General features: G+C 35.8%; 11 protein-coding genes, 1 long non-coding RNA gene and 4 pseudogenes across 26 annotated transcripts; 4 read left to right on the forward strand and 12 right to left on the reverse strand.

Moving 5' to 3' along the window:
* Nucleotides 1–2,682: 2,682 nt before the first annotated feature.
* On the reverse strand, nt 2,683–7,722 carry LOC147569964 (double-stranded RNA-binding protein 2-like). The gene is made up of 5 exons (XM_086656528.1): nt 7,671–7,722; nt 6,593–7,056; nt 5,312–5,561; nt 4,435–4,654; nt 2,683–4,171 (listed from the first exon to the last, which is right to left on the reverse strand). The coding sequence occupies exons 3-5, from the start codon at nt 5,555–5,557 to the stop codon at nt 2,883–2,885; spliced, it is 1,755 nt and encodes a 584-aa protein (XP_086512654.1). The 5' UTR covers nt 5,558–5,561; nt 6,593–7,056; nt 7,671–7,722; the 3' UTR covers nt 2,683–2,882.
* A 1,717-nt stretch (nt 7,723–9,439) lies between these two features.
* Nucleotides 9,440–14,233, forward strand: LOC147569965 (serine/threonine-protein phosphatase 4 regulatory subunit-like protein). Of its 2 annotated transcripts, none has more exons than XM_086656544.1 (8): nt 9,440–9,809; nt 11,297–11,406; nt 11,568–11,648; nt 12,100–12,148; nt 12,281–12,377; nt 12,608–12,660; nt 12,882–12,944; nt 13,272–14,233. In XM_086656544.1, exons 2-8 carry the CDS (start codon nt 11,312–11,314, stop codon nt 13,992–13,994), a joined length of 1,161 nt encoding a protein of 386 aa, XP_086512670.1. In that variant the 5' UTR covers nt 9,440–9,809; nt 11,297–11,311; the 3' UTR covers nt 13,995–14,233. The 2 variants fall into 2 exon arrangements, with proteins under 2 accessions (XP_086512670.1, XP_086512669.1); XM_086656543.1 differs by lacking the exon at nt 9,440–9,809 and adding an exon at nt 11,101–11,174.
* Nucleotides 14,234–14,626: 393 nt separating this feature from the next.
* On the forward strand, nt 14,627–16,167 carry PCB2 (NAD(P)-binding Rossmann-fold superfamily protein). Its single transcript, XM_086656542.1, has one exon. The coding sequence runs from the start codon at nt 14,627–14,629 to the stop codon at nt 15,893–15,895; it is 1,269 nt and encodes a 422-aa protein (XP_086512668.1). The 3' UTR covers nt 15,896–16,167.
* Nucleotides 16,168–16,580: 413 nt separating this feature from the next.
* On the reverse strand, nt 16,581–22,272 carry LOC147569967 (phytyl ester synthase 1, chloroplastic-like). Its single transcript, XM_086656541.1, has 13 exons — nt 21,772–22,272; nt 21,116–21,167; nt 20,943–20,998; nt 20,657–20,815; nt 20,431–20,535; nt 20,230–20,336; nt 19,857–19,978; nt 19,343–19,451; nt 18,918–19,051; nt 18,471–18,837; nt 18,021–18,134; nt 17,357–17,442; nt 16,581–17,068 (listed from the first exon to the last, which is right to left on the reverse strand). Exons 1-13 carry the CDS (start codon nt 22,133–22,135, stop codon nt 16,768–16,770), a joined length of 2,076 nt encoding a protein of 691 aa, XP_086512667.1. The 5' UTR covers nt 22,136–22,272; the 3' UTR covers nt 16,581–16,767.
* Nucleotides 22,273–23,116: 844 nt separating this feature from the next.
* On the reverse strand, nt 23,117–28,797 carry LOC147569968 (phytyl ester synthase 1, chloroplastic-like). Of its 12 annotated transcripts, none has more exons than XM_086656533.1 (14): nt 28,397–28,797; nt 27,782–28,142; nt 27,400–27,451; nt 27,194–27,249; nt 26,924–27,082; nt 26,696–26,800; nt 26,472–26,578; nt 26,170–26,291; nt 25,766–25,874; nt 25,358–25,491; nt 24,893–25,262; nt 24,418–24,531; nt 23,851–23,936; nt 23,117–23,736 (listed from the first exon to the last, which is right to left on the reverse strand). In XM_086656533.1, exons 2-14 carry the CDS (start codon nt 27,873–27,875, stop codon nt 23,436–23,438), a joined length of 1,809 nt encoding a protein of 602 aa, XP_086512659.1. In that variant the 5' UTR covers nt 27,876–28,142; nt 28,397–28,797; the 3' UTR covers nt 23,117–23,435. The 12 variants fall into 12 exon arrangements, with proteins under 12 accessions (XP_086512659.1, XP_086512660.1, XP_086512662.1 ...); XM_086656534.1 differs by having other exon boundaries at nt 27,782–28,039; nt 28,397–28,659; XM_086656536.1 differs by having other exon boundaries at nt 25,805–25,874; nt 27,782–28,039; nt 28,397–28,652.
* A 3,557-nt stretch (nt 28,798–32,354) lies between these two features.
* LOC147569969 (CASP-like protein 1D1) lies at nt 32,355–33,800 on the reverse strand. The gene is made up of 3 exons (XM_086656545.1): nt 33,464–33,800; nt 32,950–33,073; nt 32,355–32,789 (listed from the first exon to the last, which is right to left on the reverse strand). Exons 1-3 carry the CDS (start codon nt 33,730–33,732, stop codon nt 32,568–32,570), a joined length of 615 nt encoding a protein of 204 aa, XP_086512671.1. The 5' UTR covers nt 33,733–33,800; the 3' UTR covers nt 32,355–32,567.
* A 5,564-nt stretch (nt 33,801–39,364) lies between these two features.
* On the reverse strand, nt 39,365–40,485 carry LOC147569970 (CASP-like protein 1). Its single transcript, XM_086656546.1, has 3 exons — nt 40,137–40,485; nt 39,849–39,975; nt 39,365–39,770 (listed from the first exon to the last, which is right to left on the reverse strand). Exons 1-3 carry the CDS (start codon nt 40,409–40,411, stop codon nt 39,549–39,551), a joined length of 624 nt encoding a protein of 207 aa, XP_086512672.1. The 5' UTR covers nt 40,412–40,485; the 3' UTR covers nt 39,365–39,548.
* A 5,746-nt stretch (nt 40,486–46,231) lies between these two features.
* Nucleotides 46,232–49,978, reverse strand: LOC147569971 (two-component response regulator ARR4-like). Its single transcript, XM_086663639.1, has 5 exons — nt 49,920–49,978; nt 49,124–49,127; nt 48,207–48,284; nt 47,956–48,110; nt 46,232–46,541 (listed from the first exon to the last, which is right to left on the reverse strand). The coding sequence occupies exons 1-5, from the start codon at nt 49,976–49,978 to the stop codon at nt 46,232–46,234; spliced, it is 606 nt and encodes a 201-aa protein (XP_086519765.1).
* Nucleotides 49,979–50,467: 489 nt separating this feature from the next.
* Nucleotides 50,468–52,093, forward strand: LOC147569972 (S-adenosyl-L-methionine-dependent methyltransferases superfamily protein). The gene is made up of 2 exons (XM_086656547.1): nt 50,468–50,945; nt 51,029–52,093. Exons 1-2 carry the CDS (start codon nt 50,599–50,601, stop codon nt 51,681–51,683), a joined length of 1,002 nt encoding a protein of 333 aa, XP_086512673.1. The 5' UTR covers nt 50,468–50,598; the 3' UTR covers nt 51,684–52,093.
* A 1,563-nt stretch (nt 52,094–53,656) lies between these two features.
* LOC147569973 (uncharacterized) lies at nt 53,657–54,565 on the forward strand. The gene has a single exon (XM_086663649.1). The coding sequence runs from the start codon at nt 53,657–53,659 to the stop codon at nt 54,563–54,565; it is 909 nt and encodes a 302-aa protein (XP_086519775.1).
* A 1,971-nt stretch (nt 54,566–56,536) lies between these two features.
* LOC147569974 (putative ubiquitin-conjugating enzyme E2 38 pseudogene) lies at nt 56,537–58,216 on the reverse strand (annotated as a pseudogene). Its single transcript, XR_015235074.1, has one exon. The product of XR_015235074.1 is annotated as a putative ubiquitin-conjugating enzyme E2 38 pseudogene (transcript).
* A 3,398-nt stretch (nt 58,217–61,614) lies between these two features.
* On the reverse strand, nt 61,615–63,209 carry LOC147569975 (uncharacterized). Its single transcript, XR_015238898.1, has 2 exons — nt 62,993–63,209; nt 61,615–61,817 (listed from the first exon to the last, which is right to left on the reverse strand). It is a non-coding gene; the product is annotated as an uncharacterized LOC147569975 (long non-coding RNA).
* Nucleotides 63,210–80,528: 17,319 nt separating this feature from the next.
* Nucleotides 80,529–81,289, reverse strand: LOC147569976 (putative ubiquitin-conjugating enzyme E2 38 pseudogene; annotated as a pseudogene).
* Nucleotides 81,290–87,981: 6,692 nt separating this feature from the next.
* On the reverse strand, nt 87,982–89,046 carry LOC147569977 (putative ubiquitin-conjugating enzyme E2 38 pseudogene; annotated as a pseudogene).
* A 3,540-nt stretch (nt 89,047–92,586) lies between these two features.
* Nucleotides 92,587–93,865, reverse strand: LOC147569978 (putative ubiquitin-conjugating enzyme E2 38 pseudogene; annotated as a pseudogene). Its single transcript, XR_015238901.1, has one exon. The product of XR_015238901.1 is annotated as a putative ubiquitin-conjugating enzyme E2 38 pseudogene (transcript).
* Nucleotides 93,866–108,598: 14,733 nt separating this feature from the next.
* On the reverse strand, nt 108,599–109,621 carry LOC147569979 (putative ubiquitin-conjugating enzyme E2 38). The gene has a single exon (XM_086653331.1). It carries the CDS (start codon nt 109,619–109,621, stop codon nt 108,599–108,601), a length of 1,023 nt encoding a protein of 340 aa, XP_086509457.1.
* Between the last annotated feature and the right edge of the window lie 6,147 nt (nt 109,622–115,768).

The raw sequence follows: 115,768 nt of genomic DNA on the forward strand, positions 1-115,768 counted from the left end.
TTTTTCAAAAAAAAAACCCAGAAAAAAACGGCGTTTTTTCCCTTTACGTTTTTTCTGCAAACGTGTTTGCAACGATCTGTTATGCAAACGTGTTTGCAACAATCTGTTATGCAAACGTGTTTGCAACAATCTGACAACAATCAGTTATGCAAACGTGTTTGCAACAATCTGTTATGCAAACACGTGTTTGCATAAATCTGTTATGCAAACAAGTGTTTGCAAACGGCTTTTTTTCCCTTACATTTCCTGCAAACACGTGTTTGCAACAATCTGTTCTGCAAACAAGTGTTTGCAACAATCTGTTCTGCAAACAAGTTTTGCAAACACATGTTTGCAATTATCTTTTTTGCAAACAAGTGTTTGCAAATAAGTTCAGCAAACACGTGGTTATAAGTGCACTGTATTCTACTTAAATATCAACAACCATATATCAGAACCCATGTTCGGTATTATGAAAAAAGATAAAAGATCTGTAAAAATAACATTAACCACAATGAATCTTCATTGTAGTATGTACTCTACCAAATTTGACATACTATCTCTGTGATTGGAAACATATCCATCGGAACCAACTAAAAATAGTTGACTATGTTGGAAGCATGGTCCTGGAGGACCGATGAAGATTAATTGTTGTATGGGGCTCCATGTCCGATCCAATTCCAGCCTTCTAATGTGTCCCACTGATATTCAACGAGACCACCATTTTCCGTAACCATGAAGAGAGAACCAATTAATGATAAAGATGAAAACCTCACAGCAATTCCGGGCAGTCTTGATATGATTAAATGGGCATGAACCTTCGCCCAATTGATGTCTTTCTGCGGAAATTAACTGAAAGAGTTAGTGGGCCTGAACCTTCGCCCATGATACCCGACAAATGGAACTCTCCAAATCTTCCATCATCTAATGGGAACAGTGTCCTTCCAGTCTGAAAATGCAGTCCAGGAATCCCTCTAGCTGCTTTTGCATCAATTGGATGCCTATGATTTACCCATGTTTGTTGCTGCATTTGATTGTCCTCATCCATACATGTCTTTTCATGTAAAAGAAGGAAAAGAAAGAAAAAAAGAAAAAAACAGAAGCTGCAGTCAGGATAGCTCGGCAAATCTTCTAAGCGGATAAAGGTAAGTTTTTATATGGTTTATGAAATAGCTAAACAAGTTAAAAAGTGAATCAGTTTAGCATATAAACTTAGAATGACTTGAGCTTGCATATTGTGATTACCTGACTGCTTAAGAATTTGATATTCAAATATGGATCCAATTGATATAGAAGTGATTTTAACCCTTGAACAAAAGAGATAAGTCACGACTCCTACCTTTTCAGCTTAGATACTTTTTCAAGGCTGTTAACACTCAAGTACTCAACAGTACATGGACTCTCTCTAGTAACACGTCGGGGTTTTGGACAAATGATATTTCTAGGTCCTGGGGGCTGGTCTTTTGGTAACTGCATGTTCTATTTCCCCCCGTGTCGCGTTCACAACCCATATGATTTTTCATGGAGGTCTGCTCCAAGCAACTAAACTACCCCTTCCATATCTTTTTTTTTGGCATAAGCACAATGAAAGAAGTCACAAGAAATCACATCTCTTTCAGACATTTCATCGAACAGTTTGCGTCCACATTCAACAAATCCACATTCAATGTTACCAACATATAAATCATATCTCTTGGCAGAATTTCTCGATAGATCCAACCAGAGCAAGTTACAACTCAGGCGAAAAATCATGTAAATCTAAGACGAACTAGTTAACCGAGAGATATAAGTAAGGAAAATTCGAATATAAGTGATTACATCAATAGAAATACGAATTCAACCATGCCAACGTCGAAGATCAAAACGAACACTGTACATACCTTGATGGAGAAGAAGATGAAGGCCATGGTATCCTAGAGAGAGGAAGTAAATGTACAGAGATAAGTGAAAGAATGGACACGGGGGTATTTCTGGAATAATTGTTTTCAAAATGACCTTAAGAATAATTAGTCATATTATTTTAAACAGGAGTGACAATTATATATAATATTATGACACATTTTAGTTATTTGAAAATGTTAAGTGTTTTTTTGATAATTATGTAAAATATATTGACCCAATCTCTCATTTTCCCTATTTCATTATTAAAATAGAATTTCAACATGTGAAAACCCGTTTCAGATTAAGCTTGGAACGTTAGAATATCTCTATTGTAGACAATAAAGCGATTGAAGAAAGCATAGATACAAATATTTCACTTTGGTGAATTAAAGTATCTCTCTGTTGCAAATGACATGATAATATTCTTGGTCTTGCTGACTTATATTCATCTAGAAAATCATTGTTCTTCTTGTATCACTGAAAATGGATGAAATTGACTATAAAAGTAGACATACTCCCAGGCCTAAATAAGAATCAACCGTTTACCGTGACTAAAAACCCAATTAGAGAAAAAGAGAATCGACTCGGAAAAAAAACACAATTGATTTTTTGTAGGTCTAAAGTAAACTTTGACTTCTAGCCTGTTCTAGCATTACCCTTCAAAAATATCCTACAGAAATCCTTATTTTTGGGACTTAACAAGATTGATCATGACAAAGATCCCCACTATTAATGAAAAATCCAGTTACAGGCTTTATCAAGATCTTACTACAAGAAATGAAAATTCAGATGCCCAAAAAGTTGTTTAAGAAGACAAAATGATAACTTAACTTTAGCTTTATTTCTTTATTTTCTATTTCATCCACCATATTTGAAGATTTACAAGCCATATATCCTCTAGATCCTCACTTTCACTAAATTTATCTTTTTTCTTATTCATTTTTTTGCTTTAATAACTATTTTTCTTTACTAATGTTTCTAGGCTATCCCTCTGCAGTCACACACAAACAGGCAATCAATCTTCAACCCATAATTTTGAGCTTATTGAGATCGAGAATCGTTGCTTCCTTTTCTTCAGATATTATATTACCACTGGAAGATGGCTTAAACTCATTGTGTTCTGGCAATTTACTTGCAGGTGCTGCGGAATAAACTGGATTTATAGATCTTATATTAATTGCAGGCGCCATGAAATTGACTCCAGTGTTTCTTTGTCTTGTTCCAGGTGAACACGTCGGAGTTGTATTTCTCAATGTCCCTGTAACAGGTGTTAGAGGGTTCAGAGTTTCGGACCTTTGCACCAGAGTACCAGAAGGCCCAGATACGACATCTCTGCACATCAATGGAGGAGCTGGTAATACAGGAGGTTGGTAGCTTTCTGTCGGTACATAATTTTGACGAGGATTAGGTATGGGATTGCCAGGACAGAGAGGACTAGCAAAGCCCAGTTCGACAGAACCCAAGCTTGAAGACCTGTCCCCATGTGCCATATCCGTTAACTCCCATGGATTTCGATCTGGTTGAGCAGAGTTTGGAAAGCTAAATTCTGGGCTGAGATTCGTCTGAACAACCTGCAGTTCTGAATTGATTAACGGCTGAGGAGGATTCAAACCGTGTTGCGAGTTATGGACTTCAAAAGTAGCGCCAACATTGACGTTATCCAGATTTGTATCTCTCTGAACCCATATCACCTCGTGATTTCGTTCCTCGGGTATCTCCTGTATAGTTACCTGTGACGAACCAATCGGGGAAGGAACTGAACAGGTCGGGAAACAGATTGAAGGTCTTGGAGCAGACAACGTTACTCCTCCAGGTAGAACACTGAAGTGATCCTGCATAGTTTGTGGTCCTCTTGGTAGAACGCCGAGGGGTGCTTGGAAATATGGGCCAAAATCAGATTGCATAAAAAGCGGAAAAATCGGAGGAGATGGACGAACTTGGACTGGTATCGGAATGGCGATGAAGCCTCGAAGGTGATTTAATGCTTGCTCATGCTGCCAGATTTGGTACATTATAACCTCATGGGAGAAATTAGGGAAAGGCCAAGGATACTGATTTGGGGGAGCTGATAGCCCGACACTGCTACAATCTGTGTTCCTATGAACAGGAACTGATCTAATCTGATCACAATCTCTGTCTGATTGGGTTGATAAGTTCTTTGCCTTAGTCTTTCTCTTTGCCTTCGGATGGCACAGGCGGGCAAGAACACGACCAACAATAACATCTTCTTGTTCTTCGTTGCCCTCGGAGTCTAATGAAGGAGAGGATGAGGATGAAGGTGCAGAAGAGGAAGAAAGGCCTGAACAGCCCACTGCATGAACAGAAAAGACAAAAAAGATTAGTCATAGAAGGTGTAAAAACATATTTTCTTCTACGTGACCATTATACGCGAACAGATAACTCTTTGTTCTTTTTTCTCGCCTATCAGATGATTTGATGGCATTATCCGATGTTTGCTTAGGTCAATATAAAAGCCAATCACATGGGTATGACCCCAAATTTGATTTTATTTTTATCTGATTCTTGCTCAAACGTAACTATAAATGGTTGAACAAAAAGGAGAAAAACGTGTACTTTGTTTCAGGGTAGACCAAGCAGAGATGGCAGCATTCTTTTGTGCTTGTTTCTTATTTCTTGCTGGTTCTCCTGTGAAACTTATCCCGCCGAGCTCGACCTTTGATGTGAAGACTGGGACATGGCCTAGTCCAGATTTAATGGTGCTATAGACCGGGAGGTCTAACCCAGCTCTATAAGCTGTCTCTTGAAGAAGATTCTTGTAAACTCCAGTTTCATCCTGTATGGTATAAAAACGCCAAAAATGAAATACTAAAAAATCACATGCACTTTCATGCTTAATGGCACATCAGCTTAGTTGGTTTGGATATATGATCTATCTAAGGTGGTTTTTTTTCTCACAGTCTGAAACTGAATCGTCAGACTCAAATGGACCCATAATCAACCCAAATTAATTATCTAGAGGAGTTAGACACAAACAAACATTCTGAAATCCAACTCGAGTAATTCAGAGCTCGAGTCTGACTAAGAAAAAAGAAAATAAAATAAAAACACTACCTTATTGCAGAAAAGATTGTGGGCTTATTGTTGGGCTTTCTTGGACTTGCGTGAACTAAACATTTGCTTAATTCCAATCAGGTTTTGGGGATGGGTCCACAAAAGGAGCCAATCTCTTACTGGACTGGGTCCCAAAAGAGAGTGATATAATACACATCATGATAAACAGTGAAACATCTTTTTGGAGCCTTAGAGGCTAAACCCAATACATATTTTATAGGGCAACGAAAATTCCACATTATTCACTTACTAACACACGATGATCGACGAATATTTGGTCCATGCAAGACTTATGATAGGCAAGTATTTAAATGACTAAATCTAAAGAACAATGACCGAATAAAGAAAAGAAACCATTAATGGAGTTTTAGATGTATACCAAAATTTTTGCAGCTAGTGATCTTGAAGGACCTCTGGTAGCAAGTGTATAGAGCGCTATCTCAGCTGCAGAATGCTCAGCCTGTCTGAGGGTGTTGCAGAAACTAGGGCTTTCAAAATTTTCTCCATTGAAATTAACAACGGATTTGAACCTCGGGGCATGGTCCGGCCCCTCCCGAATGCATCTATAAGACGGCAAATTGAAACAGCTCCTCTGAGCTAACTCTTGCAACTGATTCTTATACATCCCTCTAGAAATACCCATGGAAATAACAATAAGAAATAAGTAAGTATAAAAGCTTAAAGGAAACAAAGCTTTCATCTTCACTCCATGAAAACAAACTTAAAATTCGTTGTGATTTGGGAAACAAACGCTGACCCGTCTTATATAAGAAATTTGAACGTCTGATACGCCAGCCATCTCGCATAAACAAAATCTAAACAAATTCTATTTCCTAAGGATTTCAGAGGATCTTGAAAGTATAGAATTAAAAAAAGTATTAAGGTCATCAATGCTAAAATAACTAGACTAATTTTGAGTAACTAGCCACATTCGACGATGAAAAGTAACTATTAGATTTGGATGAGTAAGTAGTAATTAGTGAGCTAAACTAGTTGCTCTTAAAAGTAAAGTTGACGCACTTCTTGCAATCAAATCGCGGTTTTCTCGGTATAAGATCTGATCAAGGTAGTGAAATCTAAGTGAGGAAGAATCAAATGTTGGCATGTATTGACAATGAAGTCATAAAGTAATGAAAGCTTGAACTATTAGAACATCTATACATATCTCTGTGAAAAATGAGGTTCAATAGTTCATAGAAATATCCAATTGGTAATCTTTCAACTAGCCTTTTGATTAGAAAGAAACAAAATTGATTTTTAGGGCACACAAACAAATACCACCAACTCCAAACATCCCAATTATCAAAATAGCCTTTGAGAAACCAAAAAACTAAACTTGGAAAAATTGGTCATAATTTGAATTTCATTTCCCAAGTCAATAATGAATTCAAACAACATAACTAAAATTGATAAAACCCACCATCCAAAATTTATTACCCAAATCACAATTAGATTCAAGTAAAATCCCCAAATCACAAAAATTAAGATATACCATATAGGGTATTCAAATTTGGAACAACAGAAAAAGAAACTAAATGATACAGCTCAATAAGAAATACCCAGAAACACAAACCAAAAACAAATAATTTATCAAAAGAATCAGATGAAACAATGATTACCCATTTGATATAAACATATGAAGATATTAATAAATACTTACCCTTTAAGTTTCTCTCTCTAGAACATCAAAAATCCTGAACAAAAATTTACAGGAAAATGACATGAGAGAAGCTGAAATCTGAAATGGAAAGGGGAAGAATCTCTAAAGTAAAGAGAGATGAACTTAAGAAGATCTGAATAATAATAAACTGATTTTTCAAACCCTTGCTTTATTCTTGATGATACTATCTATCAATCAATAAATCAATCACTATTTTTGTTTTTCTCTCTCTAGTTTTCTACTAATACAGGGGCTGGCTGCTGACTCAATTCACTTGGAAAAAGGAAGAGTTTTTCTACTCTTTCACGATTTCATTAATAACAGTATTAACGTTGGGTGCTTTTTTGCTTAATTTTCCCTGTGACTTTACCTAGTTACCCTTCATTCCTTCAACATCAATATGGAAAAAATATTGAACTTCAGCTTTTGCAACAAAAAAGAACTTGAGCTAATGGCGGGATAGTCTAAGAGCAAGTCCAATCCCAGTCTGTCTTAGGCCGAAAAAACCACTTTTTCACTTAAAATTATTGGCCTCTGCTCAGCCTCTAAAATTCAGCTCCAGCCCCAGTCTCTCTTGAGACCGAAAAATTTGTTCATGTGGGAAACGCGTGTGTGGACTTTTAGTTGGTATGCGAAGAAAGTGTGTGATTTTATGTATATATAAAACACGTGTTTGAACTATTTTCGAAATAATTTTTTTTTCCAAGGTTGAAAAATTATTCGGGGACCGACATTTGGTGGGATATATTTTAATTATTAATATTTAAGTTTTTCTAGAATTTTAAAAAGAATTAAAACTAATTAAAATTACAAAATTATTATTTACATTAAAGAAAAATTAAAAAAAAAAAAAATTGGAGAAGATCCTAGCAGTTGGATTTCATCTAACGTCTAGGATCACCCCAACATGACCGTTGGGACTCCCCAACGGTCATGTTGGGGAGCCTTCAGTCGCCCCTAACATTAGGGGCGACTGAAGGAGGAGCCCCAGCCTCCGCTCCAAGCGGCTGGGCTTGGAGCGGGTGGCTGAGGCCATAATTTCAAAATTATGGCCTCAGCCGGCTGGGGCTGGACTTGCTCTAAAAGCAACTCCATTCTCGGTCTGTCTTAGACCGAAAAAACCATTTTTTTTCCAAAAATTTCAGCCTCAGTTCAGTCTCAAAAATTCAGCTCCAACTCCAGCTTCTCTTGAGGCCGAAAATTTGTTCATGTGGAAAATGCATGTGTAGCCTTTTTGTAGGTGTGCGAAAAACGTGTGTGGTTTTGTGTATATACAAAACACGTGTTTGAACTAATTTCGAAATAATATTTTTTTTTCAAGGTTGAAAAATTATTCAGGACCGACATTTTGGTGGAATGTATTTTAATTGGTAATTTGTAGAGTTCAAAAAGAATATTTAAACTAATTGAAATTTGTAAAAAAAAAAAAAAAAGGAAAAAGAGAAGATCTAGCCGTGGGATAAAATCCAACAACTAGGATTGGGAAGCCTTCAGATGCCCCTAATGTTAGGGGTGACTGAAGGTGTCGGCGACTGTGGTTGGAGGGTGGGGCTGAGATAAAAAAATGAGTTTTTGGCCTCAGTCCGACCCTCCTTGGAGTTGCTCTAAGGTCTTCACTTAATACAGTCCAGTGTGATCCTGGTGTAACGGTTGGACACCACCCCACTTAAGTCCATGAGGTCGTGAGATCGAGTTTCGGTGGAAGCAGTTTGTCATCAAGATTCATCTCATGTAATTAGGGCAATATATAAAGTAAATATTGTGATAAATTTATCGAGCTTTAAGCCTTTTTGATGTTGTCGGCTTTGGGTCTCTTTCATTGTGATTTAAATTAGGCGGTTATCGTGCTCGTCACATCTTCATGATGTATATATGCCTTGTAACGACTAACATAAATCGTAGTCGATTTCTCAAAAAAAAAAAAAAAAAAAAGTTAATTCCTATATGGCCCCCTACTTTGTGACCAGCTTCCTTTATGACCCCCTTTTTTTCGTAAATTCAAATATGGCCCCCTTTTTTTATGTAATTGTGCTAACTACCCTTCCTTTAAATCTTTTTTCAAAATTAAAATTAAAAATAAAATTATAATTCCACCTCATTTCCTCTCCACCACACATCTCTCTCCATGTCAATTCTCTCTCTCCACATCACCTCTCTTTCCAACTCACCTCTCTCTCTCTCCAACTCACCCCTCTCTCTCTCCAACTCACCTTCATCTTCTCCGATTGAAGTCGCCGGCCGGAGATTTTTCCGGCTGGCGACCAATATGTTGGGTCGGCTGAAAGGGAGAGCTGGGGCGGAACCTCAGCTCAACCCTGTCAAACCCAGGTTGGAGCAGTCGACTGAGGGCGAAAGTTTGAGTCCGCTGGGGGTTGCAAATAGGAGTGTACTCGAGTCGATCTTTTAACGAGTTGCTCGAGCTTGACTCGACTATTGCTCGTGCTCGACTCGAAGATTAACGAGTACGAGCTTAACACGAGCCCAAAATCATGCTCGTTATGTAACGAGTCGAGGTTGATCATTCTTTAGAGTATCCCGAACTACTTGTGAACGACTCGTTTAACATACTATATATAATAATGTAATACTACATAATTACGTATTAGTATTGAAACTTGTACATGGAATACCAACCATTAAAAAATTATTAGAATAAGAATCATTAATCATTATTGTTGTAAGTGACAAGTGTCATTGAAGTATTTTGATAATTTTTATGAAAAAAAAAGTATTTTGATAATTTAGGAAGTTGTTTTAATTTAAAGTACTTTGATAAACGAGCTTAAAACAATTCGAGTTCGAGTTTTTTCAAACATATACGAGCCGAACTCGAGAAAGCGGACAATTACTCGACCGAACTCGAACTCGAACTCGAGCAAACAGTCAAAGACACTAACCGAGCTTGAACATCTTACTACTCGCATTGGCTAGGCTCGGCTCGAGTACACCCCTAGTTGGAGATGTTCTAGATGAGCTAAAGACAAACATATTCTTGCTAAATAATACTTGTATGGGTGCATGGGTGTACGCACACATACTTCCTAGTACTCCCTCCTCAATCGTCGTCCATCTGTTCTCTTCAGTCTCTCTCTCTCCAGTCTCTACCGAGAGAAAGAGAGAGATTTGATTCATCTATCCGATAGATCTGAAAGTATCAGAGATTTGTCAAGAAAATCAGAGATTTGTCAAAAAAAGTTTCGAGGGATCTTCTTCTTTGGTGATTATTCATCTAACTAATACTCCAAATTCTTTCACTCTCTTTATTTTAATCATTTAGGTTCTAAATTAGGTTTGCTAGGGTTTTTTTGTTTCTTCGTTGTTTAGTACTCATAGAAGAACAAGTTGGATTTTTATTCTGATGTATATTTCTCGTGTTCGTTTTTTTGACTCACTACTGAAATTTCATCATTTCTACCATTGTTACTGACTTTTAGCTTGATCAGTTATCAATATGATATCTTATCGCACACTTTGTATTAGTCTACTTTTGTAGACTCTCATAGTTAATTAGGGCTTTTTGTTTAAAGAGAGAGAGCAAGGATGATGGTCATTTGGGCTCATAGAGCACTAGTGACTTTCATCCTCCCATATTCTTCTAATGTTTTATTGCACAAATATTCATGATATGTACTTCCTAACCTTTATCTATTATGGAATCGAACGACTTATAAACGAAGCATAAGAGGGAAGTCAAGAAAAATATTTCAAGTTTGTCTCATTAGGTCGCCTTAGTTGCCTCTTTCTCGGTGATGGGTGTGATGCCAACCCATCACTCTGGTCGTTTAGGCCGTCGCCTAGCTCAATTTTTCTATGTAAATCTAATCAAATTTTATGACTCTGTGTAGACTATGGACTTTTATAAATATGAAAAATTGTTTCGGAATTTAACTTTAGGATGTGTTATGTTTTTACAATTGAAACAACTTTGAGTTTAAAACGAGTAAGTCCCTGTTGTATTATTGCGTTAATGTTGTGACAAAAATCTGGTTACAAATAGTCCCTTTTTGTACTCCTAGGATCAGAAGTACTGTCAGGGGTAAGTGTAAACACTGTTAAAAGTGGAGATAAATGCTGTTATAGTTGTATATGGAAGTGGCTACTCGCATTTGATGGTCTGAGTGTTGCCTGAGGCCCTGACCTTTACGTATTATACACGATAAGTGAGGTTTGGTAATTGGTATTAAGAATTTGATACGAGTATTTGGCATGTTATATGCTACTTGCGGTGTTGTATGTCTCTTTGGAAAATCCAATTTGATCGACATTGGTCCATTCAGATGTTTGTAGTATCTTATGCATGTATTATGTGTTAATTGTTCTGTTTTAGTGATTAGTTTACCAGTGACGCTAGTCATTTGTCCTTTTTTATATGTCAATAAAATCAAATTTTTTTTGGGTAGGTACTTTTGACTTGAGAATGACGGTTATAATATTAGGAGAATGACGGTTATAATATCAGGAGAACGCCGGTTATAATATTAGAGCAAGTTATGTTTCACTGTTACACATTGTGCATTTAACTCATAGAATTATGTGGATAAAGGAATTGTTTTGTTATAAAAATTCTAGCTCAGAGATACATGTAAATGTCTCAATTGGCCTAGTATAAGTTGCTTAATATCATGTTCTAGGGTCTATATGGTTATGGCTTTTGTTTGCATATCATGACTTTAATTGACAATATTTATGCTTTTGGGTATGCAGGGCCAATTCCTGGAGATGGCATCAGAAGAAAATTCACAACCCTCAACATACGTTTCAAATGATGATGGCCATCACCCTGAAAATCTGGAACCTCATCTCTTAAATCATGGGTAGAAATTATTTCTTTGATAGATGACATTTCTGTTAGCTGTTATTTATTTTTCTCTTGTGGAAGCTGACGTTATGATAAACACAGAAAAGAATTGTTAATCGTTTTAATATTTCGCAGTCTCTCACTTTGGTATTTCTAATTTTTTATTTGATAATCTAGAGATGCAGAAACACAGAGTAAAGTCAATGAGGCTGAGGTTGTAGGTATAATGGAAGTGATTGCTGCTACTGGGAAGTTCTGGTATGTCATCCTTGTCTTGTCTCTCACATATAGAACATAGATGACAGGTAAAATGTACAGTAAGAAAAGTATGACTTTTTGCATGCATGAGATACGAGTTTACCTTTTTAACAATTATTGAAAATGAGTGCGTATATCGTACATATATCTACTTCACCTACCATGATTTTTGAACACAATAGTTTTTTATTCCTCAGAGATCTTGTGGGAATAGTTAGTAAGCCCTTACCAGTACACTCACCTCTAACTGTTTTTATGAGGTGGTCAAGACCTCTTCGATTTCCTGAACCACTTCTTACCAATTTCTTTTGTAAGTTGCAGAATTTATTGATGTGATTGAAAGAAAGTATTCTGCCAATGGATATAAATATTTTCACCTAAATTATCTACTCGTATCAAAATATCATATGCTTTTATATGGTAAGTACTTATGCTGGCTACTGCCTTTCAGGCATGACTGGGACACTTTGAAGAGCTTGCTATCATTTCGGCTGAAGCAGGTATGGTGAGGTATGCCTAGCATGTTAGTGTCGCTACATACTATCTCCCGAGTCCTGACAACATTTGATAGTTTTTCGAAGTCATTGGTCCCAGCTGGGTGCTAGCTCTTATTTTTAGTTTACTGTATGAAGGTTTTGTCGGAGTATCCTGAAGCCCAGATGACCAGGGAACAACAGGTTTCTTCATTAGGTGAAGCGTACTCGGACTTGGTACAAAGGCTTGATGAAGGTAATCACCTAATGTGATTGTAGCTATTTCTGTTAATTTTAGCTCTTTCTAATTCAGTAAATGTATTAATTTGGACGTGATGCTATTCACACAAGAGTATAAACACATAATGTAACTAACACATAGCGTAATATTAAAGGTATTCTGGCCTCATAAGTTTACTTGATTATATTATTCGATGAACTAAATTGCTCTATATATATGTGTGTTGATATTGTTTTGCCGTACAGAATTGCATAGCTTCATTGAAGGTCCTCCATTTACCCTACAAAGACTCTGTGAGGTGATCAAAATAACTTCAATTATTTCTCTCTGATAATGGCATCCCTGATCAATGTTGCCCAGAAATGGGTTTTAGAGGTCTTTTACCTTTTGTGCTTAACGTGATTTTATTTGTACAATAAGTGTTGTTATTTTTCTTGATTCTTAGTTTCATCTGGTTTTCATCATTTAACGCGAAAAACATTAGACTGTTTAGTAATGATTTCCTTCTCATTTAAACAGATCTTATTGAGTGCACGGAACATTTACCCGAATATCTCGAAGCTTGCTTTGGCACTAGAAAAGGTTAGTAGATTGCATATTTTTTTAGCAGCAATATGAATTGAGATTGATCACATGCTCATTTGGCTCAAGAATTAATTTAGACCCTGCTTGGTAATTGGTATGCACAATTGCACATTAGCATGAATACTTGCAAATATTCATACGACTCCATTCAGATTAGGTTCACATGCCAATGTTTGTATATTTATAATAGCTGCAAAATGTAAATATTGGCCCCTCTTTGGTTAAATTCAAATGACTTCAAATTTAATTTTTTGGGAAGGAGAATGTGTATTTTTAGTCATTTTATATTCTATATGTTCAGATTTTTCTGGTATTCTGTTGCAGAATCTGTTAGTGACAACTACAATAGCAATATCAACTGATCCATACCCATCAACGGTGAGACATGGATTGGAGGAGCCTGAAAAGGAAACATCAACAGCTATGGCTCATTCAGAAGCAAATGGAGTTGAAAATAAACGAGATGACGAAGACGAGGAAATGCCAGACGCAGAGGAGGTTGATGAAGACAACAAGAACGAGAACATCATGGAGACTTCAGAAGAAAAGAACATCATGGAGACTTCTGAAGAAACGAACATCACAGAGACTTCAGAAGAAAAGAACATTATGGAAATTGAAGAAGAAAAGGACATAATGGAGATGGGAGAAGAAAAGAACATAGTCGAGACTCCAGAAGAGAAGGACATTATGGAGACAGCAGAAGAGAAGAATATCATCGAGACTGTTGAAGAAACGAACATCATGGCAACTCCAGAGGAAAAGAACACCCTCGAGACTGCTGAAGAAAAGAACATGGTGGAGAGTAATGCAGAAGAAAAGAACATCATAGAGACTGCTGAAGAAAAGAATATCATAGAGACTGCTGAAGAGAAAAACATCGTGGAGACTGTCGAAGAAAGAAACATCTCAGAGGCAACAGCTGGAGCAAGCCATGGGACTTCGGAATCATCAAGCTCAGATCCAATCACCAGTTCTGAGCCAACTGAGCCACCTTCAAACGATTCTTCTCTTTCAGGTGAGCAGAAGCAGGAGCAACATCAGTAGTCAGAGCAAAACCCTGCAAGTTAAGTAGTGAAATGTTCTAAAAAGATCCATAGATTTGGACCTACCCATTAGGGGACTGTCTTAGTAATGAGTTTATTCAGCTTGCAAGTTTGGGTAACTAAGCAATTTTTTTTCAGAATTCTTAAAAGAATGTTGAATAGAGAGAGAGAGAGAGAGGGATTAGTTGTTTACTCAAACTTGTTCATCTATATGGCAATCTGCTCCATGTGTTGATTTTAGAGTAGTTTTCTATTGGTCTAGAGATCGAAGAAGAACGTAATGAAATCCAACGGCTTTGATGTCCTTAAATATCTAAAGGAAATCTATTTAAATACAGATAGCTGATAGTTCTTAAGAGCTCTGCAAAACCAATTCCCCTAAACATATTTGGAGAGCTTCAACATGATTCATAAAGGCTTTTCTTTCCCTCTCTAGATCCCTCCTTTGTCAATTACCAACTTCAGAAGGGCAAATTTTGGTATTTCACAAAGATGGTCACCCATTTTGATCCTCCCATCTTCTTAACTCTGTTTCTCTTTCAATAGATAACTCACAACCACCACAAAAATACACAATTCCACATTCAACCCTCCATTTCTCTCTCACTCACTCTCACTCTCTTCAACTCAAAAATGTCTCTATGTTTCTTCTCCAATTGCTTCACTCTTCACACACCAAAGCTTCATAACTTCAAAACTTGCTATACCTCTCAACTACCCACTTCTCAAATTCAACTAAATTTCACCCCTTTTAACTCTTCTTTTATCCTCCCACTAAATTTATCAGAACCCACAAAAATTTACAGTAAAAGAGCTTCTTTTATATCATCTTCAACCTCCTCCCCATCTCTTGAAACCACCACCAAATCTTCATTCAGAAACAAAAACCCTAAAGACATCAATGTTTTAGTTGTTGGTTCAACTGGTTACATTGGCAAATTTGTAGTTAAAGAATTAGTAAAAAGGGGTTTCAATGTAATTGCTATTGCTAGAGAAAAAAGTGGAATTAAAGGTAAAATTAGTAAAGAAGAAACTCAAGAACAACTAAAAGGAGCAAATATTTGTTTCTCTGATGTTACTAACTTGGATTCACTTGAAAATTCCTTAGAAAATTATGGGTCTCCCATTGATGTTGTTGTTTCTTGCTTAGCTAGTAGGTCTGGTGGGATAAAAGATTCATGGAAGATTGATTATGAAGCTACAAAAAATAGTCTAATTTCAGGTAAAAAATTTGGAGCCTCTCATTTTGTTTTGTTATCAGCAATTTGTGTACAAAAACCACTTCTTGAATTCCAAAAAGCTAAATTAAAATTTGAAGCTGAATTGATTAAAGAAGCCGAAATTGATAATGGGTTTAGTTATAGTATTGTTAGACCAACTGCATTTTTCAAAAGTTTAGGTGGACAAGTTGAATTAGTGAAAGATGGAAAACCATATGTTATGTTTGGTGATGGGAAATTATGTGCTTGTAAACCTATTAGTGAACAAGATTTAGCTTCATTTATTTCAGATTGTGTAATTAAGGAAGATAAGATTAATCAAGTTCTTCCAATTGGAGGACCAGGAAAGGCCTTAACTCCATTAGAACAAGGTGAAATGCTTTATAAACTAGTTGGTAAAGAACCCAAGTTTTTGAAAGTTCCAATTGAGATAATGGATTTTGCAATTAATGTTCTTGATTTTCTTGTTAAGATCTTTCCATCAATAGAAGATACAGCCGAGTTTGGGAAAATCGGTAGGTATTATGCCGCGGAAAGTATGTTAGTTTTGGATCCTGAGACAGGAGAGTATAGTGCAGAGAAAACACCAAGTTATGGGAATGATACATTGGAAGAGTTCTTCGATAGAGTGCTTAGAGAAGGAATGGCTGGTCAAGAATTAGGAGAACAAACTATCTTCTAAATGTTCGTCGATGTTTACACATTAAGATATATATATATATATATATATATATATATATATATATATATATAATTCAGGAGAGTGGTTGTTGATATCTACAATTTCTATGAAGATTTTCCTTTCGGATGAGGATGAAACGATTTTTGTATCGGATATTGATACGGGTATGCGTTCTTTTTCGTTGTATCCTATATATTTGTTGTTGTGAAGCTATAAACTAAAAGCACTTTCTGTAAAAATCTTAAGTTCTGTATGTGGAGAGTTCTAAAGCAGCTCTAATTGTCAATGCTTCTTAGGTTTAAGTTCACGATGCTCGAATTATGTGAGGTAGGCAGAAAAATTCCCTCAGTCCCTCTAGTATATTTAACGGTCCCACATTGCTTACGAGAATGTCTATAGCATGGGGTATATTTGCAAGTTCAAGTTGGGTGAACTCATGAAGCATTTGTCAGGAACAAATCCCCGTACATGTTGAGCTTGGGCCTCGGTGTTTAAAGCGTAAAATATACCAATAGAGACTTAGATAATTGGAGATACAATACACAAGAAGGTTTATACTAATTTGAGTATCCGCTTCAATAGAAAAGTCATGTGGTCTACGAAATGTGGGATACGACTATTTTTTGGAAAAAATAAAAGAAGAAAGAAAAAAATAAAAATGAAAGAGAAGACTTGCACGAATAGCTTAATGCTCTGATACCATGACATATGTTTTTCATTCATATTCCAGAGAAACAACTGTCGTTTTATATAGACAAGCCAATTACAAGATTAATCACATCTTACTTACATATATTTAAGCGAACCATAACAAAACGGTCGAATCTAACCACTATTTCATTGGTGAATCTTCAATACGTCAAGGTAAAAAGCTAAGGTTCAAAGGTTGGAACCTGATCTACAGGAGATTGAATGACCTTAAAAACTGTCCTCTCTATCAAACCTCTATATGGGTCTTTCTCTCTCTTCTTCAACAGATAAGCCATTATGTTTTCTACCTCAGATTTGATGTTCAAGTACATTTCATTTGCATTGACTTTGTCTTTCAGTTCTTCTTTCTTTCCCTTTGTTTCGATTGGTTTCCCGAAAAGGAAGTAAAAGCGGCCTGGTATCTTTGGTAATACAACCGGCTCGAATAATTCTTGGTTTGCTACCTCCCCTTTTGCATCAGTTCTATAAACCACAACCAAAAAAATGTCAGAATTATAATTAATTGATCAATGACATAAATGTTGGATCATATTCGGTATCATCTTACTTCATTCTACTTTCAAGAAACCAAAATTAGTCACATAAAGATCTAATGCCTTAAGATTGTAGGATCACATTTTGGTTTCTTAAAAGTAGAATGAAGAAAGATTGTATCTGTTTTTCAACTGAAACTGCAGTATGAGTATGACCCAAACTATTTCTTTCACTTGTTAAACTAAAACAACTTGGGAAATGGCAAATTCTGATTACCTCAATTTTATAGTTTGTTTGTTTTGTTCTATCAAGTACTCTCTCAGAATGGGAATCTTCATCTGGTCATTATAATCAAGAACATACTGCAGTAAAAACGCAACAATATTAAACCACTTTGAAAGATAAACAGTAAACAAAAGAGTCACAAACGAAACCGAAAGTGTCTCAAACCTAAATCGATTGGTGGAAAAGTGCCTTGAATATGGGTTTATCTCAAACATGACCAGTTCGTTTTGTGTTGCCTTAGTCTTATAGGGGAATTATCAAACTATTAATACATGGGTTCTCGAGAAAAGCTCTTATTGGAATCTCTGTAATATTGTCTTCCATACATAGTGAAATCATTTTACTGTTTTCGCTGATAAGTAGGTCCTTACGATGGAATCATGTAATTTCAAACACGACCCATTCCTTTCGTGTTGCCTTAGTCTTATAGGGGGGTTATCTTGTTATCAGTATATAGTTCTTAAGAGAAGCTCTTAAGCAATCTTCGTAATATTGTTTTCCATACGCAGTGAAATCATCTTGATGTTTTCGCCGTGGAGTAGGTCCTTCTGATTGAATCACGTAATCTCTTGTGTTATTGTGTATGTTTGGTTATTTCTATGACTTCTTCTCTAGTTTCATGAGACGTTATAAAATTATGCATGCGTGTGCTTACGTGTAGTATATCATCTTCTCCTACAGCTCCAAATGGAACAATTGTGGCCCCAAATCGAGCTGCCATTCTCACAAATTCAGGCTGTTCGGGCCAAAAACACTTGTACTCTTCACCCTGATAATCATGAAAAAGGACATACTTAGAACCATATTTGGTAACAAGAAAAAATGTTCAGTAACTTTTATAAAGTAAATAACTGTAAAGGTAAAATGAAAGACCTAATAAATAGAAGAAAATATAAAGTTAACAGTCCGTCGTCGGTTAAAGTGGGTGCCCTTATAAGGGATTAAGCACCCTTTCCTTGTGATGTACTGATGTGATTCAACTTTTAAAGCCGTAAGGCCAGAAAGTGCCAAAGCGAACATTATCGCTAACAATCAGAAGGCTGCGCCAGACAATCTTATAACAACATACAAAATTTTGGAAGTGAATTGAATTTTTTTACTGCACCTTCTGATGAAGATATTCACGCATACCACCAGGAAAAAGAAGAACAATTGAGTCGGTTGACATCAATTTATAAAAGTAGCTAGCCGAGACAGGTACTGCTCCGAACATGCATATTTTGTCAATCCCTGAAAACTCTTGTAATGGGGTTTCGTTCTTGGAAGTAAACAACGGGTGGGTGATACCTCGAACCATAACTTTTTTCTCCTTCAAGAATTCTTCAATGATTGCAGGAAGATCGAGTGTGTTCAACATGTGATAACCCACTAACAAAACGGGACCTTTACTCGGAATTCCAGCCAGACCCCTCACTATCTTGCCATCTCCTAGAGTTGAAAACATCACTGGACTAGTAGCCAGGCGGAATAACCTGTGATACATGTCTTGGTTAGATCAGATTCGTTGAACAAAATAAAATATAGACAGTTTGGGTAATTCATTGTTTCTTACGCTTTTTCTTGGATAACCAGTTTCATGTATTCCGACATACTAGGTGGAACATAATCTGATATGTAGTCGTATCGCCTAGAATGGCGATACATGTGTGTAGCTTTTATAACAGATAACAAATTTAGATCAGCTTCCTGCACCATGGCACACAGGAATTTAGAAAGAAACTCATAATCTATAAATAGCTCATACAAGGAATCTATATAAAAAGGAATTCTATTGTTGTAGTGCCAAAATGGGGGAAGGAAATTGAATAGTGTTTGCACAGCAATGGTTCCATTTTTCGTTTGTAAAATCATCTATCTAAACGCTGGGCTTAAAGATGAGAGCTCAGTTTAGGCTCGGCTTGAACCCCTACAGACCAAATTCCGTCTGTCAGAAGAAATACTAAAAACTTGAAGGTAAAAAAAGGTTTTCTCACGTACCAACAAGAGGGCGTGCCCATTATCCTTAAAATAGCGAACCTTGCAATTCTCTAATGAAGTCCAAAGCCGTTGGGCTTCATCTCCGCTTGGTAGCATATTATCCTTTCCACTAAAAAACAAATACTCTTAGAGCAACAACTCCTTTAAAATAAAGGTTTGGTAAGCAGAACTGTTAGATTTTGTTAAGTATTCCAATTTTTCATGTTCTTTATTTCTTTTCAGAGATAAAAGAAGAGAGAGGCAGAGGCCGACGACGCTCAAATGGAAGTACATAGTGAGAAAAGGAGATCTTCCTCTCCACCCCTCTCTCCCTCCTTTCCCCTCTCCTCCCATTTTCTTCCCCTTCACTGAAGAAGGGTGTTTAGCTAAGGGGGCTACGTGCCAGACTTTGCGTTATATCTTTTTTTGGTAAAGGACGGAGCGGAGGTCCTCAATGAGGGAACAAAAGGAGCTTCAGGAGTGTAGGTTGTTCCACTGATAGGATGATCATGTCGATAAAGCTTAAGATAAGCACCTGGCCAGCACTAGTACTTCAGCTTTGACAGCATGTAAACGAGAATTAGTATAAGCAGCAGCAGAATGGAGCAACTTTAGTTTCCATGCAAGAGTCTCCTTAGGTAATATATCATAGATTCCCTGCACAAAATGGCCCAATGAGTATAAATAAGAACCATAAAATGGAATCCAGTTATACCCAATAAAATCTTTTGATAACAATCTACACGTCTCTTTTTGGTGAAAACTCCTAGTTATGAAAAGAAAATTTAGGTACACAAAGATGCATTCATCCTTAAAACCTTTATGTTTATGAAGTTAAAGACTATCAAACAAAAAATGTAGAAATCTTTAGTGAGGAAAAACACGTCGAATGGAAGTCATATTCTTACTGAAAGATGTGGTAATACTCCAACCGTGTTGGCTAACAATTTATCAAGTGCTTGTGAAGGAGGAATCCCATTGTCAATATTGGCAAGCGTCATCTTGATCGGGTCCCCTGAAGTAATAACGACTCGAGATTCTTAAAGAAGTTAGTTCTAACTTGTGCCAAAAATACAAATATTGCTGACTGATTTCAAAGGAATACATACCTATAACAAAGATAAGAGAATAGAACGCTGCAATAAGGAGGTTAGCAGGCAAGGCCTCCAAGATAGGGAGCAAAGGCTGCAACTGTGACTTTCTGAATGATGTTGCTAAATAAAGAGACAAAAACGACGTTAATTGGGTACTGAAGTTAAAATGAACACTTCTAGTGACAAAGAAACCACAGCTTAAAAACTCGACAAATACATAATGTAGTTTTTGCACATTAACCTGGATTAGATAATATCAGGATTAGATCAACAGTAGGATTACGGGCAGCGACAGCAAGTGCCAAGCAACCTCCCATGGAATCCCCAACTAAATAAATTGGTCGATTTGGATACAAAGCATGTTCGTGCATCATGGTATTTTCGATGATTCTCAACAATCCTTAAAATAAAGAAAATCTCATCATCACTAAGATACAACATTATAACAGATAAACAGGTTCATATTATTAACTATCAAGTAAGGAAATTCTGAGAAAAAAAGAAACAAAGAGGATAAGGATCAAAACCTTCAAGGGGCGTCCGATCATGAACAGGAATATGCAAACACCTAACTTCAAAAACCCTGCACTCATAGCAACAAATAAAGTCAAAAGAACTATCCATAGCTTTAAAGGGCCACAGAATAATGCATTACCCATCTTGGACATTAGCATGTATTTATGAAATTTCAGAAACTTACTTCCCAAGAGCTTTGTGATGCAAAATTAGTCCCAACCCGGTACCATCCAGTCCTACCAGAACCCATTGACACAAAAATCATTAAATCAAATTCGGAGAATCACTACTTCCAAGTTCCAACAGACAGAAGAAACTCACAAGAAATATTCAACTAAATCACACTTTTTAGGATATGCAAAATATTATTGAACGGCGAAAAATAAACAAATAATGAACACATAGGCGAGGCAACCGACAAACCCCCATTAAAATCTTTTGAATGAGAACCATGCTAGGAAGCGGAAAAAAACTAAAAGGATTACACTTTTATAGGAAGTGCTTTCTTCCTCCAGAGTTTTACTTGTAACCTTTCAAAGAGGATGATGTTGCATCACCCTCACAACATACTTTCATCAACTATTTTTGAAAATCACTTCGATTCAAAATCGATGGAACGGATTACACCATCAATGCTTTGAGTAAGAGGGATTGTAGAACCTTTCTAGTTCTCTTATGAGTTTCAGCTAAATTATAATAAGGACAAAACAAATGGATAAAGTTTCCAAGAACCCCGAGATTCTGTTCAAATTGTAATCGACTAAAATCCTTTCATCAATGAAGAATAATAGTTACGATTGAAAAAAATAGGAGCAATGCAAGTAAAATCTAAGCAATTACCGGGCAAGAAAAGAAGAACAGGAGAACCTTTGATTGGATTCCCACACTCAACAGGGCAAAACCATCTAGGGGGACCATTATCGGGCTTAATCATATCCGTCGCTATATCTAGGTAATCCTTCACACTTTTAGTCCCATAACCATCATCCCACAATACTTCCAACTTTTCTGAATTTTCACTCAACTTACTACTCTGCTTCTTGTCCTCGTCTCTTGACAATGAAATTGAATTGGCGTCCGCTAAGGCACGAAATCGAACTCTAGCACGAATTTCAGACACAAAAGTTAAAGGAAAAGAAGGCAAACCCCGAGTGCCAGAAGAAGAACAACAAAAAGAAGAAAATAATGTTACTAGGGATGTCATGAATTCTGCAAGTAATCAAACTAACTAAAAAAATGGAAACAGGATAAGAAATTTAAGCCCTTTGTTACAGGTTCAACACAACCAACAAGTATACAACAATGAAACATAAGATACTTATAATAATATCACAAACTTTACAGGGGAAAGAAAGATAACTGCTATTAGTAACAACAAGTTCTTATTAAGAAACAAGTTATATAGTAAGGGCCCTGTATTCAAAGTTCAAACCAAATTGAGCATGCAATAACTACTCAATAGGCAGTACAGGGGAATAAGAAATAAACTTTAAAAATATTAGACGTGGTTAATTACATGCCGGAAAAGTAATGAGATTCGAAAAATCATTGGGTTACTATGAAATTTGATATTCTAACAAGATTTAGGAAAGAAACAAAATGTAATTGTACATTTGAACAAGATCAAGTAGAAACAAAGACAAAACGATAAAAAGTTAAAGACAGAGATGGAGAGAGAATCTTCTTTTAATGGCTATCATGGAAAATGTGGAAAGAAACACCATTGAAGCTATTTTTTGTTTTCTTGGGGATCTTTGGTAATGGTTGTTGTGCAGTCATTTCAACTCCACAGTCTGAAAACTTGTCATTATACATCGTAGATGCAACAATTCAAATTTCAGATCACTGATGCTACTCCAGATTACACTCATTATATTGCATAATTATTATTTTTCTTGAAAATATAGTGTGTTTAAAGAAATCAGACTTGATATATATAATTGTTTTAATATTATCTATCAAAAATGTTTTTACCTATATTAAGGGTTTACCCAATAATCCATTTTGCTTTACCTTAATACAGCAAGCATCTTACATATTATTCTTTTAGAACAACTTATGCTACCCTAAGAACGAAATTTGCTATATATAAGCTTAGAAGTTATACCAACAGAATCGCCCGTTATTTTTAAATGATTTTTTTTTCTTTCAGAAGTAAGGTTACTTACCTGAAAATGATTATGTCTTAAGGAATCCAACTTAAATACTTTTCATATATATTTAAGAAGACCAGTATATCACTGCCTTTATATGGATAGCAAATGCAAATTAAGCACATAAAGTTACATATATTTTTGCTAATTATAACAGAACGGATTAATTTCTCGACTACTCAATTGGTGAATCTCAACACATCAAGGTGCAACAAGCCTATATGCTTGTATTTATTGTTAACAGGGCACACCATATGAGCAACCAACTCGACACCTCCTGCAGACCAATTATAAGAGGGATGTGCCATAGTTTGGACTCATAAATGTTTCCTCAAGCCAGTAAGTACAGAGCTAAGGTTCGAAGGTTGGGACTTGATTTATGGGAGATTGAATGGCCTTATAAATAGTCCTTTGTATCAAACCTCTATATGGGTCTTTTTCTCTCTTCTCTAGCAGATACGCCATTATGTTTTCTACCTCAGATTTGATCTGCAAGTACATGGTGTTTGCACCGACTTTATCTTTGAGTTCTTCTTTCTTTCCCTTTGTTTCGATCGGTTTCCCGAAGAGGTAGTAAAAGCGGCCTGGTAGCTTTGGTAAAACACCTGGACAGAACTCTTTCTGGTTTGCAACCTCTCCTATTGCATCAGTTCTATAAACCACAAGCAGAACACAGTCACAATTATAGCTTGATAAAGGACATAAAGAGAACTATTCCTTTCACTAACTAAACTAAAAGAACTTGGGAAATGGCAAAAAAAAATACCTTAATTTTGTAGTTTGTTTATTTTGTTCTATCAAGTACTCTCTCAGCACAGGGATGTTCATTTGATCATTATAATCGAGAACATACTGCAAACAATATTAACCATTTGAAGATATTCAGTAAATGAAGGATATGTTGGGAGGGAACAAAAGCGTTTCAAGACTAAATTAGACGAAAGACGGGGACCAATATGAGAATTCAAGAGGGAGGGAAAATTCAAGATATGTGTCGAAGAACTGTCTTAAATGTGGGTCGATCTCAAACCCCATCCATTTAATCTGTGTTTCCCTACTCTCATGAGGGTGAATATCAATGTATGCTGGGGGAAAGGGGATGTTCAGTTTTTTCATCTTTTGGGATGCAAAGGAAGTGCATAGTATTAGGGTGGTCGAGAAAAAGCTCGTACGAAAGCTCTGTAATCTTGTTCTTCACACATGGTAAAATCATCTGCCATTTTCACTGTGGAGTAGGTTTTTTCATCTCTTGTGTTTTTCTCTTTGAATGATTACTTCTGTTATTTCTTCTATGCTTTTCAAAATGTTGTAACAATATGCAAGTATATCTTACTTGTACTATATCATCTTCTCCAACAGTTCCAAAAGGAATAATTGTTGCCCCAAATTCAGCTGCCATTCTCACAAATTCAGGTTTTTCGGGCCAGAAACACTTGTATTCTTCACCCTGATAATCATGAAAAGAAACACACTTAATTAGAAATTGAAACTTATTTCATAAACAAAAGCGCTTTCAATCGTTAAATTGTTCGCATATGTTCACATCCGTCCCCCGTTTGAGATTTTTATTGCTATATCTAACACCTCGTACCGGAGTCAGAAACCACTACCCGTACGATGTTCATGTTAAGTACGCAATGTACTTACTCCTTAGTACCTAAGTCATACAACTTTATTACATTCCACTAGTAAATGACAATGAAGCATATACGGAAAACCAATTTGATGAAAGATAAGAAACTCCAAACTAAAGATAACGAAAAACATAACCAATTAAATTTGGAAGTGAGTTAAAATATATTATTTACCTTGCGATGAAGAGCCTCACGCGCACCACCTGGAAATAAAAGAACAATTGAGTTAGTTGACATCAGTCTATAAAAGTAGCTTCCTGAGACAGGTACTGCGCCAAACAGGCTCGTTTCATCACTCCAGGATAACTCCTTTGATGGGGTTTCATTCGTGGGAGAAAACATCCATGGATGGGCAATACCTCGAACAATAACTTTTTTCTCCTTCAAGAATTCTTCGATAAGTGCAGGAAGCTCCATCGCCATCAAGATGTGATAGCCTACTAATAATGTAGGACCTTTACAAGGTACTCCAGCCAGACCCCTCACTATCTTGCCATCTCCTAATGTAGAAAACATTACTGGACTAGTAGCTAGGCGCTGCAATCTGTGATAAGTATCTTGGTTATAGATCACATTTAGTTAAGTAACTAAAACACAGATTGTTTGGAAAATTCACTGTTTAATATGGTAATTACTTACGCAAACCCTTGGACTAGCACTTTTTTGTATTCTGACATACTAGGCGGAACATAATCTAATATGTAATCGTGTCGCTTAGAATGACGATACAAATGTGTAGCTTTTATAACAGATAATATATTAAGATCGGCTTCCTGCACCATGACACACCGGCAATTTAGAATGAAGTTCCATAATCTGGGATTATTCACTACAAGGAAACTATAAGTTCTTTCTATTGGTACAATATCAAAATGGAGTAACGGTTGAATAGTTTCACTAAAAATGCATGGCCTTAAAGATGACAGCTTGTATTAACAAGCTGATCACAACTACGACAGTTTCAGGCTTGGATTGAACCCAGCAGACCAAATTAGTCTACCAAGAGCAGAACTTAAACTCAAAGGGAAAAGAAGTCTTTTCACGTACCAATAGAAGAGTATGCCCGTTATTTTTAAAATAGCGAACCTTGCAATTCTCTAATGAAGTCCAAAGTCGCCGAGCTTCATCTCCGCTTGGTAGCATATTATCCTTTCCACTGAAATGCAATTAGACTATTGAAGCAAGAACTCTTCATAAAATAAAGTTCTGTTTCTGAAAGAAGATATATATGCAAGTATTCGACGTCCCTAAGAACATAACTATAAAATACCAACACAACATGATGGTATAAAGAACTAGAACAACAAAGAGGATTTCCTGATCTAGCAAGTGTAATAGAAAACCCACATGCTTGAACTTAGAAGGAAAAAATAGTGACGGTACGTCAGTACAAAGTCACGGACCTCATGGCAGTAAAAGGCAGTGTACATATTAAAGCTTAAGATAAGCACCTGGCTAGCACTAGTACTTCAGCTTTGACAGCATGTAAACGAGAAGTACTAAAAGAAGCGGCGGAACTAAGCAACTTTATTTTCCACAAAAGAGTCCCCTTAGGTATGATATCAGAGATGCCCTGTTGCGAGGAGTGTACTTCAATTATGAACCATAAAAAAGGAATTAAGTTGTTGATACTCAGTAAAATCTTTAGAAGACATTCAATGTGTGCGTGAGTGTGCGTGAGTGTGCGTGAGTGAGTGTGCGTGAGTGTGTGTGTGTGTGCGTGAGAAACACATCACATGGAAGTCATCCTTACTGAAAGACGTGGTAGTAATGCAGTTAGGTTTCCTAACAATTTTTCAAGTGTTAGTGCGGGAGGAAGCCCATTTTCAATATTGACAAGCGCCATCTTCAATGGGTCCCCTGAAGTAGTAAAGAAAATTCTAATTATTTTCCAAACAATTGCTTCAGCAACAAGCTACATCTAACTTGTGCTGAACATAAGAATGTTATTTAATGATTTCAATGAGGAATATGTACCCATAATAAAGCTAAGAAAACTAGAAACTGTTGTATGGATGTCAGCAGGCAAAGCTTCCAAGATAGGGAGCAAAGGCTGCCATCGTGACTTGCCAAATGATGTTGCTAAATAAAATGGTAAAGAAACGTCGTTAAGACAACATGGAACTTAGAATGACAAGTTCTAGCATCAAAAATGGACATCCTCAAAACTTATTGGAGATTAATAGTGAATTTTTGCACACTAACCAGGATTTGATAATATCAGTATTAGATCAATATTAGGGTTACGAGCAGCGACAGCAAGTGCTAGGCATCCTCCCAAGGAATCACCAACTAAATAAATTGGTCTACTTGGATACAAAGCATGTTCGTGCATCACAGTATTTTCAACGATTCTCAGCAATCCTTAAAACAAAATAATCACATCATCATTAAGATGGAACACGTAAAATGTTTATATAATCAGCTATCAAGTATGAAAGTTTTTCGGAAAAAGGAGGATAAATATTGAAAAACCTTCGAAGGGTGTCCGATCATTAACAGGAATATGTAAGCACCTAACTTCAAAAACCCTGTATTCATAAAAACAGATGAAGTTCAAAACACTATCCATGCCTTTATAGGGCCACACCATTTTACCCCATATCTTGGGTGTTATGCATTTGCATTTATTCATTCTTGCTTCGCCACTCTTAGGCAAAGATATGATTTGTGCAACTTACTTCCCCAAAGCTTTATGGTGCAAAATGAGTCCCAACCCAACACCATCCACTCCTGCCAGAACCAATTAACGCGAAAATCATGCAATACTATTACTAAATTTGCACAACCACTACTTCCAACAGACATTAACAAGTCAGTTGAAAAAATCAACTCGCATAGATAGAGACATACTTTATAGCTGAAAACTCTTGCATTTGAATAGAGACTTGATTTAAGATCTAACTCCATAGATAGAGAAACGAAATGCCAAAATCTCATGCTTACCAAATAAATGACATACATACTAATTTTAAATCAGGTTTTGAAGTTCATGAAAAACAATGAAAGTAACATTAGGGATTGACAAAAGAAGAAGCAATTCAAGTAAGTGTAAGCAATTACCAGGCAAGAAAAGAAGAATAGGAGAGCCTTTGATTGGGTTCCCGCATTCAACAGGACAAAACCACCTAGGAGGGCCACCATCAGGCTTAATCATATCTTTCGCTCTATCAAAGTAATCATTCACACTTTTACTCCCATACCCATCATCCCACAACACTTCCAACTTTTCTGCATTTTCACTCAAATTTCTACTCTTCTTCTCCTTGTCTCTTGAGCCAGTATGGACTGACCCATTTCTCTCCTTCTCTCTACCTAATTCTGATGACAATGGAATCGAATTATCTGTCGCTAGGGCACGAAATCGAACTCTAACTCTAACCCGAAGTTTAGATTGAGAAATCAAAGGAAAAGAAGGTAAAATCTGTAAACCAGAAGAAAACAATGTTATTCTAGATGCCATGAGTTCTGCAAGTAATCAAGGTATTAAGTTTCAGCCCTTATTTCTACAGGATCAGCTGAGAGAGCGGATACTTTTTTGTTAGAACACATTACAAGAATCACAAGCTTTTAAAGGGGAAATATTACTGCTATAGTTCAACAATAACAAGTACCTTATAATAAGTTACAGTAAGAACCCTAAATTCAAAAAGAGATGAGCATCCAATTAGTTGGTACCTGATAACGAAAACGGAAACCCTAAAAGATCATCCAAAAAGTGGTTAGTTGAATGCCAGAAAAATTAGTAAGATTGTAAACTATTATAGGAAGGATTTTGGTGGTTCTGATATTTGAACAAGAATTTGAAAAGAACAAAGTGACTGAGAGAGAGAGGAGTGGTTTGGCGGGAAATATCATTGGCTGATTTGATTCGGACCAAAAAAAAAAAAAGCTAGATGACATGTGAAGATAAAGATCCGGAAGACAGCTACCCATCCGCTTGACCGATACAAAAGGTACACATAAGCACCCGATGGTCAAAAAGTTCAGTGTCTGACCGACTCGAAAGAATTGGCGGACGGTCACGGTCAAAATTTTATATCGTCTAACCGCCCTCTAACCGACCAACCAATATGGCCCGTCCAAACACCCAACCGGTTTTAGTGACTAAATACCCAACCGGTACTAGTGACCAAATAAATCTATCCTCATTTTCAGAAGTTATAGACCGTCGGATTTTATAGACTTATGATGATCGTTGGATGTAGAAGACCAAATTGACCTCAAAACCCAACTCTTTATAAATACTCCCTAAGTATCCCTAATTCTCTTTTCCTCTATTTTCTTCCAAGATCCAAGTAAGTAACACTAAATTCCTAACCTGAACGGTTGTCGACTACAAGTCTTGAGACTCTTCATTCTCTATTTGATTTCTCCATCTAGAACAAAATCTCTGATCATCTTAGTTCTCTTCCCTCTCTATTTATATCGTTCTCTCTCTGAAACTCTCAATTCATTCGAAGTTTTGCTTTGAGCATCGTACTACGAAGGTCTGTATAATTTTTTGTTATGTTTTTTTCGGAATCTTTAGTCATTACTGGTTCGATTCATACTTAGTTACTTACTGGTATCATTCATACTTACTGATTCGGTTCATATTAGTTATTTGAGGGTTGCTTCACACGAATAAAAATGAAATTACAAGTTTCTGTAAATTGTTATTGGAAAGCCCGAACCGAGACCGTCCGATGTCTGACTGGCCCGATAAAATAAACGGTCTTGGACGGTCAATGGACAAACAACTCTTGAAAGTGACCGTCCGAAATCGCCCGAATAAATAGGTGGGGGTGCTTCTAAAGGCACCGGGCCAAAAGGCTGTTAGCATCCGGAAATTTTATTGACTCGGGTCAATAGCCATTTACCCGAGTTCTCTATAAGCACCAGTTTTTAATGTGGGTGACATTCACCTTCATTTGCTTCTTCCATCTTTCTTCCAAAATAAAAAGAATACCAATTCATTTTTTTTCAAAACAAAAATCATGTGTGCTCATCTAGATAGTGTAAGTAAAAAAAAATTTCATTTTTTCTTAAATACTTTCTATTCCTGTTAGTAAATACACAAAATTGAAAAGAATGGGTCTACTCTCTTCTTCCTTCTTCACCAAATTTCATCCACAAAATAAACTCATTTTCTCTCCTCTTCCTTCTCATGTTCATCTTCATCTCTTCTATACCCCCTTTGTAAATGTAGAAGAAAGATTGCAAGATTCAGAAAGGTAGAGAGAGAGGGAGAGAGAGATGAGAATAAGGGTTTTTAGAGAGAGAAAGATGAAGAAAACCTTGCGAGAAGTAGCAGAGGAGCTGGTCATGATCGAGTTTACGAGAAAGAGAGTGAGGATTAGGATGTTTTTCAAGCCCCGGATCAGCTGATCCGTTTGGCCCTCTTAGGTCCCGGATCAGCTGATCCGTTTGGTCCTCCTAGGTCCCGGATCAGATGATCCGTTTGGTCCTCCTAGGTCCCGGATCAGCTGATCCGTTTGGTCCTCTTAAGTCCCGGATCAACTGATCCGTTTGGTCCTCTTAATGCTCGGACTGGTTCAGTCCGTCTGATAGATTTTGTTTGATTTTGTGATAAACGGATGGAGGTGTTAGGGTTAAGTTGGCTTTGACTGGTGCCTACATAGTTGAACGGTGCTAACAGAGAAATGAGCAGTTGAGCCTGGTGCTAATAGAGATGGATGCTAACAGCCTTTTGGCTTGGTGCCTTTAGAATTGGGTGGTCACCAACTTTCTATGTCTGAGTCGACCGATCCGATGAAGTTAGATCCCGATATCAACCAACCCGGACCGATTCCCACATTCCCACCCCTATCACACAACTTACACCTGTAACTTTAACTTTAAACTATCATAAACTTGATTTTTAAGTGACGGTTGATGAGGTTATATGGTTACGAAAGTATGGAACCTTCGATCTCCAGTGAGAAAGAAGAAATAGTTGATGGAATTATGTGGTTACTAATGTTGAAAACTTTAGATTTCTGGTTGACGGGATCATAGGTTTTTATTCCTTCCTAGTGTTTTGTAAGCGGTAAGCCGCCTGGAATGACGGAGAGACTCTACGACGTGTCGCGAATGGGAAGGTGACACTTGACCATGACTATAGGGAATGTCACTAATACTGTGAATATATGTATCTCAATCTCTGGAAGTGGAGGTATTTTTTGATGAAAACGAATACGCCATATGGAATGAAAAAGTGACCGGAAAGAAAAAACAATTGATGAGTTACTGAGATACGTGGTAAAAAACATTAAAATCTAGGCGTACAACTTATTTCCTTTCTGAACAGGATAGCAACTCATTAACATTTTTTTTTCTAGAATTCCAAATAAGGGCTCTTTCATAATAATATTGTGTCCTTTTTTCATTGCAATTCAAAAATGATGATTTCTTAATATGAATTACAGAGAAAGGGTAAACTCAAAACTCTTTGTTGTGTTTGGGGGGTTTTTGGAGTGGTTGTTGTCAGGGGCGGAACTACAGCTAGGCCGAAGGGGGCCATGGCCCCCCTCGACCTAGCCGTATTGACTGTTGTTGTAACTTTGATTCACAAGGTTTGCAATTATTAATTCAGAGAGTACATAAAATGTAACACCAAAAACTTGTAGACTTTATGGCAGTACCCTTTGTTTATGACTTGAGCAACCCGGGTTCAATCCCTTGTGCCTACATGATTTTTACAATGTAGTCTTACTTTTTAAGACTAATGCTATATAAAACCATCAAATTTTCTGGAACTTGAATTTAAAAAACATACAATTTATTGTATCAAAAACCTCACACATATTGTCCAATTTTATGTTTTATTTTTATAGAGTTTAAGAGAGACCACCACTCACATGGATTGGACTATAAAAATAAATTGAGACTTATTTAGTAAAAGTTTAGTCTCAGAAATCTCTATTTAGAAGACGGTCTCAAGTGATGAAAGTAAAATGATGTTAAAAAAAATCATAATTTTAACCGATGGTAGTACTCTTATTTCGAATTATATGTACACAAAGATCATTTTTTATAAACGAAGTATAAGTATAAAATGTAAATAAATTGTCAAACAAAACAACCAAATTCGTATTAAAGTGGCCCCCCTTTTACTGTAATCCTGGTTCCGTCCCTGGTTGTTGTGACGTTCTTTTCAACTCCCTAGTGGAGAAAAGGAAAGGCTCCTCTTATAGCTATTTTTATGGTGTCTTTTAATCATTTGAAATCAGAGTTTGCTCGAAATCCATATTTCAACCATCTTGCTTTTAAAACAACTTATGATGGTACAGCTATATGTATATATTGATTTACCAATTACACAATATTTAAATGTTGATATTCCTAAAGTCCTTTAGGATTAGGTATAGATGTATCGACTTTTTGCTAACGATTACGTATCTTTTCTCGGTATTTGAATTTAAATCGTCTATCTAAAAAAAAGTAGACCCAAATCAACTCATGTCAATCATCCACAAGATCTTGTAAAACTTAGAAAGAACAATATGTGATAAACTATTTTTACTACGAAGATTTCTAGTTTTCCACCATTTGATGTTTTATTACTCGAAATTTTTTCTTATTTTTCCAAAACACCGACTTAAAAAATTTTATGGAGTTGATGCAATGAAATTAAATAGAGTAGAAAGGCACATGCTACAATCCAATTATTGCAGGCTTCACTGCAGTACAAATTTTTCACACATGAAGCTTAATTACAATCTAATTTACAAATAATGACACACACAAACTTTATTACAAACGAAATACAAACTAAACCACAAGAAAAGCCCAATTTTTTTTTTTTTTTGCAAGATAGCTAGATCATGATACAAGTTTAGATAAATATCGTATAGAACTAGAGCTATTAATGGATTTGCTTATAGATAGAGATAATTGAAAGTTTTATGAGGATTAGAAGGAGAATTGAAGCTAACAGAGACAATCCAAGCGCAACTGCAATATGTTTACAAAATTTATCGTAAACATGACACACCTTTCTCCATCCGACATGTGAATTTCCTTTGTAACCGATATATGCAACACTCCCACCTGTACCAGTAGCCGAAGCTATAATTCCTAATATTATCTGCTCAAGAAATAAACAAATAATTAAGAATTTTGTATTCAGTTTTACAAAACAGAAGTTTAATTAAGACTCAAATAATACAATAAAAAGAAAAATAGATGTTATTTTCCAAATAAAATGAAAATGAAACCATTCTCTTAGTTTTTGGATTATAACGTACCGCATCAAAAAATATGATACTGGTCAGTAAATATTTTGAAGGACATCTCTTCAAACCAAGAATGGTATTTACGATTGAAACAATACTATAACCTGCCACGGTCCAAAGAGCCACTACAAAATATCTACACCCAAAAAAAAATTGCGATGATTATATAACTAGAATACTAGATTCATTTTAATCGAACAAGAAATAATTAATTAATTCACCGCTAAATATGCTTGAAATATTGAAGTATGTATTTGCAATTGGACTCGTTTGTAGTATAAGTACGAAAATTAATTTCCCATATCTTGAAAATTCAGCCCAATTTTCATGCACATATGTTCTGAGTTAAATAAATCTTCGGAGTGGCCGAGTGGGTTAATATTATATTACAGTTTTTTTTCCTTTACAGGGAGAAAACTAGTTATGAAAGTGAAAGTAGAACAACTTAAATAGACAATAATACAAACATCTTTGCTAATTTTGAATATATAAGAACATTAAAATTACTAAAGCGTAAGTGACTTACACTAAACCGGGAGAGTCATTGTATTTTGCTGGTCGGAGGAGCGGGACGGACGAAAAAGGCGTCAAGATAAGTTCCGTTTGCTTACTAGTAACGACAACAATTGCAGCTGAAAGAGTTGATGCGAACAATAATCCCCTTAGAACTAAACTTACGATTAAACATTTGTTACTAGGGCGGGTCGTGTTGGTGGTAGTAGTTCGAGTTGTGTTTGTGTTACATCCGTCTTCCACCTTATGGGATTCTTTTATAACATCTTCCGTCGACGACATACTTGCTTAAAATAGTTAATTAATTTACACCAAAGGATTAGGGGGAGAAAGGAATTTTAATAACCCAAGTCTTTTAGGAAGGAAGAGTTAATTAAAATGTCCTACTTATATATAGAGGGGTGAGAAAAGAAGATAAAGATGGGAAATTAGGCCTCTTAACAAAAAAAAAAAGAAAGATGGGAAATTAGGCCAGAAATGTCATTTAGATATGTATACACGCTAGCTATTTATTTACGAAAATGTCAGGGCATTAGCGTCAAAATCGATTCTAGAGAGAACCTGAAATCAACTACTCTGATTTTAGAGTCAATTGTTTATAAATTTGTGTATCAGATCACGAGAATATCTTAAACGTTGATATCGTTTTCACTCATAAATCGGTTTCACCTTTCAGTAGTTGTATCAGTACCTATTTATTTAAATGGATTGTGTATTATCATGACCAAAAGATTGGAAAAGCATTCAAATGTGGAAAGGGGGATTATGCTTTTTGAAGAATTAATCAAGTGTGTCACCTCCCTAATACCCTGAACTGATTAGGTTAGTTGGGTAGATAATCAGGATTGAATTCAAAATCAGCTAGTTTTTCCTTGGATAATTGAATTAGATAGATAGAAAGATCACACTAACCAGCTTGAGCTTTTTTTTTTTTTTTTTTTTTTGTTGAAGAAACCAGCTTGAGCTTGACCCTTATCCACTTATAAATAAAATGTCAAAATTATATGACTATCTTAAGCTTACTATAAATTGAATATTAATTTTATTAATAGAGAGTGGAATCTGTCTTTCATTCATTAAAAATTTGAAATCAAGATCCAATGTCGTCACCATTGATAATTTTAGTGATACATGTGATAGTCCCACATCGCTCACGAGAGTAGCCTGGGCTATAGGTGGACGCTCAAGCTTGGTTAGTGTCGAAGCCTTTTAGGGAGCCTGTGGAGCCTTCACCAAGAACAAAACTCCGTACTTGAGTGAGGTGTCTAAAGCGGGGACAATGTCGACAACTGCTAAGACTTGGGCGTCACAAGCGGTATCAGAGTCGATTACGTCTTTTCGCTGAGGGTGGGGGATTGTGATAGTCCCACATCACGAGAGTGTCCGGAGCCCGGGTTGTAGGTGAACGCCTCAAGCTTGATAAGTGTCAAGACCTTTTGGGGGGCTTGTGGAGCCTTCGTCAAGAATAAAATCCCATACCTGTGTGAAGTGTCTAAAGCGGTCGGGAACAATATCGACAACTGCTAACACTTGGGGCGTCACAATACATGATAGCACCTTATGTTCCATTCATATACTTTTTAAAATATTATTATGAAAAACAAGTTCTACTCGCAATTATTTGAAGAGAAAGATGACTTTTAATCTTATCAATCGGATCTAAAGTACAATCTCACACCCATTATCAAGCACTAACACATAATTTGCAACATTGGTATTGATCACAGTAATTTTTATATAAGATCAAGGGATTTGTCGATAAAGAGAGTAAACAAAACGCTTTATGAGAATGATAAGGAGAACTGAGGCAAATAACGATAACCCAAGCGAAGCTGCAATATGTCTACAAAATTTATCGTAGATATGACAAATCTTTACCCATCCGACATGTAAATTTCCCTTGTAACCTATATATGCGACGCCACCACCTGTTCCCATAGCTGAAGCTATAAGTCCTAATATTTTCTACTCAACAAATAAAAAGAAAAAAGAAATATTGATTTCAAATTAGTTTTCTAAGCCATAAATCGAGAGCTAATTAATTATGACTTGTTCCTACTTTACGCCTAGTTTATTATGTACAGGAAATTATTTCTTAATTTTTCTAAGCTTCTCGTCATATCTTTAAGAATTTTTGAGTTTATAGCACAAAAAACGGGTCGTAATAGGAGATATAGTCCTGTGTAATCCTATAAAGGTTTTCAAAACCAAAATAATAATATAAATGGATATCTAGTCCATTTGGTTTCATCTAGAGAGAAATCACAAATCTCTATAATACTTAATCTTTCTTAATACCGAATATAACCTTCCTTATCTAATGTAACCGATTAACCATAAAAATGGTAGCATATCTCTTTTCCTTTTTTATCTCCCTCATTCTCTCTCCAATCACATTTCTATTCAAAGTAATCTTAACTTTATTATAGGCAAGCGCTTTGGGGAAAGCTAAATAGTTTCCGGGGTGTGAAATTTTAAAGGGAATATGTAGAATTTTAGAGATTTTCCGGGGAAATAAATTTTAAGGGGAAATAAAAAAAAACACTCCACCTCACCTCAATTTTAAGGGGAAATAAATTTTAAGGGGAAAATTTTCCGGCCGGCGACCAGGAAGAAAAAAAAAAAAAATTTCACTCTCTCTCTCTCTCTAGAAACTCCGGCGAAGGGGTTTCCCTTCGCCGGAGTTCCGGTCTGTTCTTCAACAGACCAGATCGGTCTGTTCTTCAAACAAAATTGTCAATCGGAGAAGATAGAGGTGAGGTGGAGAGAGAGTGAGGTGAGGTGGAGAGAGAGTGAGGTGAGGTGGAGAGAGAGTGAGGTGAGGTGGAGAGAGAGTGAGGTGAGGTGGAGAGAGAGAGCTGAGGTGGAGAAGTATTTTGCTTTCCCCCTAAATAAAATTGTCAAACAAAATTGACCAATTTTTGACCAAGTCTTCACACCCCGGAAACTATTTAGCTTTCCCCAAAGCGCTGGCCTTATTATATTCTGTAACGGATTTTTTTTTTTATTTTCTCTCTCTTAAACTCGAAGCTAGTTGTGAAACCTCCATTAATCTCATAACTTTTCTTTCATCTTCATTAGATTGCTCGAAAATCATTCATCTTTTATAAGGTTTAAAATTTTCAGTTTTGTATTAACACCATTGTTAAGATCTAATGATGATTCTTTTTTTTCCCATTATCAGATTACGATGCTCTATTATTGAACATATTACATTTGTGATCCGACTACATAAGATCTGTTTCCATCTTAACTAGCTTCGAATGGAAGATTTATATTTTCTTTCTCTAAAACTTTCATAATTCTTTAAGATCTTTGATGTTTATTTCTTATTTAATGATTTGTTCAATTTTAGTATGTTATTTCTCCTTCCAATGTTCATTGTATATTTTTTCAGATCTACGTTAAATCATCTTCTTTTTTTGTTTTTTTGCAGATCAGAATCATTTGTCCGTAATTAATTTTCAAATAAAAATGTAATTTGGACAATCTGATTTCTCTAATGAAATTACATTTTCTCAGTTTTCTGGTTTAATTAGAGCATCTCCAATGCAAAACTCATAAAAATCTCTATTCATCTGATGTGTCAAGTTCCAATTGAGATTCTCACTTCTAGGTGTCCTTAATAGAGATCCTCAATTTTTGTTTTGTCTCTAATGCAAAACTCTAAACTTATCTTTTTTACTTATGTGGCATAGTTATTTTTGTCAATAAATAATTAGTTATTTTAGAAAATATAGAAGACTCGATTTCTATTGGTTGAAAATCAAATATTGATGAGTTGGACAATTAGAGATATCTCAAGAGGACACTCTAGAAAAAGAGTGTCCTCTTGAGATATCTCTATTCCACCCTCGACACGTCATCTTAGAGATCCAAATAGAGTGTTGCATTAGAGCATCTCCAATGCAAAACTCAAAAAAATCTCTATTCATCCTATGTGTCAAGTTCCAATTGAGATTCTCACTCCTAGGTGGCGTCAATAGAGAACCTCAATTTTTTTGTGTCTCCAATGTAAAACTCGAAACTTATCTTATTTACTTATGTGTCATAGTTATTTTTGTAAATAAATAATTAGTTATTTTAGAAAATATAGAAGACTCGATTTCTATTGGTTGAAAATCAAATATTGATGAGGTGGACAATTAGAGATATCTCAAGAGGACACTCTATTTCTAGACTGTCCTCTTGAGATATCTCTATTCCACCCTCGACACGTCATCTTAGAGATCCAAATAGAGTGTTGCATTGGAGATGGTTTTTAAGAAAAAATTCTAAAAATCCTAAGTGGCACTCGAAGTTTCTAAGATTGAGTGTTGCATTGGAAATGCTCTTAGAGAGGAGTTTTAGGAAAAAACTCTAAAAATCCTAGGTGGCACTCAGAGTTTCTAAGATTGAGTGTTGCATTGGAGATGCTCTTATCTTAAGTTTTCACAGACTCGACCTGCCTTGCTCGCCTAGATGCGTCTTGGACGACATAGTCAAAATCATCCAAGTTTGGTTTAGGTAATTAAATTATATGTGACAACGATGTTACATAAATCGATAATATTCACCACAAGAAGCCTCTAGATTATAACTTTCGCGAATACTTACAAGTCTGAAGTAATTTTTTGTATAGGAATTTTAGGCTAGCCATGACTGAATCTAAATCCTGGCTCCGCCCTCGTTCTCACCTTTGTGTGGTTGTATCATTACCTGTTTATTTAAAGGGTATTTAGTGATACCCCTCATCCCTAATGTTCAATTAGGGATACCCCTTTTTTAATTAGATATTAGGGATACCCCCTTTTTTGTACTTAAAAGTACAAAACTACCCTTATTCTTATTATTTCTTTTTTTCTTCGATATCTTATACCTCTTCGATGTTATGCATATCAACTTATTTTCATTTCTCATAAATTTTTTTTCTCTTATATATCTTTTTTAATTTACCAACAACATTTATCGAAAATTTAGAATTGATAAATCACAACGACCGACATATTGTATTTTATTTTCTTCTCTTTCATATCACTACGACCGACATATTGTATTTTATTTTCTTCCCTTTCATATCATTACGACCGACATAACACTCTAACTTTGGTCTTCTCGTGAATTTTTCTATCTAGTTTGTAAATTCACGACTAACATAACACTCTAATTTCGCTCGTTCTAAGAATTTTACAATTTCATTTGCAAGTTCATTGAGTAATTTCATTTGAACTTTTTTATTTTTTGTTCGATTCGTAATCTCAATTTCCATTTGTTGTGATTTATCAATTTTAAATTTTCGATAAATTTTGTTAGTAAAATAAAAAAAATTGTTAAGAAAAAAAAAACTATAAGAAACGAAAATAAGTTGATAAACATAACATCGAAGAGGTATAAAATATCGAAGAAAAACAAGAAACAATAAGAGATGAGTGTAGTTTTGTACTTTTAAGTACAAAAAAGGAGTATCTCTAATATCCAATTAAAAAAGGAGTATCCCTAATTGGACATTAGGGATGAGGGGGTTTATTTAAATGGATTGCTTGTTATGATGACCAAAAGATTGGGAAAGTATTCAAATGTGGAAAGGTGGATTATGCTTTTTGAAGAACTAATTAAGTGTGTGGCCTCCCTAATACTCTGAAATGGTTAGTTGGGTAGAAAAATCAGGATTGAATTCAAAACCAGTTTTTCTTGGATAATTGAATTAGATAGATAGAAAGATCAGACTAATTAGTTGAGTTAATGTCAAAATTATATGACTATCATAAGCCTATTAAAAACTGAATAATAATTTTATTAATAGAGAGTGGCATCTTTCATTCATTCATTAAAAAATTGAAATCGAGATCCAATATCTCGCGATCGGCTAATATCATTGTTCCATTCATATCTTTTTTACCATATTATTACGAAAAACAAGTTGTACTCGCAATTATTTGAAGAGAAAGATGACTTTTAATCTTATTAATTTTATCTGAATAGTACAGTCTTAACTCACAATACAATCTTACACCCATAATCAAGAACTAGTCTACACACATAATTTGCAACATTGCTATGATCACAATACACTTATCAAGACCTAAAGGAATTTAGTTACATATAACTTTTATATCAGATCAAGGGATTTGTTTATAAAGAGAGTAAACAGAGCGCTTTATGAGAATGATAAGGAGAACTGAGGCAAATAATGATAGACCAAGCGAAGCTGCAATATGTCTACAAAATTTATCGTAGACATGACAGATCTTTACCCATCCAACATGTGAATTTCCCTTGTAACCTATATATGCAACACCACCACCCGCACCCATAGCCGAAGCTAAAAGTCCTAATATTATCTGCTCAACAAATAAAAATGTAATTATTAGTATCAAATCAAAATCTCTTTACTTGATTTTGAGGAAATTTTTGCATACCAAATCAGAAAATATGATACTGATCAAGAAATGTTTTGATGGGACGCGCTCCCCACCATGTGTCATGGCCCTTATGAGTGAAAGGATACTGTAGCTCATCACGATCCAAAGAGTCACTGAGAAATATCTGCACACATAAAAAAAAAACGGTTTGATGATCCGAAAATCTATCTCTGATGTTCTAGCTCTACTAAAACTCCGACAATATTAACCCAATATGTTTGAGGTATTCATTAAATCATTTTAGAACGAAATAAAAATAATAATAGTAAAACTCCAATAACTTACACTAGACCAGGGGAGTGATTATATTTTGCTGCTCGGGGCACTCGAGATGACGAAAAAGGCGTCAAAATAAGCTCAGTTTGCTTACTAGTAACAACAACAATTGCAGCAACAAGGGTTGTTGTATACAATAATTTTCTAATAGACAAACTTGTACCAAAATATTTGTTAACAGGGCCGGCCCTCGTCATGGTTGCAGTTGTGGTTGTTTCATTTCCAGTTTCCACTTCATCGGTTTCTTTTACCTCTTTCTCAACAACATTTTCGGTCGAAGACATATTTCTTCAACTAATTAGTTTTGCACTTCAAAATTTAGGGGGAGGAATTGTGATTTTTGGAGTGAGAAAGAGTTAATGAAAATGTCTTTTTTATATAGTTTGAAGAAAGAAAGGATGTGAAGCTATTATAGGCTATCTATGTATTTAAAATTGAATTATGTATTGTCATGACATAAGAGTGGGAGAGTATTCAAATTTAAGATTGGGAGATTAAGATTTAAGAACTAATTGTCTTCATTGTCCTCCTTAATTAAACAAAACTAGTATCTTTCTTTGTACATGACTGCATTGACTAGGGCAATTAATTCTTCTGTCATAATCTATCCAATGGTCTAAATAGAAATTACACCAAAACAGTATAGAAATTAGAAGCCATAGCGGGACTGTATGATAACTACTACGTCCATGTCAATTATTATTTAAAATGATTTTTATATGGGTGCATAAATATGTCAAGAGGGTATGAAGTATGATTTAAGATAAAATGAAAAGATAAATTTCAATCCGAAATAATTCTTGCACTCAATATTTCCAACATTTTTACTTATACTGGAGTTGCTGAGATGTTTACTGTTGTAACTTTCCGAAATCAAAATATTTTGTCTTTGTTGTTGTTTGGAAATGTATTTTTGTTACTTTAGATGACGTTATTTTGAATCGTTACTTTTGATGTATCAAAATAATCTTAGCATTAAGTATAGTTCTGGTGTTTAGCTAATGGCTAAACAAGAATCTCTTACGATTTTACCCTGTTGCCAGGCTACCTCAACTAGGCAATGGGTTAGGTAAAGCATATGTGAACGTATCATTTCTGGTCTCTCAAGACAAGGACACACAAATATAAGTAGGATATAAGATTAATTAATTCATAACTTTTACCTAACTCTCATGTTTAATCTTGTAATACTTTATAGTTTTTAATTATAACAAGTTGACTGAGCCGACGGCACAAGTAGTGTTTGATTTTTTGCAGTTAAGAAGTGATTATCACTTAATATATACTTGTGAGTTACGAATTTTACGATTTTTATAGTTAAGATCACTTGTAGATGATGTTTAAGTAAGTGCGAAACTGTAAGTTTAAATCTGGATTAACAATTACTTGTATAAAGGCAACTAGAGATTTATAGAGAGGAAAATACAACTTAAATTTATTGCCCATCAATCTCATTTATTGCCCATCCTTAATCAAGTCAAAGTCTTATGCCCTAATCCTCTCTTCCATCCTTCACCGAATTATGGAGACATACAACTTAAATTTTGGCAACTACTGATAGACCAGTAGGTCAGTGCATATACTATGCAATGTAGAGGTCTCAGGTTCGATTACATGGAAGTGCAAATCTAGAAATATTAAACTTGGGTATAAATAAAGTAGCTTATGTAGACTTTATGCCATTTTATTCGTCGGGCTATAGACCATTTAATTCGCCGGGCTTTAGGCTCGTTAGTATTTCGGCAGTTATCGTGCTTATTACATCTTCATAATGCATCAATGCCTTGTAACGACTAACGTAGATCGCAGTCGATTTCTCTAAAAAAAAACTTTATTTTTTCTCCCACCAAATTCATTCTCAACCTAAAATTTGCCTTCCACCACCACATAATCCCAACCAACACAAATCTTTCACTACCAATCTCACAAACACATTGGTTTTGATTATTTAATGCATTATTAAATTTGTTAAATAATAATTGAGTTTTACAAAAAATAAGTAATATAGACGGTAAAAGTAATAATATTTATTAAATTGGTTAAAGAAAGGGTTTTTTGGGCTTACCCCTTGCTCACTAATTGGTAGTTGAGTTTACCCCCTCAATAATGGGTAATTGGTCTTACCCTCTTAGACTTACTATTAGTGACAAAAATACAAAGGTTATGTTTGCCGTACGTGAAATAATTGCCACTACTAAGAACAACTATTCTTCAATATGACTCATATTAGGGATTCCACCTCATTTTATTGTTTCATTTGGTCAGGAATATGATTAGTAAAGATTGATTTTGTTTATATATTATTTACTTTCTGATTTTATTATCACATACCAAACATATCCTTAGTAGTTTTGACAAAAAATCTAAATTCAAGGGGGTAAGCTCAATTACCAATTACTGAAGGGATTAAACTCATATACCAATTAATTGTGAGGGAGTAAGCTCAAAAAACTCAAACGAAATTTGTCTAAAATTTTATTGTATAGAGAAAGTAAGGTCTATTTGAATCAGATTATTCATATTGAGACGGTTAAGGTATACTGGGTATATTATGTTATAATTTTAAGTAAATCGTAGAGTTCAACAAAAGAAAAAAAAAATAAAAGTAAATCGTAGTCTCTTTCTCTGAAATTTCCAAGTATGCAATGATACAAGTTGGGTCAAAAAAATCATGAGTATGTACACACGTAATAGACAAAAAGATAACACTAGTTTTAGCTTAAGGCTAAGCCTTATCCACCAAATGAAACATCTAAACTAACATAAATTTCTTCAGTTTAGTATAAATTGAAAATTTGTTTTTTTTTTCTTTTGAAACATAATTGAGAATTTGTTAATTAGGTATTCTCTAATCCATTAAGAGTGCAAATTAGACTGGTAGAGTGGATTCAAAACTAATTATCATTAGTATTAGTTATCCAACGTCATCCGTTTATCTGAGTATAAGTCAGTCTCCTTGTAAATAGAAAAATTTCTGTCGTGGTAGGTCGCATAGAAAAATTGTGTGAAACTGAAACACCAACCAATTCTTGTAGTTAGAAAAAGAAGTCAATATTGGTGAAAGCCTTATATTGATTTGTATATTAGGGAAGACAGAATCATATAGACTAGAATTTAACACTTCGATCTCTCTCTCTCTCTCTCTCTCTCTCTCTCTCCTCTCGCTCTTGATCCCCATCAATCTCTATGTCTTCCTCTTTATTCTACTCCACACCTCATTTGTCGATCTATACACTTTTGTCATTTCCCCATTTTATAGGAAAATGTCTATATACAAATAAACAAAGGCCACCGTTTTAGAGAAAATAGAAAAGTTTCTGAAAAAGACGGTGGAAAACCAAAAAAACTCAAATCAAACACTCCCCCTCAAGTCGCCAGAATGAAGGTGCCTGCCAGAAAAGTTTCTTCTCTCTCTCTCTCTCTCTCTCTCTCTCTCTCTCTCTCTTCCCCTCTCCCTTTTTATTTGTTACAGTTCCGGCGAAGGGGTTTCTCCTTCGCCGGAACCCTTCGTCTGGTTTCCAAACGAAGGTGGGGTTCCTTCATCTGGAAACCAAACGAAGGCGTCTCGTCTGGATTACGAGTTTCCGGCGTAGGGAGATCTCCTTCGCCGAAAAATTCGTGAGATAATGAGAGAGGGAGAGAGGATAACAGGAGAGGGAAGAGAGAAGAAAAGAGAAAGAAGAAAGAAGAAAGAAGAAAGAAGAAAGAACTCTGTTGATGGTGATTGCCGACAATATTGGTGGAAGTTGACGGAATTTGGTGGAGGTCGTCGGAGTTCTAGTTGAGGTGAGAGAAGAAGAAGAAAGAATAAAAAATTGAAAGGGTGATGTTTGGAGGAAACAAAATTTTTTTGTTTCCACTCAAAATTTATTGCCCCGGAAACTTTGCTTATTTCCTCAGAACACTGGCCATAAACAAATAAAAGAAGTTGCTCTTGTAAGATTTGGGTTTGACTAGGTGCCCCTAGTGTGGTTAGGGATTACAATTCTTGGGTCTCCTTGGAACAAGAGGTCTTATAGCACGTAAACTTTTATGGCCGCACATTAATAATGGCAAATGACAATTTCAACTTTTACAAGTATTTTTTTTAACTAGGTTCCCACCGCGCCCTACGGACGCGGTAGATCCCTCTTGGCTAACGCCGTTGTGGTTTATTACGCCTCGATTTTACGAGTAAAGTATTTTTGAGCATTCTCCGAGTGCGCGTGTACTGTGGGATCTATGGTCACTCTATTGACATCACGTTGGGTCGAGCTTACCCAAAAATTGCATGCACAATGATGCCCATTTTCACACCTTTTGGTGTCATGTGTTTACTTGTCATCCGAAATCAGTACATGATTTCATTCGAAATCAGTACATGATTTCGGATCACAGGTACTCGCGTGACCCCACATTGTCTGAAAATGGGCATCATTGTGCATGCATTTCTTGGGTAAGCTCGACCCAACGTGATGTCAATAGCGTGACCATAGATCCCACAGTACACGCGCACTCGGAGAATGCTCAAAAATACTTTACTCGTAAAATCGGGACGTAATAAACCACAACGGCGTTAGCCAAGAGGGATCTACCGCGCCCGTAGGGCGCGGTGGGAACCTAGTTTTCATGTAATTCAAGGTGGAAATCTAATTTTCAGTTATTTCATCGTAATTTTTTTTTTCAATTATAAGGAAATTGACGTAGTTTATTATATATTGACGTAGTTTATTATGGATGTCTTTGTAATAATACCCACTGAGCTCTTTTGGGTGGACTCCTTGATTTATCGTAAAAATACAATTGACATAAGGAATGCATGGTCAGACATATACCTTGAGTAACCGACGGACCTGTGTTAGGGCTTAGGTGGAAACCTGGTTGTTCAAACAAAGTAAAAATGGTTATGATGGTCTCTACAACCTTTTATTTAGTATATCGTGATGTAAAATGTTATTTGTTGGGTGCTCCTTGAACTATCGTAAAAATACATTAAAAAAATACTTAATGAAGTTTTTTTTTTGTTGAATTTATACTTAATGAAGTTGAAAGAAAAACAAAAATCTTTTTATATATATTAGTTAACTTAAACTTGCTTTAATAACCTGGAACTTTTACAACCACAAATTTGTTTTTACAACCAAAGACTATAGTGAAGCATTCTTCAAACACTTCTTGAGGATAATCATTTTGTATATTAGTAAACTTAAACGTGCTTTTACAACCTCAAACCTCTACAACCGAAAATTTGTTTTTACAACCAAAGACTTCAGTGAAGCATCTCTTCAAATATTTCTTGAGCATAATTCCACAAAATTTTCAGCATTTCTTCAAATACCTCACTGCAATGACAAATACAACTAGAGTTAATTCCTATATGGCCCCCTACTTTGTGACCAGCTTCCTTTATGGCCCCCTTTTTTTTCGTAAATTCAAATATGGCCCCCTATTTTCATGGAAATGTCCTAACTACCCTTCCTTTAAATCTTTTTTCAAAATAAAATAAAAAAAACAAACATAATTCCACCTCACTTCCCTCTCCACCACTTATCTCTCTCCACCTCACCTCTCTTCCCAAATCATCTTTCTCTCTCTCCAACTCACCTCTCTCTCTCCAACTCACCTCTCTCTCTCTCCACCTCACTCTATCTTCTCCGATGAAGGTCGCCGGCCGGAAAATTTTCCGGCCGGCGATCTTCAACCTAAAAAAAAAAAACATTTTTTTTTTACTCTCATCTCCCTCTCTCTCTCTTAAAAACTCCGGCGAAGGGGGTTCCCTTCGCCGGAGTACGGGTCTGTTCTTCAACAGACCAGATGGTTGTGATATGATCTTCCATTTTTAAACCAAACTAAAGTGTATTAATGGAGGTCCATCACAACTAAGATGGTTGTGATTTGGTTTAGAAGGTTATCACAATTTTATATACTCCATAGCAGATTTGATCTCTCCCAAAACGAGGTGATTTAGAAGATAACATTAGATTTGTATAATGTTAATATGATCTAAGCCAAGAACAAAAATTTACACTTCTCTTTTCTTCTCTCTATAGAAAAAGAGAAAGAAAATCGTCCAAAAAAACAAAAAAAAAAAGAAAGAAATAAATTAGTATAAGATGTTAAATAAATCACAGAGATTCATATTCATTTGTTTGTCTAAATCTTCTCGACGGTGATTCTAACGATGATGGTGGATTTAAATCCGGCGACGGTGGAGATGAATCCGATGATGGTGAAGATGAATCCGATGAATCCGATAAATCCGATGATGATGAATCTGATAAATCCGATGAAGATGATATTGATGGTGGATTTGAATCAAATGATGCTTCTAATGGTGGAGATGAATCTGATGAAAGATGAAGATCTAAAGATGAATTTTGTATTAACTTTCTTTTGTTATTTGAACGTTTCTTTTCATCTCCTTCAAATTCTTCTCTTAGGTCCTGTTTGTTTTTTTATGTGTGTCTGTATCTGAATTAGCTGAATCTGAATTAGCTGAACTGAATTAGCTGAATCTGAATTTTTTGAATTTTTTATAAGTTAGGATGTTTGTTTTCTAAATCTGAATAATTAAGTCTGAAATAAACTTTTGACAGTTATACCCTTGCCCTTATTAACCCAAAAAAAACCCTAACTTCTAAACTTGTCAGTCTCATTCTCTTCCCTGCTCTCTCTCTTTTCTCAACTATAGCCGCCTCTCTCTCCCTCTCTCTTCATGCAGCCGACGATAAGAAAGTTTCACCCTCGCCAGATCCGGCGAGGGTTTCGAGCTGAAATCAATCCAGAAATTTAACGCCGATCAGGAATATACGAAGGAGATTCAGAACTTTTACCTTGGGAGGATTAATGTCTAGTAGATATTGAAGATGGTGCTATGGAGAACATGAATCTAGGGTTTTGTTATATTAGAAACCCTAGATTCATCTTGATCAACAGTAGTAATTCCAAGTACATAAATTCCATTAACAAGTCGATAAACAACTCGATATTTACTTTCAACACCAACAATTAATTGTCCACTAGATGCAGCTAATGGATCATCACCTAATGAAGAATCACCATCTTCTGTTATGATTTGTTTACCAGTAGCTAAAGCTATACGAGTTTGCCGGAAAGAAGAAAGAGCAACTAAAGCTCTTGCTGGAGGAAACCATTCACGAGTTTGAAGAAGGATATCAGATCCATTTGCAGGTTGTAAAGATAAAGCTAAACACGCCATTGATGATTAACTAGAATTCCAGATCTTCGAAATTGAAGAATTAGGTTTTTGGATATTCAATTGATTGAAATTTTTGTTCAGATCTATATTTCTAGGGTTTGGATTTGTAAAGATTCATTGAAGAGAGAGAAAATTCGAAAAGGAGATAGAGAAATACTTACAGAATTGGATTCGGCGAGCGATCTCTGGAGATCGATTTGTTTTCCCTTTGCTGATGGATTTTATTTTATTTCTGGGTGGGGGTGGTGGTGGTGGTGGTGGTGGTGGTGGTGGTGGTCAGAGGTGTAGTGGTGGTGGTCGACAGTGTGTGGTGGTCGGCGGTCGGTGGTGTAGTGGTGGTTGTCGATGAAGTGAAGATGAGAATTTTGAGTTGAAGTGAAGATGGAGATTGAAAGTATTTCATTGATTTCATGAGGGTACTTTTGTCATTTGTCTTATTTTCAGATGGTGATTTCCATTTCAGACTTGTTTTGAAGTCTGAAATATATGAGTCATTTTTTAGTCAATTCAGATCTTGACCCAATTCAGTGAGATTTTCAGATTTTGTTAAATTCAAAAACAAACATCTGAAATCTGAATTGACTTCCAATTCAGATTTCAGATCTGAAAAAATAAAAAAACAAACAGCACCTTATTATATAATCTTTCAATCTTTTAACATCTGAAAGTTGAACCGGTTTTACTAAGAATTCCTCTGCTCCTTCCTCTAAACATCGATTAATCCTTGTTAATACGTTTTCTGATGACATTATCACTACTGGTATTTCTCTGAAATTCGATGATTCCTGAACAAATTCAAAATCAAAATCTCAATTCATTTAATGTTCATATTCATAATTCCTCTGAAACAAAAAGTTTGAAGAATCAAAGTAAAACCTAACCTTGATCATTTTTAGGAGTTCATATCCAGTCATTCCAGGCATCCAGTAATCAGTAAAGATCAAATTCACCTTCAAACCCTAGATTTCATCAACAAAAAGATCATTAATACAGACCCGTACTCCGGCGAAGGGAACCCCCTTCGCCGGAGTTTTTAGAGAGAGAGAGATGAGAGTAAAAAAAAAAATTTTTTTTTTTAGGTTGAAGGTCGCCGGCCGGAAAATTTTCCGGCCGGCGACCTTCATCGGCGAAGATAGAGTGAGGTGGAGAGAGAGAGAGAGGTGAGGTGGAGAGAGAAAAAGGTGAGTTGGAGAGAGAGAGATGATTTGGGAAGAGAGGTGAGGTGGAGAGAGATAAGTGGTGGAGAGGGAAGTGAGGTGGAATTATATTTGTTTTTTTTATTTTATTTTGAAAAAAGATTTAAAAGAAGGGTAGTTAGGACATTTACATGAAAATAGGGGGCCATATTTGAATTTACGAAAAAAAGGGGGCCATAAAGGAAGCTGGTCACAAAGTGGGGGGCCATATAGGAATTAACTCATACAACTAAGGGGCTATACTGAGATTAAAGTAAAAGTTTATCATATCCTAGCAAGATGATCAAATCTCATAACACAAAAATCCTAAGCTGTAACCAAAAAACCCCCAACTGCCCAACAGTAACCAAATCTTGTAAAGATCAAAATTGAATCAGCTCGACAATAATTAAAAGAGAGAGCGAGTCATGTTTATACTTACATCTGCATGTGTTTCATTTCTTTCTGTTGGACTCGGTTGTTCACGATTTGAAGCCATTCACTTAAAGACTTTATGCCACCTAAAACATAAATATAGTAGAATCAGTCAGATATTTTGTTTGATTTCTGGTTGTCCAAACACTTTCTGAGCGAAATTCGACTTCAAGCATTTCTTCAAATACCTCCCTGCAATTACAGCCCACACAAAAAACTAATCAAGAAAAAAAAAATCATGGAATCCATCAAACATGATTCAAAGAGGATAAATAAGCTAAAAAGAAATAGAAAGGAAAAGTGGGATTTTTGATTTTACAAAAAAAATTTAGCTACTTACTTTGGGTTACGATGACAAATAAAATTGAATTTCAGAACTTCCAGACTTTCTACAATATGAAAATTAAAACTAAAGATGCATTCTTGAGAGAAAATTGACCAAAGATGCATTCTTGAGAGAAAATAAACCTCGAAACACAATATGACATTGGATTGAATCTTCTTGCTAGCAAAATATTCAAACATGAGAAGTACATGGTAAGTACATGAACAGTTCAAATTCTAATTGAGCTACGTATATCAACTTGCATCAAATCATAATGCAGAAAGGGTGTAGAATCCTATGCCACGAATCCAATGAGGAATATCTGAACTATACCAAGGAGCAATTGTTATGGCGACATTTTGCTTCCACCCAAACTTTTATGGGCGCACATTAATAATGGCAAATGACAATTTCAACTTTTACAAGTATTTTTTTTAATATGGACTACGATATACGTTGTTGATACATTGTCAAGATGTGATAAACACGATAACCGCCTAAGTTATACTACTAATGAAAGGGGCCTAAAGCATGAACTCCACCTCTTCTGGGATAAACACGATAATCGTCTAAGTTATTACGCATAGTAATAAGAGAACAAAAATAAAAAGATGAAGGGGGCGATCAGTGGCAAAACTGTTTGGACTAGTTTCTTCTACCTCTTATCTTCACCACCACCTCCGCGCTCATTGCCAACACCTTCTCCAACCACAACCATTTTTGTCCTATCCTTTTTGTCCATTGACTTAGTCATATTCAAATGACCAAGTCGAGTACGATTGTGTGAGCATAGCAAAAACCGCACCTCGCGAAAAAATTGCATTTTTTTCTCTTTTACACTGTATGTATATGTCTTTCTGTAATGGGTCCGTCTCTTTGTTTTTCTCTCTCGGGTGTCAAGTAACTTGAAACCCCAAAACTCTCCTTGAGGGTCTGAAACCCTCCATGATAATTTCGCTAGAAACCCTCCATGATAATTTCGCTAGAAACCCTCCATAGAGCGAGATAGAGCTTGCCAGAGTTGGTGATCGTTGAGTTCGACAGGAGTGGTGTCGGCGAGCTTGACGGTGATGGTGGTCCGTTAGAGAGATGAGACCATTGTCGTGATCGATGAGGTCATCGACGAAAATGGGGAAGAAAGGTGGGTGTGGATTGGTGTGACATTTGAAGGCCCAACCAACTAATTAGCAAAAAAATGGTGCCTATAAAGTGAGTGCAAAAGTATAATATTCCCAATTTAACCCCCTCCTTTGTTTATTCTCATTTTCCCCCAAACATCTAAATCAAAGAAGTTAAAATCAATCAAAACCCCCAAAAAGAAAAAACAGAAGAAAAAAAATGGCTCCCCCAAAGAGTGTAGTGGTTTCAGTTCCAGTTCTTGTAGCTTCCGTTGCTGCTTCGGCCATTTTCTTCTTCTTCCTCGTCCCTTTTCTCTCTTCCCCCTCCACCACCACCACCACCACCTGCAACTGCCCCACTACCACCGTCGGCACAACCACTCCTTCCACCACCAACTACCAACCTCACAACCAAAACACCCAAATCTCTCCAACTCAAGAAGACATCAATTGGTGGAAAAATCAAATTCAACTTAACCAACTTCAAGATTATACTGAAACACGTAATAAACTTCGTAAAGGAATCAACCCTCGTACTCGTTCTCAACAACTTCAAGATCTCATTCAGTAAGACTCCGATCTAAACTCTCTTTAATCGAGATCTAGGGTTTTCATTTTAATTTGTTTCTCTCTCTCTCTAAAATTTTCAGATATAAAGGAATTTCTCACTATGAAGAACCTGAATCTTTAAATCATACAGCATTACCTTGCCCAGGTGAATTATTAGTTGAAGAACATCATAGTAATTATGGTGAACCTTGGGCTGGAGGAAGAGACGTATTTGAATTCTTAGCTGAATCGGCTCATCTCAACCCTAACTCAGTTGTTCTTGAGATCGGATGTGGAACTTTACGAGTTGGATTACATTTCATTAGGTACTTAAACTCTCAACATTTTCATTGCTTAGAAAGAGATGAACTTTCATTGATTGCTGCTTTTAGGTATGAAATTCCTTCTCAAGGTTTAATTCATAAAAGACCCTTAATTGTTAAAGGTGAAGATATGGATTTTTCTAGGTTTGGGTCAGATGTTGTTTATGATTTGATTTATGCTAGTGCTGTATTTTTACATATACCTGATAATCTTGTTTGGGTTGGGTTAGAAAGATTAGCTAGGAAATTGAAACCTTATGAAGGTAGGATTTTCGTTTCTCATAATATTAAGTTTTGCTCAAGATTAGGAGGAGATGAATGTACGAAACGATTATCGAGTATGGGTCTTGAATATATTGGAAAACATACTCATGATAGCTTGTTGTTTAACCATTACGAGATTTGGTTTGAGTTTAAAAGGTCTAAGGCTTAAGATTGTTGTGGGTTTTTGTTCAAAATTCGACGTGATAGATTGTAATTCAGAAATGCGGGAAGAACCTTAAGTAACTTCGATATGATTTTCATGGTGCTGCTCGAGCCTCTTGCAAGATTTTGCAGGTTACCCCTTCACTTCTCGATATCATGTATTCTTTTTGTGGGGAGAAAACAAGTGATTACTCTAATGAATCGTGATTGAAAACCATCATGTATGTGTGAGATAATTATGGATCATCTGAATACTTTTGAGAAAATTCTTCACTAGGAAAGGTGTGAACTTTTGTTCGATGTTTCATGTTCTACTTTGAATTGTAGTATTTTCATTTGATCCGTAAATACAGATATTGTATCGATGACTTTGTATTTATTTCTTTAATGGTTATCGCACTATTTTTTTTCTCGGAAGTGGATAAATGAGTATGCATTTTATGTTTCAGAAAATTGATTATCTATTTTTGCTTCAAAGAATGTGAAAATTGGCAGTATCGAAGTAATGAACGGTTTTCCATGTTTCGTCTTTGTTGCAAGTGATCTTCTATGTCTTTGTATCAGTTTCAGTTGGTGATTTTAAACCTAAAGATGAGCAGCTCTGGTTTGTTTAAACAGGACTATTCACTGTTTGAAAAAGTAAGTCTAATACCCTTTCATTGTGACAGCAGTTATACATTTTTATCGTAGTGAGTAGTGACAAACTGATGATGTAACACGCATCTCGATACCAGACTTATTGGTCCTTGATCCAGACAACATAAGACCCAAGTCCACTAGCCTAGTTCCACATGATACGAGGTTTATCCTGGGCATGGTGTCTGCCCTAGAGACAGCCCCAGGCTGGTCTTCCGAAGCAACATGGGACTAAATTTTTAGGGGTCTCGCCTGCTTGCCCAAGACCTGAGTACCTGACTTTATTTGAGAAGATAAGTTCAGCAATATCACAACACATGCATTGCAACAACAAAAACCATCTTACTCTGTATCTGTTATCCTCTCTTTGTATCACGTAATGTAGAATGAGAGAGAGAGAGAGAGAGAGAGAGAGAGAGAGAGAGAGAGAGAGAGAGAGAGAGAAGTTTGTATACAGAATGAAATGCTTAATTTCCCTGAATTAACTTAAACCATCTTACTCTTATCCTCTCTTTGCATCACATAATGTAGAATGAAAACACCTGAGAGAAAGAGTTCGATTTTGTTTTGAAGTTTGTAAGCATTTCATTGTTAAAGAATCAAGGTTTTCTTGTTGTATCTACCCATGCAAGTATGATTCAGTCTTATATTTCTTGTCAGAAGGCTATTTCTTGGCCTATCTCTTGATATTTAGGGTTTCTGTTTCTTCAGTGGGTTATAAATGAACTAAATCATATCAAGCTCTTTCTCGAATAGATGATATTTGGGAGCAACTCAAATGAGTGGCAGTCCTCTCCACTATCGCAGCGGTTGTTCCCCGATACCAAATGCAGTGCTTCGCCCTTCCCAAAGGCATTAGTGACAGCATTGAGTCTCTCCAAAGGACTTTCTGGTGGGGAAAATCCAAAACTTTCCATACCATTAACCGGCAAGCTATATGCAAACCTCGCAAATTTGGCGGACTCGGTTTTCGTCTTCCTCAACTTGATAACCAAGCTTTTCTTCATAAACTTAACTAGCGTCTCATTAACAATCCGAAAGCCATTTGGGTACAAGTGCTCAAAGGTAAATACTTTCATAACTCCCATAAACCCAAACCTCCCAAAAACTACAATTCTTGGCCTTGGAAATCCATCTCTAAACACTATCATCAGATTGAGAGCCTGATCCTTTGGAACATTAACAGAGGCGAGCATATAAATATTTGGAATGACTACTGGATACCCAATCATCCACCCAATCATCCTCCCCCTTTCTCAACAAAAAAAAAAAATCATCCTTCCCCCTATTACTAACTATAACGGTTGTACGTTGGAAAAGGTATCTCAACTTATTACGAATGGTATGTGGAATTTAAATGTTATTAATACCTGCTTTAATAATGATATATGCAGCTCCATTCTCAGCATTAACATTCAACCTAACCAAGAGGATAAAGCCATATGGACACTGACTAAATCTGGTAATTTCTCACTCAAATCTATGTATAACTATTTACGAACAAATAATGCATACACTATGCCAGACCAGATAGATTGGTTCTTTATATGGAATATGAATACTCTTCCTCGCATTAAACTATTTCTATGGAAATGTTGCACTAACAGCTTACATGTGAAAGCAAAAATTGGTAAGTTTATCGGCAATACTTACTCCTGTGTTAACTGTAACGAGGAAGAAACTCTTGACCATGTTATGCTTCATTGCACGTTCGCTAAAGCCATTTGGTTTCACTATCAAGTCAGAACGGATCAAATCACAACTACTATACAGTGGATTCAACAATGGAAATCTCTCGAGGAAGAAACTATCAACCTATATGCCAAAATTCTTTGGTTTATTTGGAAAGCGAGATGTGAGAATTGCTTTTCGACGAATAAGCAAAATCCTTTACAAATGATAGAGAGAATTAACAACACCACGACTACCCCACTCATGAATGAGTCCAGTATTACCACTAAATGCAGGGAAAAAACGAAGATTCAAACATGGAGACCTCCATCGACACCATATGTAAAGATCAACGTCGACGCCTCTTTTGTTAGCCTCAATGAACCGGCTGGTATTGGGTGTATTGTCCGAGATGCAGAGGCAAACTACGTTATAGCTGCTGCAGATTCTATGCGAGGTCAGCACGCGGAAGAATGCGAAAGTTTAGCTATACTATCCAGTCTTTTATGGGCTATCCAACTACAAATCTCTTCATGTTCACTTAGAAAGCTACAATCAAGCATTAATCCTATCCCTCAATGACAATGGTGTAGGTATTCACTGACAATCACAAAGAGTCAACACCAGATTAAAGATATCAAGGACAAATTCACAGGAATCATCTTCTCCCACGTTTCTAGAGAATGCAATACTCAGGCAAACGCTATAACTAAATGGGGTCGAAAATATTGTCAAAAGAAAATTTGAAATGTTGTTCCCTCTTTTATTACTGATATTTAGTTGTTTTGTAAATGACGCTTTTCTTTAATGGTATTTCTCTTCATAAAAAAAAACTCAAATGAGTGGCACTATTGATATGGCACTATTCTACTAGCTTGGCATAACATTTTGAGTTTTGAAAAGTCTGTTTTAATGAGGGATAGCTAAATCAGGGTGCCTATAGGGAGACCCTATGTATTTCACAAACCAATCTGCTTAAAAAGTTCTGACTTGTAAAATCAATATCTCAATGTGATGAAAGCTTTAGCAGAGTGGTTGTTCTGCCAACAGTGGTTAGTCCAGTTGGTATTGCATGTGTAATCTTTGATTTAATGAACTTTGATTTTTAAAGGTATAAGGTATAAATAATGACGTACTAGTTTTTTTTTGTCAAGTTTAATGACATACTAGTTAGTTTGTCTAACCTTAGGAGTACTATCAAAATGATCAATGCTAGTTTTTTTTTTGTGCTTTAGGTCTATTAACAATTCAAATAGACACCGGTTTCCTTCTTTTCTTTCCCTTTCTAGAACTCTGTCTAAAGTACTATTTTAACTTCCCGGATCTTCATATATTTCGGAGGAGGATTTCCTTCTCCGGAATATCATCTTGTTATGTAGATATTTTTATTTTAATTTATAATAATCATTATTGGAAGTAGAGAACAATTCGTTTTTCATCATCTCTTCTTCTTCTCTCTGGAATGAGATCCCTCCCATCTCTCCAAACTGTCTCTTTCAATTACCACCCATGCTTACACTAATGATCTATAATGATCTAGGAAATTTGATAAACCCGACTTGATGAAATAATTATATATCTTAGTTTACCGACAGTTTCAAGCAAGAGCGTTTTCGGGAGATAAATAGGGAAGAGAATGGCAGAATCGGTTAGTAGTTTTGAGAGATTTTCAAGAAAAACAGACAAAGAAATGGGAATGGACACACATCAAGGAAGATATAAAAGAAAATACCACAATGGGTGATGATAAAAAGTTTCTACCAATGGAGGAAGGAAGATTATACATAAACAACAAGAAGATAAAGTTATAGAATCACTCAACCTTCATCTTTGAAATCAAATGTCAATGTTTCCAGTGACATCCATAAATTATTCTCCGAGAAATTTGGTGGTGTTCTTGATGAAACTGTAATTCGTCTCTACTTGGTTCATCTTGATCATATAATTAAGTATAATACAATTCACGACCTTTAGAGTCCTCACATTTACTTCCAAAAAAAAAGGGTCTTCACATTTGTGATCTTTATGATCTTTTCATTTTATGGCGTTTAGGTTTTGTTTTTGCAATATTGTACTCCTTTACCTTTACGTTGTCTTTACTTTTGTAAGTTTCGTGTTATAATCTACGATAGTAAATCCATGTTGTACTCAAAGGAGTCAAAAGTCTCCAAACCATGTAATGTATTGGATTTAATTCCTACGTATGAATGAAAGTTATCAAATAACAAAAAACAACAATTCAAACAGGCCATTGATTTTAGTAGTAGTATAAACTAAAGCAATCTACGCCATCTTCACATATTTACGTAGAACTAGCAAGATAATTTGTTCGTTAGACTAGGAAACCATTTCTTGTTTATCACAGTAAATAGTGTGATTTGTTTTCTCCGGCATTACTGGGATTTACCACGAGATGCTCAAAGAATGTTTTAATCTTAACGACATAAAACTTTGACAAGTAAAATGAATGAGGTAACTTGAGTTACTAACAAGGTCAAAACTTTATGGAAAAAAAACAAAAACATTAAACAATTGTTCTAACAACAAAGGATAGAAATTAAAGCAATCACTTTCTTAATCCAATCCAATTAATATAACTTTGTTAAATTTAATAATAAAAAGTTATGGCCAGTGTTTTGGGAAAATCAACAATGTTTTCGGGGCAATAAGTTTTGGGTGGAAACAAACTTTTTAAGTTTCCTCCAAACATCACCCTTTCATTTTTTCTTATTCTCCTCTACCTCAACTAGAACTCCGGCGACCTCCATCGGATTCCAGCGGCTTCTACCATTAACGTCGGCGACCCTCTCTCTCTTCGTCCCTTTCTTTCTTCATCCCTCTCTCTCTCTCTTCTCTTTCTCTCTCTTCTACCTCTCTCTCTATTCTCTCCTTTATCTCTCTCTAAATTCCGGCAAAGGGACATTCCCTTTGCCGGAATTTAGAGAGAGATAAAGCAAAGAAGAGAGAGAGAGAGACAGAAGAGAGAGAAAGAGAAGAAAGAGAAGAGAGAGAAGAGAGAGAGAAAGGGGGAGAGAGAATATGATGAAGTCGTCGGCCATCGCCGACAACTTCTGAGGTGCGTTTGGTTTGCCTTTTTTGGATTTTGCACCGTCCTCCCCAGAAATTTTCCTGCTTTCCCCAAACCGGTGGCCAAAGTTATTTACGACCAAACTTTACCCCTACATACAGAATGATAATATAAACTCCGACAAACACAAAGCCAAAGAAAATAATAAGGAATGGTCCCAAGTCCCAGATACTACGACTTAGAAGTTGATTCACGTGATTAACAGAAAACTCATCATTCTCCATTTCTTCTTCCATTATGTAATAATTCTCTAACGAAGACCCATTCTTCATAAACGCATTCATGAAATTTGAATATGCATTTCTTGCCAAATCTTGAAATTTCTTAGACACTATTTCCCCATCAACCTCTGTGGTGGTGGTATAGCCAACCCTGACTAATCCATCCATGTACGTCTTGCAAGAAGTTAAAATAGCTTCAGCACGATCACGAAAATACTGAGAAACAAATGCTTCGAAATTCCTTGGTGGGTTATTAAGGATTAGTAAAATCGATTTACAACTTAACATATACGCGTACTCATTATAAGCCGATGATTGCTTTCGATGATCGGGAAGATTTCGATTGGTACCAGGTTCATTAAAAAATGGATTAGTGTTGAAAACTAGAGCTTGGAGTGATAACAAAACTTGTAGTAAAGTAGAATTATTTGGTACCCATTTCTCACTTTTTTCACCATTCCAAGTATTTATAATGCTTAAACAAACATACCCATTAGAATATAAGTTTGGATTCAGTCGAAATCCGAAAGAATGATAATAAACTTTTGGTGGTGAATTAGGGTAATCTGAAGGAAATTGAATATCAAAGAAGAAGAGACAATCGTGATAAGGAGTACCTGATGAACCAATTATGACTGCTCTTAATAGATCGATACGTTCTTCGTAAACCCTAACAAAGATTGAATCAGCTGGTAAACATTCTTCCAAGATCTTCCACTCTTTCATTATTTTCTTACATGTTTCTTTACTGTAATTGACTTGTTTTGATGAACCACCATAATAATGATGATCAGTAATGGAGTTTTCAATAGCTGGAATTATATCAAACTGTTTGAATTCTTCTTCTCTAGTTGAGTTTTCTGCTGCTATTGATTTTCCTTTATCTACTACTACTTCAATAATCTCTTCTTCATGATTTCTCATATTTTTTGGATCTTTACTTTTCAATTACTTTCACTAAAACTGAAGGTTTAGTAGTGGTACTAATGGTTTCTATTTATGTTGTTATTAATATAAGCTGGTTTTAGTAAACCCTAAAACAAAGTTCTCAAACAAAATAGGAAGGGGTCGGATATCCCAAAATTTTAATACTTTCTGTTTCTAAGAGTTGTTTGTTTTCAGTTATGATTCGAGATAATCTTATTATGAAGTGCTAAAAATGGGACTAGAACGTGTAGTCTAGTTCCATGTTTAAGAACCAGGACAGGGACTGACATTTTTGGCATGAAAGTGGTGTGAATAGGCCTGTAAACGGTAGCTTATCAGATCAGATACACACATATCCGCATCCGATATTCTATAAGCTATCCGATAATTATCCGACGGATATTATAATTCAATATCTGATTCCGACAATATTAACGGATATTAGATAGTATACGAAACGAAATATTTTAAGTTAAAATTTTTAACAATAAGATTAAATCTCAACCATACATTTTATATATTATTATTAATAAATTTATTTTTATTATTTTTTTATACATTGCTTATTGGATATGGATTCTTATCGGACCAGGTATTGTGTATCTGTATTCGATATCCGATAAGGAATATCCGAATCCATATCCGAAATTTCAGATATTTTTTTAAAATTCGAACATTGATACGGATCGTCGAATATTTGGATATCCATTGAGCATGAATCGCCCATCCAACAGTTTGGTTTCGTGCCAATTTCATCAAGAGAAGGAAAATGGTGTGAATTGTTGGCGGTGACTCACGCCAAAAAGTTTAGTCCCCGTCTTTTTTCGATTTTTAAGGATAGCGCTTTGGGGAAAGCTAAATAGTTTCCGGGGTGTGAAGACTTGGTCAAAAATTGGTCAATTTTGTTTGACAATTTTATTTAGGGGGAAAGCAAAATAGCTTCTCCACCTCAGCTCTCTCTCTCCACCTCACTTCTCTCCCTCCACCTCAGCTTCTCTCTCCACCTCATCTTCTCTCTCTCTTCTCCGATAGGTCGCCGGCCGGAAAATTTTCCGGCCGGCGACCATGAAAAAAAAAAAAAAAAAAATTTCTCTCATCTCTCTCTCTCTCTAAACTCCGGCGAAGGGGGTTTCCCTTCGCCGGAGTTCCGGTCTGTTCTTCAACAGATCCGGTCTGTTGAAGAACAGACCAGTTCCGGTCTGTTCTTCAACAGACCGGAACTCCGGCGAAGGGAAACCCCCTTCGCCGGAGTTTAGAGAGAGAGAGATGTGAGAGAAGAAAAAAAAAAAAAAAAATTCATGGTCGCCGGCCGGAAAATTTTCCGGCCGGCGACCTATCGGAGAAGAGAGAGAGAAGATGAGGTGGAGGGAGGTGAGGGGGAGAGTTTTTTATTTTGAGCCATATTCCTCATAAAATATGTTTCCCCGGAAACTTTTCAAAATTTTGCATATTCCCTTTAAAATTTCAAACTCCGGAAACTATTTAGCTTTCCCCAAAGCGCTGGTCATTTTTAATTACCACCAATGATGGATGGGTTAGTTAAAGTTGAATTTGGGACAAGGTCAGTTTGGACAAATTTTGAATGGTCAAAATCAACCAATATCTTTGGCTGGATTATTATTTTTGTGATTTGACGAACATTAGTGAAGGGCTCATTTGCAGATAGGAGATCTATGTCATTGGTCATAAAATTTTCTATTTTTCTTCCTTTATATATGGTTGCGGCTTTGGAGAATAAAGAAAATTTTTCGAAGAATAAAGACTTTTCTTAAAATTAGTCAAATAAAATTTGACTTTTATGTTTCTTTTTATTGCTAAGGGGCTTCTAATTTTGAGAGTTCAAAATAAAACAAATTTTAGAAGGCTCCTCCATCTCATCACCTCTCTCTACCACCTCATCTTCTCGCTACCTCATTATCTTCTCCGGCGAAGGTCGCTGACCGGCGACCTTCAAACATAATTTTTTTCTCTTTCTTCCTCTTTCTCTAACACTCCAGCGAAGGGAGACCTTCGCCGGAGTGTTAGAGAGAGAGAGAGGAAGAGAGAAAAAAATAATTTTTTTTTTTTTTTTTATGTTTGAAGGTCGCCGGCCGGAAAATTGGCCGGCCGGCGACCTTCGCGGGAGAAGATGATGAGATGGCGAGAAGATGAAGTGGCAGAGAGAACATATGAGATGAAGGAAAACTTTCAAAAAAATGTATTCTGTATTCCCCATAAAAATTTATTCCCCGGAGAATTTTCATAAAAATCTGGATTCCCTCGAAAATTTATTCCCCGGAGAATTTTCTTTATTCTCCAAAGCCGCGGCCTTATATATTTGATATAAAATACTCAATCGATTTGATTCAGCTAAAATTATATGTATACAGATTGTACACGTACGATAACTAGTCTAACTCGTATAAACGTAAAATTATACGAACTTATGGACTTGGCACATCCTTTCAACAAAAAAAGAAAAAAAATGGACTTGGCACATGTCCTAGGAGCAAAAGATACTACTCTAGACTAATTCTTTTATAGGTTGATTCTTTTTTGGATTTAAAACAATCATCAGAGTCCCCCTAAAGATAACTAGCATCTAAAATGTTTTTTTTTTTTTTTTTTTTTGTAATATTCCATAATTCAACTCTAACTTGTGATTTTCTTTTTTTTCATTTTACGTATTCTCTCAAAACTATTGTCTGTCCTATCATTTGACTGTGAACCCTTCATATTTATATTTACGTTTATTTTCTTCTCTTCCTTTCTCACCATTTCTCTTTCTCCTAGGAAAACCTTAGCTGATCTGAGATATGTTGACGGGAAATCAATAGAGACGTAGGAGAATGCTCCACTACAAAAACACGTCACAGTTATAACGGCCCAGCCGTTACAAATAGGCCGAAAAGCCGTTATAAAAGGGCTCTTGCAACGGCTTGTAACCGTTATAAAAAAAAATTGAGCCGTTATAAAAAGACGCGTTGCAAATACAATTGTAACGGCTCCTGACCGTTACAATAAATCTTTTTATAACGGCTAAGTGTGGGTTAGCCGTTATAAAAGACCTCACCAAAATGGCGGGGAAAATGATGGCGCCAAATCAGAAAGAAAAATTGTAACGGCTCTTTTGCAGGTAGCCGTTATAAATGCTCTCCTTGTAACGGTTCTTTTTTAGTAGGACCGTTATATATGTGTTCTCTTGTAACGGTTGGTTTGTATATGACCGTTATATATGTGTTCTCTTGTAACGGCCTTTTTGAAGGTAGCCGTTATAAATGCCTGATTTGAAAAAAAAAAATTCAATAGCTCTGCTGGAATCCAACTGCAGTTATATTGCAGCTTTTACTGATGACCCTGTTTATAATTCAGAAAACTAAAACAAAAGAGACATCTGAAGCTAACCACACAATAAATAAAACAAAACAACTGTATATGATTGATAGTAACACAAGTTTCAAGTTCATGCATCGATCCAACCCAAAAACGTATAACATTATATAAAATCAAAATCTCATACGCTTCCTTCACATGGTACATTCAGATCATCAGCAGGAGTTGGACCTCTTCGCACTCGGCCTTGTATAGTTCCACATTGCATCATCTTTAACTCCTATAGCTGTTAAATAAGAGTTACAACACAATTTAACCACATTTAGAATTAGAAAACCCCCAAATTCATGTAATGATATACACTCATCGCTCATTTGGTACTAAACTCATGTTCATCCTAAACAAAGGTTTTAGACAATTTAACACCTTTCACAAACAGTACCTACAATATTACCACCACAATTCACATAATAAACAGTTCATAGATTTCAAAAACTATTTTGCAGCAATTCATTAATGAAGTGGTTACAATATTTATAGAGAAGTCAGTTAGTTAGATACACATATTACACAAAAGCCACTCATAACAAACACCAAGTAAGTTCTAACAGAATTCCTAATCATAACGGATTTTCTAACTAATAACTGAACATAATATCTTATAGACCCATATCAATCTATGTTCTTTTTTAGGAAAGAAATCAAGAACAAATAAGGAAAAAAGGCTTTATACTACTTCAAAAGGCCATTCGTGCTCAAAAGGCCATTCGTGCTGAAGGGGCATAGTGTTTATCCCGTTAAAAGGCCATATGGTTGTTGTCTTACTTTAAAAGGCAAACATACAAAATCACCCATGTAATAAAAAACATCTGACGGTTTTTTTCTTTCTGGTAAACCAAATAAGCAGTATATAGGAGTATTTAAACATATAAATGACCTCACAACACATGGCAGACTTAGGGATGCAAGTCCATGGAAATTGAGAGGAAGCTGTCAAGCTCCTGATTATGAACTTATATGCTAGAGTACTGTACCAACTCAGATAACTTAGGGATGCAAACAACCAGGTCAGTGAATCAATCTACAGAGGCATGATGAGCCATTGCTCCAAAACTAGGTCAGAAAGCTAACTGGGTTCTTCGAAGTCGTCTTTGTCATTTTCGATGTCATCTCTTTCTTAGACACAAAATATTTACAGTAGACAACAAACATTTTAGTAATATATGTAGATACACACAAAGACACATCTGAAGGATAACTTAGAGTTAATTAAACATTTTTATGTCGTCCCTCGATGAAAAACAAGCTCGTATATGCTCATAAACCCTAATCACACTATATCTCAGTCATGTTAATATCAAATTACGAATGTACTCGATGTTGTGAAGAGAAAGCAACTCACTTGTCTTTCTAATTAACCTAAAAATTACTTAAGTATTTAATAGAGGGAAACATGCTTACCTAGGTTGTGAAGATTCTGAAGTAGTTGGTTGTCGTTGTTGCTGTAACAGTGCCATCAATGCAGGAAAATCTCTATCTCGTCTCTCTTCCATTTCAGCTTGTCTCTCTGCCATTTCAGCTTGTCTCTCTGCCATTTCAGCTTGTCTCTCTATCATTTCACGCATTGCAGTTTGGCCTTCCTTAAGTTGATCAACTTCCTTTCTGAGCTGGTTATTTCCATTTTAACATCATCTAAGGGGATGTTGGGAATTTTTTGGTTCTTCTCCTACTCTTAAATGTAAGGTTAATCACTAAAATAATACTCAACTTTTTAACATCATCTATATACAAAACCTAAACCAATTGAAAGTTCTTTCCCCAAAACCTAAAACAACACAATTGATTATTCATAAACCAGAAAATAGAGGTGATTATAAAACAAATACAACATAATATAAACCCTAAACCAATTGAAAGTTCTTTACCCAAAACCTATCTAGAGAGAGAATGGATGAGTACCTGTTTTACTTCAAACGATCCTGCTGTTGTTGTTGTTGTTGTTGTTGCTTTGGCAAATAATCTTCCTAGAGAAATATGAAACAACAAAATTGATTTAGTACGAAACCCTAGTTGCTTGCCTGAAGATGAAATTGATTGAAAAATTCACCAGAAATCGGTTCCTACTTCCAATCGAGACACAAACCCTTGTTGTTGTCGAATTTGAGAGCCAAATCCTTGTTCTTGTCGAATTTGAGAGCCCAAATCCTTGTTGTTCCTCGATTTGAACTCTCTCTCCCTCTATCTGAAATTCTTTGATAACCTAACTAGAAAGAAAACAGGAAAGTGGAGACGGTGTACTCTAGGGCTCACTATTATAACGGCTGAAATATAAAAGGCCGTTACAACTAGGGCCACTTATGACGGTCGTAAGGCCGTTATAATTAATCCCACTTTTGTATAACGGCCACATCAAATACAGCCGTTATAACAAGCCTCTATTATAACGGGGTTGCAACCGTTATAATAAAACGAAAAAATTGGCGCCGCCCTATTGCCGCTAAAAGACCCGCCAATTTAAATACCTTATATGTAACGGCTATCCAAATATTGGCCGTGATAAAAGATCGAGGAGTTATAACGGCTACCTCTAAGCCGTTATAATTGTTTCTATTTTAACGGCTCCCACGTAAGCCGTTACAACAAGGCGTTACAAAAAAGACGTATTTTTGTAGTGCTCATTCGTCTTCTTCATCATCCTAAGCAAGTCTTTGATCGATTGGGCTTTTCCAAAGACAGGAATAGAAAATAAGAGAAGTGTTGGTGGTGGTGGAAGGAGGATAAAGTGCGAAGGGTTAGAAAAAATATACGCATGTGCGACAATGCTGTAGTCAGCTCTTCTCTGTCGATAAGGAGAGTAAGAATAGAGAGGAGAAATACTTTTTGTAAAGAAAGGTAAAAAGGGATAGAGAAATTCAACAGTTTAAGATTCAAAATTATATGTCATCTTGGAAGCTCTTATCTTTCCGAGGGTCATTTTAGTGAGTTATCTTTCCGAGGGTCATTTTAGTGAGTTATCTTTCTGAGGGGCTAAAAGAACTTCCTTTAAACAAACTAACTATTTCAAAACCATCAGGATAAACAAAACCAGTACTACTAATGCTAAAGGCATCAGGTACTCCTTATCACGATGGTCTCTTCTTCTTCGATATTCAATTTCCTCTAAATTACCCTAATTCACCACCAGGGGCGGATCCATGGATCCTCCCGAAAAAAATGTAGTAGTAGTAATGTTTTTTTTAGGTATATATAATTATGTATATAATGATGTGTACAGATGACATATAGAAGGTCTTGGCGTAGTGGTTAAGACTCGGATTACAAATCATCGCAATAATAAAGCCACGAGTTTTTTTTTTTTTTTTTGATGAGAGGAAAAGCCACGAGTTTGAATACCTTAAGTTGTATGAAAGAAATAAAAGAATTTTCGAGGATGAAATCCGTTGCAAATGTTATAATTTCCATCAAAGGACTTATGCATTACTGGAGCATTAACGAGCCTTGGTCCTCTTCCACCATTTTCTCAGAGTGGATCTTCAATTGGGATGCAATAACTCATACGTAATTTTCCTTTATTTTTTCAGTGTTTGCTTTTCCTTTTGTAATTGCAACCTTAGCAATTTTGAATACAATTCTACCTTATTTAAGGAAAAAAAAATCTTACCTTAAGCATTTTTTTAAATACACGTGTCCTTAATTAACTGTATATCAAACTGCGTGTGTATTAATATAACGTGAATGAGAGCACGACTTAGTGGTACACATGGTTTGTCTTCTGAACGAGGTACTTGATGTTGTGGGTTCAAATCCGACTTCTCATGTCTTTAATTTTATTTTTGAAATAAAATCATTTCAATTACCCTAAAACCTATATAAGATCAATTCAACTACCCTAAACCCCTGCTACAAACTTCAGTTCATCTACCATAAACCCCTACAAACTTCAATTCATCTACCATAAATCCTATAAAATTCAATTTATCTACCCTAAACCCTATAAACTTCAACTGATCTACTATAAATCCCTACAAACTTCAATTCATCTACCATAAACCTCTACAAACTTCAACTCTAAACTACAAATCCTACAAACTTCAATTTATCTACCCTAAACTCTTATAAACTTCAATTCATCTACCTAACCATCCAACTACACAATTCTCTACCTTTATATATATACTAGGGTATAGCCCGTGTCCGTAGGACACAGAAATTTCTATATTTATGTTGTACAAAATTATCAAATATTTTGGTCTTATTCAAATATTGAAGTAACAAAAATATATTTAAAATAATAACCGATTTTATATTGAGTTGTTTGAAGGGAGAAAAGAGGAAAGAGAGAAAAAGAGTTAGAGAGTTTTTAGGGAGCGAGTAGTTATTTTGACTGTTAAGTATCTATTTTTCAAGGACTATTTAAAATGAAGGGCCAAGATTTACAAAAGAAAATTGGACGACCGAGATTTATAAACCAAAGTTATGACATGACACCACAACCTATGTCATTGGTTATATATATATAATATATATATATATCCCCATTTTTTCATCTAAAACCACACCAAAATCACTTCTCCTCTACTACTACTACTTCTTCTAATTCATCTAATCAAGTATTCAAGTTCAACTAGCAACTATGGAAAGGTATTTCAAAAGATTATTTCTTCGAGTTCATCAAGTTCAAGCCCGGAAGTTCCGGACTCGACACCAACGTTATTTTTCAATCAAACACCGGGACCGACTCCAACACCGGAACCGACTTCGACATTGGTAAGTCCTCTCGAATTAATTTATCATCTTTACCAATTGATCTGGGGCTTAGACTATCAATTTCAAGTTATGAATCCAAATATAGAGATGAAATTCGTAGACACTATTTACAACGTGGTCCATTTCAACGAAAAAACCATAATTTTCCAAAAGACAATAACGGAAGGCGTTTCATTCCGTCTTGATTTAATGATCATCAAGAGTGGTTAGAATATAGTGTTGAAAAAGATGTTGCATTTTGTTTGTTTTGTTATGTTTCTGAAAAAGGTAAAGTTAGTCGGGATACCTTTGTTAATGGAGGTTGGAATAGTTGGAGAAAACCTGATCGGTTAATGAAACATGCTGGCAAAATTAAAAGTCAACATTATTATGCTCGGATTAGTTGTATAAATTTGATGAATCAACAACAACATATTACAACGACATTAGATAGACATTCCGAGCAAACTCAAGTGTGATACCACACCCATTTAAACGCTACCATAGAGGTTGCTTGGTATCTATTGGAACAAGGATTGGTGTTTCGCGGAAATGATGAATCTGAAACTTCACAAAAACCGCACCCCCTATGAAAATCTTAGATCCGTCCATGTTCACCACCAAGAGTTCATTATCATTCATTTAGATTTCGATTAAATCCGAACTTATATGATAATGGGAATGTTGGTTTAAGCATTTTAAATACTTGGCCAGGTCAAAAAACAGAGAAATGGGTACCAAATAATTCTACTATACTACAAGTTTTGTTATCAATCCAAGCTCTAGTTTTGAACAAGGATCCATTTTTTAATGAAACTGGTACCAATCGATATCTTCCAAATCATCAAAAACAATCATTGGCTTAATGAGTACGTGTATTTGTTAAGTTGTAAATCGTTTTAGTTATTCTTAATAACCCACCGAAGAATTTTCAAGTATTTGTTTCTCACTATTTTCGTGATCGTGCTGCAACTATATTAACTTCTTGTAATACCTATATGGATGGGTTAGTCAAGGTTGGTGATAAACCAGTAGTAGCTAAATGTGTCTCTTCTTCCTGCGCCATTGTGACGACAACCCCCACCACTCTAACTACCTGCACCACCATCACGGCCGTTCAGGTTGCTTCTGTCTACTCAAAGCTTATGAAGGCATTTACACAAAATGGGTCTTCGCTAGAGAGCTATTTCATCCTAATAAAGGAAAAAAATAGAAGATAATGAATTATCTCTAAATCAAGTGAATCAACTTCTGGATCATGGTTCTTCAACAAAGGAAAAACTTGTTGATCTTGATACGTATTGCTGTTTCTTGGGGCTTATGTCAGGCCCGCATAAATTTTGTCGCTTCTCCCTCCGAGAGACAATCCTCTTCCACTAAGAATGTGATTCCTTAGTTATTTCTTTGCTAAAAAACAAATGCATATACATTAGTAGAGTTAAACGTGTCTCTTCGTGCCATTTCCGTATGCGTTAGTAAATGACATGCCTAATTTTTCTGAATTAACTAAAACCTTATTACAGGAAGATGGTAAATAATTTTTTAATTTTGCTACATTTATTAGAACCATTTCTTTCTCGTCGCATCTCCTTATTTTATTTTCGGGAATGCTAGGATTCTGAAAGAATTTGACGAAATAATCTTACGGGATGACATGGCAAGAATTTGTTGAAAAATTGACCGAAATCTGGACCGTCAATTGATGAACGGCCCAGATTGGTTCTCTTTGCCTCTAAGTTAGAGAGAGAGATAAAAGAGGATTCTTCTTCTCCTTCTACTGTTCTCTCTCACTTTCTCTCTCTATAACTCCATTAAAACACCTAAAACTCATTAAACTACCAATACAAATCAATAGTATATTACAGAGAGAGAATAGAGTTTTAAAGAGCTTGATTGATATGTCTAAACAGAGAAAGAGATGAGACCGACAGACTGATCTTGAGAGAGAGATTGAGAGAGAGGTGATTCTAGATTTTAAAGAGTATTGAATGATATATTTTGGAGAGAGAGCTCTCGCCGAGAGATGAAGAAGGCACTAACGAGTAGGGGTGGGATTTTGGCCCGGAAACCCGGAACCCGCCCACGACCGTCCGAGTCCGAAGGGTCCGTGACCGTCCGATGCCCGAATCAGTCCGTACCCGCCCGACCGAAAGATCTTAAGCGGACGGACGCGGGCATAGGTCTTTACCCGGTGGTGCGACCGAGTCCGCCCGCTTATATCGTCCGCCCAACAGAACCCGTCCACACCCGTCCGTTTATCCTACCCGTTATACCCGCCCGCCTATATGATTGATTTTAAGCCTTTAGATTTGTAGAGTTAGCTACAACCATTAGATTTCAAGAGTAAAAATAAATAACCCTAGAAATCACTTTTCTTAATTTTGTCTTCGTCGTTCTACTTCTTTAGTCTCTATCTCCTCCAAAATCTCAGGATCTCATCAATAACCCGAGAATCCACAGTAAACCGGTCGTAATCCATGAGAAGAAGCATAGAAACCGATCATAATCCATGAGAAATCTCAATGCTTATCTTGCGATTTTGAATTCATTTACTTTTTAGAATTGTAAAGTGGGAGTTTTAGAAAGTTGTATTTAGCGACTAAACATTTTAAATTTCGAATAAAAGTTTCTTTATTTGTTCATTAGTGACTGGTGTCCGCCCGACCGATACCCGGTTTGCCCGACTATTAAAACGGTCACGGACGGGCACTTTGTTGGAGAAAAATCCGAAATGTCCGCCCGTTTTGTCCGGATGTCCGAGTGGACACTTAGGACTCGTGTCCGTTCCGCCCGGACCGGTTGAGTTAGTGTCCGTTTCCCGCCCGTCCGGACCGATTCCCACCCCTACTAACGAGGGACAGTTTTAGAGAGAGAGGGAGATATCTGCGCCGTTCTTCAATGGACCCTTCAGATTTGGTCAATTTTTCAACAAAGTTCTTGCCACGTCATCCCGTAAGATTATTTCGTCAAATTCCTTCGGAATCCTAGCATTCCCGTTTTATTTTTGTATACACCAGAGCCTTAAGTAACTTCGGTATGATTTTCATGGTGTTGCTCGAGCCTCTTGCAAGATTTCTCAGGTCAGACCCCTTTCGATTTTTGGATCATATATATGGTCTTTTGTGGGGAGAAAAACGGTGATTACGCTAATGGATCGTGATTGAAAACCATCATGTATGTGTGAGATAATTATGGATCATCTGAATACTTATGAGGAATTCTTCACTAGGAAAGGTGGGAACTTTTGTTCGATGTTTCATGTTCTACTTTGAATTGTAGTATTTTCATTTGATCCGTAAATACAGATATTGTATCGATGACTTTGTATTTATTTCTTTAATGGTTATCGCACTATTTTTTTTCTGGGAAGTGGATAAATGAGTATGCATTTTATGTTTCAGAAAATTGATTATCTACTTTTGCTTCAAAGAATGTGAAAATTGGCAGTATCGAAGTAATGAACGGTTTTCATGTTTTGTGTTTGTTGCTAGTGATCATTTATGTCTTTGTATCAGTTTCAGTTGGTGATTTTAAACCTAAAAGTTGAGCAGCTCTGGTTTGTTTAAACAGGACTATTCACTGTTTGAAAAAGTAAGTCTGATACCCTTTTACTGTGATAGCAGTTACACATTTTTATCGTAGTGAGTAGTGACAAACTGATGATGTAACACCCATCTCGATACCAGACTTATTGTCCTTGATCTAGACAACATAAGACCCAAGTCCACTAGCCATAGTTCCTCATGATACAAGGTTTCTCCTGGCCCTGGGCATGGTGGTGTCTGCCCTAGACCACCCAGGCTTCTCCATCTCACCAATCTAGGCGTCAAACTCACCCAAAAGGAGTAAGCCGGTATCGAAGACCAGGTGTTTTGTTTTGTATAACATAGGCCTGGAAGGTCTTCCGGAGCAACGTGGGACTAAATTTTTAGGGGTCTCGCCTGCTTGCCCAAGCCCCGGGTACGTGACTTTATTTGAGAAGATAAGTTTAGCAATATCGCAAACACATGCATATATATATTAGCAGAGTTGGACATATCTCTACGTGCCATTTCCGAATGCATTAGGAACTGTAGTTTGTGATTTTATTTCCATAACTTGTCCTTCAATTAGTTTTTGTCGGAAACAAAAGTTTGTATACAAAATAAAATGCGTAATTTCCCTGAGTTTAACTTAAACCTTTTTTTTTTTTGGAAGAAATAGAATAGTTTCATTGATTAAAAAGAAAAAACTTACAGAAGTTAGATGAGAAGACTAACTTCACAAAACACAAAACAACAATGTGACTAAAGAAGATTACAAATGGCTCAAAGCCTAATTAACGCATCCCAGTTTGTAATTAGGTTCGAGAAGTTCAATTTCTTTCTCCATGGTTGGTTGATGTTCCAATAGAAAATGGAAGCTTTTGTTTGGACAATAATTCCCTCGACTGTAGCTTCTTTCTCATACAACTCATCCATCATCCTCTTGTTTCTTTCAATCCATATATTCCATATGATTGCCGCAGGAATGCATAACATCAAGGAACTTTTTCTATCTATTCCTTTCTTTGGTTTCCAATCTATGATTAGTTGGATGATATCCAAATGACATAAACCATTCCATTCTTGTGGTAGTAATTCTTTCCAAACTTCAGAGGCAAAAAAACAGTGCAAAAGCAAATGGTTTGATGATTCTTCATCTCTTTTACACATAGAGCATCTATTGGGATTATAGGATCCTTGCTTGGTGAGTCTATCATTAGTGGGCAAAGATTTGTGCAGGACTGACCAAATGAGGAAAGATACTTTAGATGGTATTGTCTTGTTCCAGAAATATGTCGGAAAGGGATCACCAATTGCACTAGATTGTTCCTCGAGGATTCTGTAAAGTGAATTAACAGAGAAACCTTTATTGGAAGGAGACCAATTTCTTGAATCATGAGGGGCTGCAAGATTGCTCGTAGCCATAGTTGCTGCAGAGAGAAGCTCTGTTAGCTCCTTCATTTCAGAGTTTCTAATGGGTCTAGAAAGGTGGAGATTCCATCTATCTTCTCTGAATTCACCTCCCATACATTCTTGAACAGAGGCATATTTTTTTTTCGAGACTTTCCAAATCGAATGAAATTTGGAGAAGAAAGTACCTGACTTAGTCCAGTTATCATGCCAGAAATCAGAGTGGTTGCCTTCTTTGATGGTTAATGTGGTAAGCTCTTGAATAACATGAGTGAGAGAAGATATTTTTCTCCAAGGGCCTTTGCTTTTACTATGATTTTGATTTTGAGGGAACCATCTATTGCTTTCGTATTCATACTTTTCTGAGATTATCTTTTTCCATAAAGAGTCAGTATCCTCTCCGAATCTCCAAATCCATTTCCCAATTAAAGCTTTGTTCATCAGCTCTAAATTCTTTATTCCCAAGCCGCCAGACTTCTTACTAATACAGATTTTTTTCCATCCTACCCAATGCTTTTTTTTCTTCTTGTCAGATGATCCCCATAGGAAATCTCTAATAATTTTCTCGATCTTTTTTCTGATGGAGACTGGCATGAGGAAAAGAGAGAGGTAGTAAAGTGGAATTGATGATAGAGTGCTTTTGATCAATATTAGCCTTCCTCCTTTGGAGAGGAATCTGCATTTCCATAACGCTAACTTCTTATGCATTCTTTCTAACACAGGGGTCCAAAAATCTTGGCTTTGAGAAGATAGACCAAGTGGGAGCCCCAAATATTTGAAAGGTAAAGATTCTGGGTTGCATTTGAGGATTTCTGAAGCTTCTTTGATGATTTCTATGGAGCAATTCAAACCAATAATTGAACTTTTATCTCTGTTGATCTTTAGCCCTGTTAGTAGTTCAAAATCATGAAGAATTCCATTAAGACTGTGAAAATATTCTGTTTTTGCTTCAATGAAGACAATGGTGTCATCTGCAAATTGTAGATGACTAACCTCTGTTCCTTGCTTATGCACCTTAAGACCTTTGAGATTTCCATTAGATTTCGCTTCATGGATGAGTGAGGAAAAGATTTCTCCTACTAGGATGAAGAGAAATGGTGACAAGGGATCTCCTTGTCGAATACCTTTGTAAGATTTGAAAAAGCCACATGCTTTACCATTAATAAGGATGGAGAAGTGAGCTGAGTTCAGGCTATTTCTGATCCATCTTCTCCATCTCCATTTGAATCCCATTTTTCCCAAAACCATATCAATAGTATCCCATCTCACATTATCAAAAGCTTTTTCTATATCTAGTTTGATTAGCATCCCATTTTGGTTTGTTTTGGTGTTAGAATCAATTATCTCTGAGGTGATGAGAATGGAATCCAAGATGTTTCTATTTGCTACAAATGCTCCTTGATTGTTGGAAACTAGGAGGGGAAGATATTGTTTCAGTCTGTTGGAGAGAACTTTTGAAAAAAATTTATGAGTGCCATTGATCAAGCTAATGGGCCTGAAATCTTTTGGGAGGATAGACACTTCCTTCTTAGGTATCAAAGTAATAAAGGTGCAGTTGTGTCTCCAATCTGTAAAACCCATAGTGTTGTACTCTGCTATCATGGCGATAAAGTCCGCTCTTTGCATCAAGTAATGTAGAATGAAAACAACTGAGAGAAAGAGTTGGATTTTGTTTTGAAGTTAAGCATTTCATAGTTAAAGAATCAAGGTTTTCTTGTTGTATCTACCCATGCAAATCTAAATACTCATTCGTATATTTCTTGTCAGAAGGCTACTTCTTGGCCTATCTCTTGATATTTAGGGTTTAGTTTCTTGAGTGGGTTGTGAATGAACTAAATCGCATCAAGCTCTTTCTAGAACAGAGTATTTGGGAGCAACTCAAATGAGTGGCACCATTGATATGTTTTTCACAAACCAATCCGCTTATAAAGTCCCGACTTATAAAATCAATATATGAATGTGATGAAAGCTTTAGTAGAATGGTTGTTCTGCCAACAACTGCTAGTCCAGTTGGTATTCCATGTGTAATCTTTGATTATTGGAACTTAGATTATTAATGGTATAAATAATGACTTACTAGGTAGTTTGTCTGACTTTAGGAGGACTATCAAAATGAGCAATGATAGTTACCGAGTATAATCCATCATTTGATGTATCAAAACAATGAATGTAGATCTTATTTCAATTACAAAAAAAAGTGGTTCCAGCAAAGTTGGTCGTTGTACCACCTTTGGTTTAGGATGTATTTAGGGAGACTTGCCCCCCCCCCCCCCCCCCCCCCCCCCCCCAAATCAACCATTTAGGTGAGAAGGTCCCTCCAAAAAAAAGCACCCCTCCTTTGCTCCTTCCTTAGTTTGACCTAAGAACAAAGTTAACACCGCTAGGTCAAAGTTATTCAACTCAACTATTCGACTGATAAACACATATCCTTCCTCTTCCATCTTCCTCATAATTCAACTTCTGTTTGCCTTCGTCTTCTCTCTCTCTCTCTCTCTCTCTCTCTCTCTGTCTCTCTCTCTCTCTCTCTCCAAAATCTATCACCATCAAGTCAATCAATTTTCTTCTCATTCTCTCGATATATCTTCCTCTCTCTCTCTCTCGCTCCATCTCGGTTTCTCTCTCTGTCTTTCTGTTGGCGAAAAAGTAACACCCTCAGTTTAGTTTTTTTTTATTTTATTTCTTCAAACAACATTGCTAGAATACTTAAATCTACTGGTTAGCAACACAAGGAAGAAGATTTGCAAACTTTATTTCGTCTGGAAGTGGAAGAAAATCAAGAGAAGAAGAAAACTCCCAAATGAGCTTTCCCGTCGCAACAAATCGAAGCTACTGGTGGCATTTTCGGTGGGCTCAGGCCGAAAAATGTTGCATAATTCGACACGAGCCCACCGAAAAATGTTGCATAATGTGGCCCAAACCCACCGAAAATTAGGCTAGTAGCATTAGTAATTATAGGACCAATTTTCGATGGGATCAAGGCGAATTATGTGACATTTACGACTCGAGCCCACCGTAGGTAACGAATCCACCACTATGGTGTTTTCCCACCGGTTATATATTTTTACTAAGAGAAATCATGTTCGGTCTGGTTTCACCGTATCATGTTCACATTATTCGGTGGAACCAGACCGATTTAAGCTCCGTGTTGAACAAAAAAAAAATTAATACAACCAACAAATAGTTCATAAACATGTAAAAAAGTGCTAAGAAATGTTCATATACCTCTTGGGAGATTGAATCTTGTCCAGAAATTGATGTTTTTGGATCCTTTGCTATTTCTCCAAAAGTTGTGAAAGTTGCTTCATCCATGGTGGTTTGCAACAATGAAGATATTTCGAAGCTTCAGAGATGAACACAATGTGAGATGTTGCACAATTTCGGTAGAAGAATTTCTAGGGATTTGGGTTTTGGGAAGATTTATGGTTTCCTTAAAGATTGTTAACATGGAAGAAATATCCCCTTAAAGGGGGTTTGTTTCACCCACTCCATAAGGGGTCCTTTATCCAAATTACGTCAACGACGTTTTACTTAGTCAACGCAATTATAAAGGGCCTTTTAACAAGAATAGGAGGTCCTATATAACTACTCTTTATTTTAAGGCAGACATCACTTTTTTTTTTGTTGTTGAAAGAGGTAGGCAGCACTAGGTGGTGGGAGTTTTTGTTTCATCTTGTTAAAATGCTTTCTATTTCTAGAGTAAAATAAGAGCTAGTTTATTATAGTTTTTACGAAAAATTTCTAAATTGTTGCTAGAATTTGTTATTTTTATCGATAGCAAACTTCTGCTGAATCTGCCTTTGACGAATTTACATTATATACTTGTAGTACGATCGGAAAAGAAAAAGAAACAAATACTTCAAACTTGTTTCGTGCAGAAGAACACTAAAATTGTCTTATAAGTTGTTGTTTTGTGTCCTTTATAAAAATTGAAGCAATCGCTTTCTCAATCAATCCAATTAACAACTTGGTTAATTTAACAAAAAGTTATTAGTGACCCACTTTTCCCCCTGCAAGGCCGATATAAAGTACTCCCATCAAGAAGCGTCAAGAGAAAAACAAGGGAAGGTCCTATGATACTACCACCTAGAAGTTGATTCACTTGATTAACCGAAAACTCATCATTCCCAGTTTCTTCTTCTATTACATAATAATTCTCAAACGAAGACCCATTCTTCATAAACGCCTTCATGAGATTTGAATACGCATTTCTTGCCAAATCTTGAAATTTCTTAGATGTTATTTCCCCATTAACCTGTGTGGTTGTGGTATGGCCAACCAGGACTAACCCATCCATATACGTCTTACTGTTGAAAAATGAAAAGGGGGCTTTTAAACCAAATTTGGGTTTGGGCCCAATATAAAAGTGTGGGTTTGAGTAAATGGTTTACCAAACTAGAAGGGGTAAAAAAGTAAAAGCCTCATAAAATTAATTAAAAGGGTGTAGAGAGTTCTTTTCTTAGTAAAGTTCAAGAACAATCTAGAGAGAGAAAGAAAAAGGAGAATAGTATACAAGAAACTTGAAGAAGAAGACATAGATCTAGTATGAATATTGTGTTTAAGGTAAGAGCTAACTTCAATATCTAGTTTAATATTGTGACAAAACTTTGTGTCTCTTGTTTTATGAGATTGTGTAGATCTAAAGAAGCTTTATTATATGAAAGTATGTTGATGTGAATCTTTTGAGTTTATTTGAGTGTATTGAAGTATCTATACCTCTAATCTCCAACAAATTGGTATCAGAGCCATATTAGTTTATCAATTCAAGCTTTTTCAACATTTTTTTGAGATCTAGGGTTTGTGAAATTTTTGGGGATCTTTTAAGAAAATGTCAAATATGATACAACCTCAAATACCTAGGTTAACTAAAGAGAACTATGAACATTGGTGTATTCAAATGAGTGTATTATTGGGATCTCAAGATTTGTGGGATATTGTTCAAAATGGTTATGTAGAACCAACTCAAGAAGAAGAGAGTTTTATGAATGATGTACAAAAGTGTGTTCTTAAAGACTCAAGAAAGATGGATAAAAAAGCCTTATTTCTTATCTATCAAGGAATTGATGGTCCTACATTTGAAAAAGTGTCCGAAGCAAAATCATCGAAAGAGGCTTGGAATATTCTCAAGAATTCATTTAGAGGAGTTGATAAAGTGGTAAAGGTTCGCCTCCAAATTTTGCGTGGTGAATTTGAAAGATTGAGTATGAATGAAGGAGAACTTGTCTCCGATTATGTTTCAAGAGTATTGTCTAATGTTAACGAAATGAAAAGGTGTGGTGAAAAATGTGATGATGTTCGGGTGATGGAGAAGATTTTACGGTCTTTAACACCTAAATTTGATAATGTGGTTATTGTCGTTGAAGAATCAAAAGATTTGGAATCCATGACGGTAGATGAATTGATGGGAACATTGCAAATCCATGAACAAAGGGTGAATAGAAATGTCGCAACCTCTTCAAATTGTTCGGTTGATCAAGTACTTCAAGCAAAACTCACTTTAGAAGAAAAACAATATACACCCCAAAAAGAAAGAGGCTATGAGAGTTATGGTAGAGGTTATGATAATGGTAGAAGAGGCTTTGGAAACCAAAGAGGAAGAAATTTTTTTAATAGAGGAAGAACAAATGAACCAAGAGGAAGAGGTAGAGGAAACTTTACTAGACCTTATAATAGCCAAGGTAGAGACAAAAGGGATATTGAATGCTATAATTGTCACAAGCTCGGGCATTATAGTAATGAATGTTGGTATAAAAATGAAGTTAAGGAAGAATCAAACCTTGTTGAAGATGAAGTAGAAATTAATGTTGATCCTACATTGTTATTTTCTTGTGATGGTCTTGACGAATCACAAACAAACACTTGGTATTTCGACACCGGTGCAAGTAATCATATTTGTGGAAAAAGAGAATTGTTTGTTGAAGTGAATGAAAGTGTGAAAGGGTGTGTAAAGTTCGGCGACTCCTCAAAGATACCGGTGCTAGGGAAAGGTAATATCCTCATTCAACTAAAAAATGGAAAACATAACTATATTTCCGATGTCTATTATGTTCCCGCAATGAAAAATAATATTTTGAGTTTGGGACAACTTTTAGAAAAAGGTTATGATATAAGATTGAAGGATCTTCATCTCACATTAAGAGATAGAAGTGGAACTCTAATTGCTAAGGTAAAGATGGCAAAGAATAGATTATTTCCCTTGAACATTCAACATGGTGATGCAAAATGCTTGAACTCTATTGTGAAAGATGAATCTTGGTTGTGGCACTTGAGACTTGGGCATCTAAACTTTGATGGGATGAAGACCTTGGCAAGCAAGAATATGGTAAGGGGTTTACCATGTATTGATCACCCAAACAAAGTGTGTGAAGGGTGTATCTTTGGCAAGCATCATCGCACAAGTTTTTCTAAAGAAGGGAGGTGGAGAGCATCTAATATATTGGAGCTTGTGCATACCGATGTTTGTGGTCCATTGAAGCCAATGACAAATGGAGGTAACAATTACTTTCTCACTTTTATTGATGATTTTAGTAGAAAAACATGGGTTTATTTCCTAAAAAATAAATCCGAAGTATTTGAGGCATTCAAAGAGTTCAAGAACATGGTTGAGAAACAAAGTGGTTTTATGATAAAGAAACTAAGGTCCGATAGAGGTGGAGAATATACCTCAAGAGCATTTGATATGTTTTGTAGAGAACATGGGATTGTTCATGAACTTACTCCGTCATACACACCACAACTAAATGGAGTTGCCGAAAGGAAAAATCGCACCATATTAGACATGGCAAGAAGCATGTTAAAAGAAAAAAGTTTGCCTAGAGAATTTTGGGGTGAAGCCGTTGCATGTGCCGTATACTTGTTAAATAGATGTCCCACTAAAAGTGTCTATATGAAGACCCCACAAGAGGCATGGGGTTATTACAAGCCTAGTGTATCTCATTTAAAGATATTTGGATGTATTGCTTATGCAAAGATACCGGAAGCAAGAAGAACAAAACTTGATGACAAAGGTGAGAAATGTATCTTTCTTGGGTATAATGAGCAAATGAAATGTTACAAGTTGTTTAATCCAATTGTCAATAAAGTTCTATTTAGTAGGGATGTGGTATTTGAAGAAGATTTGGCATGGGAATGGAAAGGAAAAGAAATTGTTCAAGTTGAACTTAGACTTGAAGGAGAAGAAGAAGAAGAAGATGTGCCACCAAGAGAAGTTCAAAGAGACCCACAAACACCATCGTCCTCATCTCCATCATCCTCATCATCGGGGGGAAGTTCTAATGAAGGGCCAATGAAAACAAGAAGTTTGAGAGAGATATATGAAGTTGTGGATAATGAAGAAGAATTAAATTTGTGTTGTTTTCTCATGGATTGTGATCCTATTAGTTATGAAGAAGCCATCCAAGAAGAAAAATGGGAAAATGCTATGAATGAAGAAATTAATGCAATTGAAAAAAATGATACTTGGGAGTTGACAAATTTGCCAAAAGGATACAAACCTATTGGTGTGAATTGGGTGTATAAGACAAAGAAGAATGCAAGTGGAGAAGTCCAAAGATACAAAGCAAGACTTGTAGCTAAAGGTTACAAGCAAAGAGCCGGCATTGATTATAGTGAGGTATTTGCTCCCGTCGCTCGTATGGAAACAATTAGATTGTTAATCTCTATAGCGGCTCAATATTCATGGAAAATTTATCAACTTGATGTCAAGTCGGCATTCTTGAATGGTATCCTTGAGGAGGAGATATATGTTGAACAACCTTTAGGGTATGTTAGAAAGGGCAAAGAAGATAAAGTTTATAAGTTGAAGAAGGCCCTTTATGGGTTAAAGCAAGCTCCACGTGCATGGAATGCAAGAATTGATAAGTATTTTCAAGAAAATGGATTTGAAAAGTGTCCTCATGAGCACACTTTATATATGAAAGTGAAAGAAGGTGGAGGTATGTTATTTGTTTGTCTCTATGTTGATGATTTGATATTCCCCGGTAATGATTCAAGACTATTTGATGAGTTCAAGAAGAGCATGATTAAGGAATTTGATATGACCGATATTGGGTTGATGGGTCATTTCCTTGGTATTGAAGTGAAGCAAATGGAAAATGGCATATTTATTTCTCAAAGTGGATATGCTAAGGAAGTTCTTAAAAGGTTTAAAATGGAGTTATGTAATCCGGTAAACACCCCTCTTGAAAGTGGAGTGGAGTTGAGAAAATGCTCAAGAAGAAGTGATGTCGATCCTACATATTTCAAAAGTTTGATTGGAAGTCTACGTTATCTTACATGTACAAGACCGGATATTCTTTATGGAGTTGGGCTAGTGAGTAGGTACATGGAGACACCGGATGAATCTCATCTTAATGTTGCAAAGAGGCTCCTTCGATATATTAAAGGTACGCTCAATGATGGTTTATTTTTCTCTTGTGAACAAGATTTTAAGCTTATCGGTTATTCCGATAGTGATTGGGGTAGAGACTTAGATGAAAGAAAGAGTACATCGGGGTTTGTATTTTTTATGGGTTACACGGCATTTACTTGGTCTTCTAAAAAACAACCCATTGTGACTTTATCTACTTGTGAGGCGGAATATGTAGCCGCTAGCTCTATGGTTTGTCATGCAATTTGGTTAAGAAATATGTTGAAGCATCTTCAATGCCCTCAAGTTGGTCCAACCGAAGTGTTCCTTGATAACAAATCGGCTATTGCTTTAGCCAAGAATCCCGTTTGTCATGAAAGAAGCAAGCACATTGATACACGCTACCATTTTATTCGTGAACATGTTAAGGAAGGTGATATTGAAGTGATGTATTGCAAGTTTCAAGATCAAATAGCGGATATATTTACGAAGCCCTTGAAGCATGATGTCTTTGAGAGATTGAAGTGGATGTTAGGTATGAGAAGCTATGGAAATTTGGTTTAAGGGGGGATGTTGAAAAATGAAAAGGGGGCTTTTAAACCAAATTTGGGTTTGGGCCCAATATAAAAGTGTGGGTTTGAGTAAATGGTTTACCAAACTAGAAGGGGTAAAAAAGTAAAAGCCTCATAAAATTAATTAAAAGGGTGTAGAGAGTTCTTTTCTTAGTAAAGTTCAAGAACAATCTAGAGAGAGAAAGAAAAAGGAGAATAGTATACAAGAAACTTGAAGAAGAAGACATAGATCTAGTATGAATATTGTGTTTAAGGTAAGAGCTAACTTCAATATCTAGTTTAATATTGTGACAAAACTTTGTGTCTCTTGTTTTATGAGATTGTGTAGATCTAAAGAAGCTTTATTATATGAAAGTATGTTGATGTGAATCTTTTGAGTTTATTTGAGTGTATTGAAGTATCTATACCTCTAATCTCCAACACTTACAAGAAGTTAAAATAGCTTCAGCACGTTCACCAAAATAGTGAGAAACAAATACTTCAAAATTCTTCGGTGGGTTATTGAGAATTGCTAAAATTGATTTACAACTTAAGATATAAGCGTACTCATTATAGGCCAATAACTCTTTTCGAGAATATATAACTGCAGTAGGTTCATTATAATATGGATTCTCATTCAAAACTAAAGCTTGGATTGATAATAAAACTTGTAGTACACTTGAATTATTTGGTACCCATTTCTCACTTTTTTTACCATCCCAAGTATTTATAATGCTTAAACAAACCTTCCCATTATCATATAAGTTTGGATTTAATCGAAATCCAAATGAATGATAATAAACTTTTGGGGGTGAATTAGGGTAATCTGAAGGAAATTGAATATCAAAGAAGAAGAGACAATCATGATAAGGAGTACCTGATGGACCAATAATTACCGCTCTTAATAGATCCATACGTTCTTCATAAACCCTAACAAAGAATCAGCTGGTAAACATTCTTCTAAGATCTTCCACTCTTTCATTATTTTCTTACATGTTTCTTTACTATAATTGACTTGTTTTGATGAACCACCATAATAATGATGATCACTAATGGAGTTTTGAATAGGTGGAATTATATCAAACTGCTTGAATTCTTCTTTTGTAATTGACTTTTCGGCTGCTACAGATTTTCCTTTACCTACTACTACTTCAATCATCTCTTCATCTTCATGATTTGTCATATTTTTTACTTTTCAATTACTTCACTAGAGACGCAAGGTTTTGTAGTGGTACTAATGGTTCTATTTATGTTGTTATTAATAAGCTGGTTTTAGTAAACCCTAAAACAGAGTTCTCAAACAAAATAGTAAACCCTAATAAGGTGGTTTTAATATTTTCTAAGAGTTGTTTGTTTTCAGTTTTAAGAATGATTCCAAATATTCTTGTTGGGAAGTGATAAAAATGGGATTAGAACGTGTACTCTAGTCCCATGTTTAAGAAGGCCCCGGCTTTGAGAATAAAGAAAAATCTCGGGAGAAAAATGATTTCTGTGAACAAAATTTGATTACGGGGGCATATTTATTCGGTCCAAAAATTGACTAATTTGAATTGTACTCCATAATCTTCATCTTCTTTTCACTCTCCTGCTCATCTTCTCTCTCTCTCTCTCTCTCTCTCTATCTCTCTACAGATGATTCTATATCTCTCTCTGATCACTATTTCTTTCTCTATCGGTTTCCCTCACCGTTTCTCTGTCTCTCTCAGTTTTTAACTGGTTCTCTCTTTCACTCTCGAATCTGAAACCCTAAAGAAAGGAGGACTTCCTCATACCTATTGTAAGATGAACCCAATGAGAAGAAAAAGGTGAACATAAAATATAGAGAGAAAGTGATGTAAAACAAAGAGGGGAAGTAACGATGTAGCAGAAAACAAAGAGACTGAAATTGGGGATAAAAAACTTGTTGAGTGTCTTGCAATGGGATTTTTCGAGCTTTTTAGATTTGCATATAGATAGGACTACGTTCTAATGGCTATAGGATTTAGGAACAGTTGGAGCTATTGTTCATGGCTATTCTAATACTAACAACATAGATAACATGATGCAGGAAGTTTTCAAGATAATTTCATGGAAGATCAAATACTAACAGCATAAAACGTGCAAGAAGTTTTAAAAGTAGTTTCATAGAAGATAAAATTTTGTGAATAAATTCTCTATTCTTTTTTATTGATTTTGTTGATTACAATGGATCGCCGTTTTGTTTTTCTCTGAATTTTCAGAAAGCATTTTACTTTGTTGTGGCTGGTATTTCAATTTGGACGTGTTCTTGGGCATGTCATGTCCAAGATTGGATCTCTATTTTATGTTGGGTTAATTTCGTTTTGACCCCCAATTTGTGACAAACTCACCGTTTTGGCCTCCATAGGTGTCCGACAGTTCGATTTGGCCCCCAAATTTTTTCTAATCATCCCCATTCTACCATCATGGAAATTCTGTAATTTAATTCATTTGTTTTTCTTTGTCCACCCCACTTCAAATTTCCACATCACCTTCTCCACATAAGAGTTTGTCTTCTTCTTCCCCCTTTCAACAAAAAAAAAATCTTGTTCTTCTCCAATCTTTTTTCTCTCTTCCAACTTTCTCTTCCACGTTTCTCTCTCCCTTCCACTTTCTCTTTCTCTCTCTCTCTTCTCTGTTCCGGTGAAGGGTTTCCCTTCGCCGGAAATCATCTGGATCTGGGGCAAATCCAGATCCAGAATTCTGTGTGTAAGCCCCCTCATTTTTCAACTTCAAGAATGTCAATTTTAGGTTAGATGTGTTTGTCTTAGAAAAGTTCTTCAACATATAGATAAAGCCCTAATTTTGCGAAATCTTCAATTAAGGAAAGTTATTAATGTGGGTAAGTGAGGTTTTGACTGTAAATTTGCTTGGTGATCTTCAATTAAGGAATAAGAAGAGAGAGGTGAGGTGGAGAGAGAGAGAGGTGAGGTGGAACTATCTTTTTTTTTTTAATATTTTTATTTTGAAATTAGGAAGGGTAATTATGGCATTTACTTGAAAATAGGTGGTCAAATTTGAATTTATTAAAAATAGGGGGTCAAGAAGGAAGCTGGTCACAAAGTAAGGGGCTAAAAAAGAAATAACTCAATAAAATAACTTATTTGAAGAAAAAAATAACCGTATCATGAGAAAAAGTAACTAATTTAAGAAAAAAAGAAACAAAAGATATTCAAAGAGTTAAAAAAGAAAGTGAAATCTCTTGCAATAAAATAATAACTAATTTAAGAAAAGAAAATAAAATAAAATAGTACCAAAAAATAGGGGTGAGCAACGGTCGGTTTTTTTCGGTTTTGGCTCGAGCCGAAGCCGAACCAATAAGTCACGGTTTGACTAAATCGTCGGCCGAAGTCGAGCCGATCATTCGGCCGGCCGACATGGTTCGACTCGGTTTGGTTCGGCTCGGTTGAGTTCGATTGATCGGTTTAACCGATCACAATTTGGAGAAAATTGTAAACTAATGTCATTCGTTTCATTGCATACATCGAAAATAAAATTTAAGAACTCATCATACTTTTCCACCATTACATATGCTAAAAATAAAAATTAAAAATTCATCGTACTTTTCCACGATTACAAAAATAAATAAATAAATAAATAGAAGTACGAATACAAATCTATAATTTTAAGTTATTAACTAAGAATAGGTTGTGGTAAATAAAAAATCAGTGAAGACTTACCTTTAAAACCTTTCGATCAAGTTGAATAGGTGGTTGATGAAGCCGACAACAACAACTAGGGAGGAGGACGGATAGTAGTATGGAAGATTCGATTAGGGGTTTTCTAATTTTTTTACTTTTTAGTTTAGCACTTTCTAACTTTACAAAATTATTATTTCATTTTTCCTTAGGGTTCGGTCGGTTCGGTTTGGGCGGTTTCTAGAAACTCAAGTCGAGGCCAAACCAAGCCGAATTTGGATTGTTCGGTTTTTCGGCCGAACCGAGTCGAACGGTGATCGGTTCGGCCTAAAAATCGGTCGGTGCGGTTCGACTTGGTTTGGTTCGGCCAATTGGTTCGGTTTTTGCTCACCCCTACCAAAAAATTAGGATATCGAGAACATAACAATATTAGATATAGGGTGACACGTTTGGAGAGAGCGCCTAAAACAATACTATGGGTGCGACTCTAGAAGCACTGGGTTATAATTTCGTCACATTTGATTAATACAACTGAGTCAGTGCTAAACAAACACTCATAAATTTTCCAAGATTATTCTTGTGACGATGTTTCATCGTCAAGACGGGAAAATCAAGTGAAAGAAGAATATATATTTTGTAGGAGAATAGGAAAGAAGAAATTTATTCATACTCATCAAAGTTGCACTCCAAGGTTAGTATATATCTTTCTCTATTATCAATAACTAGGGTATATCCCGTGCCCTAGGGCACAGACACTTGTATCAATCAAATGTTACGAAGGTTATTGTTATATTTCATTGAGAGAGAGAGAGAGTTTTTTATTAGTTATTATTTTTTTGTTTCTTTCTCTTAAATTAATTACTATTTTATTGAGAGAGAGAGAGAGATTTTTTTTTAACCCTTGAAATTTATTTTGTTTCTTTTTTTCCTAAATTAGTTATTTTATTTCTAAGAAGGAAAGAATTATTGTTTTTTAAATAGGTAACTTTATTTCTACGAAGGACTATATCTTAAAATTTGAGAAGGGCTTCTAGACAATATCATTTATTAAAAAAGGATGTTTGTCCCAGTCATCGTTTTTCCTTCTGTTTTATATAATAGATTTTGTCTTTTTTGAAGATTTCTGACCTTGTTTAGTCAGATTTATTAGTGAAACTTTCTAAGGTGACTTTTTCGAGTAAGATTCGGTTTCTGGTGACTAGTTGACCGAGTTCATTACAACCCAGCTAATTAATCTATTTTTTTTCAAATCATAAGCTAATTAATCCACTAACATTGTTTTTCTTTAGGTAGAACAAAAACCATACCCATTTTAACCCGTCTGGACTAAAGGTAACCTGGTTTTTTGTCAAACCCACCCACACAGACCGAGGCAAATAGACTTCGCAGACTGAGTCAACTGTAGATGACTACGCTGACCCATGGTACAAACCTGGAAACCTGACCCGACTAAACCTGGGTTCCCTTTTGTCGTCGACCACCAGAGCTAGGATTTCGTGTTTTTGTCGGAAACAACCATTAAAAGACCATCATTGGTATCTTCCAACTTATCCTCTATCATCTATGATGATTTCCAAACCCGGAAGTTTATTTTTTTGGAACTTTCTCTATCTACAAACCAAACCATTGACGGTCGATTTTTGGCCGAGTTTGATTGATATGGATTATACAAATCATCGATTGGGAGTCTAATACACATTACATGCGATTTCTGTTGTTTGACATTAACCCTAAATGGAGTTTGAGAAACCCTCATTTTGGAAAACTCTAGTTATTTTGCTAAAGTTCTTATTTTCTCCAATTTATTTGGAACAACTTCTCTGTTTTGTGACAGTCGTTTGCCACCGTTCTTTACCGTTGGAAATTTTCTTTTGCAATGGATTACTTCTGTCACTTATATCTAACTATTTCTAGTTGTGACCCCATTTTTCTGCCACCTTTCTAATCTATTTGTGACATTAAATAGATTAATTTCATCTATTTCTCTTTCCGGACCCACCCTTGATATTTCCAACATCATACTTTGTTTATGATGACTTCTCTTTCTTACCAATTATATTTGGCATTTTCTCACCACAAATAGAATATCCCTATTTTGACTTTTCTTTATAGATTTACTCGAAATATTTTCCATGTCATACTTTGTCTATGATAACTTTTATTTCTTTCCAAGTTATATTTTTGGAAATTTCTTTCAATAAATAGAATATATTTATTTTTTACCTTTACTTCCCGAATTATATCCGAGACCTTGTTTTTTTTTCTTTTGTCACAATGAATTTCTTGTCGACCACAACAACGAAATTATTTCCGTTGTTTTCCCTCTCAGTCTATTTCAGACTCTCTCTTATCTGACAATCGATCTTTTGTCGACAATTTTTACAACACCATTCTCTTTTGGTTGTTACTTTTCTAATATTTTTTGACAATCCAACAATAATTTCCTTGTCGATTTCCAACGGAACAATATTATTTTGTTGACACTCATTCGACAATGTTTAACTTGTCAATTTTAAACACAATAAATTATTTTGTTGTCACTCATTAAGTTCATACTTGACGTTTTTATGCGACAAGATGTGGATCATCACAACCTTTTTGTTGTCGACATTTTCTTTCACATTGTTCCTACAATCACCAACTTTATATACATGACAATAATATATGTAATTTCGTTGTCATTGATTGACGTTCATTCTATTACCAAAGGCTCCAAATAATGGCAAAAGGAGCAACAAACCTGATGAAGCTATTTATGGTTCTTGTTATAGGAATAGTTAAGTTGTCGAAGATGTCTTTGGTAAGATTAGCATGTTACCAAACACTACTAAGTGAAGGAGTAACGTCTTTCTAAATATTTGTCGAGAACGAACATCTGAAAAATAAATGTTCTAGAGTCTCTTCTTCCATCTTACACAACGAACATCGATCTGGAAACGAGAAACCTCTTCTTTGAAGAAGATCACAAGTTGGGAGAGAGTTGAGATAAGCTGCCCAAATGATAAAAGAAATTTTTGGAGGGACAAAGCTATTCCAAATAACTTTGTTGGGAAATTCTCTGAGAAGATTATCTTGGTTGCTAGCATAGAAGAAGTTGTTATGATGATGGTAAAGTGAAGCTACTGAGAATTCTCCATTAACACTTGGACTCCAAAATCTCTAGAGGAAGAGTCATCATTAAATGATAACAGAGGGTTGGAGATTATATTAAGGAGATTAGACGCCTCTATGACTTCTTCTTCTTTGCAAACTCTGGATAGCTTGAGATCCCAATCAAAAGAATTATTGACACTAATCCTCATATCCTTAATAGAACAATCTTTAGAATTTGAAAATCCTATAGCTATTTCTTAGCATATCCCTTGATATTTAGGGTTTATGTTTCTTGAGTGGGTTGTAAATGAACTAAATCAGATCAAGCTCTTTCTGCAATAGATGATATTTGGGAGCAACACAAATGAGTGACACTATTGATATGGCACCAATCAACTGTGAAGCAAGTCGACCCCTTTTAGCCAATACATTAGGAATTAGGATGCTTTATCTAAGCTATAAGCCTAATGTATCTATATTTTCTTGTCTTTTGTCTGTGTATTGAATGGTTAGCCATCTAGGCTTCTGCCATTGCATTGTTTTGTGTTTTCATTAATGATACTATTTTATTTCTCCAAAAAAAAAAAATAAGAGCTAGTTTAACAAAAAAAAAAGATTAACATTAGAGTTTATGTGTGCACTTCATCAATTTTATTATTGTTTCCAAGAAAAAAAAATCCCAAATTGTTGCTGGAATTTGCTATTTTCATCGATAGGAGACTTCCGCTGAAGCTGCCTTTGACGAGTTTACATCATATAGTTGTAGTATCATCCGAAAAGAAAAAGAAACAAATACTTCAAACTTCTTTGTGCCTTTTAGGAACACTAAAGTTGTCTTATAACTTCATGTTGTTTGTCCTTTAAGTATAACAAGCAAGATAATTTTTTCGTTAAACTAGCAAATTATTTCTTGTTTAGCGTAGTAAATAATGTGATTTGTTTTCTCTGGCATCACTCGGGTTTACCACGAGATGCTCAAAGCATGTTTTAATCTTAACGACAAGAAACTTAAACAAATAAAGTCAACGAGGTAACTTAAGTTACTAACAACGTCAAACTTTAATGGAAAAAACACAAAAAACATTAAACAATTGTTCTAAGAACAAAGGATAAAAATTAAAGCAATCACTTTCTTAACAACAAAAAGTTATTTATGACCAACTTTTCCCCGTGTAAGCACATTGATAATATAAACTCCTACCAACACAACCCCAAAGAGAACAATGGAGGGTCCCATGGTACTACCACCTAGAAGTTGATTCACTTGATTAACAGAAAACTCATCATTCTCCATTTCTTCTTCTATTATATGATAATTCTCTAACCAAGACCCATTCTTCACAAACGCCTTCATGAGATTTGAATACGCATTTCTTGCCAAATCTTGAAATTTCTTAGACGCTACTTCCCCATTAACCTCCGTGGTTGTGGTATGACCAACCTTGACTGATCCATCCATATACGTCTTGCAAGAAGTTAAAATAGCTTCAGCACGATCACGAAAATACTGAGAAACAAATACTTCAAAATTCCTTGGTGGGTTATTAAGGATTAATAAAATCGACTTACAACTTAACATATACGCGTACTCATTATAAGCCAATGATTGCTTTTGATGATTGGGAAGATTTCTATTGGTAACAGGTTCATTAAAAAATGGATCCTTGTTCAAAACTAGAGCTTGGATTGATAACAAAACTTGTAGTATAGTTGAATTATTTGGTACCCATTTCTCACTTTTTTCACCTATCCAAGTATTTATAATGCTTAAACAAACATACCCACTTGCATATAAGTTTGGATTTAATCGAAATCCGAATGAATGATAATGAACTTTTGGTGGTGAATTAGGGTAATCTGAAGGAAATTGAATATCAAAGAAGAAGAGACAATCATGGTAAGGAGTACCTGATGGACCAATTATTACTGCTCTTAATAGATCGATACGCTTTTCATAAACCCTAACAAAGATTGAATCAGGTAAACCTTCTTCTAAAATCTTCCACTCTTTCATTATTTTCTTACATGTTTGTTTACTATAATTGACTTGTTTTGATGAACCACCATAATAATGATGATCACTAATGGAGTTTTCAATAGCTGGAATTATATCAAACTGTTTGAATTCTTCTTCCCTTGTTGAGTTTTCTGCTGCTACTGATTTTCCTATGTCTACTACTACTTCAATAATCCCTTCTTCAATATTTCTCATGTTTGCTTTTGGATTACTTTACTGAAAACTAGGGTTTTAGTAAACCCTAAAGACTGAAGGTTTAGTAGTGTACTAATGGTCTCTATTTATGTTGTTATTACTATAAGCTGGTTTTAGGAAACCCTAAAACAGAGTTCTCAAACAAAATAGGAAGGGGCCGGAGAATTAAAGCTTCCCAAACTTCTAATATTTTCTGTTTTTAGGAGTTGTTTGTTTTCAGTTTTAAGAATGGTATATTCTTAAAATTTTAGGGTTTATCTGGAAGGCCAGCGCTTTGGGGAAAGCTAAATAGTTTCCGGGGTGTGAAGACTTAAAAATTGGTCAATTTTATTCTTAAGAACAGACCGGAATTCCGGCGAAGGAAAACCGCCGGAGTTTCTAGAGAGAGAGAGTGAAATTTTTTTTTTTTTTTTCATGGTCGCTGGCCGGAAAATTTTCCGGCCGGCGACCTAATCGGAGAAGACAGAGGTGAGGTGGAAAGAGAGTGAGGTGAGGTGGAGAGAAAGTGAGGTGAGGAGGAGTGTTTTTTTTATTTCCCCGGAAAATTTCTAAAATTCTACATATTCCCTTTAAAATTTCACACTCCGAAAACTATTTAGCTTTCCCCAAAGCGCTGGCCATCTGGAAGTGCTAAAAATGCGACTAGAACCTGTAGTCTAGTTCCATGTTTAAGAACCGTGATAGGGAGACAACCGTTTTGACATGAAAGTGGGGCGAATAGCCATCCAACAGTTTGGTTTCGCATCGATTTCATCAAAAGAAAGAAAATGGCGTGAATCCAACCGTTCGTGGCTATTCACGCCTCCTTCACGCCAAAAAGTGTTGTAGGCCCCGGCTCAAGTACAAATTGTGAGATGTCCCATGTGGTCATGTGCTATCCGGGGGGCCTACAACACTTTGGTCGGGGCCTTTAGCCACACCCTTATCAACAATGATGGATGGGCCCGTAGTCATATTGGGTCAACGTCTGTTTGGACAATATTCGGATGGTCAAAATCAACCAATATCTTCGGCTGGATTATTGTTTTTGTGACTTAACGGACATGACTCATGAGTGAAGGACTCATTTGCAGATTCAAGATCTACGCAATTGGTGTTAATATTTCATCGTTTATATTTTTTTTTTGTTGAAAACATCGTTTATATATTTGATACGGAATACTCAATCTTAATTGGTTGACCTAAAATTATATTTATATATTGTACCCGATAACTAGTCTAACTCGTATAAACGTAAACTTAATTGTTAATGATCATCAACACTTGGTTATCAAGTGGGTGAAAGTGTTGACATAAACTTTAAAACCTAGAAATTCCATGTTCGAATCCCATAGGAGGTGGAATCCATGGTAGCCCAAGTGGTTCCAAGGTGTTGACATAAACTCCAGAAATCCCTGGAGGTCCCAGGTTCGAATCCCAGAGAAGGTGGAATCTTTGGTTATTTGAATTGGGATTATTAGGGTAAATAAGGTAGTGTAGTTGGGCTATAGAGTGTAGTTGGGCTATAGGCCAGGTCATGTTAGAGTTTGAGTGGGCAGGTAGCAAGCTTATCACATCTTTGATGTATTCAATGCCAATTGTACGACAATGTAATCGGTTTCAAAAAAAAAAAAAAAAAAATTAATGAGTTTGTTCAGCTTTAGGCATCTTTATTATGTTGTCAGGCTTTAGGCCTCTTTCATTTGCAGTTTAACTTCGGCGATTATCGTGTCTATCACATCTTGATGATGTATCAATGTCATGTAATGACTAACACAGAACGTAATCCATCTCAAAAAAAAATTGTTACTGATCGAAGACTTTCGAGATCCCACTTTTAAGTAAAAGAGTGTAGGGAAACTCTAACTTTGAGAACTATGAAGTTTCTTTTGAGTACTTCTTAGGGCTTGAATATTATCAGTGACTCTAGTGGGCACGTGAACTTATGGACTTAGCAAAAATGTCCTAGGAGCAAAAAATACTACTTCTAGTCAATTCTTTTATAGGGTTAATTCTATTTTGGATTTAAAACAAGACAGCTGATTTAGGGAAATAAGAATATTATTCCGGGTGAAATTTTTTCAAGAAAAGATGTAAAATTCAAAGTATTTTCCGGGAACTTTTTTAAGGGCAAATAAAATATTTCTTCTTCTTCTTCAATTCCGGCCACCACCACCACTTTTCGTAAAACCTTGAAAACTCTCTCTCGCCCTTGTTTTTTTTTGGAAGATGGTAGAATTGTATTCAGGCTGCAACTCTTTGTTGCTAATGATCATCTATGTCTTTGGATCAGTTTCAGTTGGTGATTTTAAACCTAAAGATGAGCAGCTCTGGTTTGCTTAAACAGGACTATTCACTGTCTAAAAAAGGAAGTCTGATACCCTTTTATTGTGACAGCAGTTATAAAATTTTATGGTAGTGACTAACTGATGATGTAACATCCATCTGGTCAACAGTTGGTAGCCCAAGTGGTTCCCAGGTGTTGACATAAACTCCAGAAAGCCCTGGAGGTCCCAGGTTCGAATCCCAGAGAAGGTGGAATCTTTGGTTATTCATATTGGGATTATTAGGGTGTAAATAATGTTGTTGGGCTTTAGGCCATGTTCTAGTTGGGCTATAGGCCCGGTCCTGTTAGTGTTTCAGTGAGCGGTTATCGAGCTTATCACATCTATGATGTATCAAGTGCCAATGTAACGACATACGTAGATCGTAGTCGACTTCCAAAAAAAAAAAAAGAAACATCCATCTGGATACCAGACTTATTGGTCCTTGATCTAGACAACATAAGACCCAAGTCCACTAGCCTAGTTCCACTTGATACAAGGTTTATCCTCGGCATGGTTTTACCGCCCCAGGCTTCTCCATCCGACCAATCTAGGCGTCAAACTCACCCAAAAGGAGTAAGCCGATATCGATGACCAGGTGTTTTGTTTTGTATAGGTCTGGAAGGTCTTCCGAAGCAACGTGGGACTAAATTTTTAGGGGTCTCCCCCTGCTTGTCCAAGACCTGAGTACCTGACTTTGTTCGAGAAGATAAGTTTAGCGATATGTATTTGACAAACCAACGGGCTTAAAAAGTTCTGACTTATAAAATCAATATCTCAATGTGATGAAAGCTTTAGCAGAATGGTTGTTCTGCCAACAACTGCTAGTCCAGTTGGTATTGGATGTGTAATTTTTGATTTATTGAACTTGGATTATTAAAATTAGAGTTTGTGTTCATTTTTCGGTATCAATCAATTGTGTACTTCCACTGGCCTTCGACGAGTTTACATCATATAGTTGAAGTATGATCTGAAAAGAAAAAGAAACAAATAGTTCAAACTTCTTTCGTGCCTAAGAACACCAAATTTGTTTCATAAGTTCTTGTTTTTTGTCCTTTAGGTTAATTAACAATTCAAATTGACCATTGATTTTAGTAGAAGTAGTATAAACTAAAGCAATATACGCCATCTTTTCACATTAAGCATAGACAATAGTGTTTTTCCTGGCATCAGTCGGATGTATAACGAGATGCTGAAAGCATAATCTAATCTTGACGACAGAAAACTTACACAAATAAAGTCCATGAGATAACTTAAGTTACTAACAACGTCAAAATTTTATGGGGAAAACATTAAACAATTGTTCTAACAACGAAGCATAAAAATTAAAACAATCACTTTCTCAATAAATCCAATTAATAACTAACTAGTTAAATTTAACAATAAAAGTTATTTATGACCAACTTTTCCCCCTAAAAGCGCGGGGACAATGTAACCCCATATCAACACAAGCGCAAAGAAAAGAATAAGAACGCAAGGTCTCCTTCCAATGGAACTCTTATCTTGAAGTTGATTCACTTGATGAACAGAAAACTCATCATTCTCAATTTCTTCTTCTATTATATAATAATTCTCTAACGAAGACCCATTCTTCATGAACGCCTCCATGAGATTTGAATACGCAATTCTTGCCAAATCTTGAAATTGCTTAGACACTATTTCTCCATCAACATCCGTGGTGACAGTGGTGGTATGCCCAACCTTGACTAATCCATCCATATACGCCTTACAAGAAGTTAAAATAGCTTCAGCACGATCACGAAAATACTGAGAAACAAATGCTTCGAAATTCTTGGGTGGGTTATTAAGGATTACTAAAATCGACTTACAACATAAAATATACACGTACTCCTTATAAGCCAATGATTGTTTTTGCTCATGTGGAAGATTCTGATTGGTATCAGGATGATTAAAAAATGGATTATCATTCAAAACAAGAGCTTGGATTGATAACAAAACTTGTAGTATACTTGAATAATTTGGTATCCATTTCTCACTATTTTCACCAGCCGCAGTATTAATAATGCTTATGCAAACATACCCATTATCATATAAGTTTGGATTCATATGAAATCCGAATGAATGATGATAAACTTTTGGTGGTGAATTAGGGTAATCTGAAGGAAATTGAATATCAAAGAAGAAGAGACAATCATGGTAAGGAGTACTTGATGGACCAATTATTACTGCTCTTAATAGATCGATACGTTCTTCGTAACCCCTAACAAAGATTGAATCAGGTAAACATTCTTCTAAAATCTTCCACTCTTTCATTATGTTTTTACATGTTTGTTTACTATAATTGACTTGTTTTGATGAACCACCATAATAATGATGATCACTAAAGGAGTTTTCAATAGATGGAATAATATCAAACTGCTTGAATTCTTCTTCTTCTCTAGTTGAGTTTTCCGCTGCTACTGATTTTCCTATATCTACTACTACTTCAATCATCCCTTCTTCATGATTTCTCATGTTTGCTTATGGATTACTAAACTAGGGTTTTAGTAAACTCTAAAGACGGAAGGTTTAGTAGTGGTACTAATGGTTCTATTTATATTGTTATTAATAAGATGGTTTTAGTAAACCCTAAAACAGAGTTCCCAAACAAAACAAAATAGGAAGTCGGTAAAGGAAGTTTCTAAGAGTTGTTTGTTTTCAGTTTTAAGATGATTCGTAAATATTCTTTTTAGGAAGTGCTAAAAACGAGACTAGAACCTTTAGTCTAGTTCCATGTTTAAGAACCGTGATAGGGTGACCGACGTTTTTTGGCGTGATAGGGTGACCGACCTTTAGTCCTTATTATTTTTGATATGTATCTTTTTTTTTTTTAAAGTCAAGTTGTTTCTGGAGATAGTTCAACAAAAAAAAAAAAGTTGTTTCTGGAGTCCTTGTTCATTCAATTGTTTTGTCTGTTAGTAGTTTGATTTTTTCTTTTAATCATGTGTAAAAGGTAAAAGTTTAAAATCTTCTGATGATTTTCAATACATCAAGAGGGATATGTTTATAATAGCTTTATATTTGATTACAACTAAAAGATTTAAAAAAGATTTTAATTTTATCATGAAATAACAACTTATTTGAATTTTGAAATATACAGATGAGTTAATACCAGACTTAGTCAATGCATTATCACTCCCTCTCCTCTCCTTCTCAAGCTAACAAACGGATCCTGAAGTGAGAGTTTGGAGCAAAGAAATTGATTTCTGGACTTTATCAAACCTTTCGTACAAACATCTGCAATTTGGGCATGAGTATGTATCGAACTTGTAAAGCACCTCGATTGACCCTCTCACAAACACGTGGTAGTCAAGGTCCATGTGTTTCGTTCGTGAGTGTAATATCAGATTGTGAGTCATATATGTGGTACTCACATTATCACAATGCAATGTAGGTGGCTCCTTCATATAATACCCAAGTCACGTAGGAGGAATTGTAACCATGCTATATATGTTGAAGTAACTCGATATTCAACTTCCGCACTCGAGCAAGATGCTTCTTTGAGAACCATAAAATAAGATGTGGACCGAGATATACACAACCACTTGAAATCGGTCGGCGAGTGTCTGGATCACCCTCTCAATCTGCATCAAAATAAGCAGTCACTTTTGAAAAAAAAAACTTTCTTGCTGATTATTGATTGGAGCAGCAAAAACTAATCCGCGACCTATGATAAGTCAAAAATGGGTTTATCCCACAAGTATACGGGGTCAAGTTATAATACTTCTCGGAAGTCCGAGGTCAATCCTCAAGGATAAGTAATTTCACCTTAAATCTTAAATTAACACCCCTTTCCTTAAATTGAGTTGATTTTGAAAATAGTAAAACAATAGCAAACTAAAGATGAACGGAGCAAGATGAGAAAGAAAAACCTAGGATTTAAAATCCACCATATTAGTTCACTTTCTAACACATGTAATTAGTCAACTAAGTCTCTTTCTTTATAACTCAACATTTAATACAATAAACTATATAAAAATTTCGGAAAATATTCTTGATAAAAACATTCTGTAATCATATATATATGGCCAGCGCTTTGGGGAAAGCTAAATAGTTTCCGGGGTGTGAAGACTTGGTAAAAAATTGATCAATTTTGTTTGACAATTTTATTTAGGGGGAAAGCAAAATACTTCTCCACCTCAGCTCTCTCTCTCTCTCTCCACCTCACTCCACTCTCTCTCCACCTCACCTCTATCTTCTCCGATTAGGTCGCCGGCCGGAAAATTTTCCGGCCGGCGACCATTAAAAAAAAAAATTTCACTCTCTCTCTCTAGAAACTCCGGCGAAGGGACCCCTTCGCCGGAGTTCCGGCCTGTTGAAGAACAGACCGGACTGGTCTGTTCTTCAACAGACCACTTCCGGTCTGGTGATGAACAGACCAGATCTGGTCTGTTGAAGAACAGACCGGGACTCCGGCGAAGGGAAACCCCTTCGCCGGAGTTTCTAGAGAGAGAGAGTGAAATTTTTTTTTTTCTTCATGGTCGCCGGCCGGAAAATTTTCCGGTCGGCGACCAAATCGGAGAAGACAAAGAGGTGAGGTGGAGAGAGAGTGAGGTGAGGTGGAGATAGATTGAGGTGAGGTGGAGTGTTTTTTTTTTTTCCCCTTAAAATTTATTTCCCCGGAAAATCTCTAAAATTCTACATATTCCCTTTAAAATTTCACACCCCGGAAACTATTTAGCTTTCCCCAAAGCGCTGGCCATATATATATAAAGACATTAATGCACAATCAAAAGGTTTAATTAATCAAATAACATATCTCAAAAAGATCCATTTAAGGATTCATCTACAACCCTATATATGAAATTAGCTATTCACTAAAGTAAATGGAATTACAAAAGAGATATGTATGAAAAGAAATCCCCAAAGGGGATCTAGATCCAAAGCTCTATGTGCCTCCAATTGATATCCAATCATTGCTCCAAATATTTTCAAGAATATTACCCCAAAAGTCCAAATGGTAGCTTTTTAGAAGATGAGAAAAGAGAAACTTAGAAGAAAAATAGAAGAAGAATAAACTTTAGAGAAGAAAACAGAGAGAAATAGGTTGTAGAAAAGAAATGAGAGAAGAAAATAGGTTAAAAATAGAAATTAGACGTAAAAATTAGAAGTAAAGATTAGAAGTAGAAAAAATCTGAGGAGAGAGATGGAGGTGGCTAAAAAAGTAGAAGAGGATAGGTTTTTTGGGCTAGAACTACAAGAAGAGGTAGAGGAAGAGAGGAGGAGCTTTTGAAACTTTATGACCTTTAAACCTATCACGCTCAGGGGCATGACTGAGATTTTGCAGGCCATGTGCCAAGTTTTAAAAAGATCCTTTATACGATAATTGAATAATAAAGAAATTTCATAAAAAAAAATTCATTTGAAAATTTTTTCCCCTGCCATTTTCTGAAGTAAAATCATCACTTATAATCATTCTGGTCAAAAATTCACTTTTGATAGTGAATGTTATAAATAAACTCATTTATCAACAAAACATAATATGTGTTATTTATTCTGACAAAAATTGAGATAATTTTATATGAGTGAATAATAAATTACACAAATTTAAAAAAAACTAGTGAAATTAGGATAAAAAATGAGTGAAAATATTATCTGGAGTTTTAGAATGTCGGAAATGATGTTGTCTTCTTTTAATTTCTTTCTATATATTGAATTTTGTAAATTTAGACTTGGTTCAATATAAATTTGGTGACTGAATAAGTATAGAAATTTTGTACTTAGGTCATAAGTTTTTTTTTTTTGAGAACCGATTACATTGTCGTTACAATTGGCATTGAATACATCAAAGATGTGATAAGCTTGCTACCCGCCCACTCAAACTCTAACATGAGCTGACCTATAGCCCACTCAAACTCTAACACAACCAGACCTATAGCTATTTATACCCTAATAATCCCAATTCAAATAACCAATAATTCCACCTTCTCCGGGATTCGAACCTGGGACCTCTAGGGGTTTCTGGAGTTTATGTCAACACCTAGTAACCACTTGGGCCACCAACCGTTGACAGGTCACAGATAATACCATAGTAGAGATACAAAATACAATAAAAAAGAAGGGTGGTTCTAAAAGCACCAGTCTAAAAGGCTTTTAGCGGGCGACCTCTATTAGCACCAGACCCAACAACTATTTTTTCTGTTAGCACTGTCCTAATCTGTAAGCAACTGGCCTCATCTAACCTAACCCTAACCTCCATCCACTTTTCACAATTAGAAAACAACTTTGGGAGGATACCTTCATTTTACAGATTTTATTTTATCCAAAAATAAAATCTCACCCGCTCTCTCTACCAGACTATAGGAGAAAGAATTAGAAAGCATGGAGATTTCCCATTGATTTGGGAAATCACCATCTCGGTTTCCAACTAATTTCTCTTACCATTTCTATAGATCTCACTCGATTTTCAACTTTATCGTTCGATTTCTTTTCTTCTCTCTCTATAATCTTTCTTCTATTCTCTCTTTCTTTTTTCTTAAAGAGAAAAATCTCTTTCTCTAAAGTTATGTATAGAGAGAAGAAAGATTTCAGTTCGGGATATTTCCTCGAAACCCATTTAATACCCAATCTGATAAATCAAAAGTACCATTTTTAGTGTTAAATTCACGATTATATTATAATCGGAGATGTAAACATAAAATAGTGACACGATATTTAACGTGGTTTGGTCGGATACTCATGACCTACATCCACGGAGAAATTACTTCATCATTAATAATCAGCACATACAACTGTGGGTGGGGTTGATCGGTTACATAAGTCGGACAACTCGATGAGATTGAATCCCAGAACCCTCTCCTATTTATAGATAACTTAGAGTTTAGGGTTTCTTAGTTTCTGATTACTAAACTAAGAAATAATATAAAATCTATTTAATATTATCATTAGATGGTTACAAAAGATATTCTGAATATATCATACTAAATATTACATATCTTCAAATATATTCTGAATTCTTCTTCATCGTCGGATCTCGTCCTCTCGATCTGTCACGTACATACACGTGTTACACACGTATATTATTTCTGGAACTCATCTTGACCGCCAGATCTATTATTTACGAATCGTCTTATATCATGTATCCTATCCCCCCCCCCCCCCCCCCCCCCCCCGCAAGTTGGAGCACGTAATTTTTGAAGTGTCCGACTTGGAGAGAGAAAAAATACTTGTTGATTCTTCGTATTCGTCTTCTTGCAACTCTTAGATCCCCCCACCCCGCAAGTTGGAGCACGTAATTTTTGAAGTGTCCGACTTGGAGAGAGAAAAAAATACTTGTTGATTCTTCGTCTTCTTGCAACTCTTAGATTGTGGATGCGTTGGAAGATGATTGAACGATGATTAAGTCACAACTAAAAAGTTGGTAGGTGCGGTCAAAGATTGAACGATAATCAATGACAACAAAATAACATGTATTGGTGTCATTTATATAAAGTTGGTCATTGTTGTGAAAGAAAATTTCGACAACAAAAGGTTGTGATGATCAACATCTTGTTGTGTTTAAAATTGACAAGTCAAAAATTGCCTAATAAGTGTCAACAAAATAATATTGTTGTATTGAAAATCGACAAGAAAATCGTTGTCGGTGATGGGCCTAAAAGGTTACCCTAAATAGGTCACCACCCGCAAGTATACGGGCGTCAAGTAATAATTCCGGTAAGACCGGTTCGTTCCTCAGAGACTAAGTGAAACCTATTCTAAAACTAGGAAGTAATAAGATTTTTCAAATGTTTTGATTTTGGTTTTAAAATAAAATATATAAAATATTAAAACAAATAAAAAGATGAACTCAAATGGGGGGATGATCTATGGGTCCAGAATCTATCCACGGAACAACTCTAAAGGTGAACTAATGAGTCAACGAGTTACTTTTATTACACGGGCTTTAAAACATGAATGGTCTAAAGTCCGGAAGATATCTTCCTTAAAACGATAAAAACTAAAGATACATGCATCATTCCCTATATACTAATTACTCGATTATTATGCATCAACTGAGAAGTATAATCCATCAAAGCATTTTTATTCTAAGCATGGAATATCAACTTAAGAAAGATGAATAATGAAGGAACTAATCAATAATCAAGAATAACGCAAGTTAGACATGAACGACCAAAGGATTACTTGACTCGAATTTAATCACACCTAAAAAGTAAATAACAACATGGATTTCATCAAACACCATAGATAAAGAGATTTAGCTAATCAAACTCATCAGAAAGAATCTCATTATAAAAATTAAGAGCAAAAGATAAGTAAGGTAGATATCACCCAATGTTAAGCTTCCATGATTATGAGGAATGAGATGGATAGTTGATGATGAGATTCTCTCTCACAAAGAAATATCAATAGTACAAATATCCTCCCTCTTCTCTATGTTCACTCTTTACAATCCTCTCTCAATACATTAACCTCTCTCTCTCTCTCTGTAATTTCTCTCTCTCTCACAAAGAATGAAATACAAAAAAAACAGAAAAGAAGTAGATGATGATAATGGTGTTCTGGTTTTCTGTTCAAGCATAGATACTCTCTCTCTCTCTCTCTAATGTTTCTGTTCTAGTTGAGCTCTTGAGAGGTTTTGACCCCCAAATCCGAGATGAGCCACTCTGTCCCTCTTCTTCCTCTTAAATAATCACCAAACAGAATTCGAAATCCTCCTTTCTTTCTTTGTTCTTTGAAAATCTTATAATTTCCAAATCTTCATCTACCTTCCAACTTAATAAATATCTCATGGTATCTCTAAAATAATCTCGATCTTCAGACTCTGTAATACGAATCTTGGCAACTTCTAAACTCCATTAATCTCTCTCTCTTCACTGTAAATTTCGTGAGAGTGTGAGACCGAAGAGGAAAGAAAATCCTCTCCATATCTGTGTTCTTACCTTTCTAATTAGAAGCTTGCCTTAATCAGAGAAGAGATAAGGAAAGGACTGCCCAAGATAGAGGAGAGAAAGAGAGAGAAAATACGTGAGCAGTGAGATGTCGGTCACGGGTATTGCTTGCTCTGTTTCCAATCTATATCCTTCTCAATCTGTTTCCAATTAGGTTGGCAAAGATAAGGAAATAAAATATTAGTTTAAATGGAGGATGGGAGAAATGGTAGGGGATAACCAATCAACGTGTAAGTAGCTTTAATAAGGGTGGCTATGGTGTTTCACACGTGAATGTTGGATTGGTTATGGTGTTTCACACGTGAATGCTGTTGGGATATGGAATTTTGCTACACCATCAAAGTTTGATAGGCTATACGTATAAACGTTGGATCTACCGCACCGTGCCATGTGTCCTCCTCGAATTATGGTCAACTAGATATGACCAAAAGTTTGACCCGAACTAACTCTTTCATCCGGACTCCGATTTGACTCCCGTTTTCGCCGATGGATTCGTCTTGGACTCATCTCTCACCCGAGCATCAATGTCGGTCAGCACAAGAACTATCAAATCTCCAAATTACCAAAATGCCCCTAATGTATCAATCTCCCGATTTTAACCATTTTCTGTGCTCAATTCCTTAGAAACCACCTGAGTAAGAGAAACAAGTAATTCATCAGAGTAACTGCTCGAAATTGACTAACTAACCCGAGTTAAGAGATTCAAATGAGGCATTTTTATGACTCATCAAACATCCCCAAACTTAGATTTTGCTAGTCCTCGAGCAAAACAGAAAAATAAAATCAAGCCCAGCTCACCACTTTCGTAGGGAATCACGATTGCACTTAGCACGTGCAACAAGCCGTTAAACCTCTAAGTTACCCTAGAGGACGAGTTTTGTCTCGTGAGGGTTTCCAGTGAATATACCCACAAAATTCAAGAATTTCAAAAATGCAGAAGGGTTTAAATATGACATGGACTAAAAATATTTATCCGGTAGACTTTCGAAAGTTAATAGAAATGAAATCCAAGTCGCCAAACCACACAATTGCTAAAAATCCCTTCACGAGTAATCAAGACCCGAAGTGCACATGACCAGCCAATATAAATATCATTTCGGTTTAGAACAGACAAGACTTTGATTACCCTCTCAATACATTTCGCCTCGACTACTGCCTCACGGTCATACACTCAAAAATTAAAGTCACTCAAGAATGGTTCACTCTATGTGTTAGTATGAATATGAAGGAAAACTCAACACATGAAAAAGACGGACTAAAATTTTGTGGACGACTGATCTCAAAGAAGGAAACAACCACTAATACGGAATGGGGAAGCTAACCAACTCTTCTCACCTGATCTACTTTCTAACAATGCTTCCTAGAGGTCAATAGACACTAGGGATAAACTAGAACTCCTGAGAACTCGTCGTCTTCAAATCTTCAAGAACTACTTCAAAGGATAAACACTTAAACAAAACTACACAAACACTTTCTTTTTCTTTTTTACTTTTTTTTTCTCTTTTTTTTTTTTTTTTTTTTTTTTTTTTTTGATATACTTCTAGTAATAAAACTCAAAATAATACTTTCTTCACATTATTCTTTCCTTGGTAATATTCTCTTCATTTTGCTTCATGCCTTATTCTCAGGGTTCTAAATGATGGATGAGGTTCCTATCTTCCTCTAGTTGACACTGCTTTCAAGTTTCTCAGACTACAAGAGAAAGGTTCGCTTCCTGATGACATCCCTAGTGGTTGTAAAATTTGAACTCAGGAGATCAAATGAGTTCTTCTTTCAATATTGCGAGGTTGAGTAGCTCTTCACTCTACTCGGAATTAGCTCAGAAGAGATCACTCAAAACAACAAGAAAGGCTCAGAATCTCACATAGGTTAAGTCTCCACTAATGATCGATTAAGTTCACTCAGAAAAGTCTACTCTTCACTTATCTAACACTCACATGGCTAGTGCACAAACAACCTCAAGACTTGAAATTCGTGGAAAAACCTTTAGCAAAAGTGTAGCACAACCAACTAGACTCTATAACTATTAACAAGCAAAAATAACTAGACTCACATTTTCAATCCAAAAATTAAAAATTTTGAAAAATTTTAAACCCTTTTGAATTTTTGAAATAAGGACTTAGCAAAAATTTCAATCCCCTATCCCCAAACTTAAACCGAACATTGTCCTCAATGTTCTGAAGACTATGCAAAAATAATAGGATGTAAGGAAAGATGTTACCAGATTCGGAAGTCCTATGCATGGGTTGCCTCCCAGAAAGCGCTAAGTTTAACGTCTTCAGCCAGACGAAACAGATGACTCGAACAAATAGAAAGAACTAACCTACTGGATTACAGATATGTGTTTAACTGTAAACCAATATTCGATACATCTGTGGGTCCACCCAAAACACAAAGTTTTCAGTGAACGATAGTCTCACATCTTTGTGAATTGCAGAGAGTGCATGTGAGACTATTAAAGATGAGGGGCAATCCCCAAACTTAGTGGATGCACAGTCCACTAAGTAACTATAAATACTTGGACCAATGACTAGAAAGTCATCAAAAGGATCGACATAACAATGAAGGGCCAATATATCCGTCGAAGGCAGAAAGTCATCTGCAAGCTTAGTGGATAGAATATCCACTATTTCCATAGACGTTCTAGAGGAGACATCTGAAGTGTCCCAAAAGGGATCAACAACCGAGTCTGAGACCATGTGAAAGGTCAAACTAGACTCTAAGGGTAAGGCAATATGCTCGGGGACCAGGTCAAGGTCCATGGTTTCCTTAGGTACACAGTCTGACAAAGTATCTAACATGTCTCTAACGTTATCAATGTCCTCAAAGACATCTGAAGCCTCGCAGTCAGGTATAATATCATGCCTTCCTAGAATTTCATCTAAGGCTGACTCCTTACAAATCTCAAATGTCGGAAAGTTCAGAATAGTGTCATTCCCAAACTTGCTCATAGAGCCATCATCTTGAATATCAATGTCTAGTGTAGTCCTATCATGGTGAGATGACATAGGTGGAGGAAGCAAGACAACAAGGTCATCAGACCTTTCAGGCTCTAGGGTATTATCAGTAAATTCATCGACATTTAACTTAGTACTAGGGTTAGACGTATTAACCTCGTCATCGTACCTAGTACCTTCCTGAGTTTGGGGTGGTGAACCCCCTTCCTCGTCGGCGAATAACTGCGACTTAAACATTTTCATCTGTTGAGCCAAGGACTCAGTATCCTGCTGCATTTGAGTCGCAAATTGTGACATAATCTCAATAAGACGACTCTCGGACTCTGATCGAGATCTATCTTCAAGAGTCTCCTCGTAATAAGGTTCGCTAGTGTAATTAAACGTAGACTCTTGATAATAACTTCCTCCGTACATATTAGGATCATACCTGTCTCTAAAGTCATTGGTCTCAGAATAGTGTGGACAATAAGGTCTCTCATATATATTTGGCGTCGGACCATATCCATCGCTAATCGGACCATCTCTACACATTTGCTGATAATCTCCTAATGTCATATGAGATCGATCAGGCTCATATGGTCTACTCCACTCACTAATCGGACTGTTTCTAGACATTCGTTTATAATCCTGAAATGTCATACCCGGTCGGTTAGGCTCGTCTCTACACATCTGTTGGTACTCTCCTAGGGTCATACCAGTTCGGTTAGGCTCAACTAGCCTATTCCCCTCGTTAAGTCGTTGACAATCTCTTAGAGTTGTACCACGTTGGTTAAGCCAGTCTTTACGCAACTGTTGGTATTCTCTTAAGGTTATATTAGTTCGGTTGATGACGGGTCCCTTTAGATCAAGGTCATCATCATCAACAGGGTACGTCCAACCATTAGAAAAATGCGCCATGATGGTCAGGCACGATCACAAGATGGGAATTGACACTTGCAAAAACTACACTCGATTCCTTTTTATTGGTCCTTTTTTTTTTTCTTTTTTTTTTAACACGAAAACCGAGGAAGCACTACGAAGATCTTATGAAAAGTACCCACTAACAGGGGATTCGTGGGTGATTAGAGAAAGTTACCTCCCGTTCGAGACGGGCGACGACCTTTGAGGACGACCCGGGCCACTCTTCCCTCAAGTGTCCGAACCCGAGGCTTCGTTGGATTTTCGGTTACAATTTATAAAAGCCCTCCAATTTAGGGTCAAAACAAAAGAAAGTACTAAAAAGTCTAAGTCTCTCCTCACCAAAATAAATACAAAAAAATAAAAACAGTAAATTTCTTCTTTTGAGGTCCTCCTCCTTGTTGCGCCTTCTCTTCAGCTCCTTAGTGTTCTGCACACCAAAACCAGAGAAGCAAGTCAAAGTATCCAAAATTCAAAACTTACCAAAAATAAAAACTTTCCAAAATTAGAATAAATTTAAAACATAGTCCCCGGCAGCGGCGCCAAAAACTTGATGGGCCTAAAAGGTTACCCTAAATAGGTCACAACCGTTTTGACATGAAAGTGGGGCTAATAGCCATCCAACAGTTTGGTTTCCCAACGATTTCATCAAAAGAAAGAAAATGGAGTTGGATGAAAATGGAGTGAATCCAACTCTTCGTGGCTATTCACGCCTCCTTCACGCCAAAAAGTATTGTAGGCCCCGGCTTAAGTACAAATTGTGAGATGTCCCATGTGGTCATGTGTTATCCGGGGGGCCTACAACACTTTGGTCGGGGTCTTTAGCCACACCCTTATCAACAATGATGGATGGGCCCGTAGTCATATTGGGTCAACGTCTGTTTGGACGATATTCGGATGGCCAAAATCAACCAATACCTTCGGCTGGATTATTGTTTTTGTGATGTAACGGACATGACTCACGAGTGAAGGACTCATTTACAGATTCAAGATCTACGCAATTGGTGTTAATATTTCATCGTTTATATATTTTTTTTTGTTGAAAACATCGTTTATATATTTGATATGGAATAATCAATCTTAATTGGTTCACCTAAAATTATATGTATATATTGTACCCGATAATAGTCTAACTCGTATAAACGTAAACTTAATTGTTAATGATCATCAACACTTGGTTATCAAGTGGGTGAAAGTGTTGACATAAACTTTAAAACCTAGAAATTCCATGTTCGAATCCCATAGGAAGTGGAATTCATGGTTATTGAACTTGGGCTATTAAAAGTATAATTAGTGAGTTTGTTCGGCTTTAGGCATCTTTATTATGCCTCTTTCATTTGCAGTTTAACTTCGGCGGTTATCGTGTCTATCACATCTTGATGATGTATCAATGTCATGTAATGACTAACACAGAACGTAATCCATCTCAAAAAAAAATTGTTACTGATCGAAGACTTTCGAGATCCCACTTTTAAGTAAAAGAGTGTAGGGAAACTCTAACTTTGAGAACTATGAAGTTTGGAGAAAGAAAGAAAGAATAAAAGTGGGTGGCTACCTCTGCAGCGGAGTGTTTTTTAGGGGGTTGGTGGCGCAACCTCCTAATTTCTCTCCCAGAGCAGTTATTGACGGCTTTAGGGTTTGAATTTATAGTTTTGATGCCTATTTTCCTACATTTCTTCTATTTCTCCCTCAATTTCCCTGATTAACTGTAAATTTTATGTGCTGATGCGATTTGAAATGTATAGATCTGGGATTTGAAACATATTTTATGGAGAATATATCACTTCTTCCCTCATTTTTATCTCTTTTTTCCTTCTGATTTGGCCCCAGATCCAGAGAAGCGATCATCTTCATATTTTATGGAGAATATATCACTTCTTCCCTCATTTTTATCTCTTTTTTCCTTCTGATTTGGCCCCAGATCCAGAGAAGCGATCATCTTCTAGGGTTTTATTTCTCATGGTTTTCTGAAGTTTTCTTTCTCATTCAATTTCTCAATTTTCGGTTATTTGGGCGGTTACTGTCCAAATAATTGAGAGAGAGATTATCAAACTTGTCTTCTTCAATTAGAATCAGATCGATTGAATTCATCATCAATATCTCTGTTTTGATTATGTCAACGAAGTTAGTCCTTTCTTAATTTGGGTTTATATTAATTTGGGTTTCTATTAATTTCGTTATTTGATCAGATTTTTTGTGGGAAAGAAGTTTGAATCGCAATCACTTCCTGTTGGTTTTATCACTGTGGGCCTTTCAATAAATCTGAGTCTATAATCATTGGATTGAAGAAAGGAATCACCTTCTCTTTTAGAGAGAGAGAAACAACCGAGTGGGGTTTTAGCTTATAGGGGTAGTTCCATTATAGTGGCGGTGATGGGAGTGCGATTGGATTTGTTGCTACATCTGGTGGGGTTTGGTGATGGTGGTTTGGTGGAGGCATGGGATCTGTGGTGATGTTTAGTGATTGTGGTGGTGTTAGCGGCGGTTTCCCGGCGATGGTGGCGGTTTTCAGGTGATGGAAACGGTTTTCCGGCGACATCAACAGTTTTCCGACGACATCGCCAGTGGTTGTTTCAGTTTCTTTCATATTTTTTTGTTAGACCTTTAGGGTCTCCTTTCACGGATCTTTAGGATCCTTTTTGTCAGACCTTTAGGGTCTCCTTTCACGGATCTTTAGGATCCTTTTTGTCAGACCTTTAGGGTATTTTTTCTCGGATCTTTAGGGTCCCAATAGTGTCTGTGTCTAGTCCAATTTCTTTCCCTTCATGATGCACTTTGCATTTAAAGGTATGTAACTCTCTTGAAGTTTTCAGAGGAGAGAAATAAGAATGTAATATCATCCATGTAAACATTGTGATTTGTATCACTTATGAAATGAAATGGTTTCACTTGGATTCAAAAAAAAAAGAGAACCCTGAAGTTTCTTTTGAGTACTTCTTAGGGCTTGAATATTATCAGTGACTCTACTGGGCACGTGAACTTATGGACTTATCAAAAATGTTCTGGGAGCAAAAAGTACTACTTCTAGTCAATTCTTTTATAGGGTTGATTCTATTTTGGATTTAAAACAAGATCGCTGATTTAGGGAAATAAGAATATTATTTCAGGTGAAATTTTTTCAAGAAAAGATGTAAAATTCAAAGTATTTTCCGGGAACTTTTTTAATGGAAAATAAATATTTCTTTTTCTTCTTCAATTCCGGCCACCACCACCACTGTTTCGTAAAACCTTGAAAACTCTCTCTCTCTCGAAACCCTAGTTTCATAAAACCTTGAAAACTCTATCTCGCTCTTGTTTTTTTGGAAGAGGGTAGAATTGTATTCAAGAATTGCAAAGGCTGCAACTCTTTGTTGCTAATGATCATCTATGTCTTTGGATCAGTTTCAGTTGGTGATTTTAAACCTAAAGATGAGCAGCTCTGGTTTGCTTAAACAGGACTATTCACTGTCTAAAAAAGGAAGTCTGATACCCTTTTATTGTGACAGCAGTTATAAATTTTTATGGTAGTGACGAACTGATGATGTAACATCCATCTGGATACCAGACTTTTTGGTCCTTGATCTAGACAACATAAGACCCAAGTCCACTAGCCTAGTTCCACATGATACAAGGTTTATCCTCGGCATGGTTTTACCGCCCCAGGCTTTTCCATCCGACCGATCTAGGCGTCAAACTCACCCAAAAGGAGTAAGCTGATATCGATGACCAGGTGTTTTGTTTGTATAGGTCTGGAAGGTCTTCCGAAGCAACGTGGGACTAAATTTTTAGGGGTCTCCCCCTGCTTGTCCAAGACTTGAGTACCTGACTTTGTTCGAGAAGATAAGTTTAGCAATATGTATTTGACAAACCAACGGCTTAAAAAGTTCTGACTTTTAAAATCAATATCTCAATGTGATGAAAGCTTTAGCAGAATGGTTGTTCTGCCAACAACTGCTAGTCCAGTTGGTATTGGATGTGTATTTTTGATTTATTGAACTTGGATTATTAAAATTAAAATTAGAGTTTGTGTTCATTTTTCGGTATCAATCAATTGTGTACTTCCACTGAAGCTATCTTCGACGAGTTTACATCATATAGTTGAAGTATGATTAGAAAAGAAAAAGAAACAAATAGTTCAAACTTCTTTCGTGCCTAAGAACACTAAATTTGTTTCATAAGTTCTTGTTTTGTCCTTTAGGTTAATTAACCATTCAAATTGACCATTGATTTTAGTAGAAGTAGTATAAACCAAAGCAATCTACGCCATCTTTTCACATTAAGCATAGACAATAGTGTTTTTCCTGGCATCACTCGGATGTATAATGAGATGCTGAAAGCATAATCTAATCTTGACGACAGAAAACTTACACAAATAAAGTCAATGAGGTAACTTAAGTTACTAACAACGTCAAAATTTTATGGGAAAAACATTAAACAATTGTTCTAACAACAAAGCATAAAAATTAAAGCAATCACTTTCTCAATAAATCCAATTAATAACTAACTAGTTAAATTTAACAATAAAAAGTTATTTATGACCAACTTTTCCCCCTAAAAGCGCAGGGACAATGTAACCCCATATCAACACAAGTGCAAAGAAAAGAATAAGAACGCAAGGTCTCCTTCCAATGGAACTCTTATCTTGAAGTTGATTCACTTGATTAACAGAAAACTCATCATTCTCAATTTCTTCTTCTATTATATAATAATTCTCTAACGAAGACCCATTCTTCATGAACGCCTCCATGAGATTTGAATACGCATTTCTTGCCAAATCTTGAAATTGCTTAGACACTATTTCTCCATCAACATCCGTGGTGACAGTGGTGGTATGCCCAACCTTGACTAATCCATCCATATACGCCTTACAAGAAGTTAAAATAGCTTCAGCACGATCACGAAAATACTGAGAAACAAATGCTTCGAAATTCTTGGGTGGGTTATTAAGGATTACTAAAATCGACTTGCAACATAAAATATACACGTACTCCTTATAAGCTAATGATTGTTTTTGCTCATCTGGAAGATTCTGATTGGTATCAGGATGATTAAGAAACGGTATCCATTTCTCACTATTTTCACCAGCCGCAGTATTAATAATGCTTATGCAAACATACCCATTATCATATAAGTTTGGATTCATATGAAATCCGAATGAATGATGATAAACTTTTGGGGGTGAATTAGGGTAATCTGAAGGAAATTGAATATCAAAGAAGAAGAGACAATCATGATAAGGAGTACTTGATGGACCAATTATTACTGCTCTTAATAGATCGATACGTTCTTCGTAACCCCTAACAAAGATTGAATCAGGTAAACATTCTTCTAAAATCTTCCACTCTTTCATTATGTTTTTACATGTTTCTTTACTATAATTGACTTGTTTTGATGAACCACCATAATAATGATGATCACTAAAGGAGTTTTCAATAGATGGAATAATATCAAACTGCTTGAATTCTTCTTCTTCTCTAGTTGAGTTTTCTGCCGCTACTGATTTTCCTATATCTACTACTACTTCAATCATCCCTTCTTCATAATTTCTCATGTTTGCTTATGGATTACTAAACTAGGGTTTTAGTAAACTCTAAAGACGGAAGGTTTAGTAGTGGTACTAATGGTTCTATTTATATTGTTATTGATAAGATGGTTTTAGTAAACCCTAAAACAGAGTTCCCAAACAAAACAAAATAGGAAGTCGGTAAAGGAAGTTTCTAAGAGTTGTTTGTTTTCAGTTTTAAGAATGATTTGGAATATTCTTTTTAGAAAGAGCTAAAAACGAGACTAGAACCTTTAGTCTAGTTCCATGTTTAAGAACCGTCATAGGGTGACCGACGGTTTTGGCGTGAATAGCCAATTAGCCATCAAACAGTTGATAGCATTTGTGTCATTATTTTTGATATGTACCTTTTTTTTGGTCAATTTAGTTGAATGCAATGAATGCGTTAAATTTCAAGTCTACTCTCAAATGAAAGTACTAAGGAACTTCAAATATATATGTTTTCATTTACATGATTTCTGGAACTTTTTTCTCTATCCTCCTTAGAATTCCAAAGTTTCTAACTTATCACATAGTATTATAAACATGAATCAGAAGTAAAAATAAATAGAAACACCATTAAGTTAAGAGGAAAACCAAAAGATCTACGATTCATTATTCATTATGTGAAAGACATAAAGAAACAGACAACCAAATTACAACATTAATCCAAGAACAAATTCTCAATATAAATTTAAAAAATCATGATAAAAATAACAAAAAATGAGTAAGAGATCCAAATTTTGGGGGGTAAATGAGAGCCCAATCTATTTTCATTCAAAAATGTGAATCAGGTTCAAATGTCAGAAAACAATATTTTTTCCTGGTTTTATTTTTGTTTCCTCCCCTTCTTGCCCTTGGACGGGATATTTCTCAGTTTTCTGACACTCTGACGCTAGACAGCGAATTAATTAGTTTCCCGTACATGACGTCACAACCGAAAGACATTCGAATTTTTTAAAATTTCAAAAATGGCGCCATTTTTTACGAAATTTCGGCCATTTTTTTTGGATCCCGCCCATTGTATTCTGTTTCAGTTCCTTCTTTGTTCCTATTTAAACATCCAAAGATCTTCTTCATCATTCTTATTTTGTTTCACATTTTATCTTCTCCATCTTTTTCAATCTCTAAAAACATCAAAGTTCCAGTTCTTTCTCTCTCTAAAAGTTTTATGTTCTTTCCGAGTACTGAGGAAAACCAAAAGATCTACGATACATAGATAACTCATGAGCAAAGACTGAATTAAACTAAAGTATGAACAAACTTGCCAAAAAAATACGATAATGTTAAACAACGATTGATTCAATCTCATGTGTTCACCCCAAGAACAAACCATTGCTATAACATGGAAGATTATTATAACACCTTTCAGTCCTAACCAAAGACCAAAAAGGGTTGGGTAATTGGGTGTGTAATATGCAAATCAACACTTCTGCAGATATAGGAAGTTGGAACATTCAGCCAAATAACTTCCTTATCGGCAATTCAATCCAACTCTCCTTTAGACTCGAGTTAATGAACTATCAATTGCCTTCCTTTCCTCAAGAGATAAAAGTAGCTTCTTCCTGGTAAAGACCTCTCACTAAATTGACTTTCACTCTACTACTAATTCGTGATACCGTCTCTGATAAATTCGTATCCCATCTCTAAGAATCTCAGTACTTGTGAAGAGGTAACCTTCTGTTCGACATCAAGCTCCAGCGATGAACTAACGGATCTCGTTTATCATGTTCTCGAACTTCTCCTTGGAAAGTTCCTCGAGCTTGGTCCGGAGAGAAGCCAGCTGTGTTTCAAGGTCGGAGATCTTCAACTCTGTGTTCGATGTTTCCATTTCAATCTCCTTACCTCTGTTATACCATAACACTGTATATTACCTAACCTGTTAAGGAAATACCTGATTTTAGCAAAATCTGACATCCTATCCAACTCCAACTCTCTTTTAGGCCCAAGTCAATGAACCATCACTTCTTTTTCCTTCACCAGAAGGTTTATTTGTGTCAACCCATGGAAAAAATATGCTACAATAATAACTCTAAAGGTAATTGTAATAGACCACCGTAATACAGATCATTTTATCAAAATTAACACTGTTAGTGCAACTTTTATCATGTAAGAAATAGCATATGCCACCCTTAACTGATGAAAATTGCAAATTAAAAACTATGAAATAATGGATTTAAACATACCTGATGGGTATAGTTCAATGTTGCAAACTATAACTATGAAAAAATGGATTCTCATTTATTAATGAAAATTCCAAATTAAAATGATGATGAAAAATCATTAAGAAACAGGGGAAGAACACTTTGAGAGCACCCATTTGATGAGTTTCAAGTAAACACTTGAGAAACAACCAACTCTGTTTTACAATTGAACATTGTTCAAGTATGTTTAAGCTAAATTGATAGCCAAAATAACAACCTTTTGTTTCTATCGACCAACTCTTATGTGGAACCAAGAAAAGGCAATATATTATCGAGAAAAAAAAAGGCTCTAAAGATTTACTGTCAAATCAATGTATTGGTCGACTAACTATTTTCTGACTGGATTTTTTTTCTGAAAGTTTACAACAAAACTTTGTGCTGGATTGGCAAATCCAAGGCCAGACTTCAGTGGCACAATGTAGGAATCATACAGAAGCTGCTATTTGGGGTTTCCACAATAAATGAAAGGTGTGGTTCTCTTGCAGCCGTTAAGTTATGCCTCGAAAAATTTATGAGGCTACTATAGCAGACTTTATCTCAATTTTCACACACCAACTCATTTTTTCTCTACACCTTAATGTTTTGAGAAGTGTTGGTGAACCACTAAAAATGAACTACTGCTTCCCCAACAAAATCATTCAACCAAAGAATCAAATATAATTAAAAATAATATGATCGAACTATATAGATCAAAGAAATCAACCGAAGAATCAAATACTAAAGATATTATGATCAAACTCTGTAGATCACTATGATCAAATTCTTGCAGAAGGTATGCATTTTTTTGCTTTTTAGGTTTTAAGCTCCATCGGAATTTCTATCGAACATGTTGTGTGCACAAGACACTTAATTGATTTCTTTTGCTGTAAGAGGTGAACCAAAAAACTCAACAAAAGCATTCAACCAAAGAATCAAATATAAAAAATACTTGGATCAAAAGCAATATCAGACATAATCAATAAGAAACTCCATAATCAAACTCGAAAAATTAATAAGAAACTCAATAAAGAATAATAGAAGAGAGGAATATCAAAAACCTATCGAATGATCGATGAGGGTGAGCCAACAATTTTATAGTGAGAAAATCATTATTTTTTATTTAGAATGATGAAATTAAGGGATTAAATGGACCAAGATAATGGTTTTGAAACTGAAGAATGAATGATGAAACTGACGAAAATAACGGATTGTCCACGTTCATTTACTCATGGCGCCCCAAAAGTGGTTGTGAGGAGATTTTTAACGGCCAGATTTATCCCAATCTCGAAGACGTTTATATTAATGGGTTACTTTTAACATTAGTAGTATCTCTGGGTTTGTCTTTGGTTTGTCCAAAACTTTGTCCTAGTCACCACTCTTCATTCTGTTTTATATAGGGCAGCGCTTTGGGGAAAGCAAAATAGTTTCTGAGGTGTGAAGACTTGGTCAAAAATTGGTCAATTTTGTTTGACAATTTTATTTTGTAAGTTGTTAGAGGGAAAAATAAAAAACCCCCCACCTCACCTCTCTCTCTCTCTCCACCTCATCTTCTCTCTCCCTACCATTCTCTCTCTCTCTTCTTCGATTAGGTCGCCGACCGAAAAAATTTCCGGTCGGCGACCATGAAAAAAAAAAAATTTCACTCACTCTCTCTCTCTTTAGAAACTCCGGCGAAGTGGTTTCCCTTCGCCGGAGTTCCGGTCTGTTGAAGAACAGACCGATCTGGTATGTTCTTCAACAGGCCAGATCTGGTCTGTTGAAGAACAGACCGGAACTTCGGCGAAGGGAAACCCCTTCGCCGGAGTTTCTAGAGAGAGAGAGAATGAGTAAAAATATTTTAAAAAAAATTTAACTAATAAGTTTTTGTTTTTTGATGATTCGACTACGATCTACGTTAGTCGATTACAAGGCACTGATGCATCATAAAGATGTAATAAGCACGATAACCGCCTAATTGAACAAAGAATGAAAGAGGCCTAAAGCCCGACAACAAAGAGGCCTAAAACCCGACAAATTATTACATTATTTATAGCCTAAATTACACAGGATAAATCTGGATGGCAACTGCTTCCACCGAGACTCGATCCCACGACCTCATGGACTTAAGAGGGGTGTCCATCCGTTACGCCAAAGGGTGGTGGACTTAACTAATAAGTTATTAATTGGATTGGTTGAGAAAGGGGAGATTTGCTGTTTGAACCCCCTTTCATATAATTCACTTGTTGTTTGGACTCCCTTTTTCCATACTTGCATTTTGGACTCCCTTTTTTAAAAAAATAGTTAAATATAACAGTGCAAAAATATTTTTGAAATGAAAGTACTATTTTACCCTAAGCAAATGAGAAAATACTATTTTACCCTCAATGTAACCTAACCTAACCTATTTTTTAACCCACATGTAAATGAACTAAAAGACATCAAGCTCTTTTAGTTGCTAGATCGTAAATGAACTAAAAGACATCAAGCTCTTTGAGTTGGTAGATCGTATTTCTTCCACGTGAGCCATTCTCACACGCCCCCCTCACTTGTGGCGTTTTTTGAGCCTAACGACGTGGAACACATGTGACTTTTAAGCCTATCATGTGTAAGCCTAGTTGTGACACTATGTTAAATTTGTAGTAATCTAACTCAAACTAATTGATACTGAATGTAGAACACCTAAACACTATATTTTTTATTGCTAGATTCTCCTTCTCTGGTGTGAAACTATATTCATCACATTTTTCTCAACAGAGTAGAAAGATATTTGGGAGCAAAAAGAATGAAGAATGGCACTATTGATTCCTAACATTGTGATAAATAGTAGAGAGAAATCCTTCATTTTTGGGAGAACATTGTCTTAAACATATTTAGATGCACAATGATTAGAACTCGATGTATTCCATAGTAGAAAAATAGATATGTGACTATCTAACCAAATTGGGCTTTGCCAAAAAAAAAATCTCTCGTATTAAACTACAAATTGAGTACCGGTCTTCCCTCCCCTCGGTGAAGATGTACGTATGTCATATGTTACCAAGAATGAAAAAAAAGATTTTTAAAGTATCTATTTGATAAAAAGAAAAAGTAAAAGATCTAGTAAAGAAAGAGCAAGGCAGCAACAATTACCAAGACACTGTTTCAAGAAAATATTAGCCATAATAATAGAAGTGTTAAGTGTCTTTTGGTGAAAATTAATTACATGGAATAATAGAAGGAATGGGTCAAGGGGGCCCTACCCACTTCTAAGAGTATCTCCAATGTGACCATCAAACTCTAAAATTTAAAGTGTCACTTATGATTTTTAAAATTCCCTCCCAAATTCATTCATCTCACTTCTCTTTTTAATTTCAAAATTTTAAACGTTTATAATTTCTTATTTTCTCTCTCACCTCATTTCTCATAGCATTTTTAGCGAAACGAGATATCCCTCTAAGTTCTTCAACGTATCTTGATACATATATCTCTTCATCCTTTTTGTTTAGGGTTCGGGACCTTCAATTTCCTTAAATCTCTACCATCCTTAGTATTTTCTACTCATAAAATTGGAGGTATTGAAGATTCCATGTGAGTTTCGCAAATTTGTAATCGACTCAAAGGTTTTGATAGTTTGCAAGGTTCGCGCCATGGACTCACAACGTAAGGGTTCCCAAATTCTTTTAGGTCACACCCCTTACACAAAATCAATATGTATTTTATTTATACAGGTTTTATACCATTTGTTTTTCAAGTTTCTCAAAGCTTCTTAAAAATTTTACAAAATCAACATGGCACATCGCCACATATTATAATACAAAAAAACACATGATAGATCTTACACCATTTTTTTTTTCAAATGTGTTGACTTAATGCATGCAATATATACTCACTAGCCTTCCTGGAAGGATTTTTGAGTGAAAGGTCCAATTCTTGGGGGGCAAAAACCAAAATAAATCCAACCTTGCCAAAAAATGAGTTTCCAGTCCAAATGTCAGGACAGCTCATTGTTTCCTGA

Source organism: Eschscholzia californica, unplaced genomic scaffold (genome assembly GCF_041429995.1).
Source record: "Eschscholzia californica isolate CP2 unplaced genomic scaffold, dmEscCali1.0.p SCAF_1, whole genome shotgun sequence".
NCBI lineage: Eukaryota > Viridiplantae > Streptophyta > Magnoliopsida > Ranunculales > Papaveraceae > Eschscholzia > Eschscholzia californica.

Coding starts and splice junctions, on each gene's coding strand:
- LOC147569964 (XM_086656528.1), bottom strand. CDS start 5,557: ATGTATAAGAATCAGTTGCAAGAGTTAGCTCAGAGGAGCTGTTTCAAT. Junction 4,655..5,311: donor CACTAGCTGCAAAAATTTTG/GTATACATCTAA, acceptor TATACCATACAG/GATGAAACTGGAGTTTACAA. Junction 4,172..4,434: donor TTGGTCTACCCTGAAACAAA/GTACACGTTTTT, acceptor CTGTTCATGCAG/TGGGCTGTTCAGGCCTTTCT.
- LOC147569965 (XM_086656543.1), top strand. CDS start 11,124: ATGTGGATAAAGGAATTGTTTTGTTATAAAAATTCTAGCTCAGAGATA. Junction 11,175..11,296: donor ATTCTAGCTCAGAGATACAT/GTAAATGTCTCA, acceptor TTGGGTATGCAG/GGCCAATTCCTGGAGATGGC. Junction 12,661..12,881: donor CCCTACAAAGACTCTGTGAG/GTGATCAAAATA, acceptor TCATTTAAACAG/ATCTTATTGAGTGCACGGAA.
- PCB2 (XM_086656542.1), top strand. CDS start 14,627: ATGTCTCTATGTTTCTTCTCCAATTGCTTCACTCTTCACACACCAAAG.
- LOC147569967 (XM_086656541.1), bottom strand. CDS start 22,135: ATGACATCCCTAGTAACATTATTTTCTTCTTTTTGTTGTTCTTCTTCT. Junction 19,452..19,856: donor GAAGTACTAGTGCTGGCCAG/GTGCTTATCTTA, acceptor TTTGTTTTTTAG/TGGAAAGGATAATATGCTAC. Junction 19,052..19,342: donor ATGGGCACGCCCTCTTGTTG/GTACGTGAGAAA, acceptor GCCATGGTGCAG/GAAGCTGATCTAAATTTGTT.
- LOC147569968 (XM_086656529.1), bottom strand. CDS start 28,181: ATGGCATCTAGAATAACATTGTTTTCTTCTGGTTTACAGATTTTACCT. Junction 27,083..27,193: donor TGATCGGACACCCTTCGAAG/GTTTTTCAATAT, acceptor TTTTGTTTTAAG/GATTGCTGAGAATCGTTGAA. Junction 26,801..26,923: donor ACTGATATTATCAAATCCTG/GTTAGTGTGCAA, acceptor CATTTTATTTAG/CAACATCATTTGGCAAGTCA.
- LOC147569969 (XM_086656545.1), bottom strand. CDS start 33,732: ATGTCGTCGACGGAAGATGTTATAAAAGAATCCCATAAGGTGGAAGAC. Junction 33,074..33,463: donor AATGACTCTCCCGGTTTAGT/GTAAGTCACTTA, acceptor TTTTGGGTGTAG/ATATTTTGTAGTGGCTCTTT. Junction 32,790..32,949: donor GTATCATATTTTTTGATGCG/GTACGTTATAAT, acceptor TTTCTTGAGCAG/ATAATATTAGGAATTATAGC.
- LOC147569970 (XM_086656546.1), bottom strand. CDS start 40,411: ATGTCTTCGACCGAAAATGTTGTTGAGAAAGAGGTAAAAGAAACCGAT. Junction 39,976..40,136: donor AATCACTCCCCTGGTCTAGT/GTAAGTTATTGG, acceptor TTATGTGTGCAG/ATATTTCTCAGTGACTCTTT. Junction 39,771..39,848: donor GTATCATATTTTCTGATTTG/GTATGCAAAAAT, acceptor TTTGTTGAGCAG/ATAATATTAGGACTTTTAGC.
- LOC147569971 (XM_086663639.1), bottom strand. CDS start 49,978: ATGGTTGTGGTTGGAGAAGGTGTTGGCAATGAGCGCGGAGGTGGTGGT. Junction 48,111..48,206: donor AACTCCTAAAAATGATCAAG/GTTAGGTTTTAC, acceptor GAATTTGTTCAG/GAATCATCGAATTTCAGAGA. Junction 46,542..47,955: donor TTGAAAGATTATATAATAAG/GTGCTGTTTGTT, acceptor ACAGGACCTAAG/AGAAGAATTTGAAGGAGATG.
- LOC147569972 (XM_086656547.1), top strand. CDS start 50,599: ATGGCTCCCCCAAAGAGTGTAGTGGTTTCAGTTCCAGTTCTTGTAGCT. Junction 50,946..51,028: donor CAACTTCAAGATCTCATTCA/GTAAGACTCCGA, acceptor TAAAATTTTCAG/ATATAAAGGAATTTCTCACT.
- LOC147569973 (XM_086663649.1), top strand. CDS start 53,657: ATGTGGAATTTAAATGTTATTAATACCTGCTTTAATAATGATATATGC.
- LOC147569979 (XM_086653331.1), bottom strand. CDS start 109,621: ATGAGAAATTATGAAGAAGGGATGATTGAAGTAGTAGTAGATATAGGA.